This window comes from Schistocerca serialis, chromosome 3 (assembly GCF_023864345.2).
Source record: "Schistocerca serialis cubense isolate TAMUIC-IGC-003099 chromosome 3, iqSchSeri2.2, whole genome shotgun sequence".
Lineage (NCBI taxonomy): Eukaryota > Metazoa > Arthropoda > Insecta > Orthoptera > Acrididae > Schistocerca > Schistocerca serialis.
In genome coordinates, this window is record NC_064640.1 from 795,756,229 (window position 1) to 795,900,407 (window position 144,179).

Consider the following 144,179-nt stretch of genomic DNA (forward strand, 5'->3'; position numbering starts at 1 on the left):
TTTCCGTGCGCATATTTTTTATGGTTTTTATCTCCATTTTACAGTCGCCTTCCCCCTTTTGTCTGTTCTCTTCCATGATGTTCCCCCTTTTTTTCGATGTACGCCATATTCTCTTCTTTATGTTATTTTAAATGTGTTCTGTTGTATGATTAACGTCTTTCGGCTGAAGAGCAGCGCATATGCTGGTGCCAGCCCGCCCCAGATGGGGCATTGAAATACAATCAAGAAAAAAAAAGGTACCTGTAATGCTGCTAACACCTGTTATCCTGTTTTCTGGTTTGTACATGGGTTTTCCTATCTTCCAGTGTTTATCCGTCTATTTATATCGGTGTAGTTTAACACTTTGACATTGCTTCTTGCGTCGGTTGGTAATTCTTATCTTGCTAGGTAGGTTCTCCCGTTTTTCGCCCATGGGGCTTGCTTGTTCTGTCTATGTGACAGTATTGTAGCTGGCCACGACCTGAGGACGTTCCCTGTATGTCCAGTAGGCTTGTTTTGGGTTGGAATTGATTTCAGTTTAGGACGTCCCCTGTATGTCCGGTAGTCTTGTTTTGGGTTGGAATTGATTTCAGTTTAGGACGCCCATTCTTATTCAACTATTCTTGTTTCTGGGGCTACGTCTTTCCCTGGTTATTTTATTCGTGACAGTTGCATACTTTGTGACGCCCGTTTCGTGTTGGAAGGTCGGAGACTTATATTATATACCTTTACGGAGTTTTAAGGACGTTAGGTATTGAAAGGTCCGTATACTTCAAATGTCTGTTATAATGTTATCAGTTCGGTGTTTTAAGACACAGTCAGTTCCACAGGAAGTGTGCGCCATAATTTTAAATGTAACGCTCGCAGCTACATCTCTGGTAATGTTTTCGAATCTGTAATCAATGCGCTTTTGCATAGTGTTCAGATAAACACTGTGAGAGTTGAGTGTCTCGTTTTGTCGTCTGCTGTTTAAAGCATCACGAGGCAGTGTTCCTTGTAAATCATCCAAAGGGACCAAAGCTTTCTTATGGAGCTGCTGCTAAGGTTCTTAGAAAGTCAAAGACATTCGTTTGCAAGGTGGGTCAAACGATATTTAGAAGTTGCAAACGTGGATGATTTATTGGAGAGAAGGCTAATGTGAAATTAGGTTAACTCTTGGGCATTGTATAATTAGTAAAGACATGTATTTTTATGTAAACATTATATTTATAATAGTGTCTTTTATTTCATAACTGGGTACATTTTTTGTGGAACTGACTGTAGGTCTAATTATGATTATTCTATCTTCTTTAGGTCAATGGTTTGTTAGCTGAAAATGTAAGTACAGTGTCACGAAACTAGTCGTGATTAACAAACCATTTCGACATGGATTTTCCCGTTTCTGTCAACTGAAATGTATCGTCACAGCTGTGGTTTCCTCTCATACCAAGTGAAGTCTGGTATTACCTGTGAAGTGTACTGCTAGACATACTGGTAATATAATGTCCTAAATAAATTTAATGGGCATTAAGTGATAAGCTTGGTAGCTGGTATTAATCGATAGAAGCAATGGCAGGAGGGAATACTGGAAATTGGCTTCAAATGTAATTGGTGAAGTAGCGCAAAATAATACACTAGGATGATATGACTATGTGATCCGTATGTTTGCAGGGAAACTACTTAGGATTAAGGAAGCAGGCATGTACCAAGAAGAACAGGAATGGACTCTTTTTTTTCTACCTTGGGGGAAGGGGTACAACTGAAGAAAATGGAAGCAATGCAGGCATTGAATAAGAAGGCATGGAATTATGCAGTGCATTGAAGAACACAGAATAAACATTTAATGACAAAATACGGTGTTAAAAGTGGAATAATAAAAGCGACTCCATTCACATTTCTGTTCTGGTAGTAAATAAATGCATATTTTTGTGTAAAGTCTGCCAAAATTGCTATAGAACGAAGTCTCACATGACATGCTGAAAGCTTTGGATCAAGTCAGTCAGGTAGATGCGGTATTCCTTTGATTTCCAAAAAGCATTTGACTAAGTACCACATCTACATCTATTATCAAAAGTACGATCATATGGGGTATTAAGCGAAATTTGTGACTGGACTAAGGATTTTTTGGTGGGGAGAATGCAGCCCGTTATCTCGGATGGTTGGTCATCGTCAGATATAGAAGTAAGTTCAGGTGTCCCGCAGGGAAGTGTGTTGAAGCCCTTGCTGCTCAAGTTGTATATTAATGACGTTACGAACAATGTTAATAGTAACCTCTAACTCTCTGCAGATGATGCAGTTATCTTTAGTGGATTAATGCCTGAAAGAAGCTGCATAAATATTCAGGTAGATCTTGATAAGATTTCGGAGTGATGCAAAGATCAGTAACTTGCTTTAAATGTTCAGAAATGTGAATTGTGAATCACAAAACGAAAAAATGCAGTATAAAGCAGTATAAAACTAGAAAATAAAAAAATTACACCTAGACCTGGAACTGACCTCTCAACTTCTAACACAAGACTGCAGCTGCACTAACTGTCCAGCCCAGTTACATGGTATTAAATCAAGATATATAACATAAATTTGATTACAGCATCGCCAGGCTGCCTTTCTTTGACATCCATTTTGTACCGAAAATATACAGGAGACAAAATTCTATTACAAACGTTTTTGTTCTGTTAGATTGCAAGGAAACATGTTGCAGCACCCGAGTACATGAATATTGACCCATCCTGTATATTATAGTCTATACATGACATAAAATAATTGTACGAGTCCGCAGTTATTATGACTAGTCAATATAATTGTCCGTCGTGGAAGCTATTTATATCTTTATTCTTTTAAATTACAACTTAACACGTTTCAGCCACAGGCATCATCAGAATCAATCCAGTAAACAAAAGAAATTAGAAGTAATATTCCTATAATAATTACAATAACACGTTGTACAGAAACAAGATGAACATATACAACAATTAAAAGCTCGATACACTGTATCTCATACGTTTATACGTACCCTTGTTCCATGACTAGTACTGGGCGGGGTGGCGCAGTGGTTAGCACATTGTACTCTCATTCGGGAGGATGACAGCTCAATCCCGCGTCCGGCCATCCTGCTTTAAGTTCTCTGTGATTTCCCTAAATCGCTCCAGGCAAATGCTGGGATGGTTCCTTTCAAAGGGCACGGCCGACTTCCCTCCCCGTCCTTCGCTAACCCGATGAGACCGATGACCTCGCTGTTTGGTCTCTTCCCCCAAGCAACCCAACCCATGACTAGTGTTGTTCAGTGGAGCAGTCTGCCTTAAACAACAATATGTGGCCGTTAGACGCCTTAAAAGCAATAGGACTTAACAACTGATAAGTACACTATGTGATCAAAAGTATCTGGAAACCTGGCTGAAAATGATTTCCAAGTGCGTGGCGCCCTCCATCAGTAATGCTGGAGTTCAATATGGTGTTCGCCCACCCTTAGCCTTGATGACAGCTTCCACTCTCGCAGGCGTACGTTCAATCAGGTGTTGGAAGGTTTCTTGGGGAATAGCAGCCCATTCTTCATAGAGTGCTGCACAGAGGAGAGGTACCGATGATGGTTGATAGGGCCTGGCACGAAGTCGGCGTTACAAAACATCGCCGGCCGCGGTGGCCATGAGGTTCTAGGCGCTCTAGTCCGGAACCGCGCGACTGCTGCGGTCACAGGTTCGAATCCTGCCTTGGGCATGGATGTGTGTGATGTCCTTAGGTTAGTTAGGTTTAAGTAGTTCTAAGTTCTAGGGGTCTGATGACCTCAGATGTTAAGTACCATAGTCCTCAGAACCATTTTTTACAAAACATCCCAAAGGTGTTCTGTATGATTCATGTCAGGACTCTATGCAGGCCAGTCTATTACAGGGATGTTATTGTCGTGTAACCACTCCACCACAGGCCGTGCATTATGAACAGGTTCTCAATCTTGTTGAAATATGCAATCGCCATCCCCAAATTGCTCTTCAACAGTGGGAAGCAAGAAGGTGCTCAAAACAGCAATGTAAGCCTGTACTGTGATAGTGCCACGCAAAAAAACAAGGGGTGCAAGCCCCCTCCATGAAAAACACGACCACACCAAAACACCACTACTCCGAATTTTACTGTTGGCACTACACACGCTGGCAGATGAAGTTCACCGGGCATTCGCCACATCTACACCCTGCTATCGGATCGCCACATTGTGTACCGTGATTCGTCACTCAACACAACGTTTTTTCACGGTTCAATCGTCCAATGTTTACGCTCCTTACACCAAGCGAGGCGTCGTTTGGCATTCACTGGCGTGATGTGTGGCTTATGAGCAGCCACTCGACCATGAAATCCAAGTTTTTTCACCTCCCGCCTAACTGTCATAGTACTTGCTGTGGATCCTGATGCAGTCTGGAATTCCTGTGTGATAGATGTCTGCCTATTACACATTACGACCTTCTTCAACTCTCTGTCAGTCAACAGACGAAGTCGGCCTGTACGCTTTTGTGCTGTAGGCGTCCTTTCACATTTCCATTTCACTATCACATCGGAAACAGTGGACCTAGGGATGTTTAGGAGTGTGAAAATCTCGCATATGGGCGTATGACACAAGTGACACCCAATCAACTGACCACGTTCGAAGTCCGTGAGTTCCACGGAGCTCCCCATTCTGCTCTCTCACGATGTCTAAGGACTACTGAGGTAGCTGATATGGAGTACCTGGCAGTAGGTGGCAGCACAATGTACCCATTATGAAAAACGTATGTTTTGGGGGGTGTCCGGATACTTTTGATCATATAGTGTAACTCTCTGTACTGTCACAAATCACCCAGACGAAAAAACAAACGGTTTATAGAGGCATCATTTACTACTGAAATTTCTTATTTATTGCTGTAAGGTTGTTAGTGGCACCAAAGTTAGCGCCCCACCTCGCTAATGAGGCAGGAATTGGAACTGAAGGTAGCAAATCAAAAGCTGAAATGCTTAACTCGGTTTTCAAATGTTCAATTACAAAGCAGAACCCAGGAAAATTGCCCCAATTTAATACTCGTACCACTGAAAACATGAGTGAAGTATTAGTGTCAGTGGTATTGTTGAAAAACAGCTGAAATCGTTAATATTCAACAAAGCTCCAATGGCCAATGGAATTTCTGTCAGATTATATACTGATTTTGCAGCTGAGTTATCCCCTATTCTAACTAAAATCTATAGTGGATCCCTCGAACAAAAGAAAGACAGTGCGCAGTAGTTGGAAGAATTCACAGGTCACACCCGTTTACAAGAAAGGTAGTAGTAATGAGCGAGGTAGCGCAGTGGTTAGCACATTGGACTTGCATTCGGAAGGACGCCAGCTCAAACCTGCTTCCGGCCATCTTGATTTAGGTTTTCTGTGATTTCCCTAAATCACTTCCGGCAAATGCCGAGATGGTTCCTTTGGAAGGGCACAGCCGACTTCCTTCCCCACCCTTCCCTAAACGGAGCTTGCGCACCATCTCTAATGATCTTGCTATCGATGGAACGTTCAACACTAATCTCCTCCTCCAAGTGATCCAAAAATCTACCATCCAGTATTCTTGACATCGATTTGTTGTAGAATCTTGGAACATATTCTGGGCTGAAACACACTGAGGAATCTCTATCAGAATGACTCCTCAGTGCCAGCCTCCGAAAACACTGATCACATGAAACCTAACCTGCACTTTTCTCACATGACATAATGAAAGCTTTGGATCAAGGCAGTCAGGTAGATGCTGTATTTCTTGATTTCGGAAAAACGCTTACTACGCTTATTGTCAAAAGTACGATAATATGGGGTATCAAGCGAAATTTGTGACTGGAGTGAGGATTTTTTGGTAGAGATAATGCAGCATGTTATCTTGGATGGAGAGTAATCGTCTAATGTAGAAGTCATTTCGGGTGTGTCCCAGAGAAGCGTGTTGGTACCGTTGCTGTTCATGTTGTATATCAATGACCTGGCAGACAATGTTAATAGTAGAGGATGCAGTTATCTGTAGTGAAGTTCTCCCTGAAAGAAGTTGCATAAATATTCAATCAGATATTGATAAGATTTCATAGCAGATATTGGCAGCCTGTTTTAAATTTTCAGAAATTGTGCACTTCACAGAACGAAAACATGCTGAATCTTATAATAACTATGAGTCACAGCTGGAATCAGCCGACACCTAAAAATGCCTGGAAGTAATATTTTGTAGTGGTATGAAACGGAATTATCACATAAACTCAGCTGGTCGCTGTGGTCAAGCGGTTCTAGGCGCTTCAGTCCAGAACCACTCAGCTTCTACGGTCGCAGGTTCGAATCCTGCCTCGGGCATGGATGTGTGTGATGTCCTTAGGTTAGTTTGGTTTAAGTAGTTCTAAGTCTAGGGGACTGATGACCTCAGATGTTAAGTCCCATAGTGCTTAGAGCCATTTGAACCATTTGAACATAAACTCAGTCGTGGATAAAGTAGATGACAGGCATCACTTTATTGGTAAATACTGGGAAAATTCAATCAGTCCTTAAAGGAGATTGCTTATAGATCACTTGAGCGACCCATTCTAGAGTATTCCTCAAATTTGTGAGACCCGTACCAAATAGGAGTATAGGGGATACTGAACACATACAGAGAAGGGCAACACATATGGCAACAGGTTTGTTTGACCTGTGGGAGAGTTGAAGAAACTGAACTGGCGGATTCTTGAAGACAGGTGTAAACTATCACAAGAAAGATTACTTACAAGGTTTCAAGAAACAGCTTTAAATGGTGATTCTAGGAATATGCTACAACCCCTTACTTATTGCTTACGTAGGGATCGTGAGAACAATATTAGATTGATTGGAACACACACAGTGGTATTTAAACAATCATTCTTCCCGCGCTCAATATGTGAAGGGAATGAGAAGAAATCAAAATAACTGGTACAATGGGACGTACCCTCTGTCATGCACTTCACAGTGGTTTGCAGAGTGTAGCTGTAGATGTAGATTAATATTTGTATGAGGTTTCTCTCCCTAAAATACATGAAAACCCTGACTGAAAGCTGTATTGTACAACTGTCACTGTCCTTATTGCAGATACCACCGTTTCAGTATTAAACAGTTCGAGGCTGAGAGTCAGCCAGGTTTCCATAGGCTTCAAAATCTTGCACAGACATAGTGCAAAGACCTCTTCTGACTGTCGACTTGCCAGCGGAAGCACTCTATTTGCACAGTGGCATGCCAGCTGGAAGGACAATAAAAAAAACCTGAGTTGTTTTTGCGTGTGAAGTAATAAGCAGGATTGTCAAGTTAACGGAATTTCTACTAAATGTGACGGTGAAATTTTGCATTTAGCGATCAACGGATTTATGGATTGTTGTCTGCAACAGTATTTTACTGTTTAATTCAGTGTTTCCATTATACAATTAGAAACTATATTTAGTGTAAAAAATCCAAAAGTGGCAACGATATGACTCCACCTAACTCTTACGATTAAACTATGGGACTGCAATTTAACCTCCCTTCTTCCCACACATGCATTTCAATGAAACGGGCACATTACACAAGACTTATGAAACGTGACATAATCTATACATACCAACTTGCCCTGCAAGGCGTGTGTTTATATGCATGATTATCGTAATGCGATTCGGCCAAAGTCATAATGGTACTAAAAATAGTATGCTTCTGCTTTCCTCTCGGGTTTGTACTATGAGAACTCATAAGGGCAAAAAATAACAAATGGATCAGAATACTTTTCAATGCTTTGACTTCCTTCTCCTATAAGCTCTTACGACAAAACTGTGAGAATGCAATTCAGCATCCCCTACTTCGTATCATTCATGTGCTTGTTGCCTAAAGTTTAATGATCAGATTTCGATATTTTTACAGAACAATCCTTATCAATCTTCTTTGCTTTTAGCATCGCGTTTACAAGTTAACCTGGACCGAAGTGTGGCCTTCTTGTCAGTACAGTGCATGAAATTAAAATGTTCATCTTCATGGTGCAGTTGATCGCGGTGTACTCAGTGATTTTCTTTACTTACGTATTTTTACGTCATCAAAATGCCGTAGCAAAAGGACAAAAAATACAGTCAAAAGTTAAGAAACAAGTGGCTTAGCAACAAACAATTTAAAGACTGGCAATTTGAGCTCCCCACCGATCTTTCATGCGCACGATGTCGATTTCGCCAGTGGATTTAAATTCGTGTTCGTCGAATTTATTAAATCATTCAAAACAGCAAGTAAAAGCTGAAGCATCCTACCATTCACAGGGGCAGTTGAGACTAGGTTCACCAGCGGTTGGGCATTCCAATGCAATTTCTGTTGCACATGCCGCATTAAGTTCATTTGTTGCTAACCATTGCGCAATAATATCTGTGGATAACACCCACTGCCTTTCAAAGCGGTATTTTAAAGGTGCTGACCATGTCTCTCACATGCGCTTGGAAAAAAGCATGTGTAGTTGTGTTGATTAAAAATATTTTTTGCCAACATTTCGATGCCAGCCCGAAAAAGGGTATAGGTTACCGATATTTCAGTGTACTTCTAAATGAATCTACAGACATTAGTGTCAGTAAACTGTTAGCTACGTGTGTGGTATACTTTTCTGAAGCCCAAGGTCGCATTCTTTCCTCATTCTTGGATATGATAAAGCAAGAAGAAAGCAAGGCAATTGCAATAACTAATGGTCTGAAATCTTTGATTGATGAGTACGCCTACAACATTCATTTAAAGCGCAGTTTGGATACTGACAATGCAACAGTTACGGTAAGCATCAATAATGGTGTGTATCGGCATTTGAAAAGAGAAGTTCTTCATCTTGTCTTAGTTCATTGTGTCTGCCATTCCGAGCAGCTGACGGTATCTTCTGCTGCCCCATAATTTGGAGTTTTTGTTGTCAGAAACGTATTCTTGGTTTCCCATGTCTTTATCTCGTCAAATTGCTTATAGAAAGTTATTCAGTGCAATACATGACAGAGGTAATCTACTGAAAATAGTTCAGAAGTGCAATACACGTTGGATATCCGGTTTTGAAACTGTTTTCCGCGTTTTGTCGTTGGCTCAGGAAATGCGCTTGAACAGTAAACAAAATTGGTTTTCGGTGCTCAAAGCTTGCTATTGTCTAGTGAAAAGAAATAAACAATGCTGTGGTACTCTGGAATGAAGTTAGGTCATACGGAGATGCCAGTGACTCAGATCCTTTCCAAGAACTTACATATCTGGCTATTATGCTTTTAGATTTACCATGATCCAATGAAGAGAAGGGAAGGACATTTAGCCAACTAAATTTGATAAAACTTATCTCCGAAACATTTCATTTCAGTTATTGCATATTTAAAGACATGCTGCCTGATATTTTAAAAAGCAGGTCGTGCAGTATACAATTTCACCTGTAACAGTACTTTGTTCCACATTGCCAGCTTGTTCTACATTGCCAGCAAAATTTGTTTTGAGCAATAAAACAAGGGTAATAACAATGAGTTACAAAGAAAATTAAATTAGTTGTAGGAAATGGAGAGTAAAAATAGTAAATGTTAGTAATTTAGAAGAAAATAATAGAAATATAGAAAGGGACAAGCTGCAAATTTTCTTTTACTGTTAAAACAAAATATAACATATAAGTTATGGTTCGTGTTGTTGCTGTTCTATTTGTGAGGGGCTTGCCAGAAATATTGAGCCTGTCTCAATGGAGGAAGCATACAAAATTATGTCATCTTATACTAATAAATGAAATACAGCATGAGTGACTCTGTATGTATTTGTTTCGACTGTCTAAGAACTAGTACTGTTTGTTATATCTTTTAAGTGCTTATGCGGGGCATACCCACTGCACTATTTGTGCTGTTATACACAGGGTGTGTCAAAAAAATGTATACACACTTTGAACTGTCATAGACAATTTATTTCCCGTTCTACAAGGTTAAATATCTGTGAGAAAGTAATGTTATGTTTCTTCAACAGGTGGCAGCAGTGGCAAGGAAGTAACTGCAACATGGCGGACGTGCGTTTGAGTTTTGAAGCGCCGAAGCGGATAATTAAGTGATACTGGAAGTTTGAGAATGTAGCTGCGGTTCGAAGACTGTGGAGAAGTGAGTATGGTACAAAACCACCTTCAAGGTTAACAATTACACGTCTATGAGACAAATTGGAAATTCATGGAAGACTGTGAGATGTGCGTAAAAGTCGATCAGGGCGACCTCGTACAGCTACAAGTGATGATTCCACAACTGCGCTCTTGGAAGTGTTTTTTAGCGTTCGCCTCAAAAATCCTCAAGGCAAGCGGCATGTGAGAGAAATGTAAGTGCTTGTAGTGTGCTACACATCCTGAAGAAAGGCAAATTTTGTGTGTACATTCCAAGGCTGGTGCGACAGCTAAGTGACGACGATCCAGATCGAAAGTTAGAATTTTGTGAATGGGTTCAGGAGATGGTGAGACGTAAACTGGGATTTATGGGTAGCATAATTTGGTCGGATGAAGCCCAATTCAGACTCAATGGAACTGTCAATAGGCACAATGGTGTGTACTGGGCTGAAGATAATCCTCACATTACAGTTGAAAAGACTGTGAATTTGCCTGGTGTAAATGTGTGGTGTGGTTTGTCTGCGAGGGACTCATTGGGCCTTTCTGCTTTGAAGGTACTGTTTATGGAGAAATGTACCTAACAATGCTTGCTGACTCCATATTCCCTGCCATTCGTGCATTATACGGTAATGATGAGTTTTATTTCCAACACGATGGCACCCTGCCACACTATCATAGGGACGTACGAACATACCTGGATCACAATGTGCCAGGCCAGTGGATAGGACGCAGGGGACCAATCGAGTTTCCTGCACGCTCTCCAGACCTCACGCCGCTGGATTTCTTCTTATGGGGCACAGTAAAAGATGAGGTGTACAAACGTAAACCACGTAACCTGGACACACATTGGAATGAGATTCTGGCAGTGAGCACAGAAATCTCATTGGACACTTTGGTACGATGTACGGAATCTGTGGTGACTTGTACCCAGAAATGTATTGATGCTGAAGGCCACCAGTTTGAACATTAATCACATTTGCAAAGTACATTTATTTTTCCAATTGGACTTTAAGCTTTCCATTTCCAGAAATTTAACATTGTAGAACGGGAAATAAATTTTCTATGACGCTTCAAAGTGTGTATACATTTTTTTGACACACCCTGTATATAGACAGGACCGATGGCCTTTGTAGTCTGGTCCCTTCAACCCCCACAAACCAACCTATATATAGACATAGTTCTACATGTTGTTTGTGTGCTGCTCTGTTGCATGTTTATGTCAATGATACTATTTCCCTTAACCAGTGCCATAGGCAGGATGGAAGCCTTGGAACTTAAAACTTCACACCTCACGTATGGTGTATTGCTTAGATGTAATTATTGTATCGTTGCTTATATTTGTCATTTTCCTTTACCTTATTTAGTTATCATAGTTAAAGAGCACTTTTTGATACATGAATCAATGTCTGCTTTTCTTATAATTATCTGATTTACCTATTCTAGGTGTTATACTCCTTATGTTATGAGTCTTGTGCCCAATGTTGTTGTGTTAGTGTCATTTTATGTGTCTACATCTACATCAGTGTTTTTGCCTGTCTCAGTTTGTGTCCTGCCAAGGATTCTGTTCTCGTGTTTGTTGTGTGTCTGTTCGAGATCTGTCATATGGATTTTCTTGTCTACACATGTTGTGCAGTGTTCTTGAAACTTTATCAGCAATGTTACCTAGAGCACACCGTTTGTCTGGGTCTCATGACATTTCTTTGACATCACTGTACTTTGTTACAGACCTTACACATATGAAGGAGTTGCAATGTAATGCTCCACGTGTGCAAGTAGTACTCTGGCTGAGGCCCATGAGGTTAAAATATGCTGGGTACGGTCTGTGGCCGGTCAAAAACTGAATCATGCCACGAATAGGATCGGCATGCTTTAGTTTTTGTCAAAGAAGGAGAAAATGTGATGGCCTTTTTCAGACATCTCCCGCTCTCGATGCCATGTGTCAAGGCGCCACCTGTTCAATTAATGCATGTCTACAATTTTTTCTCCTGATATTTCACGAACCTTGTCACGTCTTCCATTCTTTACCCAGTATGCCACCGCTCGGTGGTGGACAGTGATGTCAATGGGGCAAGTCTCCAGAATCAGACACAAGGCTTCTACTGATGCAGTGCCGAAAGCACTCAGCATTCTGAGTAGTACGCTCCTCTGTCCTCACTTTACCAGGTTCATATAGGTCACTAGACACGGACATTAGCTCATGCACTTGATGCAAAGCATACACTGTTAGATGAAAGTCATGGGATACTTCTTAATATCGTGTCAGACCTCTTATGCCCAGCATAGTGCAGCAACTCGATGTGGCATGGACTGAACAAGTCTTTGGAAGTTCCCTGCAGTAACACTAAGCCACCCAGCTTCTATAGCCGTTCATTATTGCAAAAGTGTTGCAGGGTAGGGTTTTGTGCACGAACTGACCGCTCGATTATGTCCCACAAATGTTCGATGGGATTCATGTCAAGCAATCTGGGTGGTCAAATCATTTGCTCGAACTGTCCAGAATGTTCTTCAAACCAATTGCAAAGAATCGTGGAACGGTGACATGGCGCATTGTCATCCATAAAAATTCCATCGTTGTTTGGGAACATGAAGTCCATGAATGGCTGCAAACTGTCTCCAAGGAACTGAGAATAATCATTTCCAGTCAATGATCGGTTAAGTTTGACCATAAGACCCTGTCCATTCCATGTAAACACATCTCACTCCATTATGAGGCTCCATGATGCTACTCCAGGTGGGTGTTAAATGAATGTGAGCAACAGAAAAAAATACTAAAACGATGATTTGGCCCTGTCTGACTACTCCCTGAAGCAGATCTTAGGATCTCTTCATTCTCTTTTGACATATAAATTACAATCTAAACATAAATGTGTGATGAAGGCAACTAATACTACTAAATGATAAATGTTGTTGTTCAATATATATTTATTATAGATTAAAATCAGCCCTTTAAGTACAATTGTCTATATTTCCTAACTAAAATTATTAATAAATTGCCCAACTCTGCCCCTTATTATGACTGCGCGATGTAATATCAACAACGTGAAATGACTGACATCATCTACGTACCAAACACTAGAAGACACTACTTTAACCTTTTCGTGGGCACAATTATTGACCAGTTTTTTTTTAATGAATGGAGAGCAGATAGTAGTTAACAGATAGGTATATTTATCATACAGAATATCAAATTTGCTCCAACTGTGAAAGTGAGGTCACACAACAAGGTGGGAACTTTTTCAATATATGTCATATTTATTTGATAAATTTACTTCTCTTGTTACAATGATTGTTCACAATTACTTGGCATGAAATTTTCTGAAACATGGGTCTATGCAAAGGGGTATTTGACAATATGTACAAACACAGTGAGTGCTCTTTTCCTCAGCTTTGGTACTACAATGATGGCACGTCCAGTAGGTTTCTCCTAAAATGGGTTGATGCTCCCCTACAGCCACATGACGAAAATCTTCAGGTACTTTACCCCTTTTTGCCAGAAAGACAGGTTTTTGTCCATGCCTCTTTTGGGATGAGAAGCCAGCGATAAACTGTCTGGCTAAATGGATCCTGTATGTGAGCTGATCATGCTGTCCACTTTCTCTTTTACTTATTTTCTACAGGATAAAACTGTTCACTGCAGCACTGCAACATGGGTCTATGCAAAGGGGTATTTGACAATATGTACAAACACAGTGAGTGCTCTTTTCCTCAGCTTTGGTACTACAATGACGGCACGTCCAGTAGGTTTCTCCTAAAATGGGTTGATGCTCCCCTACAGCCACATGACGAAAATCTTCAGGTACTTTACCCCTTTTTGCCAGAAAGACAGGTTTTTGTCCATGCTTTTTTTGGGATGAGCAGCCAGCGATAAACTGTCTGGCTAAATGGATCCTGTATGTGAGCTGATCATGCTGTCCACTTTCTCTTTTACTTATTTTCTACAGGATAAAACTGTTCACTGCAGCAGCGTCCACCAGGAAATAAAATATTATGTGCCACCATTTTACAGAACGTCTGCCAATAGCACACCTTTCTCGTAATTGATCAAACTTATCGACACCACCCATTATTTTGTTGTATTCTGCCACAACTTCAGGACAAGAAACCTCTGTACTAGTACCATCCTTGTTTTTCCTTTTCACTGTGGCTGTTTCTCATGGGTCATAAATTGAGGACAGGAAAGCGACTGGACGGTTATCCATCCATTTTACTGCAGAAATGGCTCCTTTTGTTTCAAACTGGAATTCTCCTCGTTCCAATTTTACGTTTTCCTTCATAAATTTGGGTAAATCAAAAGTATTTACTTTATACTACAGCTTTGAGGAAAAAATCACAAAATGTCACGCAAACAGCACTGAAAGGCTCCTCTACAGAGCAACACTCACCTATACAATGCCTCTGCGCGAAGGTACAGCAAAAACGGCGGGAACTTCCAATTGGAAGTAGTACCCTATACTGTTCACTAGGTGGTAGCACCGTACAGAGGTGGGAACTGTGAATCCCACAAGACTAGGAGCGAGTTCATTGTAGTGGGAAGCATGTTTCCGACGGCTCACGAAAGGGGTAAAAGATAATCTACGGTGGTGTGGAACCTCAGTGGAAATAAACTAACGTGATCACAGCTGTTTAGCTTTATAGCCCTAATAAGCTGAAGCAATTTGCGATATCACCATATGTACTGTGTCCGCTGTGTCGAAGTGATGGTTCTCGTACTCATCTGCAACGATGGAAGAACTCCAGCCACAAATAAACTCTTTCAAACACTAAGACGGCAGAAGGCGGTCCTCTGACTAATATACTCTAATACTGTCTTCTCCTTTCTCCGTCCTAAAGACGAGAAACGCGAACTCCCAGCCACAAGGACGGAGTTCAGATAACGTTTCAACGTAAGAATAGGCAGAAGAAGTGCTCTCAATTACTGAACGCTGCGTACTCAACGACGACTTCCAGTCTGGAGGTGAAGTCCAGAATCGTATATGTTCGCAACAGTACAGTGCCTAACTGTTCTAACTATTAACTCTCCTGAGAGCAAAGACAGCAAGTCCGTATGAACCAACAAAGCTGATACCGAGCGACCGTCACACACGGGCGGTCAAAAACGGAAGACCTCGTCTCTCCACTACTGGCTTCCCAGCAAGGCTCGACTTCCCATCCTCGTAATTCCGAAAACGAACCATATTCCCGAAACCACGGAATATTCTCCCTCTCTACAGATTCTTCCAAACGCCGACAAACCATATTTTAGTCTTCTGTCGTCCAGCGCGGAAAGTTTGTGAGGAAAAACCTATATTCGTACAATGGTACGCTTCTGAGTAAAAATCCTTAGAAATAACCCAGTCTGCGTGGTTTCCGAGGTGCCGCTTCTTCGTTCCTCTTACCTGCGTCCAAGATTTGCAGAGTTCCCGGTTATCATTTCGGTCCTACTACAATAGCGGCCGGCCGTCACCCTATTATGCTCCAGAGCTCAGGTGCCACGATGTCTGTCTAGCTACTTCCTGTTTTTAAGCAGGACTAACACCTGTGCAGGCCTTCCACACAGAGCTTGAGCTCTGCCTGCCGTTTCATCTCCACTGGCGTTCCAACCTCTACTAGTATAGACAATCATTCATTACGCTGTTCTGTTAATAAAGACACTCCATCACCTTTCATGCAATAAGCGTTCGCAATTGTTTACAAGGTGTAAATGACAATGTCAGTCTCCTTTAAATATTCATATATACGATGTACAAGCTATCAAATGATACCTAATTGTGGTTGTAGTTCACGGCAAAGTATGTGGATGAGTGCTTGTAAGGTGCGAAATTATAGCCACCTTACAAAGCTTGCACGGTACCTTGTCGACAACTTGGGTCCATGGCTTTGGGGCGTTTGCGCCACACGCGAATCCTACCATCAGATCTTACCAACTGAAACCGGAACTCATCTGACCATGCCAAGGTTTTCCAGTCTTGTAAAATCCAACCGATATGGTCACGAGCCCAGGCATGGCGCTGCAAGCAATGTCCTGATATTATCAAAGAAACTCGCATAGGGCCTCTGCTGCCACAGCCCATTATTTTCGCCGCATTGCCCTAACGTTTACATTCATCGTACGTCCCACATTGATTTCTGCAGTTATTTCACTCAGCGTTGCTTGTTTGTTACCACTGACAAAAATGGTTCAAATGGCTCTGAGCACTATGGGACTTAACTTCTGAGGTCATCAGTCCCCTAGAACTTAGAACTACTTAAACCTAACTAACCTAAGGACATCACACACATCCATGCCCGAGGCAGGATTCGAACCTGCGACCGTAGCGGTCGCACGGCTCCACACTGTAGCGTCTAGAACTGCTCGGTCACTTCGGCCGGCTTACCACTGACAACTCTACGCAAACGCACTGCTCTCGGTCAATAAGTGACGGCTCTCGTCCACTGCGTTGTCCGTGGTGAGAGGTAATGCCTGGAATTTGGTACTCTCGGCACCCTCTTGACAGCGTGGATTGCAGAATACTGAATTCCCTAACAGTTTCCGAAATGGAATGTGTCATGCGTCTAGCTCCAGCTACCATTCCGCGTTCAGAGTCTATTAATTCCTGTTGTACTTACACAATCACGTTGGAAACCTATTCACATGAATCACCTGAGTAAAAATGAAAGCTCCACCAGTGTAGTGCCATTTTATATCTTGTTTATGTGATACTACCGCTATCTGTATGTGTGCATATCTCTATCCCATGACGTTTGTCACCTCAGTGCGCTATGGCTTCCAAGAGAACTGTGTGATACGTTTGTAGCGTCCTCAAACATAGCTAGTATTGTATGGTGTTTATCCTTGCAACTTTGTGCATCAGTTTCGTCGCTTTGTCAATTACGAGTCTGATGTGTAGATGGAAAGTAAGTCGTTTGTCAATATATATTCCTAAATATAGAGTTACTTGTTTCCTCTTTATGTTAATGTTATTCAATTTAATAACTGGGTTCCGTTTCAATGCCCCTTTGAGCAATAGATTTACTGTTTTCTTTGCAGCTATTTTGAGTTTGTATTGGCTACACCAATTACTTATACATATGAGAAGTTATGTGGTTTTGTTCTCTGGGTGTACCCGTGAGTTTGCTGATACGACACCTAACAACCCCCTGTCATCTCCACCCACGTTGTTTAAGAGTGGCTCGATAGCAATGTCCCAAAATATTGTTCCACAGATTGAGCCTTGCGTCCATCCTTTCCTTACGTTCATGACTATTTTCTGGTTTCCGGCTTCCCACTCTGCTCTTCCATTTTTGTAGTAATCTATTAAGCTGTTATACAGGGCAGTTCATAGTTGCATCTCACTCAACCTAGCGAACCACACAGGCCACCGACAGATATCAAAAACACCGACGATGTCGATTAAAATTGAAACTTTCTCGTGTGTATTATTAATAATGCGCGGTTGACTGCATCATCTTTTGATCTTAAGCCGGGTTCACACACGCAACAAATGTGTCACCACAGCTGGTAGCATACCGGTACTGCAGTTGCATGTGTGAACTCTCAGTTTTAGGTGGCGCAACTTAGGAGACGCGACTTTTGTAACACCACAGAAAGTTCAACTTGGTTGTACTTTGTTGCACCACTTCCCTACGACTACTGCTCCGTGGCAGCAATATTGCGAAACACGAGCATTCTGTCGCAGTTATCGTACAGTCATTGTTCCAGTACCCCATTCGGTTTCAACGTGTTTTTATTTTATTTATGAAAAAAGTCAAAACCGTGGTCGGCAAGTACACTTTCGCAGCTTCTAGAACTACAAAAACAGCAACCTATTACTGTTTTTATGCAGTCTTGTGTGTGTGTGTGTGTGTGTGTGTGTGTGTGTGTGTGTGTGTGTGTGTGTGCAGACCAGTGACATATCCCTCGAAGGAATGAATAAATAATCTTAATACATGTAACCAAAAATGCGAGTCGTATAAACTTCGTAATTTGTGAGACCAAGAATTGTATGAATTGTGGATTATATGCAGGAAATAGCTCTAGAGTGTGATGTGGCAGCTGTTAGACTAAAAATTAGTTATTCGAAACGCCTATATCAACAATTACAACAAGATTATAAAATCTTGGAAGAGTGCCGTGTATGCAGATGATATTTACATGCCAGGTGTTGGTTAGTTTGCCATTGCAGACAGCATTTTCGTCTCTGAGTGCTATTTCTTTTATATGTGTGTTTGTTAAGAATAAGTTGATTTGTACTTAAAGGTGATTTTCGGTTGATTTCTCGCTTACATCGGGAAATGCCGTCTGCTAGCACATAGTTGTTTTTCTGCGTTAGAAAATGATAATTTTAGTGCATAGTACTGCAGAAAAACTAAAAATTACACGAAAATTATGAGTGTTTAACGCAGAAAACGACGATGTGCTAGCAGACGGCATTTCCCGATGTAAACGAGAAATCAACCAAAAATCACCCTATATACAAATTAACTTATTCTTAACGAAATGATGATGTTTTACCTCAATAAAGCGGAACACGTCTGGCGAAAAAAAAAAAATCACGCATTTTTCTAGTTGCAACGTCAGAACAAAAATACCTTCAAGAATAGTAATAATAATACGAAGAAGAAGAAGAATATGCAATGGAGATGACAGAAAATTTCTTTGTAAGTTATCAGTGCTTCGAAATTTCATTTTTAGGAACTTAAATGACAATAATAAACAATTATTGGAATTTTAACTTCACTTAAAAGGAATACTTTTTGGGTTGGCAACGCTGGCTATTAGTGTGCAATATCTTTGGTAATGAAGCTTGTAATCGATTTTGTTGTACGAGGGATTAGAAGGTGGGAGGTGGAAGGTAGTGACAGTAGTGGTGGATTGAGTTGTCATGAATCTCAATCATTCATTGTTGTTTTTTTTGCGGGAAAACTGAAGTGTTGTGGTCTGGCTAAAGTTCTGTTGTTGGGATTGGAAAAATCTTTTGCCAAATTTATATTTATCGGTGGAACATGTTAAATTATCCAAGAAGATATGAAAAGTCAAATGGTTTTCCCGGCGAAGTTAGATTTCAACTTTAAACGACTCCAAACACTTGCAAACATATTTATATAAACAGTGCTGCGTTGTCTGCAAATGAATCTCTGCATTCGCTGGCTCTCGTAATTTCGAAGTTAAAGACGCAAAATAGACACCACTGGACGAGGTGAAAATGCGTTACGGCTTCCAATAGCAGGAGCATTTGTTACAAGAAACGTGCCCAGTTCGAAATAGAGAACTGGTGACTTTCATCAGGCATGAATCATACAACCTCAGGTATGTTCCACCATAAAAAAGCAACTAAAATATAAAGGCTGGAAAATTATTTGTTTGAATAGAAGTAAGAGGATGGTTCCTTAAGAAGGCTCGTACCAGATTCTCTCTCCTCGTCATTGTCAAATGTAAACTGCCTTCGTTTCTCATTTTTAAAGTGGTGGCGAATAAAATTAAAAATCGACCCAAGATAAATGATGATCATAATGTTGATATTGTTGCTCTTAGCAAGTATGATTGATTGCAACATTTTTATGTGAATGCAATTATCTGTATTGTACTTTCGGATACACGCGTACTTGAAGTACCCATAATTTTAGGTGCAAAGTGTTCGAATAAGCCAGGCCATAATAATTAACTGTTGATATATTCTGGCAATTTCAAAGTACGCAGCACTGTTGGAAAAAATGTCAAGTGATTCTAAAGAAAACCAGCTCCATCTAGGGGAGACGACACAGTGCCATGGTCACCCTGAGGAGATTCCTCGTACAACAAATGGTAGTAGTGAAGATGTCAATGCCATTGCTGCCTCAGAAGAGCCAGACAAGTTTGCACATATTGAACCCAGCCCAGATGATAAAAAGCAGAGTAATTTAGCACCAGATTTTGAACAAAATGCCCCATTAAATGTCTCCTGTAATAAATTTTCACCCCCAGTGGAAAATTCAAATGTCTCTAAAATCACAGAAACTAGTCTTCCACATGACTGGGATGAAACTGCAACAGAACAGTTGGTTGACAGCATATTATTGGAAGCAGTGGGTGTGCCATCTCCCGTGTCACCGCTGTCAAGCAATGACAATGACGACGGCCTTTGAACATTCGGTTATGGAATTTGAATCATACGGGTGAGTCACAACATTGTGGCATGTTTTAAGTTTTGATTCTTTGTAGTGTGTGCTTGAATTAAAAGTAGATCAGAGACACACAGAAGTTTCATTGTTGAATTTATCATCTCATACATAGTAGTTTTTGTTTATTTTCATTTAGGCCTAATTGGGGTGGGGTTAAAATGTATAAACGAGTAAAAAAATAGAGGATGTTTATGAATAAGTTATGCAAGAGTATTGTGAAAAGGCTAAATAACTTACAGAAGTGTTCGAAACAGCACTAAACGCACTGTATCGTAAACTTTTATTTCTGCCTTCCTGATGTTGCCACTAGGTTACATGTGTAATTGAGTTACTGCAACAGTCATCATGGAGTCATATAAGGCTGTGGAGCATGTGCTGTGTTTATGGTTTCATCAATCTAAATCCACTAGGCCTACTAGATTTCAGAGATATTTCAGGACTAAACACCGCAAGCCACCATCTCAAAGACAAACTGTTATTAATGGGTACAATAATTTCACCAAAACTGGCCATGTATCGCACAGGAAGCCGCTCAGTCAGTCAGCAGTATCTGATGCAGCAATTGAACAAGGTTGGCAGTCTTAAATTTGTAGTCCAGGTAAACGGAGACATACCAGCTTAGAATAGAATATGCCTAGAGTTACAGTGTGGAAGGTATTCAAATACTACAAATTGGAACTGTTACTTATCTCTGTAGGAATGTCCTGACTTAGACTGGACAGTGCAGAACAATGTTAATACGATCACCTGATTTAACCTCAATAGACTGCTGTGTGTGGGGTTTCGTTAAGGGCAGTGTTTGTTCCTCTACTTCTGGGAAATGTTAGTGAGGTGTGACAACAAATAACACACAGTTGTCACCATACATAGAGATTTGCTTGATAGGATTTGGCATGAAACTAATTACAAATAGGACATTAGTGTCACTACAAAAGGTAGTAACACTGAAATTTGTAAATAAAACTGCAATATGTTTTGCATTCGGTGCTGTATTGAACATTTCTGTAAATTATTTACCTTTTTCATAGATAAATGTTACTGTAGTACAACTAATTTGTAAACACCCTGTATCAAACGTACCATACTAGAAATGTTATGTGGTGTGAGGATACAGACACAAGGTATCAGAATGTTGGTACATGTGCATTTAATGTGTGGTAGTGTCTTGTCTTGAAATCTTAGTAGTGGTGACATATAGCTGTAGTGTAGCTCAGGATCTTATTTAGTTGGAGGATGAAAATTTGATTGATAGTTGGTGAAACCAATGAATGTGAATACAACATAAAGGTTGTCATCAGAAATTGATTTGTGTCATTGCCTAAAGTTTACATTTGTCACATATTTAACATATTTTTTGTTATAAATAAATAAAACTGCAAAATAGAAAAAGTGGATTAACTGAAAGGTTAGATGCTGCTTAGACAACGTGCATATGTACTATCAACTTTCAAGCTAGCTTAGACCTTTGCCTTAGCTACAGATCAATATGCCATGACATCAAAGATTCTGTATTAACATTTGTTGGCTTTGCCAACCCACAAATTGTCGCTTTCCAACCTGACCTGGGTCTCAGGCTATCAACAGATCAGTTTGTTGCCACAGCCTACATTCCAAACCTAATATAAATGCAGATGACATATTGTCAGTGTTCTGTTCTTTTTTGCACACACATACCTTTGTGCACTGCATCATTATGTTACTGAATGGAGCGAACCTTTTTGATATCAGTAGATTCAGTTGAGCTGAAAAAGCCATATTACATAATAGACAAATTACCAAAATGTATTTTGTTGTGCTTTAGGTATGTAAACTATGAAAAATAGCAAGGGGGTGGGTGAGAGACTACATAACTGTTAGTTCTGCAGAAATTTTTCATCTGTTAAAATTTAAATATGTCACAATGAAAGAAAGACGTGTTGGGCAGTTCTGCATAATTGAGTGCTGTTGGGGGGAAATTGCTACCAGAACAGTATGCTGGGCTCTTATGAGGCTGTACACATAGCATCACCATATCCACATGGTTAAGTAGGCACAAGTTAATGAAAGTGGGTAAATGAAGTGCTGTAAATATTCTTCTCAGGTCAGTGATTATGAAGAGAATCTTGCTGCAGTCAGAAACTATTTGAAGAAAACCAGTATATCATACCACCAGTGAGAAAAGTCCATAAGCTGATCTGAATTTGTGGTTAACACAAGCCTGCAGGATCTTAATCTTGTTAGAAAAATCAGTTATTTGTGGGTATCACACTTAAAGATATTTGCACAACCTTATGTACATCATCAAATGAATTCTCCAAGACAGTTTTACTGAATGCCAGGGAATAATTTTAAAAGGCTGTTCTGATGCAATAGGCTTGAAAGTTCTTGACTGTATTCCTTTTAACCCTGATTTTGTCCTGTGGGACATTATTTTTTCTCAGGATATTGTGCCCTAATCTCCCTTCTGCAGCAACCAAAGACTGTACTTTAAAAAGGCACATTTTTAAGCATGAAGATGTGTTGTCCTGGCTGAATAAATGTTCTCAACTGCCAGTGGTTTTGAATGCTGAAGAGAAGCATTGAATGAAGTGAATATGATTTTGACAAAGAGAAATAAATGTGACATTATTGTGGAACTGTACTAGCACCCTTTAAAGAGCAGAGGGGAAGCACTGTGAATGCTTGTGAATAATAATGTGTACTGTGGCTGCAACTATTAAATCAGTCTAGTTTAGAGTTTATGCACACAAAAATGTTCAAATGTGTGTGAAATCTTATGGGACTTACCTGCTAAGGTCATCAGTCCCTAAGCTTACACACTACTTAACCTAAATTATCCTAAGTACAAACCCACACACCCATGCCTGAGGGAGGACTCGAACATCTGCCGGGACCAGTCGCACAGTCCATGACTGCAGCACCTTAGACCGCTCGGCTAATCCTGTGCGGCTATGCACACAAATAAAACATTTTGCAATCAGTACAGTTTTGGTATTACTACATTTTATATAAGAAGAGACTAACAAGCATTCAGTCCTCTTATGATTTTAGTTTTTGATCAATACTAAAATCATAGTGGGCGTGAGTGCTTGGACTTCACATAAGTTTGAAAGTAATATGGTCCAAATTCTCATAAAAATAACTGGGTTTGGATTACATATTGGGTCGACAGAAGCGTCCGATCCAACGCGTCGGCTTTGACCCGTGACGTAAGGGTGTTGTCGTGTGTGACGTCATGACGGCATGGAGTTTAGTTTGAGTGTGGCTGTCTCCAGTTCTGTTTTATCTTATTTTATTTACTTTTCTGATCTGTTCGTTCTATCTCGTGAGATTTTTTTTTTAATTTAAAAACACTTATTACTTATTTTAATTATCTGTTTCCTCGAATTTCTGTTTTAGTTTATTATATTTATCTTTCTGATCTGTTCGTTCTATCCCGTGAGATTTTTTTTTTGTTTTAAAGACAAAAAACACTAATCAGCTACTGAAGCATCTTTATCTTCTATGGGTTGCAGGGGTTACGACCCCTGGGGAGGTGGGTCGGTATTCATGCATGGCTGTCTTCACTTACACGTTGTAGCTATGCAAAGCGTCTAAATTTGTTTATATTTAGTTTGCCCCCCACCCAAAACACCCCATTTCCCGCGCTTGTCCCGTTAGTGTCATTAGGCTTCTTGTGGAAAGTGTGTGTGTTTGTTTTTGTTTCCGCCATATTTGTGACGTCATGGGTCAAAGCAGACGGGTGGGATCGGACGCTTCCCTAAATCAACTTTAAGCAAATGCTAGATTGGTGTGTTTGAAAAGCTGATGCCTTGTTGTTGTTGTTTCCAAACATGTGCTCCATCTCTGAGTATCTTATTGCTGATGGGACACACAGATCCAAATTGTCTGTCTCCTACAGTTCTTCAAACACAAAATAAGAACACAAATGCTGTAGGCACACAGTTGTAGTAACAGTAATTTTACTCATCTGTGGACCGCTTGTACAAGAATGTTTGACACGAGCTTGTTGAAATTGTATGGACCCATTGCAATTGTCGGTTTGGCCTACTGGCAAAGCTGTATCACATGTATTGATGGAGTACAGCAGGATAAACCAGGGTGTACAATATCATTGGTCAGCTTTGACTAATAATGCCGTACCAAGGTGCAACACGAAAGATATCAAGGTAGCAACCACTACTCGCAAACATTTCCATGGCACCCAACTATAAACATGAAGTATAAAAATCATGCAAATACTTAATAATAAACAAACTAATGTGACAGCTGTAAGAAATGGAATTTGTGTTGGGGGAGATACTATTGTGGAATGTAACTGCAAAATCACATTAGTACTGAAATATATAAATGCAGCAACAAAACGAGTTACAGGGACAATGTCAAAAGATAATAAAACACGATATTGACAACCTGAGTTGACCATTATAGCTCAGCTGGAAAGGCCAATATCAATACAAAAAAATGTTAAAAAAAAGTTGTGCTGCACAACTGTTGAAAATTGCAAAATCTAACAAAACTCTGTATTGACAACCTGTGATGACCCACGTAGCTCAGTTTTAAAGAGCGATATGTACACAAAAATCAAAAGCAACATCTCACTAAAAAAAAAAGCCAAAGACATGACAGATACACAAAGTGGAAAATCATGAAAACTAATGTAAGACAGTATGGACGACATCAGTCAATCTGTCCATGGTACCACAAAATCAAAACTTCTTCATATAACTAACACTTTAAAACCCGACTCCACCCCGTGCAGGTGAAATACACTAAATGATACCTTTACCGATCTCAATCCAAAGTAATCGCCAACTGTTAATAACACAACCAAAAAGTTCATAGAAAATTATGCTAAAACTAATTTGTATATACATGAAACAGTTAATGTAGATACCATACATACTAAATAGAAAAAAAAAACCATACAAAATACCTACCAACTCAGATGATGCACCAAACTAGCTGTCTTGTGATAGCAAAAACAATATTTCATCAACACAATCTCATAACCAGGAAGCGTAGAATTCTCAGACCAGGAACTCTTTCATACAGAACACCATCACCACCACCACATATACTGGTTCCTGGTCCAAAATGCAACAACTTTGGTCATTCTCATACCTTCTCCACAAACTTAATACTTTGTGTGCTTGGTAATTCATACAAATAAGTCTAGGAATTTAGTCATGCTCAACATGCTGTCCCCCATTGTGACATACAGGGACCGACTTATCAACTTTGTTATCCCAACTATAATTAACACAACACAACACAAAATTTAATTTCCAAAAATGAAACTACTTGCCATAACTGCCGCAGACTCTCCCATTATCACTATCATCACAAACAGAACTCAATGAGCCTAATATCTGTAAAAAAACAATTTAGAAACATAAATGTCCCACACTAGAGCCCACCACCACATATTCCAACACACACTCTGCAAACATGCTATACCACCATGACACACGATATAGCACAGATCAAAGCAGACAAGTGGTATTGTATGCTCAATTTGACCCTATCCTACCAATATAGACCTGACTACTCATAGATAAGCTCATATACTGCAGACAGCCTGCCTACAAGACATACCAGGTGTTAGTGATGGGATGGCAAGATTCTACACCATGGGGACTCAAACCCAGCTATTACAACAGTAATGAAATGAGACTTCATTGGTTTCACTAATATAATTTAACTGTTAGTGTTGGAACCACTGCAGGAATTTGGGGTAGAGATGATCCTGTTACCAGTGTCTTGAGAAAAAAAATAAAATATATGTGTGTGTGTGTGTGTGTGTGTGTGTGTGTGTCTGACAGCTTCATTAGCTTAAAAAAATTACACGTTTATTGGCTATGTGAAGTGACAACCTTCTTATCACTTTTCAGCCAACAGAGACCACAAGTTACACTACAGATTAGTCTCGTGCCATGACATGTTGACATCACTAGTCAATGCACCCTTATACATTGTATTGTATTCAATGTGTTTAATAGAACACTTCAGTGATGTATTTGCATTCACCCCTGCCATTATATTAGATAGTATTGTATAGTGATAATGGTTGTAGATTCACTAGTATAATGCTTAATGTATTTTTTTTTCTCTTGTCCAGGGCATGCTGTTTCAGAAAAGTTCACAAATTGTTCTCTAATGATAGATGGTGCACTGAACTTGTTTTCAGGAGGAGCACCATCGTGATTTATATTTTCTTTAGCTGCTGCTTATCACTAAAGACAAATTTTGTGGTGATGCAGTTAAAATAGACTGTGCACTGTTTTGTCCCCAGCCTTGTTCAGTCTGAATCTGTTTCATCAGTGATTGTCATCGTTGACTAGCTATGGAATGCTAAACTTACTTCCTTCATTCCTGTACAAACCTTTTCAGAGGGCCACATGAAACACACTGGATGTGACATAACCACATTTTGTTTTTGATATTTTTATACATAAAGAAATTGCACATACTAATACCAAAAATACAAAAAAAAAGAGGATAATGGATGTAGTCGAATTAAGTCGGGTGATGCTGAGGGAATTAGATTAGGAAATGAGACACTTAAAGTAGTAAAGGAGTTTTGCTATTTGGGGAGCAAAATAACTGATGATGGTTGAAGTAGAGAGGATATAATATGTTGACTGGCAATGGCAAGGAAAGTATTTCTGAAGAAGAGAAATTTGTTAATGTCGAGTATAGATTTAAGTGCCAAGAAGTCGTTTATGAAAGTATTTGTATGGAGTGTAGCCATGTATGGAAGTGAAGCATGGACGATAAATAGTTTGGACAAGAAGAGAATAGAAACTTTCAAAATGTGGTGCTACAGAAGAATGCTGAAGCTTAGATGGATAGATCACATAACTAATGAGGAGGTATTGAATAGAATTGGGGAGAAGAGGAGTTTGTGGCACAACTTGACTAGAAGAAGGGACCGGTTGGTAGGACATGTTCTGAGGCATCAAGGGATCACAAATTTAGCATTGGAGGGCAGCGTGGAGGGTAAAAATCGTAGAGGGAGACTAAGAGATGAATACATTAAGCAGATTCAGAAGGATGTAGGTTGCAGTAAGTACTGGGAGATGATGAAGCTTGCACAGGATAGAGTAGCATGGAGAGCTGCATCAAACCAGTCTCAGGACTGAAGACCACAACAACAACAACAATACCAAAATGGCTATTATACAGCCTGTCACTGAAATGTGCATTCTTAAAGGGACACTGCCTCCTCATCTGAGCAATTGATTCAGTGTAGTATGAATTAAATATACATGATATTTCTTTTAATTTGGAAAATCGGTGAAAATATAGACAAGGACAGAATTTGATGCCTCTTACAATTTTTAAAGTTTTTTGTAGTTACAGTGATTTTTGATTACGTTGTATGGCTCCCTTGGGTCAAATACTATAATTTTATTAACTATGAATATTAAACATTACAGTACAGATTCATCTATCACAATATCCTCTTTGATATTACATAGCAAAACAGGTATTGAGGAGAGAAATACATGTAACATTTGTAGGGAACTATGCACCACAATTTTTTGTAATATAATGTGATGGATCAGTTCTATGTTGATAATGCATTTGTTGTATTGACACCTACATGTACTAGTGCTGTGAATTCGTAAGGATATGTTAGCTGATTACAATGCATATTTTGTTACTATTTATCCTCTCGTAACTGATGAAAGGGCTCAACTTAGGATATTAAAGATGGTGATAGATGTACATAGACATCTGAAGGATGTCTTATTGCCATTGTTTCTTTATCAGCTCCAAGCAGTTCGTAAGAAAAGGTACACAAGCTGCAGAGATTCATGTGTCAACAAGGAAAACAGAATCTGAGTGCCAGCTCTCCAGTTCTTTCTGATTTGGTGTAAATAATGAAATCTTGCAGCAGTATGTAAATGTTACAATCAAAAAGTCACAGCAGTAAGTGAAGCATGGAAAAAATTCTTCTATCATAGCATAATATGGTTAAAACTTGTTTGGAATAGAATAATTCAAGCTTATCGTATGTCCCCATGCTGCTACAGGAATATTGTAAAAGGGAAAGCAAAAAATCTTTTGAAAAATTAACCTCATTTGTTTCTTTCAAATCGTCTATAAAATTTTGGAATTGGTTGTCATGTAATTGTTCATATGACACCATCTTCATACACCTGTGGCTGCACTATAAACTTTCATTATTCACACTAATCTTATTTTGGATCAAACTAAATTTTCAACAGTTGTAATCATAAAATCTACATACATACATTATCTTTATGATCTCATGTTGCGAATTCATGCATTTAATAGCTTCATAAAAAAAGAGGCCCACTGTTTATGAATATTCTATCCTGTGGAAAAAGGGGAAGCAATCAAGATAGTTTTGAAACAAAATATGAAAGAATTAAAAAAATAAGTCAACCGAAGTGTTTATTACTGGGTGATTTGAATGGACTAGTTTCCATTCTTCCACTTTGGATTAAAGAAAAACCACAATGTCAAGGCTCTTTCTTAAAGTGATTTATACTGTTTTGGCATAGGTCACACTCAAATAATTTTGAAAGCTTCCATTTTTTGGTTGTCATTTTCTGTTGTGGGGAGTTACCTCTGTGTTTGTACTACAAGATAAACAAGGGTACTAAAACAATTTGACATTAATTTTGTTTAGGTAACATTTTGTAACTTTGTGTCTGGACAGAATGTGACTTAGTGAATCCAAAATGGAGATTACAGCGATCTTACATGAATGGATGTGGTGATGGAGTTTTGAGTTGTATGCACTTGAAGATGTCACATATTTTGGAGTTAAAATAAATTGAAATTGGTTATTATGTAGTTTAGTTTCTACTAATTTCAGATATATTACAGAAACAACTAACTTAGTAACCCAGATATTGGCATCTACGAAGATTTATTAATTTCTACAAAGTTACTAGAGAGGGTGATACCGAGTGTAAGATGTCATAAAAGAAGATTTCATCCAGCTTTTTTGTTAGTTTGCTTCAGGTGTATTGTCAGAAAATAAGAAATTATTTCACCAATGTGCCAGTTAAAATGCCATGATATGCACTTTCAAACTAAAAGTTACCAGATAAATGGAAAAAATAATTCAGCTGGCAATTATAAAAGATATAATGCCTCATGTTATAATTTAATCTGTGTTTCATCAAATAGAAAGGGGAAAAAAAAGGTTTGCAAATACGTGGGATGCCAGTGAATTTCATTTGCTGTGCATTCCATTTACCTATTCACAGTGTGAGCTTTGATGTCAACATCAAACTATAGGTCCACTTAAAACTGACTGGATAAGCCAGTGCAAAGATTGGACACAGACAAGGCTTATTGTTTCTGGTATTGCCATGTCTAGTAAAGCATACAGTGTTGAAACTGACGTTTGGGTAGAAAACTGCTTAACTATTCAAGAAACCTTTAAACCAGGTGCCCCCATGCTACTAAAGTGATGCCACAGCAGGTGGTGTGATAGCTGATACAGCAATGGCACTGTGTGCTGCTGTTTCCACATTCAACTGTCAAAATTTTAGTTGCACCATTTTTAATGTGCTGTCAGGTCAGGTTATTTGGACAGACAATGTTGTCATTCAGGTTATGGCATTAAAATTGAGCTGGAAATCCAGTGAAGAAGAAGAAGCTAGATTTTGAAGTAGGTGTTGTGTAGTAATGTCAGAGGCATCAAACACACTTATGATTGAAGTAACACTCGTAAACAAAAATCCATTCGCAGACTGCTTTTGGATAACAAAAGTAAATTTTAGAATACTTGTTGAGGGGTGTATCAACCCCTATTAAGAAATGTGATACATTAGATATATCATACTAGTTTTGAGTGAAACTACTGGTGATTACCAGTCTCCAGTATGTATACCACATTCCCAAAAGTACAGTTTTAATGTTCTTGTGATGTGTTGGATGCTCATTTGAAAGCTCATATTTTCACTCATGGATCCCACATTAGTTAAATAAGACAAATATTGAAGCAGATTTAATTCTGAAGTTTGGAGCTATGCTTTGTGCAAATGTACTAAGACACTAATATATTTTATGAATGGCTACTCATGTTCCTTTATTGAAAGCTGCAGTCAAGCTGAAATTATACTATCACCAGAAAACTTATTAATCTCTGTCTAAAATTCACTTGACAGATGTTAAGGTGCATTTTTATGTTGCCTGTCCTAGAATGTAAATTACTGCGATTAATATTCACCATTTGTAGAGTTAAGTAAGCTGCTGCGAAACTACAACTCACATGTAACTAATTGCTCAGTAACACTTGCTTACTCCACACATCTTATTCATGCATGGAATTGTAGAAATATCATATACCTTCATGATATAACCATTTTGTTCATGTAACTGCCATGGTAAAACCTCTGTCAGTAAACTTGAACAGAGAAAGGTAATATCATGTTCCTGTTAAAATACACACAATCTTGTCATGGAAATAGGTACATACTATCTAACGTAAAAACACACACGTCAGAGTTTCTTGGCACTCACCGTAAAGAACAAAATCATACTGCATATCATTTTGTTGTTATGGCAGTGCACTTACTATACAGCATAAAATGATCAATTCTTTGTGTTGACAAAGTACAGCAAGAGGCATGCTGCTAGCTTTGTTACCAGTAGGTTTGACCAGCACAGTATTCTGCAGATACTTTGTGAACTCAAATGGGATTTCCTTCATGAGGTCCTGCAGTGGAAATTTAGAGAACCGGCGTTTGAGGCAGACATAAGAATGTTTCTACTGGTGATAATATACATTTTGTGTAAGGAACACAAAGATAAGATACGAGAAGTTAGGGCTCATATGGAGGGTTTTAAGACAGTTATTTTACCCCTTGCTCTATTTGAGAGTGGAACTACAAAGGAAATGACTAAGTAGTGGTATGTGGCACTGTACAATGGCTTGCAGAGTATGTATGTAGATGTAGTGACATTATTTCCACCCAGCTGTCGCAAACTCACACTTGTATTTTAAAGAGAATGGAGATAACTTGTTTCTAAATACGCACAAAGTGACAAGTTCTTTTAGTACCATTTATTTTGTTTACCATTCTACATTTGCTACATGATTTTTCAGAAATCAATCCTTCTGGGTGCCACATGGACCTGCAGACCCATCACACCTATAAAATTTTAAAACTTTACCACATTTATTAATTTAGGCATTGTGAATATACTGTATGATTGTTGCTAACGATTATCTTTTAGACATTTTTGGGTACTGTGAAACACAGAAACTGAAAAATTTCTAATATGAAAACCAGAATACAGGAATGTGCTTCAAAATTTAGGCACGAGGTGGCAGTGAAATGAGGTTAATCAGTGGTGGAGAAACATAAGTGGATATCAAAGTGACTTCAACTTTAGTGGCATGGCTAAAAGAGGCATCATATGAATGATGCCACAGGAATCTGAGTGTTTTCACATGCAACTGCTATTATACCACTAAAGTGGCAGCAATTTTCTTGCATGTGGAAACTCAGGCTAAAGTAAGAAATTGTTTACCAGTGCTTCTGTTTATAAGGTTATTGATTGGTTTCATGATTGATGTTACATAAATAAAAAATATAAATGCAGATGATGTGTGAAGTTTGCATTTTTATTCATTTGTCTGTCTGTGTACAGTAGGGTAATACTCACTGATTACCTATTAACTTGTAGGACAATGTTAATAGTGTAATTGCCTCCTCAAACCTCCCAAGGATTGTTTTTATTTTTTGTTTCAATATTTGGTAGTTCATAATTTTGGTACTACATGTTTCTGAATCAGTCATTTAATTTAATCTCTTATTACAGGAGTTTCACTGTACTCTTAATTTAGTCTAGAATTATTTGAGTTAGTATCCTCTTATTTGCTACTCAATATTTGTATGTGGTGGAGGATAAAAGGGAATTGATTGCTGTTCAGAAAAAAAACAAGATGATGGGCTGACTGGTAGACAGATATTAGGCTGCTGTGGTGTTGAGGCACCCGAGGCTAAGACTGTGGCACCTCTGGTGTGATCTGTGATGTATATTGTCAATGCACATTCTGACATTTATGATGTGTGCAGTTTGTCCTTGTGGATGAATGACAAACATTCGCAAGATTCACAAATCTTGGTGCAGAAGACAAATGACCGTACTGGATGCATGGCTGTCCCCTTAAACCTTAGCAACAGATATGAGGTACTCCCCATTGCTGAAAGAATATCTGAGCCAGCATGGGGTGCCTCACTTTTTGGGACTGGAAGGTCCAGACAGTCAGAGATTGTCAGTATGCTGGTCATTTCAAGCTTCATTGTGATGTGGCTAATGGAGTCCTGTAGGAAAATAACTGCCTGGTCCAGAAGGAAAGCCAGTGTGCCCTATGTGTAGTTTTGTCAGAGATGCAAAGGAAGCTTTGCTAGCAACTACTGAATGCTCTAGGTACAGGCAGCTGTCAGTTGTGACTTAAGTTTACAAATAATGCAGGTCCCTAAGTTATGAATCTATCCTTGATTTCATTAACTGGTTGGCTGAATTAATAGAAAAAAATGTTAATAAGATACTAGCTGACTGCCATAGTTTCCATGGTAAATGAGCAGAATTAGTCTCATTTGTTAATAATAAAAATACCTACATAGCACTATGAGTAGAAAACTGCCTAAAATCTGAAGTGAGAATCAGGGCAATCTTAAATTCAGATTGGAATATATATCGCAAGGATGGGCTGGACATTAATGGTGGGAACATCCTTATTGTCATACTAGCTGAGTATCTGATGTTGCCCAGGTATGTATTTATTCCAATTTTTTATTAGCCCATCCCCTCCCACCTCTGTCCATCCCCTCCTCCCCCATGCCTCTGTCCGTCCCCCTGGCCTCCTCCAACCCCCTCTGTCCAACCCTTCCTCCTCCTCCCCCTCCCCCCTCCCCCCTCCTCATCCCTTCCTCCTGCAACTAGCCTGTCCATGCCTTGCTTCCCCCCCCCTCCCCCCCCCCCTCTCTCTCTACCAATCCAATCCTTTTCAATGATATAATTTTGCAAGTGCATCCAATTGCATATATGGCTGTTATCTGTGAAATGTGTTATGAATTTAGTCAATTAGTAAGAAGTTAATAAATTAAAACATAATGTGAAAGTTTTAGTGCATGAACAGCGAAAATGTAGTAAGCGATGAACTTTTTTTCTTTCATAATTTTGTGGGGGTTGTAATGAGAAAAAGTTTTGTAAAGGTTTGCAATAATGTGTAAATTTTTTTGCAAGTAAATGGTTTCATTCTCTGATAATGAATGAATGAAGTATGGATATTCATGCATCGTGGGCTGCACTGATTTTTCGCCCCCCAACTCTTTGATAGGAGGGAGGTTCTTACCTCACAGCAATTCTTTCCAAACAGTTAGCGATATGTATGTAAGTTTGATCGAAATTGGTAGAGTGGCTTAGGAAATGTGAAAGATGCATATGTCCATCTGTCCTTATAATATGTATGTATACAGTGAGATAATTAATCAATTGCAAATGCATGTAATCTGAGTGAAGGTAAATGTGAAATTTGGCTCAAATATGGTAATCAAATGATGCTGTAGACAACCTGCCTCAGGAACTGTAGTGACAGCACTTAGAGGAGGGAACTGAGAACCATAAAGCTGTTATAGCACCAGTAATTACAGATATACAGTAATTTTAACAGTGGCTGGAAAATATTTTAACTTAGCAAGTTCCACAAGAAAAAAAGTTACCTGAACAGTCAACATGAAACAGTGATATTTGAGGTGGAGTATCTGTGGATAAAATTAGATTTATGCAAGATTGTTTAGGCACTTACATGTCAGGCAGGGTTCTACAGCATGCGAAAGACTCGTGATACAGTAGCCATGTTAGGAAGTTGCTCCAAAGCAATGAAAGCTTCAGTGTAGAACTAAACAAATCCAAAGACCTGCTGACAGACATATAAGTGGAACCCAGTCAAAATACCCAAAAGAGAACAATTGAGAAGGGTTAAATGTAACCAAATTAAAATTCTGTCTGCCTTGCTGAATTAGAAATTGAAAGACTTTTGGATTTATGTGAAGTCTGTGAATGTGTCAGTGACATTTACATTTGCTCAGTTGTTATACTGATATTATAATGTGGGATTGAACAAAAGTCTCAAAGACTGAATTATATTTGATCAATATTTCAGTGATTAAGTTCACACTATAATTTTTTTCTTTATCCAACAATGGAAACTCCTGGTTGGAATATCAACAACGTAGGAAAATATAGATTGCTACTTAACTTCAAGATGACATACTAAATTGCAGACAATCACAATTAAGACACACATAAGCTTTCAGCCACAGCCTTCATCACACACACTAATGAAAACTTTATTTTTTAGTCCTACTCATGCAACTACGCTTAAAAGCAAGGTTTTTTTTTCCCCACGGTAAGAGTTTTTAAGTGGAAATTTGATTTGTCCATGGAATAAGTTGTCCAAGAGAAGTGATTTTAGGTTAGATTTAAAACTTGGCTTGCTACCTGTGAGATGTTTTATGTTATTGGACAAATGATCAGACAGTTTTGTTACTTCTTTTTTCCCTTTAACAACTGACGGCATTAATGATGAATAAAAAAAGTTCATTATTTCCTCTAGCGTTATAGGTATGAAAGTCGCTGTTCTTCTCAAATTGAGGTATTATTTATCAGAAATTTCAGTAGCAAATATATTCATATGTAAAAAATAAATCCACAAGTATTGTGAAGATTGGAGACAATTACTTATGAGAATAGCAAGTGAGAGAATTCCCCAAACAATCCAGAACTACAAGCCAAAAGGATTTTGGTGAATTCATAACAAGCAATAGTCTAATCCTTGAGGAGGAGGAGGAGGAGGAGGAGGAGGTCATGTATTGTGACGGTGCAGTAAAAGTGCCTAGCTTCTTGAAGAGGCAACTACATGGAGAGCATGGGTGAACACCACATGTGATTCTTACTGCTCACCTTTTTGTAATCAATGTTTTCTTTGTAAGTGGGGAGTTACCACATAACACTGTTCCATAAGATGTCACTGAGTGGAAATATGCAAAATATGTCAAGTGATTGATACGTTTGTTTTCGAGATGGGCAATTGTACAAAGATCAAAAGTAGCTGAACTTAATTGTTTGAGAAGTGCAGTGATATGCTTCTTTCAGTTTTCATCAGCGTGTACACCCGAAAATTTGGAGCATTCTACACTATTTACTGACTCCTCTTTATCTGCTACATCAGTTGCTGGTATGACTATTTTTTGTACATAATTGAATATAGTGTGTGTTCTGAAAATTTAGGGTGAGACCATTTTCAGAGAACTACTTAATAATTCTTTGAAAAAATCATTACATGCTCTTCTGTTGCTTTCCCTCTAGTGGAATTTATGATAATATCTGCAAAAAGCACCAAGTCTGGTTGTTGTATGTTAAATGGAAGGTCACACACACATGAAGAATAGGAGGGGACCCCACAATTGAACCCTGTGGATTTCCCATTGTGATTTCTCCCCTCTCATTAGAATCTTCTACCCTTCCAACTTAGTCTGAACCATTTAGCACATTTTGCAGTATAAGTATGATTCAGACTAGTTTTTCCAAGAGTATAACATGATCTACACAAGCAAATGCCATGGAAAGATCAAAAAATAAACCAGATGACTATATTTAAGGCTTGTATTATTTGGTGAGTAAATGTATAATAGCATTCTCAGTTGAACAACTCTTCTGAAATCCAGATTGTGATATGCTAAGTAAACTGTTTCTACATAAATGTGAGACTACTCATGAGTACATTGCTTTTTCAAATATTTTGGGGAAAAGTATCAATAAGGAAACTGGCTGACAATAATTTTTGTCACATTTCTTATAAAATGGTTTAACAACTGGATGCTTTAATCTGTCTGGAAAAATTTCCTGCACCAGTGATGCATTACATATATCATGAAGGACATTACTTATTAACTTGGAACAATTTTTCAGAATTCCTTTTGTAATCCCATCAACACCAGACTAGCATTTATTTTCTGAGAATTTTCACAATTCTGTTACTTATTTGAAGGATGATAGTGCTACTTCTATTTGCTTAAAGTTCTGTGGAATGACAGTTTCAAGGTACCCCTCTTGCTTGTTTGAGTGAACCATTTAATCCTATTTTTGTTTCTGCATTGAGAAAGTAATAAGTACTCACAACTTATCAATTAAATCACGATATTGTCATTTAATTGTTATGGTATCTTGTACACTGATTTGTTGTACTGTCTCCCATTTGACAATATCCTTTGGAGTTTTAATCTATTTATCTACATTATTAATTTGTCAGGATGTACATACTACTTGACAATTTACTTACTACACACAAGTTGGAAAATTGACTACTGAAATTAGATTCAAACGCCCAAATAATGATTTTAGTTCATTTTTCCAGTCCGTATCTTTTAAGAAACCTGTGTTTTTATATTCCTGTGAACTGATGACTGTTTTTCTTGTCTGACCAGGAGCTCCATATTGCATCTAAATTTCTCGTAGTTAAAATTTTCTTAAAGGGGATCTTAAGGCTGTTAAAATCACCAGAGAAGTATTCTGCAGGTACCTCTCACATGCACAGGCTTCTACATTCTGATCTACATGAAAATATTTGTTTCAACATTAATTTCAACTTTTACATACACTCCTGGAAATTGAAATAAGAACACCGTGAATTCATTGTCCCAGGAAGGGGAAACTTTATTGACACATTCCTGGGGTCAGATACATCACATGATCACACTGACAGAACCACAGGCACATAGACACAGGCAACAGAGCATGCACAATGTCGGCACTAGTACAGTGTATATCCACCTTTCGCAGCAATGCAGGCTGCTATTCTCCCATGGAGACGATTGTAGAGATGCTGGATGTAGTCCTGTGGAATGGCTTGCCATGCCATTTCCACCTGGCGCCTCAGTTGGACCAGCGTTCGTGCTGGACGTGCAGACCGCGTGAGACGACGCTTCATCCAGTCCCAAACATGCTCAATGGGGGACAGATCCGGAGATCTTGCTGGCCAGGGTAGTTGACTTACACCTTCTAGAGCACGTTGGGTGGCACGGGATACATGCGGACGTGCATTGTCCTGTTGGAACAGCAAGTTCCCTTGCCGGTCTAGGAATGGTAGAACGATGGGTTCGATGACGGTTTGGATGTACCGTGCACTATTCAGTGTCCCCTCGACGATCACCAGTGGTGTACGGCCAGTGTAGGAGATCGCTCCCCACACCATGATGCCGGGTGTTGGCCCTGTGTGCCTCGGTCGTATGCAGTCCTGATTGTGGCGCTCACCTGCACGGCGCCAAACACGCATACGACCATCATTGGCACCAAGGCAGAAGCGACTCTCATCGCTGAAGACGACACGTCTCCATTCGTCCCTCCATTCACGCCTGTCGCGACACCACTGGAGGCGGGCTGCACGATGTTGGGGCGTGAGCGGAAGACAGCCTAACGGTGTGCGGGACCGGAGCCCAGCTTCATGGAGACGGTTGCGAATGGTCCTCGCCGATACCCCAGGAGCAACAGTGTCCCTAATTTGCTGGGAAGTGGCGGTGCGGTCCCCTACGGCACTGCGTAGGATCCTACGGTCTTGGTGTGCATTCGTGCGTCGCTGCGGTCCGGTCCCAGGTCGACGGGCACGTGCACCTGTCCCAGGTCGACGGGCACGTGCACCTTCCGCCGACCACTGGCGACAACATCGATGTACTGTGGAGACCTCACGCCCCACGTGTCGAGCAATTCGGCGGTACGTCCACCCGGCCTCCCGCATGCCCACTATACGCCCTCGCTCAAAGTCAGTCAACTGCACATACGGTTCACGTCCACGCTGTCGCGGCATGCTACCAGTGTTAAAGACTGCGATGGAGCTCCGTATGCCACGGCAAACTGGCTGACACTGACGGCGGCGGTGCACGAATGCTGCGCAGCTAGCGCCATTCGACGGCCAACACCGCGGTTTCTGGTGTGTCCGCTGTGCCGTGCGTGTGATCATTGCTTGTACAGCCCTCTCGCAGTGTCCGGAGCAAGTATGGTGGGTCTGACACACCGGTGTCAATGTGTTCTTTTTTCCATTTCCAGGAGTGTATGTTGCAACTCCTACTTTTTCTGTTAGCTTTACATGAAAATGATACTAGTCTATAATTCTTGGTATTCAACTTCACCATCCCTTTGGCTACAGCGGTGTTCAGAGGCACAGAATACACACTTTAGAATTTCCCACATCTTCTAGGCCTACAAGAAGCCCATCTATCTTGTTTTTAAAGTCCCTAATGTTTCGATAAAAGAAATTACTTTTATGGTAACTATTACATATCTTACAGTCCTGTTCTAATTTATTTCAAGTGTGTTTTTCTATAACATGCTTTAACCCAAAAAATATGCCCCACTGACTACGGTAATTGCAGGGATTTTGACTTTAGTGCTTATGCTGCCCCCTTACACTTCCTGCAAGATGCTCAGCTAGTGTGTCCTTCCCCTCCAATTCAAGTGCAGGCCATGATTAGTATATCCCAGTTTCCCAATTGCAGCAACAGGCATGACAGAAATGATATTTGAGTCAAAAGAAATCCACTCAGCTCTTTGTTTACACAGCTAACAGCCATGTTAATCCAGAGCTGGTCATGGCACTGAGAAACACCCATAAACCCCACACAATTGTGCTATTTCTACTCCTCTTTCCTCCAGGTCACCTTTTTACTAGACTCTTTATTAAGTTGCTACCCATGCCGTTTTCTGCTCCCCATACTTTAAGTGCATGATCCTCTTCATCAAAATTTCTGCAGAAGGCCCCTATGTTCTGTCACCTGGCGAAGCTTGACACAGGGTTTCATGATGCTTGTGCCCTGGTATTCTGCAGGTAGCTTTTCCAGTTGAATTTGGCCCACACCACTCCTGTGACTGCTGCCTAGCAGCAGGATTCTTTTCTTTTTACCTGGCTTTTCTATGGGCTTGGTTTTAAAGTCGTTGCTCTCTGCTTTGTTCAAAAACTGGTTGAGGCTCTACTTGTATTCTAGGTAACACATCATTTTTATTGCTAACTTGAATTTTTAATGTGATTTCTCAGGTTTCCTCCTTTTGCTTATTACTTGCTACCATTTCCCATCTACCATTGTATTTCTCTTTTCAACATATCAAATTCAAAGCACATCATTTCTAATGTACATGAAGGGCACAAATCTTTCTTCCCCATTCAGGATCGTCTTGTCTTGACTACATAATCCATGCGAGAGCCTCATCTGATACTTTACTGGCTTCCCCACTACAATCGCCCCAGTGAAACATGAACCTACAACCCTGACTTGTTTCTTCTATACTAACCAACCTCTGCAAACATCTACATTTGTTGCACATGATCTACTTTTCAGAAAACTAAAGAATATTAACACACACTTAAACTGTAATAAAGTAAAATTTTTATTGGCGACTCCGTAGTGTACTGTGTGTACAACAACCATATGATAAATAAAATTAGAAGGAAGGTCAGCATTGGCCGTAATTTTGATGATTTATTAACAGCAAAATTTATATTCGATCACATAATGATCTTCAGTGCTGGAAGTTAAACATTTCACATAGCGATCAGTGAATAAGAAACAAAAGACAACAAATACATCTGAGTATAAACCAACTGTTGGTAAGAACATACGTTTAGCGTACAAATTAAAGCTCGTAGGCACTGGTGTCTTAGTTATTAGCAGTAACACAAGCAATGAAATGATCACAATAACTGAGGCTGCTGTTTACATTCACCTATACAACAGACCTCAGTGTGACAGGGGCTTGGAACGCCCTCTATGTGACACGTCACGTAGTCTTGACATTACTTTATTTGCCAAGAGATTACCACAAAATACCAAATGTGCACTTGCAAATCATTAATTGAATGTTTCAAATTTAAAATTGTACATTAAAAATACATACCAAAAAGGAACGGGGAATGCACATCTTGCCAACATACACTGGCGTGTTGTTTTCAAAACAACTTAAAGAAACATGCAAGAATAAAAATCAACAGGTAAATTATAAGGTGTTGGATAACAGGACTAGTAAAAAAGAAAAATATACAAATAGCATGACATCAAATGTAACAGAATTTGTTATAACACAGTAACCACTATCTGGTGTGGGAAGTCAGAGGTGCAAAGTTCTTAATTTATGTAAAATATTACATTGAAACCACGAAGTCAAATACATAAATGGTGGTGATTGTACAGAATATGCCACAATTGAACAGGTCAAAATGTCATGAAACACAATATTCTTTAAAAAAAAAAAAAATTTTTTTTTTTAGTGTGCAGACTAACAGTTTTTTATCATATTTAACGACATGATGATACATCTCATTCATCCTGTTTGGACATGTTAACACATTATAACCTGTTTCTGAGGCTTAATTAAAAAAAATCATAATTATGAAAAGCAGAATGATATAAAAGCACATTGTGGATGCAGAGATCGTTTAGTGCAATCATCAGTAAGAACTACTGTTACAAATTGCAAAGAATTAGTGATATGTTGGCTACAGACACAAGTGCATGAAATACGCTAGTGTAGTAGAAACTTCCACTCCCACACCTATTGTTTATAGAACAAATTTTCTCATATGATACAAACAAAACTTGGGTATAAGGAAACAGTGTTCTCTTTAAACAATAAAAGATTTGTCCCAAAAAATACATCGCACTCTGTTTATACACTTTTGCACAAGAACTGGGTCAGAATCCATCTTACATACATTTACAGTTGATACAACAGAAATGAAACTGTAAAGCAAACGGTTATGAATACTCATATGAAGGAGATAATTTTATTACATGTCTTATAACAGCAGTGGGACCCATTATAACATAAAAACTGATTTCGAAAATAACCATATATCCAAAATAGGCCATAAAAATTACTCTAAAATGCAATGTGTGGGTAAGTAGTAATATACATAGTACATCCAGAAAAAAATCATAACTTAGGAAAGGTAACAGTAAAAATTATTCCAAAAATATACATGTCCTGTTGACAAATTAGAACCAGATTATACACATTTTTTCCGCAATTACTTACTAAAGCAATTAAAATGTAGTGACAAACCAGCAACATTAAATAATCACATGAAATTGATGAGGATATAAATTTCTTGTCTGTTGGGAAAACATGTAAATTTTCATAACCAAACACTTAATGTGTAGTGTGCATGGATTTTGTTAAAGGCCTATTATGACTATGTAACCTGACCACCAGTTGACAGATATTATTACAAAACTGGTGCTAAAAGTAGACTCCAATTACCAATCTCAAAAAAAAAAAAAATATGGCTGTACATTAAAATATGTTGGCTAGTGAAAAGTGTGGGTAATGAGATTCAGCCATCTGATTAATTAGTTAGAACTTATCTATTGGTGAGTTGTTTAGCTAACTTTTAGGTGGCAGGTGGATGTAAAAGCATGAGAATGTAAACACGACACAGATATTTGCTGAACCTAAGTTTTAGTAGCAGATGACAGAAAATGAATGAAAATTATATAATAGAGGGAAACATTCCACGTGGGGGCAAAAAAAAACCCACCCCTTGGTGATTTGCTGGCAGTTGACAGTTTAAACAAATGTAGTACATTTAGAAAATTCCGGTAGTTGTGCGTGTTAGAGCTGTACCTTTTTTAGATTGAAGTCAGTTGATAGGTATTCCTGCTTAAGGGAAGTCTCTCTAACAAAGAAACCACTTTCGACAAAGCTTAGGTATCCGATTAATGAGGGAATTAGTATATTTCATCAAAATATACAAGGTATTAGAGATAAAGTTAGTGAACTGTTCATAGATGTTGACTCTGAAATTATTGGTATATCTGAACACTTCTTAAATAAGGAGATAGTTCAGAGGCTTCATTTACCAGGATACAGGTTGGCTGGCAGCTTTTCTAGGAGCTCTTTGCGGTGTGGGGGAGTAGCCATGTATGTGAAAAACAGTATCTCATTTGAGTCAATTGATGTTTCAAAGTACTGCACTGAAAAGGTGTTTGAATGTTGTGCAGGCGTGGTTAAATTTAGTGGAGCTAAACTTCTTACTGTTGTTATTTATAGATCCCCAGACTCCAATATCACAACATTTTTGCTAAAGCTAGAGGAAGTTCTTGGTTCACTTTATAGGAAATACAAAAAGTTAGTTATACGTGGTGACTTCAATATCAATTGTGTAAGTGATTGTGCAAGGAAAAGGATGCTGGTAGACCTCCTTAATTCATATAATCTTATGCAAACCATATGCTTTCCAACGAGAGTGCAAGGGAACAGTAGAACAACCATATACAATATTTTTGTTCATTCCTCATTACTAGAAGGGCATTCTGTTGGCAAAAAGGTGAATGGCCTTTCAGATCATGATGCACAAATTTTAACTCTAAAAGATTTTTGTGCTGCAACACATGTTAAACATAGTTATCAACTTTTTAGGGAAGCTGATCCAGTTGCTGTAGAGACCTTCGCAAACCTTATCAAGGAACAAGAGTGGCAAGATGTTTATAGTGCTGATACAGTAGACGATAAATATAATGCTTTCCTCAAGACTTTTCTCGTGCTCTTTGAAAGTTGCTTTCTGTTGGAACGTTCAAAACAGGGTACTAGCACAAACAGGCAGCCTGGGTGGCTGACTAAAGGGATAAGAATATCTTTTAGAACAAAGTGGCAATTATATCAAAACGTTAGAAACAGTCACAATCTAAATGTAGCAGCCCATTACAAACAGTATTGTAAGGTGCTTAAAAAAGTTATTAGGAAGGCAAAAAGTATGTGGTATACAGATAGAATAACTAAGTCTCAGGATAAAATTAAAACCATATGGTCAGTCGTAAAGGAAGTGGCGGGTCTGCAGAGACAGGTCGAGGATATAGAATCAGTGCGTAGTGGGAATGTCCGTGTTACTGATAATTCACATATATGTACAGTATTTAATACTCACTTTCTTAATATACCAGGTGAACTAAATAGAAACCTAGTCCCAACAGGGAATCATATAGCGCTCGTAGAAAAAAGTGTTCAGAGACTGTTACCTGAAATGCTCCTCCATGATACTAACAAGAGGGAGATTGAGTTAATAATTAAATCACTGAAGACCGAGAACTCTCATGGATATGACGGGGTATGTAGCAGAATACTGACGTATTGTTCTATGTATATTAGCCCAGTACTTTGCCGTATCTGTAACTTTTCCTTTAGGAGTGGTCGATTTCCTGACCGATTAAAGTACTCGGTAGTGAAGCCACTTTATGAAAAGGGAGACAGGGATAATGTTGACAATTATAGACCTATTTCTATGTCATCGGTGTTTGCTAAAGTTATCGAGAGGGTTGTATATACAAGGTTACTGGAGCATTTAAATTCACATAATTTGCTGTCAAATGTACAGTTTGGTTTTAGAAATGGCTTAACAACTGAAAATGCTATATTCTCTTTTCTCTGTGAGGTTTTGGATGGATTAAATAATAGGTTGCGAACATTAGGTGTTTTCTTTGATTTAACGAAGGCTTTTGACTGTGTTGACCACAAAATATTACTGCAGGAGTTGGACCATTATGGAGTAAGGGGAGTAGCTTACAATTGGTTCGCCTCTTACTTTAAGAACAGAAAGCAGAAGGTAATTCTCCGCAATATTGAGAGTGGTAGTGATGTTCAGTCCCAATGGGCACTGTTAAGTGGGGCGTTCCCCAAGGGTCGGTGCTGGGGCCACTGCTGTTTCTTATTTATATAAATGATATGCCTTCTAGTATTACAGGTGATTCAAAAATATTTCTGTTTGCTGATGACACCAGCTTGGTAGTGAAGGATCTTGTGTGTAATATTGAAACAGTATCAAATAATGTAGTTCATGAAATAAGTTCATGGCTTGTGGAAAATAATTTGATGCTAAATCACAGTAAGACTCAGTTTTTACAGTTTCTAACTCGCAATTCAACAAGAACCGATATTTTAATCAGACAGAATGGGCATATCATAAGCGAAATGGATCATTTCAAGTTCCTAGGCGTTCGGATAGATAGTAAGCTGTTGTGGAAAGCCCGTGTTAAGGATCTTGTTCAGAAACTAAACGCTGCTTTATTTACCATTAGAACAGTATCTGAAATAAGTGACAGTTCAACACGAAAAGTAATCTACTTTGCATATTTTCATACGCTTATGTCATATGGTATTATTTTTTGGGGTAATTCTTCTGATTCAAAAAGGGTATTTTTGGCTCAAAAATGGGCTGTTTGAGCTACGTGTGGTGTAAGTTCGAGAACCTCTTGTCGACCCCTATTCAATAGTCTGGGAATTCTAACGTTGCCCTCACAGTATATATTTTCTTTAATGTCGTTTGTTGTTAGCAATATTAGCTTATTCCCAAGAGTTAGTAGCTTTCACTCAGTTAATACTAGGCAGAAATCAAATCTGCATGTGGAACGCACTTCCTTGACTCTTGTGCAGAAAGGAGTGCAGTATTCTGCTGCACACATTTTCAATAAGCTACCACAAGAACTCAAAAATTTTAGCAGTATCGCATTCGGGAGGACGATGGTTCAATCCCGTCTCCGGCCATCCTGATTTAGGTTTTCCGTGATTTCCCTAAATCGCTTCAGGCAAATGCCGGGATGGTTCCTTTGAAAGGGCACGGCCGATTTCCTTCCCCATCCTTCCCTCACCCGAGCTTGCGCTCCGTCTCTAATGCCCTCGTTGTCGACAGGACGTTAAACACTAATCTCCTCCTCCTCCTCCTCCTCCTCCTCCTCCTCCTTAGCAGTAGCCCAAACACTTTTAAGTCTAGACTGAAGAGTTTCCTCATGGCTCACTCCTTCTATTCTGTCGAGGATTTCCTGGAAGAGCTGAAAAATTAAGCAAATTCCAGTGTTACATTATTGATTTTCTTTGATTTTCTTTATTTAATCTTACAAATTGTCGTCTGAATGTGTTTCTTATATTTCATTTTATCTGTTTCCACTATTGTGTTATAATTTCATGTATTGACTCATTCCATGGCCATGGAGACTTCTCCTTAATGTGGTCCCATGGAACAATAAATAAATAAATAGAAACAAGTCGTGTGCATTTTCTTCATGCACACTCAACACTCTTCATAAGCATTTACCACACGCAAATGAACAATCCCTTTACCGGTCAGTACAACTTAGAACTTGAACACACACACATTACAATTTTCGTCAGTGCTTTTAGGCTTTTACTGTCTGTTCCCATGCCCTAAAATGAAGAACCACACTCCCTGTTATCATTTTCACCCATCCAGATTGATATTTATCTGCACGTGTGCCAATGAAGGCCTAGTTTACTGGGTAGAGTCAGCAACATGATCAGCTTGCTGACAATACAATACTGTTATCTGCAAGGAACTATCATTGTTTGATTATAGAGAAAAGTAAAATATTTTGAACAGTATTTCGGTAGCCGTTCTGAACTGCAAATGTGGGTCTGTGCAAGATGATGTCTAAAAGAAAGGGAAAGAAGGAACCCAGTAGCATCTGATTACAAGATTGATTTAAAATGTCCGGAGCGGGTCACATTGTATGAAATATTGAGGGGTATACAGAATGTGACAAAATATGTGAAATCAGTAGTAGGGAATACAAATGCAAGACATACATTTGTTTGAAAGCTTCTGGGAAAGAGCAGTGCATCTGTAAAGGGAAACCACAGCCACAACCCTAGTGTGATGATTTCTAGAGTACTGCTCCAGTGTTTATGTAGTCCTTATTGAGTAAGCTTGACAACAGATATCAAATGAATTCAGGAAATGTTGACTAGGTTCATAACAGGTTAGTACAACTGATACAGAAGTCTAATGGAGGTGCTTAGTGAACTTAAATGGAAACTTCTGAAGAAAGGTGTCATTGTTCTCAAGAAGCTCTTTTGGATAAATTTAGGGAATGAGTACTCAACAGTTCTGCTGCTGTCACTATGTATCACATTTGAGACAAAGTGAATAACGTGAGAGAGATTATGGTATGTACCAAGCTGTATAGGCAGTGGTTTTCATAACTCCATACGCAGGTGAAATAGGACAAGAAGTACCTAATATTGCATAATGGACCCTCAGAAATGCACTGTATTGTGGCTTGCGTCATATATATTGAGACATAAACTAGTGATCTATTCTCACATAGATAATGCCGCAAAGTAGTAGTGATTTTGAATGTGGTCGTCAGTTTCAACACAGAACTGCTTTGAAGATTTCAAGAAGCACAAGTGATCAAGGATATAGTTTTGGAATCCTGAAATTAGTGAATGGGAAGACCTGATACATTGTCTTACCACTCTTCATAACTCTGTTTTCCTTTCTTTTTTTTAGCTCAAGGAATATAATTTCCATCTTTGTCTTTTAGTGCTACTGTATCTTGTTGTTGTTGTTGTTGTGGTGGTGGTGGTGGTGGTGGTGGTGGTGGTGGTGGTCTTCAGTCCTGAGACTGGTTTGATGCAGCTCTTCATGCTACCCTGCCCTGTGCAAGCTTCATCATCTCCCAGTACTTACTGCAACCTACCTCCTTCTGAATCTGCTTAGTGTATTCATCTCTTGGTCTCCCTCTACGATTTTTACCCTCCACGCTGCCCTCCAATGCTAAATTTGTGATCCCTTGATGCCTCAGAACATGTCCTACCAACCGGTCCCTTCTTCTTGTCAAGTTGTGCCACAAACTCCTCTTCTCCCCAATTCTATTCAATACTTCATCATTAGTTATGTGATCTACCCATCCAATCTTGAGCATTCTTCTGTAGCACCACATTTTGAAAGTTTCTGTTCTCTTCTTGTCCAAACTATTTATCGTCCATGCTTCACTTTCATACATGGCTACACTCCATACAAATACTTTCAGAAACGACTTCTTGGCACTTAAATCTATACTCAACATTAACAAATTTCTCTTCTTTAGAAACGCTTTCCTTGCCATTGCCAGTCGACATTTTATATCCTCTCTACTTCAACCATCATCAGTTATTTTGCTCCCCAAATAGCAAAACTCCTTTACTACTTTAAGTGTCTCATTTCCTAATCTAATTCCCTCAGCATCACCCAACTTAATTCGACTACATTCCATTATCCTCATTTTGCTTTTGTTGATGTTCATCTTATATCCTCCTTTCAAGACACTGTCCATTCCGTTCAACTGCTCTTCCAAGTCCTTTGCTGTCTCTGACAGAATTACAATGTCATCAGTGAACCTCAAAGTTTTTATTTCTTCTCCATGGATTTTAATACCTACTCCGAATTTTTCTTTTGTTTCCTTTACTGCTTGCTCAATATACAGATTGAATAACATCGGAGAGAGGCTACAACCCTGTCTCACTCCCTTCCCATCCACTGCTTCCCTTTCATGTCCCTCGACTCATATAACTGCCATCTGGTTTCTGTACAAATTGTAAATAGCCTTTCGCTCCCTGTATTTTACCCCTGCCACCTTTAGAATTTGAAAGAGAGTATTCCAGTCAACATTGTCAAAAGCTTTCTCTAAGTCTACAAATGCTAGAAATGTGTGTTTGCCTTTCCTTAATCTTTCTTCTAAGATAAGTCGTAAGGTCAGTATTGCCTCACGTGTTCCAGTGTTTCTACGGAATCCAAACTGATCTTCCCCGAGGTCGGCTTCTACCAGTTTTTCCATTTGTCTGTAAAGAATTTGTGTTAGTATTTTGCAACTGTGACTTATTAAACTTATAGTTCAGTAATTATCACATGTGTCAGCTCATGCTTTATTTGGGATTGGAGTTATTATATTCTACTATTCTTTCACCTGTCTCATACATCTTGCTCACCAGATGGAAGAGTTTTGTTGTGGCTGGCTCTCCCAAGGCTGTCAGTAGCTCTAAGGGAATGTTGTCTACTCCTGGGGCCTTGTTTCGACTTGGCTCTGTGCTCTGTCAAATTCTTCACACGATATCATATCTCCCATTTCATCTTCATTTACATTCTCTTCCATTTCCATAATATTCCCTCAAGTTCATCACACTTGTATACACCCTCTATATACTCCTTCCACCATTCTGCTGTCCCTTCTTTGCTTAGGACTGATTTTCCATCTGAGCTCTAGATATCCACACAGGTGGTTCTCTTTTCCCCAAAGGTCTCTTTAATTTTCCTGAAGGCAGTATATATTTTACCCCTAGTGATACACACTACTACATCCTTACATTTGTCCTCTAGCCATCCCTGCTTCGCCATTTTGCACTTCCTGTTGATCTCATGTTTGAGATGTTTGTATTCTTTTTGGCCTGCTTCATTTACTGCATTTTTATATTTTCTCCTTTCATCAATTAAATTCAATATTTCTTCTGTTACCCAAGGATTTCTACTAGCCCTCCGCTTTTTACCTAGTTGACCCTCTGCTGCCTTCACTACTTCATCCCTCAGAGCTACCCATTCTTCTTCTACTGTACTTCTTTCCCCTATTCCTGTCAATTGTTCCCTTATGCTCTCCCTGAAACTCTGAACAACCTCTGGTTTAGGCAGTCCTGTGTCATAGGCACTTTCATTGTTGGTCAGGAGAGTTTTGGCATATCATTAGAGCTTCATTCTTGCTGGAAAGGCCTCATTAAAGAAGCTAATGTGTGTTGCATGCAGATAAGGGAGAATTCAAGTTTTTTCAATCCCTAGAGGTCTCAGGCAGCAGAAGCTACCAATAGGCATAACAAATCCATTAGACTCTGGACATGTAGTAGCTGCCATTGTGCAGCGTTTTGATCAAATGTCTCTCGAACAGGAGTCTCAGTTTAACCACCCGGCTTGTGAGGGTGGTGCAAATCCCTCTAAAAGAATCTTTAACTTAAAAATAGACTGGACAAGGTTATAATTTCTGTTGAGGCAAAACTCACACTTCTGGGCTAATTCTGGAGCACTGATGCATCCCACTCATAATAGGCATGCTCAGATATTTGTGAATCTGTCTGGCTATTATATGCTCTACCTTTGTGAGCATTGGTTTATGCTTATCAAACTCTATAAAATCCCAGTGAGATTTGGGCAATTGAGACTACTAATAATCAACAATGAGATGTCAGGTGGGCAGATCTTGTGAGAAAATAAATCATTTACAATGAAATGAACACCCCTAGCTGTATACAGGCGTTGATATAAGTCAATGGGGACAGTTGAAAATGTGTGCCCCGACTGGAACTCGAATCCAGCATCTCCTGCTTACATGGCAGACGCTCTATCCATCTGAGCCATTGAGGACACAGAGGATAGAGCAACTCCAGGGACTTATCTCTGGCATGCCTCCTGTGAGACCCACATTCGCAACATATTGTCCCGCACTATATTCATAGTGCCCCTGCCTATTACAGTCATTACCCGCAGCAGATTCGGGCACTGCTTGTGCATCTGCACAGAAGATGATGGTCAAATGGCCAGTGAGCCTTATATATAATTTATGTTAAATAAACAAACAGGGCAAAAGTTTGCCATAATTAATGTATTTTAGTGAAGATTGAGGAAAGATCCTTCAAAAAAGCATCACTTTTCTATATTTATAAAGATCTGGATGTAGTTGTTGGGTTTTAGAAACAAGTCAAATAATTTTGAGACATTAGAGAAAAAGTGTGTTAGCTTTCAGCATTCATAAAATTAGACAACACTGTATTGTGACTTAAATTAATTTGTAACAACCATAGTTTTGGCTAGTGAGTAGTTTCTGTCATTTTATGGGTATTAACCCCTAAGAACAGCAGGTATAATAGTCATATGTACTCATCACAGGAACGTCATTATAAGAAAAGTAGATTGTCACTATAAAATACTGCATAGCATTTTTTTTAACTTAAAATTTTATTTGGGTTGAAATTAGACTCTGTATACAAATCCCTATGAGGTACTGTAAATATTAAGTGTGGTCGTACAAACTTTGCTTGTAACAATCAAGCTGTGTGTGGCAGATATGGAACAGAACATAAAACAGAAGAATCATGAAATATTTCCCTCAACCTGTAAATAACTCAGGTTATTGAGTGTGGAACATTTACGAGACAAACATTGAGGACCTCTCATGGAGCTCACCTCTCTTTGGTGAGAACGTGATTCGCTACCACGGGCCCAGTCTTTGCAACACTACTCCCTCTTTCTGTGCTCTAAACATACACATACTCTCTCTTACCTCTTCTGACTTTGTCGGATTGTACTTTTGGTGCGGAACCTGCCTGGACTTAATTCACGATTTTGGTCTTGATTTATAATTTCAGGCCTGATGCTATCTCCACCTTTCATTAACAATTATATGGCACCCTTTATTGGGTTTGACCTACCCTCTTTCCCAAGTTATTCAGGAGTGTGTGTCATCAATACACTGTGGTGCATGCTCTGCCTCTGTGCCCTTCCGTCCTGACACCCTTTCCTTCCTGATGTCGTAGTATGCCCAAAATCCAGCACAGTATCCATTCTGTAGTGGGGAAGGGGGTCATCAAATACCTGCACAATGGTAGCCCCTTGACAACGCAGGGATCACACTGTTGGCACTTGGCTACACTTTCCCCATGTAGGCCATGGAGTACGCGCCCATCATGACTGGGGCATGGGGACTCCTGGAAATGGATTACTGGCCGGATAGACATTGCTGTGACTGGGTGGCACCCATGGGGAGTGCCCCCCTTCAGATTGGGTGGCACCATGGTGGATAGTTTGCATGTAAATTGACTTAAACTTTCTCAAACAGGTGGTCGCACGGCCACAGTAGTCTCTTCAAATGGAAAGGCCTTTGTGTGATGCAACAAATTATGATCCCAATGTGTTCCCTTCCCTGGCCATGCTGTGAGAGGAACACAGGACTAAACAACAAGGAGCAAAATCCAGCTCCCAATACCTGGTCTGTACCAGGACCAACATACATTTTTGGCCACAAAGTCTTTATTTTTATTTATTTTTGGAACACATTGAAGATAAAAGTGGGGAAGTTTCAGCCGTCTCTAAGATGAAGAGCAGTTCCCTCCTCATTAACACGTCATCTCCTGCCCATTCATAGGAGCTACACTCTTGTGAAAAGCTGGGTGACGTTCCTGTTACTTCCCACAAGTGTCTTGATATGGTCCAGGGCATCAGCTTTCACCATGATCTTTTTCAATGTGATGATGAGCCTGCGGACAAACTTAGAGCGACAGGGTATGCACTTCATCTGTCATGTCAATAGGGGACCAAGGAAAAATGTAGTTGCTATTGGGGCTTTCAGCTTGGCTTTCGAGGATGATACATTGCCTGAGGAGGTCAAGGTGATGTTCTACAGTGAGACATGAAATCTTGTGTTCCTCCACCTATGAAATGCTTCGCGTGTATAAAGTTCGGACATATACCTTCCCATTGCACCGTTACCCTTGTTTGCTGGTATTGTGGAAGTGCGTTCCATGTGAACGTTACTTGTGCCTCTCCCCCATCTGCGTATCCTGTCTCATCCTCCTCTTTCTTCTCTAGCTAGGAAGGGGTCCCTCAGGACTCTTCCTTAGACGGTTCCTGCTGGTCCACAGCCAGACACCAGCTGGTGGCTGAAGGAACCACAGGTTGCTGGCTGTCAGACTTCTTGTTCTTTCTGTGTTCCTGAAACCAATTCAGGGACACCTTCACAGTCCTTGCCTTCTGAGGAGTAGCAGGACAAGGACAAACAGAATTCCTCTAAGACGAAGGAAACTCTGGTGGATGCGATGCCACCAGACTCTGCATGGCCTCCTGTGCCCAACATGGAGATCCCAGTGGCACCTGAGACACCAGATCTCCCCAGGCAATGTGCCACAGAACCTATCAGTGGATCCCCTGATGCCTCAACCGGTGGTAGCACATGGCCTTGGGTCATAGCCTAACGCCCTCCCCCCTCCCTTGCCCTCTTTAATCGGATCTGGAACGAGGGCGAGTTTCCATTCCAGTGGCGAGAAAGTGTGATACTTCAGATACTGAAACCTGTTAAGAAGCCCTAGACATGGACAGTTATCACCCGAGCAGCATTACGGACATTCTCTGTAAGTTGCTCGAATGTTTTCACAAAGGCTGCTCCCCTGCTGATAGTTTGGTTCACCTGGAGTCCGCTATCCGGAAAACCTCTGCACCTCATCGCTGTATTTTTTCAGAAGCTTTATGACACGATGTGGCATCACCATCCAGGGTCCACTCCCAATTTTTGTCAAGAAATTCCTGTTGAATCGTACATTCCAGATCCAAGTGGGTGCTTCACTCAGTACTCCCCATAACCAAGAGAACGGGTTCCCAAAGGGCCCTGTACTGAGCACCCCCCCCCCCCCCCCCCCCTTTTTAATAATAAGTTTATTGCAGCCAAATAGCAATACAAATTCAATGTACAGTGATAATAATAAGACAAATTAGAAATTTCACATATTGTGATTTGCATAGTCACTTATTGTTCGTGTCCTTTTGGTACAGAGCTCTATATGGTAACGTTTGCAAATTTGGTGACACAGTTTACACTCACACATTTTGTTTGGTTCATGATATGATTTGTTGCAAATAAGGTGGTGGAAGCCATGGACTGCCAATCTGGTGATCATGTGTCTCATTTCGAAGTTTTCCTTTGTCCATATTCGGTCAATCATGGCACCTGTGCTGTGAAATTCTGGAGTCATGTCTTCTCTTTTTTCCTCCAATGTTTTAAGTAGACTTTCCATGGCGCTGCTATTGGGTAGCATCAGGATTGTACGAAGGTCTTCAATAAGGAGGGGTTCCCTCGCCAGCAAGTATACAAGTCTCGATCGTGTTGTTTTGGACACTCCTATTGCTTTCTTTATCTAGGTTGCCTTCACTCTTTGTAGTGTTGTTAGGTTGTTCACTGTAAGATGTGGTCCAATAATTTTTATGCCATGTCAGTATTGGGAAGATTTTGGCTCTGAATAGTGCCATTGCTGTCTCTAGGCTAAGGGATCTGATGTATTGTTTGTCATGTATTGCCATTATTTCTTGCATTGCTCCCTCTCTTTGACCATTAAACTAGCCCTTAGCCATGTTCGTTCTTGCACTGCAAGAGAATCCTAATATATAGTGACTCCCTTAGCAGCATTCAGGCTATAGACGAGTGCTTCTCTTCTCACTCACTGGTTACTGCTATCCAGGATCTTGTCTCTGACCTCCATCAAACTGGACAACCAGTCATTTTCGTTTGGACCCATAGTCATGTTGGCATTTCAGTAAATGAATGAGCTGATTAGTTGGCCAAGCTGGTCGTCAGGAAGCAGATTCTGGAAATGGGGGTCCTAGAACCAGACATTCGGTCATTTGTACACCATCGATTGCAGATGTCTGAAACTCAAAATGTTCTGCCCTGATCTCCCCAAACAAACTGAGGACAATGAGACCACGACCTCGTAGCAGCCTTCCCTGCATGTTTCTCACAGGGAATCCACTGTCTGCTGTCAACTCTGTATTGGCCACACGTGGCTGACCCATGACCACATTCTACCATATGAGGAATCCCCCACTGCCGATGGAGGGCATGCCTGACATTGGCCCACATACTCACAGACTGACCGAATTCAGATGCTTTGAAGTGCCATCTTAATGTTCCTGACATGATACCTCTGGTGCTAGCAGATGATGCCAAAGAGGCTGATCTGGTGTTACATTTTGCCTGTGAAGGTGGTTTATATTGTACCTTGTAAGGTAGGGCTTTTTGGCTGCATTGACTGCCTGAAGGGTTGCTGGATCACCCTTCCCCCCCCCCCCCCCCCCCCTCCCCCTGACTGCCCCCTCACCCCTGGATGTCCCTTGCTCGTTGGCCCAGCCTGGTCTCTGCCCTTTTCACCTCTTTATTCCTCTTTATTCTTTCTCGTTTCTTGGTTTTAATGCCTTGTCTTGACTGAACTTTTAAAGACAACTCCTGGTTTGCTGTTTAATGGACCGATAACCTTGCAGTTTAGTTCCTTTCACTCTAAATCAATGAACCAACAAACACTGAGGAACTGAAGGTGAGAAGAAACCCCTATGATGAGCGACAGAAACCAAGTAGTGCAGCCTCCAAAATTTTCCACCCCCTTATGCAACAGTTCTTTAATTATCTATCACCAAAAGCAACAAATGTCCCAGATGACAAAAATGTAAATGGAAAATTGCCTCTGAGCCCCTCAGCTTCTCCAGAGCCAACTGTTATATCCACAGATTAACACACATTTGCGAACAAAAAATTTTTATTGGATGGAGCAAGGCCACGGCTTAATTTTACAAAAAGATAACATCCTTCAAAAACAAAAAGCTTCTTCTCCTACCAAAATTTTATAACAAGCCAAAGAATTATGCCACCTTATTGAATTCAAATATTAGCAACTGAACTGAATTTACGTTCCTTTGTTGGGTTTTCTCTCGATGTTTTCCGGCGGATGCAGAGTCCAGGGTCGTTGGCTGGTGTAGCGAAGACGTGGCACCTGGACGATCTGGCTGTGTCGAAGTCTCTTCTGGGTGGCAGTCCGTGGCGGGTCGAAAGACATCTGCTTTCCTATCCTCCGGCTATTTAACACGGCGGCTCTAGTCTTCCTCCACTGATTCCGGAGTGATGATTGGCGGCCGTTGGTGATCCCTGATTGGCTGATGGTGATATCATAGTGTGACCATCGATGCTGGAAAAAGGCTCGTGCGCATGTGTAGTTTGCGGCTGATTGAATGTTTGGCGGGAACGCCTCTAGCACTGGCTGGTGGAACGCACCGGTGCTAAGTTGCAGGCGCCGCTGAACTCTGCCACAGTAGCCGACCATTGCGTTTGTGTGGCTGTGCTCGCCACGGCACCAACAGTATGTGCAACAATGACACTGACCGTGGCAGAGACAAAAGAGGAGGTAAACCGTCACTGATCAGTGGCTCTTGCAATTCAGTGAAACATGATTTGATTCAGAACATGTATGGAAGAGCTCTACCTCCTAGCACAGAAAAAACTTTGTGTATGGAGAAGACAAACAAAAAAATTACTGTCATTCTAAGAGCCTGCAACTTCCACAATACAGACGATGATAATGGTTACAAGCTTAACGGTGTTAGTGTTATTCATTAATAGCAGATATCATCCCCTGACGATGATAATGGTTACAAGCTTAACGGTGTTAGTGTTATTCATTAATAGCACATATCACCCCCTCCCCTCCCCACCCACACCCCACCATGGTGGGGTAGCTTGCATGTTTTAACAACACATATAGCTGTACTGTAGGTGCAACCACAGTGGAGGTGTATCTGTTGAGAGGCCAGACAAATGTGTGATTCTTGAAGAGGGGTAGTAGTCTGAATGATAGACTGGTCTGGCCTTGTAATGTCAACCAAGATGGCCTTATAATGCTGGTAATGCAAACAGCAGAAAGCAATAAGAAACTACAACCATTATTTTTCTCAAGGGCATGCAGCTCTACTGTGTGGTTAAATAATGGTATCCTCTCGGATAAAGTATTTCAGAGGTGAAGTAGTCCCCCTTCGGATCTCCAGGTGGGAACTAGTCAGGAGGTTGTTGTCAGGGAAACAAAACTGGCAATCTATATGTTAGAGTGTGAAATGGTAGATCCCTTAATCATACTGGCAGGTTAGAAAATCTAAATAGGGAAATGTTAGCTCGGGATGGACAGTACTTCTGGTCAGGTGAGTACAAGGTTATCAGTATGAAATCAGACAGAGGTAATGCAAGAGTAGGTCTAATAATGATTAAGAAAGTCAGAATGCAGGTAAGCGACTATGGACAGCATTGTGTATGCAGTATTGTAGCCAGGATAGACATTAAGCAAATAGCCACCACAGTAGTAAAAGTTTATATTACAACTAGCTCTGCAGATATGAAGAGACTGAAGAAATCAAGCAATGGAAAATCCAGGATGGAATGTAACAATATTATGAGAAGGAAAGTTGCTGCTCACCATATAGTGGAAATGCTGAGTCGCCGATAGGCACAACAAAAAGACTCTCACAGTGAAAGCTTTCAGCTTAGACGGAGGGCTGGGAGAGGTGGGGAAGGGGGTGGAGGCGAAGTATTGGAAAAAGAGAGAAGTAAAAAGGCTGACTGAGATGAGATGGTGGAATGACAGCTGTATAGTGCTGGAATGGGAACAGGGAAGGGGCTGGATGGGTGAGGACAGTGACTAATGAAGGTTGCGGCCAGGAGGGTTACGGGAATGTAGGATATATTGCAGGGAAAGTTCCCACCTGTGCAATTCAGAAAAGCTGGTGTTGGTGGAAAGAATTCATTTGGCACAGGCCGTCGAGCAGTCGTTGAAATGAAGGAGGTCATGTTTGGCAGCTTGTTCAGCAACAGGGTGATCCTCTTGTTTCTTGGCCACAGTTTGTTAGTGGCCATTCATGTGGACAGACAGCTTGTTGGTTGTCATGCCTACACAGAATGGAGCACAGTGCTTGCAGCTTAGCTTGTATATCACATGACTGATTTCACAGGTAGCACTGCCTTTGATGGGATAGGTGATGTTAGTGACCGGACTGGAGTAGGTGGAAGTGTTGGTGGGAGGATGTATGGGACCTTCTTGCATGTAGGTCTATTACAGGGGTATGAGCTGTGAGGTGAAGGATTGGGAGCAGGGATTGTGTAAAGATGGAGTGAGTATATTGTGTAGGTTCGTGGACGGAAGAATAACACTGTGAGAGGGATAGTTGGCAGGACATTTCTCTTTTCATGGCACGACAAGAGGTAATCGAAACCCTGGCGGAGAGTGTTGTTCAGTTGCTCCAGTCCTGGGTGGTCCTGAGTTACGAGGAACGCTCCTCTGTGGCTGACGGTGGGACTTTGGAAGGTTTTGGGAGACTGGAAAGATAAGGCACAGGAGATTTGTATTTGTAAATGGTTGGGAGGATAATTACAATCCATGAAGGCTTCAGTGAGACCTTTGGTATATTTCGAGAGAGACTGCTCATCACTTCAGATGCAATGACCACAAGTGGCTAAGTTGTACGGTAGGGACTTCTTGGTATGGAATGGGTGGCAGCTGTCAAAGTGGAGGTATCGCTGGTGGTTAGTAAGTTTGATATGGATAGATGTACTGATGTAGTCATCTTTGAGTTGGAGGTCAACATCTAGGAAAGTGGCTTGTTGGGTTGAGTAGGACCAGGTGAAGCAAATGGGAGAGAAGTTGTTGAGGTTATGGAGGAATGTGGATAGGGTGTCCTCACCTTCGATTAGTCTGAACAAGGTGAGGGATTTAGGATTCTGGGTGTTTAGGAAGGATTCCTCTAGATGGCCCATGAATAGGTTGGCATAGGATGGTGCCGATAGTGGTACCCAGATTTGTTTGTAGGTAATGCCTTCAAAGGAGAAGTAATTGTGGGTGAGGATATAGTTGGTCATGGTGATTAGGAAGGAGGTTGTGGGTTTGGAATCCGTCGGGTGTTGGGAAAGGTAGTGTTCAATAGCGGTAAGGCCGTGGACATTTTGAATGTTAGTGTACAATGAGGTGGCATGAATAGTGACGAGCAGGACACCATGTGGTGAAGGGACAGGAACTGTGGAGAGTCGGTGGAGGAAATGGTTGGTATCTTTTATATAGGAGGGTAGGTTTCGGGTAATAGGTTGAAGGTGTTGGTCTGAGAGAGCAGAGATTCTCTCAGTGGGGGCACAGTAACCTTCCACAATGGGGCGTCCTGTGTGGTTAGTTTTATAGACTTTAGGAATCATATACACTCATGCTCATAAATTAAGGATAATTGCAGAATGTGGTGCCACACAACGTGGCACTACACTAAACTGGCGCTAATAGCATAGGCACGTAGGGAACACACACGACACAGATCTGTAAGTCCACGGTATTGGTGATAAGTTGAGAAAACCATCCTGAAACACATGTGCTACAAAATGCCACTGTTTCCTGCACATGTACCCCCAACATCAGTATGGGATATGATCACCATGCACACGTACACAGGCCGCACAACAGGTTGGCATACTCTTGATCAGGTGGTCGAGCAGCTGCTGGGATATAGCCTCCCATTCTTGCACCAGTGTTGTCTGAGCTCCTGAAGTTTCGTAGTGGTTTGGAGACGTGCAGTGATACGTCGGCCGAGTGCATCCTAGATGTGCTTGATGGGGTTTAGGTCTGGAGAACAGGCAGGCCACTCTATTTGCCTGATATCTTCTGTTTCAAGGTACTCCTCCACGATAGCAGCTCGGTGAGGCCGTGCATTATCGTCCATCAGGAGGAAGGTGGGACCCACTGCACCCCAGAAAAGGCGGACATACGGGTGCAAAATGACGTCCCGATACACCTGACCTGTTACAGTTCCTCTGTCAAAGCACATGCAGGGGTGTATGTGCACCAATCATAATCCCACCCCACACCATCAAACCATGACCTCCATACAGGCCCCTTTCAAGGACCTTAAAGGGTTGGTATCTGGAACCTGGTTCACGCCAGATGAAAACCCTGTGAGAATCACTGTTCAGACTATACCTGGACTCATCTGTGAACATAACCTGGACCACTGTTCCAATGACCATGTACTGTGTTTTTGACACCAGGCTTTATGGGCTCTCCTGTGAACAGGAGTCAGTGGAATGCATCTTGTAGGTCTTCAGGTGAATAAACCATGTCTGTTTCGTTGTCTGGAGACAACTGTTCCAGTGTCTGTGGTAAGGTCCCGAGCAAGGCTACCTGCAGTACTCCATGGCCATCTACAGGAACTGATGGTGAAATATCGGTCTTCTTGTGGTGGTGTACACTGTGGACATCCCGTACTGTAGTGCCTGGACATTTTTCCTGTCTGCTGGAATCGTTGTCATAATCTTGAGATCATATTTTGTGGCACACGGAGGGCCTGTGCTACGACCTGCTGTGTTTGAGCGGCCTCCGGTCGCCCTCTCATACCGTCGTCAATATGTGTTCTTTGAGCCATTTTCAGCACACAGTGATCATTAGCACGTCTGTAAATGTCTGCACAATTACTCGCTGCACCATACTCTGACATGCACCAACACATCTCTGGGTATGTGGACTACTGCCAGCGCCACTGGGCGATGACCGCAGGTCAAATGCGCTGCATGATCATACCTTGAGGTGATTTAAACCCGCAATCCACCCATCAGAGTGTTGTTTCACCACGTATCAGTATTATCCTTAATTTATGAGCATGAGTGTAGAAGGGAGGAGTGTGGGGAGTGGTAGGAGTGAGTAGAGAGATGGACTCTGGGGAGAGGTTCTGGGATAGACCTAGGGATTTGAGTAGTGAGTGGAGATCTTGTTGGATTACTGGAATGGGGTAACTGTGGCAAGGTTTGTAGGTGGATGTATCTTGACAGCTGGTGGAGTCCTTCTGTCAGGTAATCCTTGTGGTTCAAAACAACAGTGGTGGAGCCTTTGTCTGCAGGTAGGATTACAAGGTCAGGATCAGCTTTTAGATTGTGGACTGTGGTTCTTTCTGTGGGTTCAAGGCTCTACATCTACATGTATACTCCGCAAGCCACCCAACGGTGTGTGGCAGAGGGCACTTTATGTGCCACTGTCATTACCTCCCTTTCCTCTTCCAATCGTGTATGGTTCGCGGGAAGAACGACTGCTGGAAAGCCTCTGTGCGCACTCTAATCTCTCTAATTTTACATTCGTGATATCCTCGGGAGGTATAAATAGAAACGCACCCTCTCGAAACCTGGACAGCAAGCTACAACGCGATGCAGAGCACCTCTCTTGCAGAGTCTGCCACTTGAGTTTGCTAAACATCTCCATAACGCTATCACGTTTACCAAATAACCCTGTGACAAAATGCGCCGCTCTTCTTTGGATCTTCTCAATCTCCTCTGTCAACCCAACCTGGTACAGATCCCACACTGATGAGCAATACTCAAGTATAGGTCGAATGAGTGTTTTGTAAGCCACCTCCTTTGTTGATGGACTACATTTTCTAAGGACTCTCCCAATGAATCTCAACCTGCCACCCGTCTTACCAGCAATTAATTTTATATGATCATTCCACTTCAATTCGTTCTGTACACATACTCCCAGATATTTTACAGAAGTAACTGCTACCAGTCTTTGTTCTGCTATCATATAATCATACAATAAAGGATCCTTCTTTCTATGTATTCGAAATACATTACATTTGCCTATGTTAAAGGTCAGTTGCCACTCCCTGCACCAAGTGCCAATCAGCTGCAGATCTTCCTGCATTTCGCTGCAGTTTTCTAATGCTGCAACTTCTCTATACAGGGTGTTACAAAAAGGTACGGCCAAACTTTCAGGAAACATTCCTCACACACAAAGAAAGAAAATATGTTATGTGGACATGTGTCTGGAAATGCTTACTTTCCATGTTAGAGCTCATTTTATTACTTCTCTTCAAACAACAGTAATCATGGAATGGAAACACACAGCAACAGAACGTACCAGCGTGACTTCAAACACTTTGTTACAGGAAATGTTCAAAATGTCCTCCGTTAGCGAGGATACATGCATCCACCCTCCATCGCATGGAATCCCTGATGCGCTGATGCAGCCTGGAGAATGGCGTATTGTATCACAGCCGTCCACAATATGAGCACGAAGAGTCTACATTTGGTACCGGGGTTGTGTAGACAAGAGCTTTCAAATGCCCCCATAAATGAAAGTCAAGAGGGTTGAGGTCAAGAGAGCGTGGAGGCCATGGAATTGGTCCGCCTCTACCAATCCATCGGTCACCGAATCTGTTGTTGAGAAGCATACGACCACTTCGACTGAAATGTGCAGGAGCTCCATCGTGCATGAACCACATGTTGTTTCGTACTTGTAAAGGCACATGTTCTAGCAGCACAGGTAGAGTATCCCGTATGAAATCATAATAACGTGCTCCATTGAGCGTAGGTGGACGAAACTTAAATGAGCTCTAACATGGAAATTAAGCGTTTCTGGACACATGTACACATAACATCTTTTCTTTATTTGTGTGTGAGAAATGTTTCCTGAAAGTTTGGCTGTACCTTTTTGTAACACCCTGTATACTACAACATCATCCGCAAAAAGCCGCATGGAACTTCCGACGCTATCTACTAGGTCATTTATATATATTGTGAAAAGCAATGGTCCCATAACACTCCCCTGTGGCATGTCAGAGGTTACTTTAACGTCTGTAGACATCTCTCCATTGAGAACAACATGCTGTGTTCTGTTTGCTAAAAACTCTTCAATCAAGCCACACAGCTGGTCTGATATTCCGTAGGCTCTTACTTTGTTTATCAGGCGACAGTACGGAACTGTATCGAACGCCTTCCAGAAGTCAAGGAAAATGGCATCTATGTGGGAGCCTGTATCTAATATTTTCTGGGTCTCATGAACAAATAAAGCGAGTTGGGTCTCTCACAATCGCTGTTTCCAGAATCCATGTTGATTCCTACAGAGTAGATTCTGGGTTTCCAGAAATGACATGATACACGAGCAAAAAACATGTTCTAAAATTCTACAACAGATCGATGTTGGAGATATAGGCCTATAGTTTTGCGCATCTGCTGTTTGCATGTTGAGGAATTTGGGGAATGAATCGAGGTTTGAGGTTAAGAAATTCTGTGAAGTTGACAGGGATTGGGTTGGGGGCAGTGGGGGTGAATCACAGTTGGATGGAGAAGTGAACTGAGTTAGGGAAGGTTCACTGTTGGTCTTTGGTTGAGTTTGATTGGTAGGGCTGTGGTGAAAAAGTGTTCCCACTGCAGGGACTTGGAGAAGGGGAGAAGGTCTTTAACAAGCCCTGCATGATTGAATTGGGGAGTATGGCAAAAGGTGAGGCCTTTGCAAAGGACTGATATTTCTGTGGGGTTGAAGCTTCTGGAGGAAAGGTTCATGACTGTGTTGCAAGTCTTTTTACATTCTGGATACATTGTGGTGGTGGGAGGGAGTTTTGGATCGTTGGGTAAGTGTAGTAGTTCTATGAGACATGCTCAAACAACATGCACAATGCCACCTCAAAAAGCTCTCCATCCTGCTCACTTCCTACTCTCACCTTGTAGTACAACCTCTACAGCAACCTCCAAACCTCCTCCACAACCCCTCCTAGCTGACAAACCCTGTCTCACAGACTTACTAGACTTACCTCACCCTCCAAAACTCCCTCCCACCACCACACAGAATCCAGAACATAAACAAACCTGCAACACAGTCATGAACCTTTCCTCCAGAAGTCTTAGCCCCACAGAAATATCAGTCCCTTCCAAAGGCCTCACCTTTTGCCCCACTCCCAAATTCAATCATGCAGGGCTTGTTAAAGACCTTCTCCTGGTGCCCACAGTGGACATACTTTTTTGCCACCAACCCTACCAATCAGACTCAACCAAAGACCAATATTGGACTTTCCCTAATTCAGTTCACTCCTCCATCCAACCGTGATCCACCCCAATTGCCTCCAAACCATCCCCTGTCGACTTCGCAGAATTTCTTAACCTCGAACCTTGCTTCACCATCATTCCCCAAATTCCTCAACATGCAAACTAACCTTACACTATACTCGCTGTGCCGGCCAGGGTGGCCGAGCGGTTATAGGCGCTTCAGTCTAGAACCGCGCGACTGCTACGGTCGCAGGTTCAAATCCTGCCTCGGGCATGGATGTGTCTGATGTCCTTAGGTTAGTTAGGTTTAAGTAGTTCTAAGTTCTAGGGGACTGATGACCTCAGATGTTAAGTCCCATAGTGCTCAGAGCCATATGCTCGCTGTAGTGGGCTGACTCGTGTCCATGGTAGGCATAGTAACCAGTGGGTTACTACACTACCTCCTTTCAGTGGGAAGGGCCAGGTCTCGCTGTCCACGGTGCTGTCACTGCAGACACATCCATGGTGTTGGTGGCAGCATCGGCAGTGGCAGCCAAAGACATAAGTTCCCGATCCATCCCGACTGACGCATATGGATGAAAGTGATTTGGACGAGGCCACCCATGGCAGCTGGTGGACAGGACGCGACCAGGAGGGGGCAGGGGCAGGAGCCATCTGGACATCAGAGTCTGTGATGAGGTGGTGTTGGACCATGTAGTGATGATAGTGGACTGGAGAGGAGGCTCTGGTGATGTAGAACTGGCTTCTGTCCCTGCTGATGGTGGCAGCTGCTCAGTGCAATGGGAGGAGACAGCACTGGTTGCAGGAAGCAAACACACCATGGGTGCTGACAGAGCATTGAGTGCCTTAGAGGTGAGGTCTGCCTGACCCCCAGAGTGGCCAGGGCCAATGAGGAACAGGGCACCAGGCCCACAGCTTGAGGAAGGGCCTTCACCCATCCTTGGACACAACTGGTTCCGATGGTGTGCCACGAGTTGATCTTTGGTGCGAACCATGAAGATGCTGTGACAATGCTGGCTGTGGATGGTGACCAGAATCCAGTGAGAGTGCCATCTGAAATCCATGGTCCAGACTGGCATGCCACGCACAAATGTTGATGAAACTGGCACTGCTGGGGGATGCATGCTCAACTGCAAGAGTTTGAGCAGGGTTGGCAGCTGACAGCTGTGCAGGAGCTCAGCAGAACTTTTAGCCACGATGAGTGTCATTCTGTAAGAACTTAAAAAAAAATGAGATCTTCCTTAGCCATAAATCTTCCACGCACTTGGGCACGAGTGTCTTAAATGTTCAGACAAGGTGTTGTGCCTCACTGTTTGACTGCAGATGGAAGGTAGGTGCTGTGACATGGTGACCGCCATTGTGTGTACGAAAGTCCTTGTAAGATTGTGCCATCGACATACCATGGCTATGGGACCTTTTTTCCCCCCTTACATTTACACAGCAAGAAATCAAGCGCTTGGGGCAGGCTGTTCGCTCATGCTGTACGAAACAAGGGAGCACAAAGGAAGTGGCATTTGCTGTGCTTGCTGCTGACGACGTGTTTGTCCACATTACCCTGGTTGGACTTTTTGTACTGTGGCTACTTCTTCTTCCCCCAGTGTCCTGTGCTCAACACTCTGGGGCTGCACACTGTAAACAATGGTAACATCACTCCAAGCCTCTTATTAGTGGTCTGCAATGTGGAGACCTTGAATGACTGTGCAATATTGAAATCCACCTTCAGTGTAGGTTCCTAGAGCTGAAGGGCATGTTTATGCACCTTCGTATCTGGGTATGAACAAATGATTGTGTCTCTGACCATGGTGTCTGCATACAACTCCTGATACTTAGCCGTGATGAACCGACACTTATGACTGCGCCCATGAATCTCAGCTGCCCAAGCATAATGAAGATTGCTCTGGCTGTATGCAACATTGGTATAATTCAACACATACAGTGACCTCATGTGTACACTTGTGGCAGTACGTAAATAGCAAATGGCACATATTATCAAAAGCAAATGATGCCGGTTCTTGCAGAAGAGGTAACTGGCAAAGTGATACATATGGGAGGGGTTATCCATGATAAGAAAAGAAAAAGTTTATTTGTGTGCCCATCCTGCACTTCAAGCACAGAAATATTTGTTTGGTAAATAAAAAACAGCTTCTTTTGCTGTGCTGTATTTCATTTGCCCCAGACGTGTTTTGCCTTTGTTTCTACTTTATGGCAGCATTAGTGGGATTTAGAATGATACAGTTTTGTTTTGATTTGTAATACTTGTAGATTATAAAACAGTTCGCACTTTTAGTTCAGGCATCTGCATTTCCTGTCATTTGGTCACATGCTGGATGTTGTAGTACTCCTCTATTTACGAAACATAAGCATTTTCTTATGCTCTGAACATTTTTCTTCCCACTTTTCATCTTGTTTGCCCTTATTGCTGTGATGAACTATCAGTCATAGTGCATCATGACAATAAGGGCAAACAAGATGAGACATTTTTCTGTCCACTTTTGATCTTGTTTGCCCTTACTGTCATGATGCACTATCAGTCATAGTAACATCTCTAGCATGTGACCAGATGGCAGAAATACAGATGCCAACCAGAAACATGAAGAACTGTGAGTAATTGCTTATTTACATAAAAAAAGAAACATGAACTGTTTTAGAATGTACAAGTAACACACATAAAAACAAAACTATATCATTCCAGGTTCCACTGATGATGCCTTAAAAGTGATAAAAGGCAAAATTGGTCTGGGAGAAAAGTGCAGCAAGAGAAGGTGTTTTTTATTTACCAAACAAATATAAGAAAAGAACTTTACAGACAACCTTGTCGACCACTCAGAAAGCCTTCAAATGTTGGCGAAGCAGTTTCTTGTAAACAGTGACTGTGGTTGATGAGGGTGCCGCCCCTGGCAGCCACCAAGGGTGTCTGTGGGTATTCTATTTGAATGTCAGTGCACACTATGCTTGCCATAGTGGCCCAACTTGCATCCGCAGTAGGTGTAGCAACTGGTGGGCTACTACATTTTTCTTCTTTAAGAATCTTTATATCGTGTGCTGTTACAGCAAGTTTGTGTGCTATGACTGGTGAACATTTTTTTAAAATTTATGATGGAGTAATTTGCATAGACAATCCACAGCAGACAAAATAAAATCAGTTTCAGCACTATGATTGTTATACTGTAGTATGTGATGCAACAGTGCACTCTCTGTCCTGGAGGGGGCAACCCACATTAATTTCATGGTGAATGCTAAAATAGTTTTGAGATTTCATGACACGTGACATGGTTTTGAGTAAACTTGCTTTGCATGTTCTGCCTTTCTTCAAACTTAATCTTAGTTGATATGTCCATCTGTATGGTGGGTCAGGATTTGAGCTCAGTTTGTGAAGATCACATCCTTGTAAAAAGGGAAGGTGGAGGCGCAATTGCTTCCCCTCTTTCAAGTTACACCCGTACCTGTGTCTATTAGAAACTACCATGTCATTCATTATGATTCTGCTGAAATCAGGCAGCTCATTATGATTTACTTATTTGTGTATGGTAATGCCACTTTATACGTGCTAAATGCATTTTTCATGATTGTGGCTCCAGTTATTTCAGAGCAGTCTCACGTGACTGATTACAAACAACTCACAATTATGTTGAGACCTTGTCCATTACGATGCTAGGTACTTTGTAGGGGTACTGAATTACATTTACATAATTTAATAGTGGTGGTTCAATCAAAATAAAGCGAACAATTCAGGCATCTGTAGGGTGCTGCCGGCCTCTGTAAATCCTCTCATTCCAAGACCTCCATCTCCTCTTCCTCCGGTGTTTGATACAGTCACGCATTGTCATCCAAAAAAATGAAGTCGGGGTCGAATGCCCGCCTGAAAAGATGCACTTGGGGAAGGAGTATAATGTAACAATAACACTTACCAATGAGTGTACTTTGGATATCAGTGCACCCATACAACATTATGCCTCCCCACACCATAACACCTAGACCGGAAGACAATCATGTTTAGCAGTGCTGAACATACCCTCATATGACGAGAGGTGGGGACATGTAATCCATGCACATGTATTATAATTATAAACTAACTGGAACCTTCCACATCATAGTGAGAAGTCACAGGTCCACGGAAAATGCATCTATCTGCTGTCGTGAAGAGAAAATGTTATAATGTAATATCAGAATGAATGGGCTACTGATTGAAGAAAACATAGCAATCAGAATATGGTGTCCAGTGTACATGTAGGAAGTGATACATATGTAAATGACTTGCAGGTAACCATTTGTAGTTCTCTTTTGTTGTTCACATGTGACACAGTTATGTACATAGGAGTAATGTCATTAAAATTTGTTCTGAAATGCAGGAAGACTTGTTGATGATAAGCACTTGATGTAAAGAATGGCAGCCAATAATCAACATAAATTAATATATTATAATGTAAGATTCGTGAGGGACAAAAGACCTAAAGCCATTTGATGACACAATTTGTGAGCAGTCAAATATGTGTGGTATGTGCCCTGAGCAATTAAATCACAACATAAATCAACATGTGAGGAAGGCAGAGGCCAGTCTTGAAATTTATTGGTAGAACTCAAGGAAATGTAATTCACTTAGAAAATCCTCATTGAAACTGTTCATGGGTGATGTTCATCAGTGAACAGGTCTTACAAAGTTGGGTTTGTGGAAGGGATTGGGGAAGATTCAGAGTAGAGGTACATAATGTGTCACTGAAGCACAAGAATGTGACTGAAATGCTCAACAAACTGCAGTGCGACACAAGAAAGGTATTATGACTCATGAATGGTCTAACTTTCAGAATCCCTAGGTACTTGTACCCTACTCCAGTAAGAGTTGAGAAATGTGTTACTTCCTCCAAGATACATAACTGAGCAAAGTGGCACAGTGGTTTAGACACTGCACTCTCATTCGGGAGAACGGCTGTTTAAATCCACATTCGACCATCCAGATTTTGGTGTTTTGTGGTTTCCATAGATCACTTCAGGCAAATACTGGGCTGATACCTTTGAAAGTCACATAGCTGATTTCGTTTCTCATCCTCTCTCAATCTGAACTTGGGCTGTGGGGACCTACCTCCTCTGCTCATTCATGTATATTATGAAAATTCACTGTGCCATTCCTTGTGAATCAGGCTCTAGCTGTGAAGAGTATCATTCTTGAGAAATAGTAGTCTTGCAGCTGCTGATTTATAATCAACAGAGTCTGTTGGTTGTCTCCCAGCAGCATTGCTTGCACCTTGTGTATTCAAAAGGGGTGAAGTGGTTTGTATGCAGTACTCTCACAAAGATACTTGTGACATTGCTATGGAGTGTTGAGAGACCTAGTACTTATTCCCTGACTGTTTGCAACAGTTTTCAACAAATTTCCCAGTGTCCTGTTTTGGTGAATTATTTTTATGAGCTCCAAATAGGAGCAACTTTTTTCAGTTACCTGTGTGATTACTAGTTTAATTCTTAAATCTGTTCTGTGTTTGTGTGCTTGCTATGCGCAGTTTAGCATTTTAATAATTGTGCAGTGTAGAGGTCCGCCAACATTAGTAAGGGTAGTGGCTGTGATTGCCGTGTTCAGATGCAAGTTGAGATAGTGACTCTTCTCTCACAGCTTTAGGCAGTGCTGGCATTAATCTCGCAGCTTGAGGCTGTTGCCAATGGGCATTGCTGTGGGGGACCAGATGTGGGGATCTGGGGTAGCTCCAATATGTCCCGTATGTAGCCCAACTGGTCCACTACTGTTGATGCCCCAGTTACTGCCCACACACTGAGGTTGAACACTCACCAGTTTTTGAGTGGCAGGTTGTCCCAAGGCAGGCAGTGAAAGACTTTCTGGGGGGAGGATCAAGAGGCTTCCCTGGTTTATCTGACAAATGGGTTTAAGGTGCTATCTGTGGCTGAGCCAGATGCAGTTGCTTGTCCTGTTATAGAGGAAGCCACTCAACCTGCAAGATCTGGGCAGTCACTGAATGTGGGGTTATTTAAAGTTGGGAGCTCTAATTTTAGGCATGTAATGGTGTCCCTTAGGGACATGGCTACCAAGGAGGGGAAGAAATATTGTGTGCATACTGGGGAAGTCATCCAAATGTGGAACGAGTCCTTCTGGGTGCCATGAACAGCAGAAGGGGCAGGTGATAGCTCACGTCAGTACTAATGATGTGTGCAGCTTTGGATTGGAACAGATTCTGACTAGTTGAATTGATGAACACTGCCAGTCTTGCTTCTAAAATGAAGGCAGAGCTCAACATCTGTAGCATCATCGGCAGGACCAATTGTGGACCTTTGGTACAGGGCTGATAAGGAGGTCAGAATCAGAGGCTCTGACAGTTTTGTGACCAAGTGAGCTGCAGATCCCTTGACTTGCACCATAGGGTGGTGTGGTATTGGGTCCAGTTTAATAGACCAGAGGTTCACTACACACAGGAGATGACTGCACGGATAATGGGGGCTGTGCGGAGTGGAGTGGATGGTATTTTAGGGTAGAGTGTCTCAACAAAGAACAAAAAGGGTTTCAGTCTTAGAGGGTGCAGGTCAAACACAGGACAAAGGTTGACCTAGGAACCATAGGTATTATAGTAGTATATTGTCGTAGCTGTATTTGGGAAAGAACCAGAGTTCCAGACACAAGCACAAATCATTATAGATACTGAAAGCTAGCTAAAGCTGGAGATGAGCCCAGCCAAAGTTTTTACAAAGAACTTGACATTGTTGAGAAAGGATCGTTTAAATGCAGTTGGTGGTGCAATGTTTTTTGCAGTTAGAAGTAGTCTGTCTTGTAGTGAAGTTGAAGTAGGTAGTTCCTATGAATTACTCTGGGTAGAGGTTATACTTGAAAACTGGAATAAATTAATTATTGGATTGGTTCCTTTTACCAACCTCCCAACTTGGATGATGCAGTTGCTGAACAGTTCAAAGAAGAATTGAGTTTCAATTCAGATGGGTACCCCATTTGTACAATTATACATGGTGATTACTTCAACCTACCCTTGATATGTTAGCAAAAATACGTGTTTAAAGTCAGTGGTAGGTGTAAAGCATCATCCAGATTCTTAATAAGTGGTTTCTCCGAAAATTGTGTTGAATCATTACTTCAGGAGCCTACTCGAAGTGTAAATGGTCACAAAAACATACTCGACCTCTTAGCAACAAATAATCCCACACAAATAAGGAGCATCATGACAGATACAGGGATTAGTGAGCACAAGGCTGTTGTAGTGAGACTGAATATTGTAACATCCAAACCTACCAAAAATAAATGCAAAATATATCTGTTTAAAAAAGCAGACAAAAAATTTGCTTGATGCCTTCCTAAGATACATCCTCCATTCCGTCTGAACCAACTACGAAAGTGTAGACCAGATATGGCTTAAATCCAAAGAAATATTATAAACAGCAATTAAAAGGTTTATAGCAAATAAATTATTAAGAGATGGAACTGATGCCTCCCCCTCATGGTACACAAAACAGGTCAGACTACTGTTGCAGAAGCAATGGAAAAAGCATGTTAAATTTAAAAGAATGAAAAATTCCCAACGATTCCCAGAGTTTTACAGGAGATCAAAACTTAGTGTGAACTTTCTTTGCGAGATGCTTTTAACAGGCTCCACAATGAAACTTTGTCTTGAAATCTGGCATAAATCCAAAGAGATTGGGTCATATGGAAAATACACCAGCAGCAAGACAATCAATACCTTCACTGTGCAATAGCGATGGTAATGTTACTGATGACAGTGCCACTAAAACTGAGTCACTAAGTACTGTTTTCAGAAATTCCTTGACCAAATAGAGACAGTATATTTTCCAGAATTTAGATCAAGAACTGCTGCCAACATGAGTAACTTAAAAACAGATATCATTGATGTAGCAAAGCAACTGAAACCACTTAATAAAAGCAAGTCCTCTGGTCCAGATTGTATATACCAGTTAGATTCCTTTCAGAGTATGCTGATGTAATGACTCTGTACTTAACAGTCATATACAACCACTTGCTTGTCAAAAGATGTGTACCTAAAGACTGGAAAGTTGCACTGGTCACACCAATACTCAAAAAAGGCAGTAGGAGTAATCAAATGAATTATAGACCCATATCAGTGATGTCAATTTGCAAAGGGAGTTTGGAACATATACTACATTCTAATATTATGAATTAACTCAAGGAAAACAATCTGTTGACACAGTCAGCACATATTCAGAAAGTATTGTTCTTGTGAAACACAACTAGCTCTTTATTCTCACAAAGTAATAAATGCTACTGACATGGGCTCTTTAATTGATTCCCTCGTTCTAAATTTCCAAAAGGCTTTTGATACTGTTCATTGCAAGTGGTTTCTAATAAAATTATGTGCCTATCGAGTACTGTCTCAGTTGTGTGACTGGATTTGTGAGTTCCTGTCAGAAGGGTCTATTGTACAATCCAATATTTGAAAACAGGATACAAAAATGTGGTAAGCTGTATCTCCAGGAGGTGACCTTTCAATTATTCTTCCATTTTTGTATTCATTACTTGTATGACAAATGTAAAGCATTTATATTTATGCTAACATTTAAAAAATCAGTAGAAATTTAAAACATTTCACTGCCACCGTACTTTCACTTCTGATAAAACAAAATTATCAGTAGATTCATTTCACACATCATTGGCTACTGTTACTTCTTATGTATTGCGGCATTCTCGTTTTCAACACTGACATTTTCATACCCATATCAAAGGTACAATAGTTCTGTAAGTGTGAGAAAAAAATTCCAGCAACTGGAAAGTTAGGCAACGAATTGCAGTGAGATGCAAGATACTGTTCCAGAAGCGACCTCTCAAATATCATGGTACTTCTGAACTTCTATTTAAACAGTTTGTGCATACCACATTCTTTCCTGGTCCATCAACAGATCATCCTATTTACAGATCAAAATTTGTGTGATATGAGGTTGTATACTCTTGTCACTATCAGCAGTGTGTGATGTAGTAGTTCCTTTATAATCAAAAGTACAGATTCTGAAATATGTGTGGATCAGAAGTTGCCATGAAAGTTGTAGCTAGAGTAATTGTTCTGCTGATTGGATGCCTTTGATTACTTAATGGCAAAATAACAGTTTTGAGACGAGAGTGCTTTGCAGTTATAAAAGACACTCCAAATGACATTAAAGTTCTGTCCCACTTTGTGCTGATTGCGGTTTTCCTCTAATCTGCCAATGGTCTGGACATACATTTGCCCTTCCCAATGCTGTTGCTGTGCCAACTAGCTTCCCTGTGACTCAGTCACTGTGTTCCAAATGCTCACAACTCACCATCAGGACCACTGTGCTTAAGAGTCAGGCCGACATGGACTGTTGCAGGCTGGTGTGGAGTGTAATTTATTTGTTTCACTGTTTTATTAACTAACTGGCATAAGTCTTTTTATAAATAAGTTTATATTGCACTTAACATAAATGGTGTTGCTTGCCAATAACTTTTATTTCAATATAAAAGTTATTGGCAATCAATCTGTGACACGACAGATGAACTCCAGTTGTACTAGGCTTACCCAGGCATATTGCACTCTGCAGGGACAGACTGCATAGTTCTGTAGCTTTTTGTAAGACCCAAATTGGTGAAACATCTTACAAAAATGAACTTAAAGTACTTCAGATGTGTTAGTGTGTAGTACCAAAACTCCACCCTTAGACAGAGCTCAGCAATACTGGCAGACCTTTGCAATATATGATCCTGCAATCCAGTGGAACAATAATGAGTTCAGGAATACACACAGAAAAACTGAAGTGTTTAGCACAGACTTGTGTTTGTGCCTACATAGAAGCCATTTTCAAAATACTAATGATCTTGTACTAAGAAGGTACAGTTTCCACTGAAAGGTGACCACATTTGGAACACAGCTAGAGAGGAGGAGACATGTACTCTCTCCCCTCATCCATCACAGATGAACAAGTACTTGTTGCAGCAATGCACATTCCATCAAAATGTTCAGTCACTCCCAAATAAACTAAATGAAATAGAAATAATATTAAATGATCTAAATGATGTTTCTGTACTATGCTTTACAGAACACTGGCTCAAACAAGATATGTTAGAGCAAACATACCTTCCTCCGTTCAAACTTGCAAGCATGTTTTGTAGGAAAATATAGAGTCATGGGGGTACTTGTATATATGTTGAAGAAAATATTGAATTCAATAGTGTAGGCTAACTAAATACCATAAACTGTCCTGTGAAAAAGATAGAGAACTCCCTATTGCTGAACTACCAAGGCAAAATACAGTTATTATTTGTGTATACAGGTCACCAGATGGAGACAAAAAAGTGTTTTACAATCACATGGAGGAACTCTTGGAAGAAATTCACTCCCCCAAGAAAAATGTAATTATATGTGGTGACTTTAATATTGATTTCTCAAAATCCAATAAATTCAGAGATGACATTATAAATTTACTATAGTCGTTCAACATCAGTCCAACAGTAACTGAACCAACTCGAGAAACACCTAACTCTGCATCTATTATTGATCAGATCTTGATAAATACGTGCAAATATGCCTGTAACACAAAAGTTTTAAACATGGGTTTTAGCGATCACTATGCTCAAATTCTTGCAATAAATGTTTCAGGACATCAAATTCCCAGTCAAATACAACACACTGTAAGGAATTTCAGTATAAAAAATGTGGCATATTTTTGTTCTCTCCTAGAGGGTGAAAGTTGGAAATATGTATATGACTGTAAAGAGACCAATGAGAAATATGATAAGTTTATGGCTACATTCAAACATTTTTTTGAAATGGCTTTTCCCAAGAAAACAACTATGTGGAACTCTATTCAAAAAACAAACAAGTGGATTACAAAAGGGATAAGGATATCATGTCAAAACAAAAGGAGATTGTATGAGTACTCCAATCATAATACCAGTCCTGACTTTATTGCATATTTTAAAAGATACAAAAGAATACTAACACTAGTTAGTATTACTAGGAAATGACAAAATATTGTGTGGTTCCAAGAATAAAACTAAAGTAACCTGACAAATTATAAGGAAAGAAATGGGTACCAGGCCAGTTAATCACAGTAATATAGAGCTGATTATGAATAAAAATAAACTAACTGACCCCAAACATGTTGCTAGTGCTTTCAACAATTATTTCTCAAATATAGCACAGCAATTAATAAATACACACCATGACTAACAGCCAACCAGTCACTCAAATCAAAAAATTCATTCAAACACGTTATTCCTGTATCCAGCAACACCCGAGGAACTGTCAAGACTCCTAAAAGAATTACCTAATAAATATTCAGTGGGTGTTGATGAGATACCAGGTGCTATTATCAAAGTTAGTGCAACATTTATTGTGGAACCACTAACAGACGTAGTAAATTCATCTTTTGAAAGTGGTGTATTTCCAAATAATCTAAAAACTGCAAAAGTAACACCTCTGCATAAGAAGGGTGCAAAAAGTGATCTTGCTAATTATAGACCAGTTTCAGTTTTTTCAGGCTTCAGCAAAATTATGGAAAAAATGTTCCTTAGAAGATTAACAGTTTTCCAAAGTTAAAGAGAGGCTGATAAGTGACTCCCAACGTGTGTTCAGAACTGGAAAGTCAACTCAGTCAGCAATTTTTGCCTTCTTAAATGAAGTATTAAAATCAGTGGATGATAAACAACATGTATCTGGCATATTTCTGGATCTAAGTAAATCCTTTGATGTGATTGATCATGGCATTCTCTTGTGTTAATTAAGTAATTATGGAATTTGAGGTCAGTCTGAAAAGTGGAGCCAGTCATACCTCAGTAATAGTCAGCAGATTACAGAAATAAAACACAAAGATAGTGAAACACAAATTTCTAATTTTTACAATGATGAGCAAAAAATCAAGTATGGAGTCCCACAAGGGTCAGCTCTAAGACCTGTTCTATTTCTGCTGTATGTAAATGACTTGGCTAGTAAAATACATGATGGAACCACTGTACTGTTTGCAGATGACACTAATATTCTAATTAAATCACAGAATGAGGAAACTCTGCACGAGGCTGCAGTATCAGTTATGCGTACCTTAACACACTGGTTCAAGACCAATAGGCTCATCATAAATTCTGAAAAAAACTGTGCCAGTTAACTTCCATACCACACAAAACCTCCATCCTGCAAACCCTGTTTTCACAATCGAAGGAAAAAATGTGTTGAAGGTCAGTCATACAAAATTTCTAGGTGTACACGTTCAGGCATATCTGAAGTGGGAGGCACACCTAAACAATTTAAATAAGAGACTGAATTCACTAGCATATGCTGTTAGGATCCTCACTCAAAATACAAGCTGCTCATCAGTGCTGACAATTTATCACTGCAGTATACAGTCACTACTTATGTATGGAATAATTTTTTGGGGAAATTCCACAAATACTACAAGAACATTTAAAATACAGAAAAAGATTATAAGGGTGATGAAAAAAAAGCTAACTGTAAGGATTCCTGTAGACCCCTTTTTAAAACTCTGAAAATATTGCCACTGCCTTGCTTGTATATATACGAAATACTAATTTTCACAAAAGACAGCATCTTAAAAAAGGAAAATCTTATCAAACACAACTATGAGATACAGGCACATGAAACTAGACAGAAGGTGAACTTACACAGGAACACAGTAAATACAAATGTATGCAAAAGAGGAATGTATCATTCTGGAGCTATGGTATACAGGGTGTTACAAAAAGGTACGGCCAAACTTTCAGGAAACATTCCTCACACACAAATAAAGAAAAGATGTTATGTGGACATGTGTCCGGAAACGCTTAATTTCCATGTTAGAGCTCATTTTAGTTTCGTCAGTATGTACTGTACTTCCTCGATTCACCACCAGTTGGCCCAATTGAAGGAAGGTAATGTTGACTTCGGTGCTTGTGTTGACATGCGACTCATTGCTCTACAGTACTAGCATCAAGCACATCAGTACGTAGCATCAACAGGTTAGTGTTCATCACGAACGTGGTTTTGCAGTCAGTGCAATGTTTACATATGTGGAGTTGGCAGATGCCCATTTGATGTATGGATTAGCATGGGGCAATAGCCGTGGCGCAGTACGTTTGTATCGAGACAGATTTCCAGAATGAAGGTGTCCCGACAGGAAGACGTTCGAAGCAATTGATCGGCGTCTTAGGGTGCACGGAACATTCCAGCCTATGACTCGCGACTGGGGAAGACCTAGAACGATGAGGACACCTGCAATGGACGAGGCAATTCTTTGTGCAGTTGACGATAACCCTAATGTCAGCATCAGAGAAGTTGCTGCTGTACAAGGTAACGTTGACCACATCACTGTATGGAGAATGCTACGGGAGAATCAGTTGTTTCCGTACCATGTACAGCGTGTGCAGGCACTATCAGTAAGTCATTGGCATCCACGGGTACACTTCTGCGAATGGTTCATCCAACAATATGTCAATCCTCATTTCAGTGCAAATGTTCTCTTTACGGATGAGGCTTCATTCCAACATGATCAAATTGTAAATTTTCACAATCAACATGTGTGGGCTGACGAGAATCCGCACGCAATTGTGCAATCACGTCATCAACATAGATTTTCTGTGAACGTTGAGGCAGGCGTTGTTGGTGATGTCTTGATTGGGCCCCATGTTCTTCCACCTACGCTCAATGGAGCACGTTATCATGATTTCATACGGGATACTCTACCTGTGCTGCTAGAACATATACCTTTACAAGTACGACACAACATGTGGTTCATGCACGATGGCTCTCCTGCACATTTCAGTTGAAGTGTTTGTACGCTTCTCAACAACAGATTCGATGACCGATGGATTGGTAGAGGTGGACCAATTCCATGGCCTCCACGCTCTCCTGACCTCAACCCTCTTGACTTTCATTTATGGGGGCATTTGAAAGCTTTTGTCTACGCAACCCCGGTACCAAATGTAGAGACTCTTCGTGCTCGTATTGTGGATGGCTATGATACAATACGCCATCTCCAGGGCTGCATCAGCGCATCAGGGATTCCATGTGACGGAGGGTGGATGCATGTGTCCTCGCTAACGGAGGACATTTTGAACATTTCCTGTAACAAAGTGTTTGAAGTCATGCTGGTACATTCTGTTGCTGTGTGTTTCCATTCCATGATTAATGTGATTTGAAGAGAAGTAATAAAATGAGCTCTAACATGGAAAGTAAGTGTTTCCGGACACTTGTCCACATAACATATTTTCTTTCTTTGTGTGTGAGGAATGTTTCCTGAAAGTTTGGCGTACCTTTTTGTAACACCCTGTATAACCATATGCCTTCTTACCTAAAATGCATACCAACATTAAATGCATTTAAAATAAAGATAAAACAGTTCTTGCTTGACCACTGCTTCTAGTCTGTGTCTGAGCTTATGGAACTTCATAATAAGTAAACCTCATTTACCAAATTTCACTAATTGTCAATACATAATATAGTTCACATTGTGCTTATAATGTCATCTCACTTAATAACTGCTATTGTCACACGTAGAAGCAATGTAGTACACCAACCTACATTGTTATGCATTTTTATTATGTCAACAATGTAGTCAAAATGACTACTGTATTGTAAACTAACTAAGTTTACCACTGTCCTATATCACATGTACAAACAATGTATGAAACTGATTCTTGGACCAATAAATAAATAAATAAATAAATGACATTTAATGCCGCATTGGTTAATATTTATTCGCCACCTCAGGAAGCTCTTGACAGAGATCCTTTCAAAGATCATACATCATAACTCCCCATACTGTTACTACTTCTAAGGGATTTTAATGCATATACTAGCCACAGGGACTGAGTTGTTATAAAGAGCTTCATGTTGTAAGAACTACACCTTCTTATTACAAATGGTAACATACCATCAACACTGTGATGGATCATTCTGTGCCCTTAAAACCCCACTCTATTGTACTCCCCTCATTCACTTCTCAGTGTAAAAGAATTGGTGACTTTTAAATGATTACTTTCCAATTTAAAGTCACACACTAGCTAAAGCAGTTCATGAAACCAGGCAGTGACTACTTCCCATTTGGACCCACCCAAGAGAATATGCAGGTCTCAATAGGAAACTGTTGACTTCATCACAGCAGATTTGACAATCATGATGCACCCATCCCATCCAAAAGTCCTGAAGTCACCATGACAGCTGTACTATGTCTGATGTTGCTCTGCAATTTGGGTGAAGAATACAGCACTTTAATGGTTCAGATGCCTATCAAGTGCAGAAAACCACCGTGCTTCCAAGTAATAATGTTTAAGGCATAAAGAACATTTGGAGAGAGCAAGAATAATTCATTGCACGGTTTTTTGTACTCAATAAATCATTCCAGTGCCACCTCAGACATATGAGAAACCATAAGGAGAATTTCTGGCAAGAATGACAAGTGATCAGTAAGTTCTGTTTTGAAGTGGGGGTGTCTACAAACAGTGTGTGGTAACTATGGCAAACTATATCCATTTAGTCCTTGCCACTGCAAACAACAGTCTGATCTGTCTAGCGCCACTGCACACCAGTGCAGAGGGTTAGTTGGGACTTCACATCCAACAGTATCAAACAGTACGACTACATTTTCTCCATGTGACAACTAAGTGGGCAAGTTTGTGTAGAAAATGGTATCATCTATTATAGCATGATAAAATACCTAACATAGAGCTGGAAGGTAGCCTATTTAAGGCTTCCCAGACTTCTGGGTGATGGAAGTTGTGGTACTCCTCCTGAAGCAAGTGAGTACCAGTGTATTATCTAATAACTGTTGTAGTACTGCGTTCACTAACGTGTAAGAATGACTGTAGAACACATAGTCAGTTGGAATATAGGAAACTGGCTACTTCAAATTTGGGCTCAGGACATAAATTTCAACCCTTGAAAACCTTACACATGTAGAGATGACAATGCAACATGCTCGTTTTGAAGACAAAACCTTGTAGGTGTCTGTGCAAGATGATTTTTGTGTATCAGGTTGGAAACATTCAATATAAAATATTCAAACAAGCAAATGGTGCTTCTCAAAGGTCTGTTTTAAGTGTTGATGTCTGTGATTTTCGTTAATGTTTGGCTGTCAATGATAGGATGCCTCTACAGTGTTCATTTTTTGTTGACAGAATTGCTCAATTCTATACCACCTCCAATTTGCCAACCAATGGTGATGGTTGCTTCTCAAGATTCGTTGAATGGAAAACTGGATAGCTAACACATTCTAGAAATTATCTTTAGGTATAATTGCAAATGATAAATTTTAACCATTGTTATTAAATTCATAATGTAACTGTTCTCTAAATGAGCTATGCTTCTATGTGTGTCTTAGGTGACTGTTTTATGCAGCTTTGGTGGGTGTGTAATTGCACAATAGGCTCTGATATCAGTGTACAAACATGTATTAGACCCCTGTTGTCATATTTCTGCAACTATAAAGAAAATCTGTAACTTCAACTAATTTCAATGATCTTCCTGGAACCTTAGATAAGACTTCTGAAACAAACTGAGAGAATTATGATTAACCCTACATCACAAAGCCTATTCCAATAACACCTAACACAAATCCTCATAAATTTTACTTCTTTTTATGATGTTCATAGAAACACACTACAGGAAATTGAAAATGCAATACAATGCTATAACTCAAAACAAAATCGCATCTTTAAGTAATTTCTTGTTCTTTTACAGTTCACATTTCTTCATTTACACCAGTTTGTGCACAGATCTGTTCAGTGTTCTTTGCAGTAAGTGTCAAGACATTCTCTGCAATGTATGAGTCTCATTCTTTTTTAGAAGGGCAGATGTGACAAAGAGTTCTCTTGCCAGTGGTAGGTTGTTCTCGCCTTTGTGATGGTGACACTTTAGTTTAGGACATATTGTATGGCTACTCAAAAGTGTGTTTGTAGGCTGGGATTTTCTAGCCTCTTCATCATCCAGAATTTAGCGAATTCTTCACCCAAGTGTATAAAAAGTCTTTTCTTGGCAATCTGTTGGTTCTCTGCTGCTGGTTATTGTAGGTATCGATACCCCAAGCATCACACATCACACACCCAATATTTATCATGCCATAAAATACACTTAGTGGCTGTCTTCTGGTTTTCCAGCTACATGAATAGGTGCTGCACATCTGGTCCAGCATGTTACTCCAAATTTGGTAGCATTGTAATCCTCTATTATGTGTTGTTTCTTACTGATGCCATTGACAGTGGGCTGGTCATAAGCAGTTTACAGCGGAACAACCATTTTATTTGATTGTGCTGTATATGAAATCGGAGGTTTTTTTTTTTGTCAAAGCGAAACATAGATGTACCTATGTTTCTGTTTTTCATGGACATAGCTCAGGGTATTTCAGGTTTGTTGGAGTGAATAGTGCCCACCAGTGTGAGTTTATCTTTTGAAAGATCACCTGCCAGTTTCAGTGAGGTAAACCAATTGTCTACCATAATGTTTCTGTTTGACACTCGAAGAGTCTTGGTCATTTACTTTACATAAAATTCCCCAAGAGGCATTCCAATTGTCTCTCTGCATTTTCCTAGGTAAGGAGATGTGTCGACCATGTACTTTGTTTTTGTGTCACAGGTCATTACTATTTTCATCCCATATCTATTTTGTTTGTTTAGGATGTAAAAGTGGAAAGGACATTTTGCATGAAAACACAACAGTTGCTCGTCTACAGTAACAATTGGCTCCGGTTTATAACAGGTATTTCTGTTTTGAGTAAACTGTTCTCAAATTTATTAGTGTGAAATAATAGTTTTCTCTTGTAGCTTGACAAATTTGTTCTCAAATTTCAGACATGAGACTAAGAATTCAAACCTTTCAGAACTCATTGTGGCTTTGTATAGAGAACCAACTTAATCTGTATTGAACATTTCTCTTACAGACAGATTACTGTTTTTTTAAGCTGCTGCTATTACAAAGATTCTAAGAAGGGCCTTTATCTCTGCTAGGCAGGTTTGGTTTTGTGTGTGTCAATGTTTTATTTCTTGATTTCCTCCTATCGGTTTCTTTTCATTAGTACGTGCCACTATAGTGTTTATCATCTGATACATGAAAAAGAAAGAAAATGTCTCCAGAGGTGTCTTCACTGCCTTAGCCCGTTGAATGGGCGCCTGAATGAGGAGGATAACATTTCTGTTTGGTGTGTGACAACTTGAACAACTGGCAGAAATTTCGGACCAGCAGTAATTGTTATTACCCCTCCTCCTCCCCCCCCCCCCCCACCCAACACGGTATTTGTGTTCCTTGATGGTGAGGAAATTGTATGAGCTTCTTTACTTTCAGATGTGGATTCATTAGAATTTTCAGATTCAAGCCATTTTCATTTCTGTCCACATTGACCAAGCACAAGACTGTCTTCAGGACTGCTTCGACTCATGTCAGTATTTGGCCCTGGAATATCTTCACGATCTGAATGGGGCATTACCATTTCATCAGACTCTAATTTCTTTGTTCAAACTAGAATCACTGTCAAATCCACTTTCATCTATTTTTTTCCAAGAATTTTCATGATTTTCTGTGAAATTTTGGTCATCTCCATGCAGAATACTCATCCAAAATAAAATAAAAATTCAAATGCTTGACAGCACACATTATGCTCATTATACTGTTTTATATATGTACTGAACCAATGTTATTGCTAGAAATAGTTCTGGTTCTTGAAGTTACCGCATGTAATTCTGGATATGTAGATACAAATTCTCATAAAATTTATGACATAGCACTTAGTACTGTGGAATCAAACCAGTGAGTTTCAACAGTGAATACTCGATAATCAACCATTTCAAAAGCTAGGAAGCTACAATGAAGTATAGCAGTGTGATGTGAAAAACATAACTGATTAAGCAATCGTGCATCATCAAAATGATAAGCTGGTGATCTAGGGTTAAAGGATATTGGTTAATCACAAACTAATCTTTATAGATTTAACTATCTACAAATTAATAATGTCAACATATCAGGTTCCTGCCCAGATATCTGTGCAAGTTAAAGCACCCCTGCCAATACACAGGAACACACGCTGCCTCGCAATACCCTGCCGGCCACACTGGTTGTGGTTTTTATGCAGATTCCCACATCCAAATTGGTGAATATTGGCCTGGTACACATGTTTAGCATCAGATACATCCTACACAAACATTTAGAAAACTTTCTCACACTTGGACATAGAATTTACTCAAGACGCCAACAGGTGGGGTACACTGATTCTATCCTGTGGGATGGGTAAGAGATTGATGACCTTAGATGTTTAGTCTCTGTAAACCCATAATCACCAGCACCAGATAAACCTTTTGAATGGAAATTCTGCTGTGTTAGAAAATACCAGATTTTGAAACTGCAGAGTGAAAATTTCATTCTGGAAACATCCCCCAGGCTGTGGCTAAGCCATGTCTCCGCAGTATCCTTTCTTTCAGGAGTGCTAGTTCTCCAAGGTTTGCAGGAGAGCTTCTGTAAAGTTTGGAAGGTAGGAGACGAGGTACTGGCAGAAGTAGAGTTGTGAGTACCAGGCGTGAGTCGTGCTTCGGTAGCTCAGATGGTAGAGCACTTGCCCGCCAAAGGCAAAGGTCCCGAGTTCGAGTCTCGGTCAGGCACACAGTTTTAATTTGTCATTGAAATTGTGACTTTGTATACTCTTAGTGCAATGCTCAGGTGTGACTGGTTTTAATTACTATTTTGGCAGCCTCTTTTTTTTTTTTTTTTTTTAAATTGTGAAGTAAGAAAGGAAATTCCAAAATGTAACAGCAGTTAAATAAAAGTAAAAGAATTTATCAGTCGATGGATGACAAACACACATAAAAAAAACTAACTTCAGTACTAACTAGTTGAATTGAGGTTCCTTCATACAGCAAAGAGAGAGGAAATTATTGGAGGATTATATTTGAAGTCATACACAGTCTCTGAATAATGAAGACACAGTAGGGTAACTTTACTGGGATCTCAGCTTAAAGGTTTTGATCCCAAAAAAGTGTGTCCATACAGTATGTAAGGCTAGTCCTGTAGATCCCTGTTGTTCTCTTTTTACTACAATTGTGACACTGTATATTTGTGTTTCTGTTCTCAATGTCAGGAACAACATTACACAAGTCATTGCCAGAAAAGAAATTCACCAACATGGTGCCAGAACCAAGGAAAAGTATCAGCAAATACAAACTGGAATTCAGATGAATTGAGTGTCCTCAGAACAATTAAATGCATGCTATGCCAGGCTGTACGTACACCATAGAAGTTAAAAAACATCTTTAACAGAAAAGGAGGACTGAAATTAGGCAAGTTGAGGGCCAAAGTGCTAAATAAAATGAACAGCACCAACTCTTCAGCAGTACGAGCTCCATAACACATGCTGGCATGACTCTGCATGCTTAGGTAGTGATCAAATAATGTCATGACCTGACCATTGCGTTGTTACATATAAACATTTTGCCTCACTGAGCTTGTTTGAGTTTACAAATCAACCAACAAAGACTTTATAACCTCTGAAGATGTGTCTAGCATTAGGAGATGAAATGTTACAGAAACATGGCTTAGACTATAGCTAATGTCCGTATAACTAAAATCACCAATTACATCCTTGGAATGTCTAATGTGTTACCTCTCTGTGACTGATCAATGCTATTGAAAAATACAAAAATAAAACGATGAAACTATCTGCCAGACAACTGATTTTACTGTAGAAAAGATTTCTATGACATGCACAGTATTGACTTTAGTTTTAAGTTTTCTGATATGCTCATTGAAATGCTTGTACTGTACCATTGACAAAGCCTGTTTAATGTGAATGGTCACTAGTGCATTAAAGTTATTGATTCTTACACCTCTAAATGTATGCGAACTGTCATCTTTTCTACATGTTACAACACTAGTGTCACAAACCTGATTTGTAGTTTATTGAGTCCATCTGTCTACTTGTTTCTGTCTAATCAAAGCATCACTAGGCTATGCCTGTCTGACTTCCATCTGTGAAATAATTATTTGAAACTCTCTGAATATTGATTGCGTCACTGTGAGAATTGATCTTAACTAATCAAATTGACCCACTCAGTGAAAATGCCCTACCTAGAAGATTCAGGAACTTACACATTCAGAATTTTAGGGATGATCCAACATATGAACCAAGTAATTACATATTTGGGCTAAACAGACATGGAGTCAATATGATGTTGGAAATTCTGTACTGGAATACAAACAGTGGAATGAATATAGAGAACTCCAGTGCAAATGTCTCATCCAGCAGGGGAGTGAGTGCTGTTTTGAAATTTTGAGAGAGATTAAAATTGTGTGCTGGACCGCTACTTGAATCTGGAACCTCCCCTCTGTAGATAATGCTCTTACTGACTCAGCTGTCCAGGTCTGGATATCCAGGCAAAGTTCTGGGCTCAAATCTTGATCTGGCACACAGTTTCAATCTGTTAGAAAGTTTCATATTCTCCATATAGCAGAGCACCTTCTCTAGTGTGTGCTCTGTTTTTGTTGCTGTTTCTTAGCACATTATTACTTATTTCTTTTCTTGCCGTTGCTTCAAATATTTGTCTTGGTTCTACTTCTAGTTTGCTTGTGTTTCTTGTATTTCTGACATGTCGACTGCGTACATGAATACACGCAACCAGTCACTTCTCCCATATGCTTTTTGTAAATGAAACAGGAAATGGATAAATGAATCAGGTAAATTGCATGCTCTTCTAAACACTCCATGTTGTGTTTTATTGGAGTGAGGGAGAGGCTTTCTAACTTGTGATGTTTCACTGTGTAGCTTTCTATTTCATACATTTCACTGTCTCTCCCATGACCCATGGCCCCAGATTATTTCCTCCATAATACTCGACTGTCTTGTATCCTGCCGTCCATTTCTTTCCTTTGGTGTATGAAGAATCCTCGAGTTATGAAATCTAGTATTTTTATCCTTTGGTCGGGTCTGAATCTGCTGGAGCCTGCTATATGTCAGTTTATGTTTTGATTGGAGTAGGTATTGTGAAGATTAAAATTAAGCTTAAAATTTTGATTTTATGTTAATTTACATTTATTGGTTTTCTAAAATTATACAATCATATTGGTATTTCTGAATGAACTATTACTACAACTGCTGCTGCTGCTGCTACTACTACTACTACTACTACTACTACTACTACTAAGTCCTATAGTGCTCAGAGCCAACTACTACTACAACTACATAAAGATAATTTAATTTACTGACATCATAAAAATATTTCAATTAAATGAATACATAAAAATAATTGAATTTATTAAAGACAGAAATTGTCATACACATTGTTCATTTATTGTGTAAGGTCTATCTTTGACACACAAAATCTTTATTACATTGTTTTCATTTGTCTCTTTTTATTATCTTAAAGTATTTCTTGTTTCAGGTTTCTCACTGCTGGCACAACAAGAATCTTTGTTTCATTTTCTATCAAATTAATGCACCCGAAAATAGTATTGGAAATTCTGCATTACTATTGAGTGGCCTATCATCAATGTGTTTCTAATAAAGAAAGAAAGAGAGAGAGAGAGAACTTTGGAGATACAGAGATATTTCACCCCGTTAAGTACCTAACAGGAGGCTGCATTATATCACCATGTGTTTGAATCAACAATGTGTCTGATGAAAAAGAAGAACAGATGTTGAAAGGGTACTCAAAGTTTCACAGTCTTCTAGATTTACTTCTGCATGAATAAATATAAGATACAGAAACAAGTATACATTGTCAGTCCTCTGCTTAGCTCACAGTGACAGTATGAAAGTATTTTTTTTTTCCCACTGAATATTTGTAAAACAAACTTTTCTCCATTAGTTAATGCTTGTATCTAAAAAGAAAAAATCAAAACAATATTGGTTTTCATGTTCCTTATGCACTTTCCCACATCTTCTACTCATGTTTGAGCAGCTTAAGAACTTATTGTCCTCCCATTCCCAGTTCATATTTTTGTTGCTAATTTTAAAGATCAAAAAAATTCCATCCCATATGTAGTGTTGACTTCCGAATCTAGACTGAAATATGTCAACTTGTAGGAAACATTTGCTTTATTGTTCAGCTTTTTAAATATGTATTTTTGACAAAAATGTGGTACTGTTTGAGTGTTTACCTCAACCAAAGAATTGCACAAATGTGCTGCTCAGATTGATGGTGTGATTACCAGATCAGTTTACTAATTTCCCTAACATTCATAGGTAGAAAAAATATTCCGTGATTTCAATAAACAAGACCCCTGCAACTGTTAGAATTCTTTGTTGGAGAACATAATCAGTTTTGCAAATTAAATTTGTATCTTCAGGTGCTTCAAGTCAAGAGATTAAAGTTTCTATTTAAACCAGATAGAGCCATCCCCGACATTTATGTCCAAGTATTTAAAACTTCTGACTCACAAATACGTGTGCATTTATGAAAAAATGTATTGGGAACTAAGGCCATCCCCAACCTCCACTGTAGACAGCCTGGGGAGGAAGCGTTGCTGTTGGCAGTGCCAAATAACTGCTATCTGTCTGTCTTCCAATAAAGAATTCTAACAATTGCAGTGGTCTTATTTATCCAAATCATGGAATATTTTGGCTGTGGTTGCCCTATGTATAAAATAGTGTATTAGAAACAATTGTATAGTACAGTATCAGTAAACTTGAATACACTTTGAAAGATTAAGTGTAATAGGGACCACAGTGATCTTTTCTGTGTGATTTTACTTATACAAGTTTGTGAACTTTATGAATTTTGTTAAGATAAAATATATCTGTTAAGTAACAGTGGTACTAAATATTTTGCACAAGATGTAAAATGAGTTATGGAATATTATTTCAAAGCATTAATTTTCTATTGGAGAATATACTGACTACAAGGCATAATTTTTTAAGTTAATATGGAAAAACTCCAAAGATTATTGCAATGTTGACATAATTCAGAATTGACTATTCAGAGAACTGAAGATAGTATTAATTTTCGCTGTAAAAGGTGACAATATAGCATCAAACCCAGGAAACAAAGCAAGCAGAAATTTACTGGCACCAGAATATAATCTAGACATGTTGTACTAATTCTGAATGTAATTATAACAATTTGATGAACACAACAATATAATATACATCGGCGTCCATGAATGCCACTTCAGTTGCTTAATGTTATGGAATTTAAACAGCCACGAAGCTGAAGACTAGAAAAATTTTCTTGTGTCAGACTGAGTGGATGACAGAATTTATGGTAAATGATAATGATTTACATTAAAAAGCTATCACTATACAATATTAATCAGAATAATATTTTCCCAATTTAGATCTATGCTGTGCCATATATTGATAATTTGTTGTAACTCCAATGGTATCCTAAAAACTAATGTGTTCTACCTCTGGCGGTAAGTACTGCAATGATTAGACATTTTGAATCAACTACAGGGGATTTCGCATAGTGCTGACACTGTGTTTCTATTTTGCAGCTAACTTCCCAAAAGCAAATAAGTACAGTTTCAGTTAATAATTTCTTAAAGCAAATATTCTCAAAAGCTATTAATCTGATTATTATTGTTCTTTTTTTCCTTTTGATATGGTGTTATAATGAGTGTTACATCTGTTTGTGCATATCAGTGAGCATACTGATTATGGAGTCACTTGCCACACCCTCCCCTCCCCCCTCCCCCCTCCCCCCCTCTCTCCCCCCCCCTTCCCTCTCTCCCTCTCCTCTCCCCCCCCCCCCTCACCCCTCATGTTATGATTGCATTCCTCCTCATTCATATCAGCCACTTCTTTTCTTTCTCATTTTCCATCTGCTGCTTGGAACAGTTGTAACTCCTCCACACTTTTTCACTAATCAGATATATCATCTTGATTTTGAGCACTGTTGAGAGAAACAAGCTCTTTTATTAAATTGAATGACTTTCTTTGTGATTCATCACAAAGAACTGTTCCTGTCATTCTACTACTGGCACACGGATGCTTGCTTCTGAATGTTGCTTGCTCAGTTTCTGTACATAAACTGATGTCTACTACATCTGTTTTTTTCTTAAAAACTCAAGACAAGAAACATATACTGATATTCATGTTTCTTCTCATTTCAAGCATTTTTAGCAGGATTTATTAACTGTTGAAATGACTGAAATTATTTATCCTTAAGTATTCTGTTGTATCGTTACTTGAACTTACTGACAAAACATAATTATTTAGGTTTTGTTAATTTGTTTTCATTATGAAATAGGATGTTTTCTTTGTCTGTTAGTCTGCCTAAAAATTTTTCAAAGATTTATGTGTAAAGAATGATTACTACTTTGTAGTTTATTAGTGCTTGTTCTTTTTTAATTTGTGAAAAATAATTTAAAAGGCTGTAATTGTTACAATTGTTACTGTTGTCCTTTGTGTGTGTAATTGAAAAGGTACTCATGTTGTGTCAAATGAAAAGTATACTAGCATTGTGACAAACCAATGGCTGTGATTGCTCTGCTAGTGGGCAGTAGTGTAATTATTTCCTATTGATATTGTAGTACAAAATGTGTTTCTGGATACTGTGTGGCTGTGGAGTAAGATTCCCAGGATTTTCACTTCGTTATTTTTGTAAAATATAAATAAAAAAGATACTGTTACAGGTCAGTTGAGGACTAGACATTTAGCTGTAAATGTTTATCCATCGGATGCACTATGCACTAGAATTTTGCACTGTTCTCTCATGTGAACACATCTTCAGAAAATCTGATTTAAAATATTGTATTACATAATCATCATAGTTCTTAGAAGCTATACATGCATGTAGTTGTGGTTTGTGGTTACCATACTTGATATCAGTATGATTAAAAACTGAATTATGTTTGATATATGGGATTTCCAGAATTTTGAATATTATGTTTGAAAAAGAGGTCTCTAGTTGCTCTTAAAATGTTGCATATGAAATAAGTTTTTACTTTATTTAATTATTCTGAAGAGCCGTGTATTGTGTTGAGTAGTTGTATCATACACAGATTACATCTTGTCTTGTAGAAGAGGTCATTAGTTATGATCAGACTGTAATTTATTTTTATTTTTAATTTAAATTTTTTTTTTTTTTTTTTTTGTGCACAATTAAAAAAATCATTTGACATTTTACTGGCAGTGGTCTTCCATTCTTGAGCCAGGTTGAACCATGGGGAGACTCAGTTCGTATGATGTCTCTTTTGTACTTCGTAACTTCTGAAGTCTTTTTGACTTGTTTCCTCTTAGTCCATTGTGTCTTTAGACCCTCCAAATATCTGTGTCTTATTATTTTGTTGTTGACAGTATGCTAAACACTGATCTTCCTTTCTTATTACCTCCCATCCTTCTTGTTCTTCAGATCTCACCTGCATTTCAAGATAATTTTATTTCCCCTCATTATTCCTTGCCATCCTGCAAAAATTTGCTGAGCTTCTGCTGTTTCTTCTCTTTTTCACATACAAACTTTTCCTCTCATTTTCCCTCTTAAAAAACTGGTCTTTCTTGAGTTTGCCTTCAGCTTTTAAAATAAATTGTATACTTTCAACCTCTCCTTTTCTAGGTTTCCCTGTGCTGCTTATTGGCTTTGTGTGAGTAATTTAATGAACTACTTCTGTGCTTTCTTTCAATCAGGTTTTCATCCTTTTGTTCGTATAGCCTGTTGTGTCTTTTCTTCTATATTTCTCAAAAACTCTAGAATCAAATTTTGCACATGTCTGTGCTTTTGCTCCCTGAGCTTAGGTTTAACATTTTGTTTTCCTTTTTGCTCTGCTGCTCATACCTTTGATTCACTCAACATGCACAAAACACTAGAAAACTGCACAAGACACCAGTGCAGCTTTGATGAGCACTCTTCGTTTACTTTACTTTAACTTTTTGTAATTGTGTTTGTATATACCATTCAACTCTATTCTTTGGCTGTCCATTAAAAGAAAGGCTGTTGATCATTGCTGTACATCCCCCCCCCCCCCCCAAATTATGACCCAGTATTATGAGATAATGCCTAGAATATCTGTTCGTATATATCTGTGAGGTTTGCCACTGGATTACAGTCAACTGCTGCTTCATAAGATATTTGGTTAAGGGAAGAGCATGTAAACATTATCACAATAGGCAGTGATTAAAAGCTGCAAAGCTGAAAGTTCTCGTGTATCAACTGAAACTTTCTGTGAACAACAGCCAGTTATAAGTATCATTTGGGGCATTGTTCCTGGGAAACAGTGATCATTAAATTAAAAGTTTTTAAATAAAAACAGTCTAGGATTGCCTGTAAATTGTTAAAATTTTAATATTTGTTGATCAGGTGACCGGTTTCAATTGTGGGGTACGATCATCAGACTATTAAAGCTCCATGGTGACAGCTGGAGAGAGCGGCGAGGAACAGCCCTCTATGCAGTGACAATAAACACTGCAGTGTTTTTAAATAAAAACTTTTATTCTCTGTTTCTGTTTTATGCTGCTTCAGATTCACACTCTTCACACGATGGAAAACTGAAAAACAGCAAAATGAGCTTTCCGTTTAGAGCACTGAAGTATTTATATTTCCACAGCAATAGCTTCTGTTTCAAAATGCATGTAATCAGTTCTGTGTAAAATGATGGATAAATGTCAGACTACAAAAGTAAAAGTTCAAAGTTATTTTCAGTCTCTTACTGAGACTGACCACTGGCCCTTCAGTGCCACTATCCTCACAATTTGATATCCTTTCCTATCTGATTCCTCCTGTTTTTCCCATGTCCTGAGGTGGTGTGTGGGGTTGAGGTGGGGGAGGGGGGGGGGATAGGAGCTCTGATCTCTGTTGATGCTTGATGACATAATGTTAATACCTCCTGCTTTCATTGGCCCCAGGTGATAATGTAGAGATTGCTTTCTGGTCTCTCATTCCTTCTTTCTCTCACCTGGTGCTCTCTGTCACACTTATTATTATGGCTCCTACATCCATATGTGTATTTCCATGTATCATGCTCTGTTAGCCTTTTAATAAGATACCTGGGCAGTATTAACAGCAACTGTCAAAACACATCACATCTGGTGTATCTGACAGTACCCTCTCAAACAAACATATGGGTAAATTGTTTCTCATGTCAACTACTGAATGAGGTGGTGCAGTGGTTAGCACACTGGACTCGCATTCAGAGGGATGACATTTCAAATCCCCCTCTGGCCGTCCTGATTTAAGTCTTCCGAGATTTCCCTAAATTGCTTAAGGCAAATGCCTGGATTGCTCCTTTGCAAGGGCATGACCAATTTTCTTCATTATCCTTCCTTAATCCACACTTGTGCTCCATCTCTAATGACCTCGATGTCAGTGGTATGTTAAAAACTAACCTTCCCTTTCAAGTTGGCTGACCATGAACCATACATATTAACCAACACCCTGGTATAACAAAACAGCAATATGCCTGCTTCTCCATCCAAGCCCCGATTCAATCTTTCTATTATCATTGTGATTAACAATATTGGGACTTGACTTCTCATGCATGGGTATAACAGGTATCTTGTCTATCATTGAGGCAGCTCCAGAAAAAACTGGAAATTGCAAGGTCTGGAGCAACTATTGATTTGGTGTGATACTAATTCAACTTCGAAGTTTTTTGTGTCAATGATTAGCAAAGAAACAGCATTGTGTGATTCATTTGTACTAACTGTACTTTTAAAACTTGTCTTGGCAATTATACTCTTCTTCAATATTGACACTTTATTCTTCACTATAGATCAGACATTTGACCACTAAAATCAGTGGTATCCTTATGGCAACGGTCTTCATCGTGGCAATTTTTATCACTATCTTCCTCATTCAGCTATTGCCACAATTTCATGAAAAAGCATGTGGAATAGAAATATTTCCACCTTTTATACAAACCTCTTCATTTTTGAAATTGTCTGGCTGTAAATCACTGGATTGTAACAAGATGGTAGATGTCAATTTGAAGCATTATGGTTGTGAGTGGGAAAGTGTTCCTAGTCTATGCTGGGTACCTCCTTCATCAATTTTTCATGAAAGGCAGTCAAATGAAAAGCAAACACCCACCACAAAAAAACCATGGAATGGTTCCATTCAGAAGCAGTCACCACACATGTTAAGACATTTATCCCACTGGGAGATGAGACCATCAACTCCTGTTTTGTAAAATGGCGGATCCACAACTGCACCCATTCTTGCTCTTTCTCATTCAGCTGAAACTGACATGCAAGCATGTCTTTCTTGAGCCCCCATTGATGTGAAAACAATACGATGAAAGACTCAGGCTGTACGGAGGATGTTGCAGGGTTTCCCAATCAATCTGCTCAGGTGTAGCCTTTAACCGATTGGCAGTGTGTGGTTATCGCGCACCAGGATGATTTAGTCTAACAGCATTCCTGGGCATTTTGTCTATGGCACATCACATTTTCTGCAAAGTTTCCTCATAATGCTGCACATCGATTGTGGTTTCCTGCTAGAGGAACTCGATCGGCAGAGGGGATTTCTTTGGCAGGGGAGATATGGGATGTTTCCATTGTTAGCTTTGCCATTGGCCCTCAGGCTTTCAGAATGCACTCAGATGGAATCATGCTGTTGCATGATAACTCCCTCCCCCGCACTGCCCACAGGATGAGGTTACAGTTCAGCAGCTTGGATGTGAAACACTGCAATGTCCTCCATACAGCCAAGGCATTTCACCAAGTGATTTTCACATTTTTGAAATCTGCACTCATGATATTTTCAGCAAATACTTTACACTAATGTATAATGCGCACTCTGCAGGCAGATCATATGGGTCCAGTACACAGGTCATCACGTTGTCTGGCTGTAAATTATTGGGTTGTAACAAGATGGTAGATGTCAATCTGGAGCATTATGATTGCGAGTGGGAAAGTGTTCATGGTCTATTCTGCGTATGTCCTTCATCATTAATTCTTTTATGAGGGGCAGTCAAATGTAAAGCAACACCCACCACAACAAAACCATAGAATGGTTCCATTCAAAAGTAGTCACCACACATGTTAAGACATTTATCCCACTGGGAGATGAGACAGTCAATTCCTGTTTCATAGAATGTGGTTGACCACTGACAGATCCACAACTGCACCCATTCTTGCATTTTCTCGTTCAGCTGAAACCGACATGCATGTCTTTCATCAACCACCATTGATGTGAAGACAACATGATGAAAGATTCAGTCTGTACAGAGAATGTTGCAGTGTTTCGCAATCAAACTGCTGAGGCGCAGCCTTTAACCGATTGGCAATGTGGGGTTATCATGCACCAGGATGATTTAGTCTAACAACATTCCTTGGCATTTTGACTATGGCACATCACATTTTCTGCAAAGTTTCGTCATAGTGCTGCGCATTGATTGTGGTTCCAAGCTAGAGGAGCTTGATTGGCAGAGGAGATTTCTTTGGCAGGGGAAATATGGGATGTTTCCATTGTTGGCTTTGCCATTGGGCCTTGGGCCGTCGGAATGCACTCAGATGGAATCACCCTGTTGCACGATAACTCCCGCCCCCCACACTGCCAATAGGAAGAGGTTCAGCAATTTAGTTGGGAAACTCTGTTACGTCCTCCGTACAGCCGTGGTCTTTCACTGTGTGATTTTCACATCTTTGGTGACCTGAAAAAGTATGTGTGGATGCTAGTTTCAGTTGGATGAGGAAGTGTAAGCGTGAGTGTGATTGTGGTTCTGTCAGCGAATGAAACAGGTGTTGATAATTTTGTCTCCCAGTGGGATAAATGTCTTAAAGTGTGTTGTGATTACTTTTGAATGCAGCAATTTCATGGTCCCATTGTTGTGGGTGTTCAGTTTTCTTTTGACTGACCCTTATATAATCATCAGTATAGCTGCTTGTTGTATTTTTAACTGGAAGAAATTTTTTCCATTTGACTGAAAAATTCATCATCAGTTTAGGTACATGACCATTCAACCTTCACTTGTAATAAATTCTGAGAGCTGTCTTGGTCGCATATGGATTTATTTATTGTGACGCTTTTTGATACATCATCTTCAGGAAACAGTGGCAATAAAAGGCAATGCATAATTCATAAGTAAGATACATGACAAAGAAAAATCAAGTAGCAACAAGAATGAAACTCGTACCGAAAAGTAAGTGCTTGCAAATTGGTCAAAAATGCACACACTAGCAAGCAGTACAAGCAAAGTATAGACCATCATGTGAGGTGTACATATTAAGTACAATTTCTGAAGCTGTTAACCATGAGAAGTCGCATGCCTTTGCTGCTCTCTTGGACATATGGCACAACTTATCACAGTGTTAACTGAAACAATAACAAAGGAATATATACAGACTAGCAATTGAACAGTAAAGGACAATGTTATTTATGGCTGGCGTACTTTATACACAGGCTCGCCCACTTGAGGGTTAACTGCATCATAAAGTATGCATAATAAAAGCCTCGAATTCTGAGAGATGGATGGAAGAGGGAGATAGTGATGTGGGGGAGGGGTGAGTAGGAAGGAGGCAGGGCAGGTTAGGTAGGAGGGTCTGTAGGAGTGGGGGACTAGAGGGTTGGTGGGAAAGGGGGGGGGGGGTTGGAAGGAAGGAAGTAGGTGGTGAGGAGGGAGGGAGGTGGAATCTTTTTATTAGGAAACGTAACAGCTATATAGCACCTCCTCTCTCCCCTTACTACTGCTCCCCATTTCTGCTGCATCCCACCCCACCCCCCTTTTTCTTCCACACCTCCCTTCCCTTTGGTGCCCCCTTCCTTATTCTCCTCCCTCTTCCTTTTACTCCCCATTATTTCTCCCCCCCCCCCCCTCCTTCTTATTCCTCCCCTTCCTTCTGCCCCTGCCCCCCCCCCCTTACTTGTGCCCCCTCACTTCCTTCTGCTCCCCTTCCCTACAGTCCCCCATTCCTCCACCCCCATCACCCCACCATGCCCTTCCTTCCCTCCTACTCACCTCCCTATCCACCCGTCCTGCCCCCTGCCCTCCCTCCCTCTTCCATCCATCTGTATGAATTCTGGACATTAGTATGTATTCTTTATGATGCAATTTTAAAATAAACTAAATCATAAATTGGTTCTCTCTGATTCTCTCTAGGAGAATACTGTGATTCACACAGTCAAATTCCATAGATAGGTTGCAGAAAGTAGCAGCCACCACTGTTTTACTGTTTAATGTTTGTAAAATTTGATGAATGAACATTTAAATGGAGTTCTTGGTAGAGCAACTCTTCTGATAGCCAAATGGTGATTTGTTGAGGATATTATTGCTGCTCAGGTGAGATACTATTCTAGAATACATGAATTCAAAAATTTTGGAAAAATTATGTGGGCAATGAAACAGGTCAGTAGTTATTGACATCTCTCATATTGCCTTTCTTAAAGTGGGGTTTGACTATGGCACATTTCAGCCTCTCTGGAAAAATTCCTGGAGTTAGTGATGCAGTACATATTTCAGATAAGACCAGCTTTATTGTATGGGAACAAATCTTTAGTATTCTATTGCAAACACCATCAAAACCAGAGGAGCTTATATTCTTGAGAGCATATAAAATTTTCTTAATTTCAGTAGGAGAAGTTGGTAATACATTCATACGACTGAACTGTTTGTCTCTATATTTTCTGCTATATTTAAGAAATGATTATTAAATATATTTTCTAGCTGTGACTCATCATTTATAGCCATTCCATTCAGTTCAGTAGTGATGTTATCGTGTTCTGTGGCTTGGTGTCGTGTCTCTTGTTTCACTACATTCCATATAGAAGTAAGTCGTCATCGAAATGACTGATTTCTGACATTATGTGCATGTTCCGTGATTTCTTAGTAAAATTTCTTATTAATTTTGAGTAGTATTTGTATTGTACAGCTACTGCAGGGTCTCTACTTATTCTTGCCAGCAGATACATTTCCCTTTTCCTTTCCAAAATACTCAATCCCTGTAGTGATCCATGGCTTTTGAATGTCCTTTCTGATTAGCGTATGTTTGAAAACTATTTTCAAATAATGATATGAATTTATGTTGGTATAGATTAAACTTCATCCCATGTTATATCTTGTAAACTTTACTTAAAAAAAAAAATTGCCCTGGAGTCCTTAATTATTCTAACTGATTTCCACTGAGCAATATCCATACTGTGAGGCACAATGTTATTTATCCTCAATAACTGTGCATCATGATCAGAGAGAGCATTTGTTACTGGTTAAACAGTTATTTTTTGCTTTGAGCTTCACTGAGAAAGCATTATCAATTAGGGTCCTACTGCCTTTATCTACCCATGTTGGAAATGTAATAACAGAGATCAAATTGTAAATCCACACGAGGTTTCAGATCACTTTTTCTATCAGAATCCTTTAGAAAATCTACATTGATGTCACAACAAGCTGTTAACAGCTTACTGCTATCTGACCGGTAGCATTGTAAAGAATCGTGATTTATCTTAAACATTTCAAAATTTTCCAGTGAGGATCTATATGCAGTTAGAATTAAAATTGAACTATTTTTCAGTATTAATTCACAAACACAAACTTGTGTGTGTTGATCTCTTCAAAATATACTTGTCTCAATGTGTTTGAATATGTGTTCTGTCTTAATATATGTAACAACTCCTGCTTTTCCCGTATTAGTTCTGCTTGAATAAATTGCTACAGTGTAATCTTTTGTATGTAACTTACCTAACCCTGTGCGTATTTCATGCTCAGATAGATGCAAGGATGTCTATCTTTTCAGAGCTCTGTAAATTTTCCACCCAAGAAGCTCTTTTACTTTATTTCTCAATTCTCTAATATGTTGAGGAAATAAGCTAACTTTACTTCTCTGTGCATTCTTCAACATTTTGTGCTCGTCTGTTATTTTGACTTCTTTCAAAACAGGGTGCCTGACTCCTGATCCTAATCTAAAAAAGATAAGTCCGTGACACCAGTAACCACAGGGATGTTGCTTTTTGTGGTGGTGGCTCCAGTATATTATCTGCAAGAAGCTCAGCCAACCTCTTTTTCCCTCTCCTATTCAGTTGTAGCCCGTGTCTAGTATATCTCCAGCTCCCAATTGTAGCAACAGGTGCTGCACTCAGATGGGATTTCATTTCAGTCTTAATTTTATTGCCCTAAAAAGAGAAGAAAACAAAAAAAAAGACATTCTAAATTATCAGCATGTAGCCTTACTTAAAAATAATTTGTGAGTATAAAGTAGCTCATTCCACATTGTTATGATTTATCATGCAAATGATACATGGGATATGAAACAAACAGACTGACTGCGTGACTGAAGACCTGTGTCCATTTTGTGTTCTAATTGTTTTTTTGGACACCAGATATACCGAGTCAAACATTTGAAGCACAAGCAATAGCACTGAAATGCGGTAGCATTTATGCTGTATTTTATTGAATCTAAAGGGCAACATAGGACAATAGTCTGCCTTTCAGCACTTAGAAAAGTCATAAATTGCATAACTGCAGAGTCAATACTGCATAAAGTGTCTTCTATTTACATAAATGACAGTAGTAGATGTTTTATTTCAGAGCTATTCTGGAACAAAACATAATTTACATTTTAGGGAACTTTTGGACTTTGGTTGTTGGAAAACTCAATATTAAGAGCTAGAGAAAAGAGATGCAGGGCGGTATCTGCATACCAAAATTTATACTCTGTGATGACCAACTGATTGTTGTTACTGGAAAATGTGAGAGAATATGCAGTCATAGGTTATAATAGACCTCAGATTTGTGGTCAGAAATATTTCATAGCTTTAACTGGAGACTGTAATTGTGTAATTCTGACAGGTATCGTATTACATTTAACAGGAACCATTGTGGAAGCCTTAGGGCAGTGATGATGATAAAATAATAGGTCATTTTTCTCTAACTAGAGTTTATAGCATTTTTATAACTGGAAAATTGCAAGTGCCCATCTATCTCTGTTATTGTTCATATTTAAATATTGTTATTTTGATAGAGCCTTATTGGAACTGAAAATAATTTAGACACACTGTTGTCTTGTTTCTCACCCTCTGTACTCAGAGGGTGGAGACTGTTTGAAGATAAATCAAAGAGATGGACATTGGTGTGCAGTTTGTGGCTGTGTTTCCTATAATACTCACCCACTGAAAAAATTCTACTATGTGAGTACTATTTTGTCTCTAGTCTTTCAGACATTTCACATAGAGAAGAGTCTTTACCGTGTTGTGCATACTTGGAATGCATAAACGCTTTCATTGCTCTTTCTCTCATTCCTGAGAGCAAAAGGAGAAGTAGAACATTAGTTTTGTGTAATAAGCCAAAGCTTGTTATACCAAATAAAAAAAATAAAGTGTGATATCCATGAAAACATTAGAAAGAGAGATGTATATAATGAAAACAGCACATTTGTGGTCATTATGCTCAATTCTTTTGAACTCTAAATTATTTTTGAAGATGTATATCATGTAAGGACTGCAGTGTATTTTAATGTGTACTTTCAAATTAGGTATCTTAACTATTGTAATGTGTTCTAGATTATCACACATTTAATCATCTGCATTTTATACAGACTAATGGAAGTGAAATATTCAAGAGAAAAGTATATGTATATATATTTATGTTATCACTATATATTTTAATACTGATAAGTAAGGATGATAGATTAAGAGGATTTTACCCAGTAATGGGTTTATCAGTATTTATACATAAAAGAATCTCTGTGGTTAAAATGTATGTGGCTGTTGCCACTGGAACTAAAATCTTCTGGGTGGTTAGACCACATCATATTTTCTTCTAAATGATAGTAGTTTTGACCCCTCTGCTGCAGGATGTTGTGGTGTCCACTGTTGATCGAACATTGTTGTAGACCAGTGCCATGTCCTCTTATAAAAAGGAGACGTGGGATTATTGGGTAAAATTCTTGTGGCTACCATTGGTGGGCCATCATCATTAGTTAGTAAGTGAAGTATTCCCGCCCTTGCCCTTTCTAACCAATGATAGTGGCCCACCATGTGTTACACGTTTGGCCAAAGATTTCACTATTGCTCTCTTCTGTTTTAGGTGTCTATGCCAACCACATTTTGAATTACATCTAATAATTGTTCTGTTGTTTCTGTCATTTTGCAGCCACTCTGCAGTACAATTGCTGAGGAGTGATTAATGAATTTATATTCACTTTTGTTCTTGTTTTTTTCTGTTAAATCATTCAAACTGTAAGTTTTGTTCTTGCCTCTAGTTGTTCAGTTGGTTCATTTAATGAAGATCATTGTTAAGCTGCACTTGTGCTGCAATAACAGTCTTTCAAAGTAAAAATTAGTATTTTATTTGCAGATGCAAACATTTTTCTAGACTCCTGATGACAGAAACATATCTGTGTCATTCTTGGTGTGTTTTAATACAAAGTTGTTTATAAATGGTATGTGCAAGCAAAGCATACAACATATTTCATGTGAACTTTCAAAGTGTGTGTTTTACTTGTACATTACATGTAATTTATGGCAGCTTTACTTGCATGTAATTTATACAGAATCTCTTAAATAAATCCCAGAAATTGGCAAAATATGTTTAAGTATTTCAGAGTTAAATGTGTGTCATGTATCAATCATTGTACTCTTTACATGCTGATGACCAAAGAAATTGTGAAGAAATGAATGGAATAATTATATAAAATATTTGTCACAATACCATAACAGGAATATGATCTGCATTGTACCATTAAAATGTTGATGCAGATGTCTCAGCTCAATTTGTTATGTGTAGCTCTTCCTCTGACACAGTTTTTATATGACCTCTTTTGGTGGTGTTCGTAGCAATAACATGGCTTACGAGAAGGGTGTGTGTGTGTGTGTTCAGGTCTTGGCTGTGCCTCTGTTAACACTGTAATACTGATACACTTCAAAGTTTCCCCACTTTTCCATCTCTAGTCTTTCAATATTTTATGGTATTCAAAGAAATAATTTTTTTAATTTTTAAATATTTACATTATTAGTATTTCATAAAAGAAAATGCTAGTAAAGCAAGGTGTATACTAATTTTTTGAAGTACAACAAAAATGTTTCTTTTACTTTTGTTAAAATATAATGTGTTATCTTCTTCAGCAAGTATTTTTGTAACTTTGAAGTTTGATGATACTGTACAGAAATGTGTATCTGTGTTCATAGTGCTCAATATATGTATTGATGTTGTAAATTTGTTGTTTCATAAGATATAAATGTGGCTTTCATTGTATTTTGTGTATGTTGTGATTAAATGTATTATTTATATGTTTTTGTTGTGTTGTTACTGATGTTCATTACCCAGAATTTTGCCCATGCAGGTAGAGGTTGTGAAATGCACAAGGACATCACAGTGAGGTACAGGAAGTAAAAATTTAATATTTCAATTGTTAAGAAGGGGAAGACAAACACTATTTTCTGTATTGGACTGGTGTAAATAATTGTTAAAGTTAGAATGTGTGTGGGACGGGGAGTGGGTAGGTGGGTGGAAAATAGAAAAAACTGGATAATATACCATCAGCTGGCAAGATCAGTATTATCTTTGTGCCAGGCGTTGGGAGGAACTAAATACATAGTCGAGTGTGAGTTACCACTGCCAGAGTTGAAGCATTTGTGTTAATGTTTTGGCAGGAAGAGCACAGAAAGTCCAGTTGAAGTAATGAATTGCAGCTTATGAATAAAATCCTGTAGGAAGCACTAATAGTGATACCTTATGGGGAAGGTTTGGCACTAAGACAGATATGAAAGTTAACAGTAAGGGGTGCAGAGTAGTGAAAGAGTTGCAGAAGTTTGACATAATGAAAAGTAAAGAAAGATTAGAAAATTGGCCTAGTGGTGGAAGGGTGTTATAGTGTTAAGTTGGGAATATCTTTTGTAAGAAGGCATCATCTTCATACATTTTATAATGAAATACTAACACCATTAAAGAAGTTAGTTGATGATGTAAGGAATCATAAGCAGTGGGGAAACTGGCACTGAAGAGAATTTAAGCATTTGAGATGTGGTGCTACAGAAGAACGTTGACAGAGTGATAGGACATGCATTAAGACATCAGGGAATAATCTCCATGGTACTAGAGGGAGCTGTATAGGGTAAAAACTGTAGGGGAAGACAGAGATTTGAATACATCCAACAAATAATTGAGGTCGTCAGGTGCAAGTGCTACTTTGAGACGAAGAGATTAGCGCAAGAGGGGAATTTGTGGTGGACAGCATCAAACCCGTCAGAAGACTGATGAGGAAAAAAAAAAAAAAACAAAAAAAAAAAAAAAAAAAAAAAAAGAGGGTGCATGATGGGAAACAATCTTATCTTGTACTTAAATTTTAGCATTGCCATTAAAGTATCTTCCCACCTCAGTCAGCAAGAGGAAATTTTCATGCAGGTGGCATCTCTATCAGACCTTTAGCGTAGTCTTTATCGCATACCATAATCATCATCAGTACAACAAAATAATAAATATAGGAGTGAGCAAGTCACACTGCTATAAGACAACACCTATGGTGCCACACGCAGTGCATGGAAGCATTACATGAGCCATTGTTTACAAACAGGCATAGGCTAGAACAAACAAACAGTCTAACACAAAACCTTATACTAAAACCAACTTTATCTTTTTGTAATGAAAATATGTCAAAGTAAAAACAAAACTTTATAATAAAACCAAATTTTATCTTTTCTTAATGAAGATGATGTCATATTTTAAAATGAAAATCACAGTAACAACCACTAATAAAAGTCTTTTCTCCTTTTTAAGGAACCAAAAACTATTCTGTAGCTAAAGTGTTAAATTGACAAGTTTCAAATTTTTAAATCTATTTATATGATAAACTGTGAAAATTACATGGAAAATTTGTGATAACAATAAACAAGAATCAGAATGTAATTACAAGAATGATCTATTCTCATTAGAGTTTTGTTTCTTTAAGAATGTGTGCTTACACTAACTGCAGGCAGTATAAAGGTACAACAGAATCACATTCTTGTAAATGGGATCCTTAAACAAAAAGAGTTGTCCAGTTAAATTTTTCACCGTAAAAGAGTTGTACTTCATCTAGTTATATGTATGTCAACAGTTTCTAAATATCATCAGTTTTATGTTGAATGGTGTTAACTAATCCCATTTCATATACCCTTTAAAGCCAGGTTCATCAGATGGGAGGAATCAGTTATTAGAAATCATGATTCAGTTATTTATAAAAGGATAAACTTCAGTGTTCTATAGTTGGATGGATTATATCTAAATATTAATTTTGAAATGGTACAACTTTGATCTTTGTTATGAAGTACTCACCTTTTCTAGAGGCCACCATGAAATGAAATCCATTCCATCTTCACCCTGAGTCAAAATCACTGTAACATATTATTTGTGATTCTTCAGCTTCTCCTGGTGCACTTCATGTTGAAATAGTTAACCCATGAACTATTTTGACAAACATGTTATTTGCTATAATTTGACACTTTCCTTAGGAGTGTTTTTCTTGGTCAATTTCTGTATTCTTCCTTTAAAAGTATAAAATATGCAATTCCACATTAGGAATTGATGGCCTTTGCAATTTTCAGGAATTTTTAGTAGGGCAAGGTTTTCGTTCTGCACATGTTTGCATGTTTTGCCTTAGACTAATACTTTCCTATGTGGAGGATCCGTTTTTGTGAAACACTGTGGAAACATAAGAAGGGACTTTTACAAATATGTATATCATTTGAAATCATAAAATATTAAAGAAATGTTCTTTCTTAAATTTCAAAGTTCAAAGCCTGTTCTTCTCGGCCATCTTTGTTTGCCATGTGGCAAAAAAGTTGCTCTTTATATATGTATATGATGATTTCTTTCTTTCATAGTTTTTAAAGACTGTGGAAGAATTTCAATACATTTTGACCCTTGAATGTGATTATAAAATTTCTGTTGGCATAGTAATAATAATAGTAACAATTATTATTATTATTTTACTGTCACTAAAACATTATGGCAGTAGACAACAAGGTACACATGGTACGGTACAACTGATAATTAAAAAAAAAAAAAAAAATACAGGCTAGTTATTAACATTACAGTACCACATTAAAATTGATAAATTCCTTTGTATCATAAAATGGGTGGGTAGCTAACCAGTCACACAGTGTGTGTTTGAACTGCATCTATTGTTTCTTTTATTGGAACACTACATTTTCTCTGCATTTTGCATCTGAACTCAAACCCATCAAAAACATTTTGCTGAATTTTTTAACTTATAAAATTTCATTTTAAATGTAGTAAAACCTGGGCCATTATAGGGTTGAGACTAATGTGCCAGTACTATGGGACCCCCAAGAGCAGGAATCACCTGTGGCAACTTCAAGTAGTTGTGCAGGGAATGTTATTATGCCACTGTCTGTGCTTTTCTTGGAACATCATTTCATCTAAAGCTACTGTAGATAAAACTGAGTCATTGCTTCCTTAATCCTCTTCATTTGGCATTCAAATTGATCTATCTTTCTTTTGCCCCACTTTCATTCTGATTTCTCTTGGATGGCTGCACAAACCACAGATAAAATTGAAAAAATAATTGGGTTGCAGTATTTTCTGACAGATGAAATGTTCCTACAGCTGTTGCACCAACTGTACGAAATGGTCAGTGCAACGTGAAGAAAACGACTATGTTGCTGACATAATTCATGTCACCTCATAATGTTGAAAGGCAAAATATGATTGTTGCCTGTATTGCATATCGTTCTAGAATGTATCTAGTTAGGTCTAACAAATGCAGATTCTTCAAAACCCTAAAAAATAAATAATCTGACATAACTTGTTTCCCTACTTATTGATTTAATTATTTATAAGTGGTTCATGTGAAAGTTATTATCTTATTTTCCATGACCATACCTCTGCTCTGTTTGTATTTACTATTTTGATAGATGGAATAATTGTTGGTTAGAAAGAAATTAGTAAAATGATATCCACAAAAGCATTTTGGCTGTTAAGTGACATGCCTGCTTTTACTAATGGCACTTCATTTGACAAAGATATGCAGAAGAGTCTAGTATGAAGCTGTGTGTGGGACATATTAGAAACAGTCAAATGAAAACTGAACACCTGCCACAATGGGATCATGGAATGGTTCCATCCAAAAATAATCATGACACACATTAAGAAGTATGTATCCCATTGGGAGACAAGACGATCAATTCCTATTTCACATAATGTGGCTAGCCACTGACTGACCCACAACCACACCCACTCTTGCACTTCCTCATCTGACTGAAACTGACGTCCATGTATGTCTTTCTTCAGTTCTCCGAAGGTGTGAAAATCACATGGTGAAAGATCTGGATTATATGGAGGATGTTGCAGTGTTTGCAAACTAAATCACTGTGATGTAGTCATCATTCGATTGGCAGTGTGGAGACGGACATTATCATACAACAGGACGATTCCATCCATCAGCATTCCTGGATATTTTGACTTTATGGCACATTGCAGTTTCTGTAAAGTGTCTTCATAGCACTGTGCAATGATTGTGGTCCACATCCAAGGAACTCAATGAGCAGATTGCCCCTGCAGTTAGAGAAGGAGGTCATCATGACTTGTGTGAACAGCTGGATTTCTTTGGCTGGTGGGTGGGGGGGAGATGTGGGATGTTTCCACTGTTGGCTTTGCCATTTATCCTCGTGATGTCAAAATACTGTTGGACAGAATCATTCTGTTGCACAATAATGCTAGCCCCTGCACTGCCATTTGGATCAAGGCTGCGCTACAGGACTTTGCTAGGGAAACACTGCAACATCCTCTGTACAGTCTGGGTTGTCATTGTGTGATTTTACATCTTTGGTGACTTGAAGAAAGACATGTGGACATCAATTTCAGTTGGATGAGGAAATGAGAGAGTTGGTTTGGTTGTGGAGCCATCAGCAGCCAACTGTGTTCTACGAAACAAGAATTGATCTCATCCCCCAGTGGGATGAGTGTCTTAATGCATGGGGTGATTACTTTTGAATGTCCGCCCCCGGTAGCTGAGTGGTCAGTGTGACGGACTGTCAATCCTAAGGGCCCAGGTTCGATTCCCGGCTGGGTCGGAGATTTTCTCCGCTCAGGGACTGGGTGTTGTGTTGTCCTAATCATCATCATTTCATCCCCATCAATGCGCAAGTCGCCGAAGTGTCGTCAAATCGAAAGACTTGCACCAGGCGAGCAGTTTACCCGACGGGAGGCCCTCGTCACTTGACATTATTATTATTACTTTTGAATAGAGCCATTCCATGGTCACATTGTTGCAGGTATTCGGTTTTCATTTGAATGCCACTCATGTGTTGCAATTTCTGTGCTAAGCATGTCAGTTCTAACTCATAGTATGTTAGCACTTAATTCTTTGTGTTTCCTCAGCTGCCCGTGGTAAGTGACATTAATGAATGTTGTCTGATGCAACAGCTGTTTGATTTCTTCTTCTGCTACCTATTCATTAATGGATGTTGGCAACCCCACGATGCATCATTATTCCATGAACTGCTAACAGCTGAGTTGCACTCACTGTTTTATATTATCTAACCAAAACATTCTTCTTCTTTACGCTTTTCTTCTTTTAACCTCAATTTTCCCTTCTGTTATCAATTTTAGAAGTATATATTTTATCTTCAGTAAGTTATGTCCTAGGTATTTAGTTTTTTCTTTTAAACATTGTTAACATTTCTGCTTAGTCAGCAAGTAAATCACTACAGTGCTAGTGGTGTGTTGATACAAAGCAGAGCAATGGAATGATAAACAAAGAAAACATAGCATTGTACCTACAACAACAGTTGCTGAAGTTGACATTTTGTCAGAAAGGAACCCAAGGAATTTTGCAGGGTGAAAAAGAAGTGGCAGATGAAATATTAGTGTTTCTGCAAGATGAGTCAGTGGAAGGTGTGGTGTCGTACCCACTCGACTCTGTGGACTATGTACATGAGGAATACAGTGATGACAATGTGTGCTTAAAAATAGAAAATGATATTAAAACAGGTGATGAGCCATGTAGTTCATCATCCTTGGCAGACAGGGAGCCACAAATTCCCTCTCCACTGAAACGTAGTAAAGGACAACCATTGAAGGAGCAGGTTCTAAACAGAATTACATATGTGGAAGACCATTCACAGCACAGTAAAAAAACTGTTGCGTACAGATTTTGAATAAGTCTGCAGCAATATGACAATGTCATGCATAAGAAAAACTACTGATATTCAAGGGAGGACAAGGCACACTTATTACAAAAACTGGTGTTTGCACATTTCAAGGATGCTTGATACAATTTACGGGGTGTGCATGGCAGTGACCTAATATGCTATGCACATCAAATTGTGAGTGACTTAGATTACAGTGATTTCAAGGTAAGCAGTGGATGGTTGCATAAATTCAACATTGCTACAGAACTGGAAGATGAAAGATAACGAAATTTCAAGCAAAGTGTCAACTTGACGATGCACAGCAACCTGTAGAATTGGCCCAAAAATTTGTAGATGAGATAAACAAACTTATTCCATTGTTCACAAAGGAATCAGTTTTCAACTCTGATCGATTGGGATTTGAAGAGGAAATGCATATGAGAGGAACCTCGGAAATTAGATACCCAGGTACTTGTATCAAGATCAACTAACATTAGTGCTTTAATGCATTCATTTACAAATATGCCAACTGTTAGTCTGGATGGTAGATTGGCTAGAAAGTTATTTTTGTGCTGTGAGAAGTTGGAGGTGCTCTACCCCCTATAATTCTTTCTCGTGTGTGATCTAACAAGGGCAGTAGGGGATATTTACGTCATAGCAAGCAAGAGTGGGAAATGGGGATAAGAGAACTACAGCTATGGTATGAGCACTGCTTTTGGCCAATAGCTGGCCAAAATAGATTGTAATTGCAGTGAAATGAATATCCCCAGCTGCATACTGGCGTTGATATAAGTCAATGGGGATACTAATCATAGCATTTTTTTGAACTAAAATTGTAGTGCAACTATTGCTTCTCTTGTATCTAAAGTTTTTATAGTTTCACCAATGGATTTCTAAAATATTTCCTATAACCTTTGATGCATGACTTCTAGAAATATTTTCAGGGAATGGCTCATAAGACTTTGGTCAGACACTGATGTGTGCCTGTTGGTCCATGGGAGGTATTTGATTTCCCCCTACCACCCATATGTGGGGGACATTCCCCTCTCTGCTACCTGCTGATGTGCCCTCTAGAGGTTACATGCCTCCTCAAGGGCTGTTTGATTTACATATCAGTAATTATGACCACACTCCCAAATTCCTAATACAACTGTGTGGTGTTTCTAGGGCCTCATCATAAACCCTGTAAAATGTATCAAATTGATCAGTTAGTAATTCGGAATAGGACCTGGAGGGCTGTTTTGTAGTGACTCCTCATCTCTAACATTTGCCCTTATGAGCTATTTGTGAGCTGCTACAGTAAAATTTATTGCACTTGGTGTGGCTAACGGGCAAAATTGTGGAGTCAAGTCAAGGTCAGTGTTATATGTGGTGACTACTGTTTGTCTGTAGATAAAGTTCATTGGACCAACTGGCCACCCAAGAAAACCTTGGTTAATCTACAACGTATAACTATTGACTGTCCACTACCAAATCACATTTATGGGCTATGACATCAATATATCCTCTGTATCACACACATCTCACATATGTGGATGAGTGAAAATGACTCGCTGAAAGTGACAATAATTTCAGTTGGTCTGAAAAAACTGTGAAATTAACAAGCCATGTATTATACTCATGTCTGTAAGTTGATATGAGAGTATCATGATGAACAGTCTGTGTTAGATACCTGGTACTGCTGGTTCTTTGTACATGCCAAAAATAACTACAGCAGTAACATCATTGTTCAGCTTCTATGTTACTCTCTAGGCTATTCTATAATTTAACTGTATGTGAATTGGCTTTACCCCAGAAGAAGGGAATGGCATGCCCCATATAACACTGTGTGTGCCACATTGTGCTTCAGGCTGACAAATGATTTGATAATGAAATGTCAAAATTTGGGATTATGCAGCTGGATACTAATGGAAATAAAGTATGTAATTAGGAACATGGGTAAACAACAAAGGTCCCTACAAAGACAGGACTTTGTGAGCTATAGAAGACTTACAATACTGGGAGAGACAATATCTATGGAAAGCTACTCATGGAGGGCTTTTGACAAAGTCTTGCCATTTTAAATATGGTAACGGTAGCTGTGGCAAAATGTGAATAATTTAGGAGTAATAAAAATGAAAACTAACCGAATGGCAAAAATATTGAGCCATAGCAGGAGGAGTGGTGATAATCCTATGTTGTTGTTGTTGTTGTTGTGGTCTTCAGTCCAGAGACTGATTTGATGCAGCTCTCCATGTTACTCTACTCTGTGCAAGCCTATTCATCTATGAATAACTACTGCGACCTACAGCCTTCTGAGTCTGCTTAGTGTATTCATCTCTTGGTGTCCCCCTACGATTTTTACCTTCCATGCTTCCCCCCAGTACTAAATTGGTGATCCCTTGATGCCTCAGAATGTGTCCTACCAACCGATCCCTGCTTCTAGTCAAGTTGTGCCACAAATTTCTCTTCTCCCCAATTCTATTCAATACCTCCTCATTAGTAATGTGATCTACCCATCTAATCTTCAGCATTCTTCTGTAGCACCACATTTCGAAAGCTATTCTCTTCTTGTCTACACTGTTTTTTGTCCATGTTTCACTTCTATTCATGGCTACACTCCATGCAAATACTTTCAGAAAAGACTTCCTGACACTTAAATATATACTTAATATTAAATAATTTCTCTTCTTCAGAAACGTTTTACTTGCCATTGCCAGTCTACATTTTGTATCCCCCCTACTGTGATCATAGTCAGTTGTTTTGCTCCACAAATAGCAAAACTCATCTACTACTTTAAATGTCTCATTTCCTAATCTAATTCCCTCAGCATCACCTCATTTAATTTGACTACATTCCATTATCCTCATTTTGCTTTTGTTGATGTTTATCTTATATCCTCCTTTCAAGACACTGTCCATTCTGTTCAGCTGCTCTTCCAGGTCCTTTGCTGTCTCTTACAGAATTATAGTGTCATCGGCAAAGCTCATAATTTTTATTTATCCTCCTTGGACTTTAACTCCTACTCCAAATTTTTCTTTTGTTTCCTTTGCTGCTTGCTCAATATACAGATTGAATAACATCGGAGATAGGCTACAACCCTGTCTTACTCCCTTCTCAACCACTGCTTCCTTTTCATTGACCTCCACTCTTATAACTGCCATCTGGTTTCTGTACAAATTGTAAATAGCCTTTGGTTCCCTGTATTTTACCACTGCCACCTTTAGAATTTGAAAGACAGTACTCCAGTCAACATTGTCAAAAGCTTTTTCTGAGTCTACAAATGATAGAAATGTATGTTTGCCTTTCCTTAACCTATCTTCTAAGATAAGTGTGTGTCTGTGTGTGTGAAATCTTATGGGACTTAACTGCTAAGGTCATCAGTCCCCTAAGCTTACACACTACTTAACTTAAATTATCCTAAGGACAAACACACACACACCCATGCCCGAGGGAGGACTCGAACCTCTGCCAGGACCAGCCCCACAGTCCATGACTGCAGCACCTTGGACCGCTCGGCTAATCCCGCACGGCTCTAAGGTAAGTCATAGGGTCAATATTGCCTTGCATGTTTCAACATTTGTACAGAATCCAAACTGATCTTCCCTGAGGTCAGCTTCTACCAGTTTTTCCATTTGTCTGTAAAGAATTCATGTTAGTATTTTGCAACTGTGACTTATTAAACTTATAGTTCAGTAATTATCACATGTGTCAGCTCATGCTTTATTTGGGATTGGAGTTATTATATTCTACTATTCTTTCACCTGTCTCATACATCTTGCTCACCAGATGGAAGAGTTTTGTTGTGGCTGGCTCTCCCAAGGCTGTCAGTAGCTCTAAGGGAATGTTGTCTACTCCTGGGGCCTTGTTTCGACTTGGGTCTTTCAGTGCTCTGTCAAATTCTTCACACGATATCATATCTCCCATTTCATCTTCATTTACATTCTCTTCCATTTCCATAATATTCCCTCAAGTTCATCACACTTGTATACACCCTCTATATACTCCTTCCACCATTCTGCTGTCCCTTCTTTGCTTAGGACTGATTTTCCATCTGAGCTCTAGATATCCACACAGGTGGTTCTCTTTTCCCCAAAGGTCTCTTTAATTTTCCTAAAGGCAGTATATATTTTACCCCTAGTGATACACACTACTACATCCTTACATTTGTCCTCTAGCCATCCCTGCTTCGCCATTTTGCACTTCCTGTTGATCTCATGTTTGAGATGTTTGTATTCTTTTTGGCCTGCTTCATTTACTGCATTTTTATATTTTCTCCTTTCATCAATTGAATTGAATATCTCTTCTGTTACCTGTGGATTTCTACCTAGCCCTTGTCTTTTTACCTACTTGACCATATGCTGCCTTCACTAATTCATCTTTCAAAGCTACCCATTCTCCTTCTACTGTATCTCTTTCCCCTGTTCTTGTCAGTCATTCCCTAATGCTTTCTCTGAGACTGTTTACAGCCTTTGGTACTTTCAGTTTATTCAGGTTCCACCTCTTGAAATTCGTTCCTTTTTGCAGTTTCTTCAGTTTTAATATTTTCTTTTATTGCATCATATATTTCTTCAATCTCATTATCATCTGCGGAGCTAGTTGGCATATAAACTTATACTACTGTGGTAGGCATGGGCTCGGTGTCTATCTTGGCTACAATAATGTACATTGTAGCTTATCCATATAACTATTTTTTTATTCATTACTAAACCTACTCCTGCATAACCCTTATTTGATTTTGTATTTATAACCCTGTATTCACCTGACCAGAAGTCTTGTTCCTCCTGCCACTGAACTTCACAAATTCCCACTATATCTAACTTTAACCTATCCATTTCCCTTTTTAAATTTTGTAACCTAACTGCCCAATGAAGGGACTTGACATTCCACGCTTCAATTCATAGAATTCCAGTTTTGTTTCTGCTGATAATGACACCCTCCTGAGTAGTTCCTGCCTGGAGATCTGAATGGGGGACTATTTTGCCTCCAGAATATTTTATCCAAGAGGACGGCATCATCATTTAACTATACAGTAAAGCTACATGTTCTCGGGAAAAACTGTGGTTGAAGTTTCCCCTTGCTTTCAGCCATTCGCAGTACCAGCACAGAAAGGCTTTTTTGGTTGAGTTTACAAGGCCAAATCAGTCAATCATCCAGACTGTTGGTCCTGAAACTACTGAAAAGGCTGCTGCCCCTCCTCCACAGATACCCCTCCATTGTGGCTCCACCAATGGCAAGGTCCATGGTTCATGGAGAGCAGTGAGGGGGGGAGGGAATCCTATGTATTATTTAATGAAATAACAACTCTGTGGTTAACAACCATAATTGTAAATTATTGGAGTTAACTCAGTTTAATAACTTTTGTAAGTCAAATACTGAAAGGTCTTTATTAAAAAAAGACACTAAAAAGGCAGATAAAGACTATAATGATTCAGGTTTAGTCAACTTGAGGACAACAATGGATCAGAGCATTTTTGGTCACCCAAATGCCATTTAACACACAAAAAGAAGGTTCAGTATAAACAAAAAAACTATATAACAACAAACAACATAATAAGCTCATTACTTAAACTGGAAAACTTAAAAAATTCACAGATAAATTAGATAAACACAAAATTTTAACAGTGAGACCTAAAGACATGATAGAATACCTATTGAAATTACAAGGATATAGAATTTTTTATAGGAGACCAAGACAGAGGGTCATGTCCCCAATTTGTAACAAAAATACAAAAATAATAGATACAGTAATTAAACAATGGAAAATCCAGTAAGGAATGTAACAATAGCATGAAAAGGAAAGTTGCTACTCACCATATAGTGGAGGTGCTGAGCTGCAGGCAAGCGCAACAAAGTGACTGTCGTAAATGAATAAAGTTTTTGTCCATTAAGGCCTTCGTCTCACACACACACACACACACACACAAAAACACCCAGCAGAGGTGGGGAGGGGGAGGGATAGTATGGTGGGGGATGGCAGACAGTGAAGTGCTGCAGGTTAGATGGTGGGCAGCGAAGGGTGGAGGGGGGGGGGGGGAGGGGGGAAGCAGTGGAATAGGAGAGAAGTAAAAAGACTGAGTGTGATGGTGGAATGACGTCTGCGTAGTGCTGGAATGAGAGCAGGGGAGAGGCTGGATGGATGAGGACAGTGACTAACGAAGGTTGAGGCCAGGAGTGTTACGGAAACATAGGATGTATTGCAGGGAGAGTTCCCAACTGTGCAGTTCAGAAAATCTGGTGTTGGTGGGAAGGAACCATGTGGCACAGGCTGTGAAGCAGTCATTGAAATAAAGGATGTCATGCTTGGCAGCATGTTCAGCAACAGGGTGGACCACTTGTTTCTTGGCCATTCATGCGGACAGAGAGCTTCTTGGTTGTCACACCCACATAGAATGCTGCAGCACAGTGGGTGCAGCTTAGCTTGTAGATCACATGACTGGTTTCACAGGTAGCCCTGCCTTTGTTAGGATAGGTGATGTTCCTAACTGAACTGGAGTAGGTGGTGGTAGGAGGATGCATGACCTGCCCCATGACAGTGCTGCCATCTCATGTGTTGCTGAGGAAGTATCTTAAAAGAAGGACAATTCAAGAAATAAAAGAGCTCAAAAATAAAAAAGAATGATTACAGAAATGGCAAAAGAAGAAGTTGAAGTTTTAGATGTTGCAATTTCAAATTTAGCTATGAAACTTAAACATTGATTCTTTTACTGTGAAGTTTAACATTTGATGTACATTTTGTACGTCAAAATTGTTTGTTGTCTTAAGGAAAATTGTAAGTTTTCAACATTACTACTTTAAAACAATTTGTATTTTAATTGATGTGATGATAAATATGTCTGAAAATAGTCATACGCCATCCTATGTAAGAGTTTAATATTTTTATAGCATTTGATGATTGAAATATTACAAAGTCATATGCAGTTACATTATTCATGCTGATATACAGTTGAGTAATATAAGAATTATTACATTCATCTTTTATTTCAACCAGCTTTCAGGTTCATATAAAAGTGTTTTTGTCATCATACCACACACAGTTTCATGAAGTCGTGAATATAATAATGGAGGTAATGAAAAAGTCATGAAAAGGTCATGAATTTGATCCTCTAAAAATCTGTGGACACCTTATCACAGAGCAATCATGTGCACCTGTCAAACATCATGTGCACTCATTCATGTTGAAAATAGTGAAATGGAAGCTTCAAAAGAACATCAAAGGGCTGTAGTGTGTTTTGTGACACCAGATGGAGAGGGGGGAATAGAAATTCATCAAATAATGGCACAAGTGTAAGGAGAGCACTGCATGTTCATTGCAATTCTAATGCTCAATTTGACCTCTGGCACAGTGGCTGCTGCTGGTCTTCAATAATGATGGCATTCACCAGCTGGACAGTGGTGCCCCTAATACGGAGTGTCGTTCCAGATTGTGCATCATTGGTACATGACATTTGTCCATCCTGGAATCTTTTATGCTGTGCCATGACCCTTGCAGTGGACATGAAATTCTTTTGAAGTCTCCATGTCTAAGTACAGTGTATAGTCAATGTGTGCACATGATTGCTCTGTCGCCATGTGGGTGTGAGCCTGTGTCCTTCTAGTGCATAGTTTAGAGGATCAGCACTCTTATAGAGACCATACCCTCTTCTGTAGGCAATGGCATTATGATCCCTTCAGTAGTTTTCATTCTACAGCCTCTAGCACATTCCTTTTTGAATGTACCTTTTACTACAAAACCTTTTTCAAAACAGCTACAACAATATGAACACCCTACACTAATAATGAAAGATGGAGATTGGAAGAAAGATACACAGTAAAAAAGAAAATGCTAAAATCATGGCAAAAGCATTTAATAAGCTTTTGAACTGTGAAGAATACCAATAACTCTCACAAATCAATGTAAATGCCCTGATAAGAACCAAACCGAATAAATTAGACTTCCAAACAATGGGCAGAAAAAGCACTCAAATAAAACATGGTAATTGGGTGTCTCTATAGGCCCTGTCTCTGCAGCTGTTAAGGCAGAGCACCTGCAGGAAAATTTGGAAGATATTTCGAGTAGATTTCCCGACCATGTTATAGTTCTGGGTGGAGATTTTAATTTACCAGATGTAGACTGGGAGACTCAAACGTTTATAATGGGTGGCAGGGACAAATAATCCAGTGAATTTTTTTTAAGGTGCATTATCTGAAAACTACCTTGAGCAGTTAAACAGAGAACTGACTCGTGGCAATAACATATTAGACCTTCTGGTAACAAACAGACCTGAACTATTTGAAACAGTCAACGCAGAACAGGTAATCAGTGATCATAAAGTTGTTACTGCATCGATGATTTCAGCCATAAATAGAAATATTAAAAAAGGTAGGAAGATTTTTCTGTTTGGCAAAAGTGACAAAAAGCAGACTTCAGAATACTTGATGGCTCAACACAAAAGTTTTATATCAAGTACAGATAGTGTTGAGGATCAGTGGACAAAGTTCAAAACCATCGTACAATATGCATTAGATGAGTATGTGCCATGCAAGATCATAAGAGATGGAAAAGAGCCACTGTGGTACAACAATCGAGTTAGAAAACTGCTATGGAAGCAAAGGGAACTTCACAGCAAACATAAACATAGCCAAAGCCTAGCAGACAAACAAAAATTACATGAAGCAAAATTTAGTGTGAGGAGGGCTATGCGAGAGGCGTTCAATGAATTTGAAACTAAAGTTCTATGTACTGACTTGGCAGAAAATCCTAAGAAATTTTGGTCTTATGTCAAAGTGGTAGGTGGATCAAAACAAAATGTCCAGACACTCTGTGACCAAAATGATACTGAAACAGAGGATGACAGACTAGAGGCCAAAATACTAAATGTCTTTTTCCAAAGCTGTTTCACAGAAGACTGCACTGTAGTTCCTTCTCTATTGTCGCACAGATGACAAAATGGTAGATATCGAAATAGATGACAGAGGGATAGAAAAACAATTAAAATCACTCAAAAGAGGAAAGGCCGCTGGACCTGATGGGATACCAGTTCGATTTTACACAGAGTATGTGAAGAAACTTGCCCCCCTTCTTGCAGCAGTGTACTGTAGGTCTCTAGAAGAGCGTAGCGTTTGAAAAGATTGGAAAAGGGCACAGGTCATCCCCGTTTTCAAGAAGGGACATTGAACAGATGTGCAAAGCTATAGACCTATATCTCTAATGTCGATCAGTTGTAGAATTTTGGAACACGTATTATGTTTGAGTATAATGACTTTTCTGGAGACTAGAAATCTACTCTGTAGGAATCAGCACAGGTTTAAAAAAGACAATCGTGTGAAACCCAGCTCGCGCTATTCGTCCACGAGACTCAGAGGGCAATAGACACAGCTTCCCAGGTAGATGCCGTGTTTCTTGACTTCCGCAAGGCATTTGATACAGTTCCCCACAGTTGTTTAATGAACAAAGTAAGAGCATATGAACTATCAGACCAATTGTGTGATTGGATTGAAGAGTTCCTAGATAACAGAATGCAGCATGTCATTCTCAATGGAGAGAAGTCTTCCGAAGTAAGAGTGATTTCAGGTGTGCCACAGGGGAGTGTCGTAGGACCGTTGCTATTCACAATATATAAAAATGGTCTTATGGATAACATTAGAAATTCACTGAGGCTTTTTGCGGATGATGCTGTAGTATATTGAGAGGTTGTAACAGTGGAAAAATGTACTGAAATGCAGAGGATCTGCAACGAATTGACGCATGGTGCAGGGAATGGCAATTGAATCTCATTGTAGACAAGTGTAATGTGCTGTGAATACATAGAAAGAAAGATCCTTTATCATTTAGCTACAATATAGCAGGTCAGCAACTGGAAGCAGTTAATTCCATAAATTATCTGGGAGTAGGCATTAGGAGTGGTTTAAAATGGAATGACCATATAAAATTAATCATCGATAAAGCTGTTGCCAGACTGAGATTCATTAGAAGAATCCTAAGGAAATGCAGTCCGAAAACAAAGGAAGTAGGTTACAGTACACTTGTTCACCCACTGCTTGAATACTGCTCACCGGTGTGGGATCTGTTCCAGATAGGGTTGATAGAAGAGATAGAGAAGATCCAATGGAGAGCAGCGCACTTCGTTACAGGATCATTTAGTAATTGTGAAAGCGTTACGGAGATGATAGATAATCTTCAGGGAAGACTCTGCAAGAGAGAAGCTCAGTAGCTCCGTACGGGTTTTTTTGAAGTTTTGACAACATACCTTCACCGAGGAGTCAAGCAGTATATTGCTCCCTCCTACGTATATCTCACGAAGAGACCATGAGGATAAAATGAGAGAGATTAGAGCCCACACAGAGGTATACTGTCAACCATCCTTTCCACGAACAATACGAGTCTGGAATAGAAGGTAGAACCGATAGAGGTACTCAAGGTACCCTCCACCACACACCGTCAGGTGGCTTACGGAGTATGGATGTAGATGTATATGTAGAAAAAGGCATATGGAGAAGATTAAGTTTTATTGAAATGTGAAAATATTCAAGTGACACAATCAAACCCTCATCACACATGGCTCTAGCAAAAATTTGGATAACTGAACAATTCTCCAAGCACTGGGCTATGGCCATCATCCATCAGCTATACAAGAAGGGGGCTAAGAGTAATCTGGACAACTACAGAGGAATCTCTCTCCTAGGCTTTCATACAAGATTTTATCCAAGATCCTGTGTGGAAGCATCAAGGAACAACTGGAGCAGGAGTTAGGGAATACCAAGGAGGTTATAGACAATGAAGAAGACGTGCAGAGCAGATCACTAGTTTAAAATTAATTAAGGTATAGTACAAGAAACAGAGCAAAACTCTGGCAATAACATTTGTAGACTTTAATTAGACATCTGATTGTCTCCTTAGATCTTCAGTATCAAAAATTTTAAGGAATCTAGGACTTCATTCAAAACTAATGAAAGTGATAATACTTACTCTAACCAACACAAAAGTAAAGTTTAGAGGAGGAATTTATGAACTATTCCTCATAAAAATACAGGTTGATTGCCTGCCAATATTACTATTCAACTGTTCCCTGGAATCTGTAATAAGAGAATGTTACAAACATAAACCAAAGGATATAAAAATTAGAAACTGTAAAGATGATATAAGTTTAAACTGCTTGGGATTTGCTGATGGTCTTGCTTTCCTAGCTAACAATGGTCAAGAAACCCAACAAGAAGTTAAGTTGCTACAAGAAACAGCACAGAAAAATCAGCCTTAGGACGTTATTTGAAGAAACAGAGATTATGCTAACTCATCCACCAGTTGCAAATGAAAGTACAATAGAAAAACCGGAAATCAAAATTATTGATAAATATAAATATTTAAGTGAAATCCTAAACTACAACCTAAATGAGAATCTGATACGGCAATATATAATAAAAACACTGAGCAAATCAAACTACATTACTAGAAAAACACATACAAAAAACTATCAATAGCTGCAAAATTAAAACATTATAAGACAGATACACAACTAGGAATAACATATGCAGCTGAAACAATATTCAAAACAACTAACAGGGCAGAAATTAACAGAAACTTAAGACAGAATGAAGAATAATTATGATATGCATAAATAAAAAATATAAAGTTAATGGGCATTGGAGAATAGCTTCAAACAAAAGATTATACAGGAAAATAGAACAGGTAATGAGCATGATCAGGAAGAAACACATTGATGTGACTTCTGAAATTTTCCCGGCGTATTTCTTCTTCCAGTAATTTTCAGGTTTGCAGCCAGATTCCATCAACATTCTGCCATGATATTTCGGCCCAGAGATGTCCGGCCATCTTCAGGTGAGTAGACAAAGTACTGAAGTGACCTGATGCAGTCATGGTATTTATAGTGAATTCCACGCATGTGAATGGTACTGGTGGGTTATGGCACATGAATTAGGAAGTGACATGTGCGAGGCAGCCAATTAGTGTGTGCTGCCCTCAGTGGTGAAGTAATAACAGTCTAATCGCTGAGTATTGACTGAGCATGTTGATTCCGTTGTGACCACATAACTTTCATAACTGGATTCCAATTTTTATCCAGCTGAAAGCCGTTATCACAATTTATTAAATTGTCAGCAAGACATATTTCCACAGATTCTTTAATTACAGAGTCCCAGAAGGTGGAAACTGTGCTAAAAATACCTCTGTGGGGAGGAGATGGTTCAGGATATCCACAGACTGGATAAATTACATGAGAAAAGAGCCAGGTTACTGTGCTCATTAAATTTCTTATTGAAATGTAGAGAAAATAATTTGATTCCAATGTTTGATAGAATTGTTCATTTTATTAATAGCATTGCTGCAAATAAGATTAAGCGCAGGGCAAGTATGGCCTTGGTTAGAGAACGAATCTGTTTTACATGTTGAGAGTTAGAGGTGATTTCCAAAGATTTATTTTATTTACATCTGAAGATTGTGGCAAGATGCTCCTCCCTTAGATGCAATTGGATTGATGGTGTAACTTCAGCCAAAGTGGACTGGGCCCACAGGGATAGTACAGACAGACAAAGTACTAAGTTTAATCATCTCGCAACACGTAAACCACAAGAAGTCCCTTCTGGACAATCCATTGTGAATCTCACAGAGAAATCGTTTGACAATGCAACAATGTCAGTGCTTGTGAAAGGTTTAAACTTTGCTCCTACACCTTCTTCACCTCCTTTAATGGCTTTCATTAGTTCTATTGAGGAGGCTATTAGACCTCTTTCCACAGATTCTGCAGTTGAAATTCGATGGGAATCATGTCATATCTTGCTGAAATGTGTGCCGCAACAGAGCAACAACTCTCCAGCAGAAAGAGCTGTTCTTCGCAATCTCCGTGAAGATATTGGTACAGTCACAATCCCTGCTGATAAGGGTAATGCTACAGTCCTTTCAACAAGGGAATCCTGCAACTTGAAGATATATAGTCAACTAAGTGATTCTGTCTTTGTTGTTGTGGTCTTCAGTCCAGAGAATGAAATGCAGACTGGCAATGGCAAGGAAACTGTTCCTGAAGAAGAGAAATTTGTTAACATTGAGTATAGATTTAAGTGTCAGGAGGACGCTTCTGAAAGTATTTGTATGGAATGTAGCCATGTATGGAAGTGAAACGTGGATGATAAATAGTTTAGACAAGAAAAGAATATAAGCTTTCGAAATGGGGTGCTACGGAAGAATGCTGAAGGTTAGATGGGCAGATCACATAACTAATGAGGAGGTATTGAATAGGATTGGGGAGAAGAGAAGTTTGTGGCACAACTTGACTAGAAGAAGGGATCGGTTGGTAGGACATGTTCTGAGGCATCAAGGGATCACCAATTTAGTATTGGAGGGCAGCATGGAGGGTAAAAATCGTAGAGGGAGACCAAGAGATGAATACATTAAGCAAATTCAGAAGGATGTAGGTTGCAGTAGGTACTGGTAGGTGAAGATGCTTGCACAGGATAGAGTAGCATGGAGAGCTGCATCAAACCACTCTCTGGACTGAAGACCAAACCAGTCTCTGGACTGAAGACCACAACAACAGCTTAAGTGATTCTGTGTACCGCAAAATTGATAAGGACCCAATGAGCCATATATCCAGAAAGACTGCTACTCTTTTGAACGATATTTCTTTACCTAAACAAGTTATCAAAAGACCACACAATGATGTTCCACCAAGACTGTATGGGCTGCCCAAGATTCACATGGATGGTGTTCCACTACAATTGATAGTGAGTAATATTGGTGCTCCTACTTATTCAACTGCAAAACATCTTGCTTCCTTACTCAAGCTGTATGTGGGTAAGTGCTGCCACCACATGTATAATTCCAAGGATTTTATCAATCATTTGAAGACTGTTAAGCTGAGCAGGTTGGATTTACTAGTTAGATTGGATGTGGTCTCACTTTTTACCAAAGTGCCCTTATTTGACTGGCTACATCTTATTGGTAACTTGTTCAGTGATGATTTGATGGCTTTGTTTGAACATACTCTCTCCTCAACGTATTTTTTATTTAATAACAATTTTTTTCAACAAACTGACGGAGTCGCCAGGGGGGTCCCATGTCCCCTGTGGCGGCCAATCTTTTTATGGAAGACTTTGAGGAGAAAGCTCGTGAGTTTGCCGTCTTAAAGCCTACAATTTTTTGGTGTTATATAGATGATACTTTCATTGTTTGGCCTCATGGCAGTCAAGAACTGGAAAAATTCCTTTGTCATTTAAACTCTTTATATGAGAACATCAAGTTTACTATGGAGATTGAGAAAGATGGGACTTTACCCTTTTTAGAATGACGGGTCTTTGGGACATTCGGTGTTCAGAAAAGCCAGACATACTTATCTATATCTTCAGGCATCCAGCTGCCATCACTCCGCACAAACTGCCGGTGTTCTCAGTACTTTAATTCATCAGGCGAATGTAATATTGTATGCTGATAGCCTCCACGAAGAACTAGTGCATCTGGAGAAGATTTTTAAATAGAATGGCTATACTTTGCATCAAATACAGAAGGCCATGCACAATTATAATAACAAGAAGCAATGCTCTGAGGTGACGTGACTATAAATCAACTGTGTTCCTTCCATATGCCGGGAACGTATCTTCTAATATAGGCAGATTCCTTAGGAAAAATAACATCAATATCATCTTCCATCCACCAGCAAAGAGCAGGGCCTTAGTCAGATCCATTAAAGATGATTTACAATTGAGAAAGGCGGGTGTTTATATAATTCTCTGTTAGTGTGGTGCGGCATTTATAGGTCAGATGACATGAACGGTCCAGGAACGCTGTGTAGAACATGAAAGACACACCCATCTGTGGCAACCCTTAAAATCAGCAGTAGCAGAACATTGCATTTCCATGGGACATTCAATGGAATACAATAACACCAAAATTTTAGCACCGGTTTCCAGCTTCTGGGACTCTGTAATTAAAGAATCCATGATAATACATCTTGCTGGCTATTTAATAAATCACAATAACAGCTTTCAGCTGGATACAAATAGGAATCCAATTATTAAAATTATGCGGTCACAGCAGAATTGACATGCTCAGTCGATACTCAGTGATTAGACTGTTCATTCTTCACCACTGAAGGCATCACACACTACTTGGCTGCCTCATGCGTGTCACCCCCTAACACCTGTGCCGTAACCTGCCAGTACAATTCGCTTGTGCGGAATTTGCTATAAATACCATAACTGCATCAGGTCTCTTCGTTACTTCATCTACTCACCTGAGGATGGCCGGATGTCTCTTGGCCAAAATATGGTGGTAGAATGTTGATGGGATCCAGCTGCAAACCTGAAAGTTACTGGAAGAAGAAACACATTCTTTGGAAATCTGATCATAAAACCAGAAAATAAAATTAATGAGAGAATAATAGAAGAACTGTGGACTAGAAAGAGCAACATCACAGAATTACAGACCTTAAGAAAGACATAAGAGAACTCAAAATTACAGTAGATGACCTAAAAGAATACAGACAAAACCAAAATACTGCAAGATACACAAATCCAATTACAAATGAAGATCAACAAAAGGACTGGAGGAATAGTGATTTCAAATGAAGAAAAAAAAGCATATCTGAAAGAAAGAAGAAATATTGGGCATACAGAATACAGAAAAATCCTTTATACAACAATAAATTAAAATAATCCTTTGTATAGCCATTGCATTATTCAACTGTGTTATTGAATTGTTAAAGAATTGAATTTTATTACTGAATATTAACAAACCTTTGTTTAATTGACTAGAGTGGTCCAATGAAGACCATAAAGTATAGATACAAAATAAAAGTTGCTGAATAGTCTTGCTGTTTACTTCCTCCTCTAAGGTAGTGAAAAGATGACCTACACAAGAAAAATAATATGCCTTATCCAAAATAAGATAATTAGTCCATCCTAATTTGTACTGCAGAAGGATTCATAGGGCATGCTAGTTTTCAATTCACAAATCAGATCATATGAAATTTAAGTGACAAAATATTGCGAACTGATATTTGCTGCAACTCTTCAAAAACATTTGTCCACCTGCTGTGTGGAGATCATGGGCTCAATTCCTGGTACTGCTAGGGATTTTTTTCTTGGTGGGACATCTGGAACAGGGTGCACTGATACTCATGAAGCCAACTGAGGAGCTACTTGAATAAGAAGTAATGGTTCCAAGGTCTGGAAAACTGATAACTGGTGGGAGAACAGTATGCTGAGTCCATACACCCCATACCACATCAAAATGCCACCATTGGCACAGGATGACATGGCAGCTTGTTAGCATCATTTGGTCCTCTGGGGCTGATCATAGAGCTGCTTTTTTCAAATGCATTTGATTGTGCAGTCCACAGTATTCTCCTAGGGAAGCAGAGACATTGTGGCAACTGGTTTTCACACTATCTAAATAGAGAATGCAGAGTGTCACATTAAGAAACCCAGAGAGTGTACACAACAAAACTGTAGTGCCTCAAGAATTTTGATGCAAATTCTAAAGACCTGCGGCTTTCCACCATCTCGAACACCCAATATTTTACGTATGAGCATGAGAAACAGGAGAGTGTCAACCTCACACCAGTTTTCTGTGTGCGTAGGGTGAACTTGTATCAAGAGGATACAACAGTAGTGATGGTCTATTGGCATGGGCAAGTGGTTGCTGCACTCATCACAGGAGTTACATGACCAGCACTAAGAGCAAGTACACCTTACTCCAAGACGGTGCTACATCAGTCATTATTGTAAACAGTTGAATTGTGTAAAAGAAAAGAAAAGACTCTTACTTTTACTTACACTTCCTTACTGACTCACTAGAATTGCAGATGGTGGACTTGAGAGAACTTTGAGAAATTTTTGGAACAGTATTTATTGTAAAAGTAATCAATAGTTTCTGATGGACTGGAAGTCATTGGATTTATGAAATATCATTCATTGATGTGAAACTGTTATGTGGTGTTCTGTCTGTGGAAGTGAAATATAGTAGGGTTGATTTAAAAGTATCCTGTGTGTATGCAATCTTTTTAAGAGTAGAAAAAATTCCTCCAAACATCATCATATCTTCGGAGAAGAAGTTGGGCAGATTGTCGCAGCACGCTATCCTGAGAAATAGATCGGCAAAGCACCTCCAAATAAGTCCAGTGATGAAAGGGACATGTGAGTCTCGCACACCAGCACCTCATTACTTCCTCTAGTTGCAGGAAACTGCCAGAACATGGTGACCATCACATGACTCAAAAAGGAGGAATTTTACAACAGAAATTGAGATAAGAAGATACTGAGTTGTCATAGCAACTGAGAGTAACAAGACAAAGAAACCGTTACACAGAATTGGATTCTACCTAAAAGAAAAAAAAGGGCAAAAAAGTTAATAAGCTCAGAACAAAGGAAGACGCAGAGAATAGTTCAATTAAGAAGATTTGGTGTGAGGAAGTAAACAGTCCTCACACATACGTCGACCCAGCCGACACTGATGCAGTAACCAGCCGATGTTGATGCAGTAACCAGCCCTGATGTCGATGCAGTATCCTGCCAATGACACCAACATGGTAACCAGCCACCGTCTCTGTCTGCAACTGCCATTCACCATTGCTGACTTCGTGTCCTCTCGCCGACACTGCAACAACCGTTCGAAGCTGCCGGAGCCTGTGCTATTCACCATTGCTGATACTGCACCTGCTCATAGACACAGCATAAAATTCTATGCCAGGTGAGTCTGAAATAAAAACTTTATTATTCTAGTAAGAGGTGTTACAAAATACTATGATGCAAACTTTTACTGTGTAATTGGTATAATTGAAATTACAGCATAGCGCACGAAATGTGTTACCAATTGTTTCTTTCACAATTTATGACGCACATTAGATATCCCTCTGGGATCTCTACAGCAGTACCAGCAGAGCTTGGAAAAACAAATGAGTTACGAAATGACATGTAATTCACGATACTGCCGCTAGAAGACTAGTAAGCAGCAATGGCTGACAATGGAAGACTGACAACACAGCAACGATCGGCAATGGTGTTACTTTTTCATGAAACAAAAGGCCTTATTGTGACTCAGAGGCATTTTCGACAACAGTTTAACACACGATGGGTCCCTTGCAATAAGACCATTCACAGGTTGTACGATAAATTTGTATAGGAAGGAACAGTATTGGAAGTGAAGCAACCTTGGCCTAAGCTTCAATAATGGACAAAATTGGCCCCCCAATAGTCCAGACCTTAATCCATGTGACTTTTTTCTTTGGGGGTACCTAAAGGAAAAAATTTTCCCAAAACTTCCAAGTGATTTAATGGACATCAGAAGACTTATTCTTCAAGCTTGCAGTGAAATTACGGAAGACATGTGCTGTAGGGTAATCACTAACTTCAGTGTTCATTTGAAGGAAGTCAGGAAATGAAATGGTGGACATATTGAGCATGTGCTGAGTTAGAAAAAATCTCTATGGACGGCTCTTCATTGTAGTATATGTTCCTTTCAAATTGTATTGACAATAAAGTTTATATTCAAAAACAAAATGGTGACACATTTTGTGCGCCACCCTGTAGTACTGTATTAGATGCTCACAAGAGCAAAAATCTATAGAAGCATGGACAGTATACAACCAGTTGGGGAGAAGTCAGAACCAGCCATGGCTATGAAAATTGCTAAAGAATGGCATGACTTGTCTGAATTAGTAAATTTAATTAAAGCCCAGAGTGAAGCTCTAACTAGATTAGACGCTAAGTTAGATGATCATTTCAAAGCCCAGGATGAATTTTTAAATGCTTTTAGAAAAGATTTAGATGATCATTTCAAGAAAACCCTAGACTTGATACACTCAATCGGTACTAAAATAGATACCCAGACTGCAACTATAAAAGACCAGACTAAAGCTTTAAGCGCAACTCTAAGTAAAGAGGTAGAATCTGTAAGTTCTCAGTTACAGGCTCCAAATAAAATTTGGAAAAGCCAAGCAACAAACATCACTTTGTTGTATGTCAAAGTAGACACTCAGAATAAAGAATTGAGTAATCTGTGTGAAGGCACGATTGCTTTGGAAACTAAATTTGACGCTAAATGTAATAATAAAGACCCCAATCTTATCAAAAAATTAGAATCTTGTGAAACTTTATGTAATGTTAAATGTAATTCTGTAAACCAGAAAATGACTATCTTAAAAGAGAGAACAGAGTGGTCTAAGGAATTAATATCGATTATTCAATCGAGTATTCCAGGTGTTAGTATATGAACTGTCAGTTTGTGAATAAACAATGTAGAACAAAATTTTAAAGAAAAATTAGCCAACTTTGACATTATAAATGTAAGTATTCTGGTGGAACCATTTGAGATAATTATAGATCAAGAAATTACTGAGAGTAAAATCTCCGGAAACATTTCGACTGTTGCTTTTTCGAATCCTAATGATCCTAGCAAGGTTATGGATGAATAATTCAAACTTGTCCATGACAGAGTAGAAAATAGAATAACTTTACTTAGTTTTGTGTTTCCTAATAAAATGGTAATTGTTTCATTGTGCGGAAACTTTCACATGAAATTTAATGAGAAATATTGGTCTGTGAATAATCAAGTGAGGTTAATGTCAGATCCATGGGATCCAGGAGGAGTCACATCTGTACTCCAGGGATGTTAACATTCTGTGTTAATGGGTGGAGTGACGACTGTTGGTCCCTGAGTTGTTTTCGGTGTTACTTCCACATTAGTTTCCCACACTAAATTCCCTTCAAATCTTCAACTATTCTGTAATCTATTCATAGCCTCTTACACTATCCTATCATATTAGTATTTAAGTGACCAAATATGACTACAAGATAGTGACTAATTGAAGAGATTCACGAATGAGCAGTGATATCTAAACATGGAATGAAACAAATAGGAAATAGTACTAGCATAAAGGTAATATCATCGTACTATTCAAGCAAAGTAATATCTAGATATCATAAACTGAGCAAAGTACTTTATGTATGTAAGAAAAATAGTGTAAACTGAATGAATAAACAATTGTGCTATCGTAGTGTATAATTTTCTATTTTTATAGAGTAATTTTATACCTTTTGTGAGATGCAAAGTAAAAGGGAGGGTTTGTATCACTTTTGGAAAGGTGGGTAGTATAGGTACAAACATGACTAAAACTACACACACACACACACACACACACACACACACACACACACACACACACCATAACTTTTAAATGACCCTCGCCGACAAGTGTAACTGATTCTTCATCATTTTCCATTCCATAGGAGTTGCTAAGATCTTTCTTCGAGGACTTCAAAGGTGAAGGTGAGAATGTCCGTTCTGTAGGAGATGTTTAACATCATACCTCCTCTGGCTTCTCACTCAAGTACCGGTGGGGAACGGGAGTTGGAAAGGTTTTCCTCTCTTTGGGGTTTCTTATTTCACTTCTTTGATCTTAGCAACCGTTTCTACTTTTCCTTTCTTACTTCTCTATTGAGTACCGGTCTATCTTTCCCTCTTTCCATATGCATACACTTCTATTGCTGAAGTCCTTCTTACTTTCCATGGTTTCCTATAACCTCCAACTTATTTTACATAAGTAGGCCAAAGAATCAGGCTCCTCAAACACACATCAACATACGCACAAAATTGCACTTAGACACAAACATGAAAATTATGAGCTAGAAACATAAAGCGATGTCAGAACTGCCAAGGGATGTAGGGGAATATAGATATATATACATCTGAATCGATGCACATATTACATTCTGGATATGTGATGGTTCTGCATTGTTATTTTTGTTTGCTCTTGATACATGTACATCTGAATCGATTCACATATTACATTTTGGATATGTGACGGTTCTGCATCGTTATGTTTTTTTTTTTTTTTTTTCACTCTAAAATATATATTTACTTATGCCATGATGGTCCTTGGCGAAAAGGCATTGTATCTTATGAAATTGCAGGATATCTATTTATACAGTAAAAGTGAGGATTGAAAGAGGACTCTAGGGCATAAGATGATGTATTATAAAGTGGAATATGAGGGTAAAGTAGAGTGTAATTTTACCAGAGATTATTTAAGAATTGTATTCATAAAGATGTATGCTCAGGCAATGAACCAGGAGGCCTACTCAGGAAGGAGAAGGAGGGTGCACCCACCATTTATTGAATGGAAAAAAGGGCACATAGGCAGACCAAAGAGAGGCTGACCTATACTGTGCAGGCAGGGTCACCAAGAAGGGGATCGACCTGTACCATAGCTTAGGAAATTAAAAGGGACGTACCTACCAAAACAGAAGGAGAAAGGGTACTCCTAGGATCAACCCATATAAGCTATAGGTACTGTTCCTAAAGGGAAGGACAGCATCATGACAGAAGTCACACAATTTTATAGAGATTATTCTGGTAAGTTTGAATTCTCTATTCCACTAGCCTTGTCAAGTTTACAAATGTCCAAGAAGGGGACACTTTTATTCTACCCAGAGTTCCTCCAGATTATAACAAGTAATGATTTAGTACATACTTAGAAAAAGTGGTACATGAAGTAAGAGCAAAGCAGCAGAATATTCATAAGTTATGTGCACCTGGAATTTACGAATGGAAGAGGAACAGAAAACAAAGATAACTCCAACATGGATTGAAAGGTTCACAGTTTGTAATTGTGGTCAAATATGCACGGCACTGTTAGAAGGTAACGAATTATTATCTTGTGTCAATGTACATACTGAATATGCATTAAATATCGAGTGTTCGAGCTAAGGGGAGGGATATGTAGTGCCTCGAGAATTTCGACGCAAATTCTAGAGACCCTCGGCTTTCCACCATCTCGAACACCCAATATTTTATGTACGAGTGTGAGACACGGGAGAGTGTCTACCTCGCAGCAGTTTTCTGTGTGTGCAGGGTGGACATGTGTCAAGAGGATACGACAACAGTGATGGTCGATCAGTGCAGGCAAGTGGTTGCCGTGCTTGTCACAGAAGTTACATGACAAGCACTAAGAGCAAGCACACCTTACTCCGTGACGGTGCTACATCAGTCATTATTGTAAACAGCTGAATTGTATGAAAGAAAAGAAAAGACTCTTACTTTTACTTACACTTACTTTCTGACTCGCTAGAATTGTGGCTGGTGGACTTGAGAGAACTTTGAGAGATTTTTGGAACTGTATTTATTGTAAAAGTAATCAATAGTTTCTGACGGACTGGAAGTCATTGGATTTACCAAATATGTGGTGTTCTGTTTGTGAGAGTGAAATGTAGTAGGGTTGATTTAAAAGTATACTGATTGCACGCAATCATTTTAAGAGTAGAGAAAATTCCTCCAAACAGCATCATATCTTCGGAGAAGAAGTTGGGCAGATCGTCACAGCATGCTATCCTGAGAAGAAGATTGGCAAAGCACCTCCAAGTAAGTCCAATGATGAAGTGGATGTGTGAGTCTTGCACTCCAGCACCTCATTGCTTCCTCTAGCCGCCGGAATCCACCAGAAAACAGTAACTTCAGAATGAGGAATAACCATAATTATATAAGTAATGCACCACATTTTTTTCTTAGCCAATGTCAGCTGAAAAATGCAGAATTTGTATGGGACATCATAGAATATTCCTGCTTCAGTCCTGTACTTTCAAGAAGCTCTGATAGGTGGCAGCACTATGCATAACCTTCAAAATGTCATCTGTAACAGAGATGCATTCCAAGAAGAGAACTGCCATTGAGGTTCTTTTTGCAGAAAACCAGCACATCACAGATATTCATAGGCACTTGCAGAATGTATACGGAGGCCTGGCAATGAATAAAAGCACTGTAATCATTGGGCAAGGCATCTGTCATCATTACAACAAGGTTGCACAAACCTGACCAATATCCTACATTCCAGCCAGCTTCACACAGCTATTAGAATGTGCGGACACACTGATTTGAGGCGATAGGTGGATCACAATCAAACACCTTGCTGCTCAACTGGACATCTCTGTTAGTATTGCTGACACTCTCCAGTTGGGGTAACAAACGTGTGTGCACGCTGGGTTCCTCACCACCTAACAAAAGACCATAAAGAGTAACTAATGGCCATCTATGCAGGGCGTTTTGCACCTTACAAGGCTGATCATAACAATTTCTTGTCAAACATTGTCACCAGCAATGAAACATGTGTTCAACACTTTGAAACAGAAGCAAAACGGCAGTGTACGGATTCACGCCATGCCACCTCTCCTTGTAAGAAAAAATTCAAGGTTGCACCCTCAGCCAGTAAAGTCATGGTGATAGTCTTCTGAAATGGTTATTCTGTTTGATGTCCTCCCTCATGGTGAAATGATAAACTCTGAAGGGTATTGTGCTACCCTCAGGAAATTTGAGAAACAACTTCAGTATGTTTGTTACCAAAAAAATGCAAATGAACTTCTCCTTCTCCATAATGACTCAAGGCCTCACACAACTCTGTGCACACAAGAAAAGCTCACAAAACTTCATTCTATTATTCTTTCTCATCCACCCTACAGCAGGGATCTTGTACGTTATGACTTCCAGCTGTTCGGCTCAATGAAAGATGCACTCTACAGGAAGTAGTATGTGGATGGTGAGAAAGTTATTGATGTAGCAAGATGTTGGCTCTGATGTTGACCAATAGCGTTGTTGTGACTCCTCGATCTTTCAAAGTGCCGCCGCGCAGTTACGCGCATCCTCTACATGCGGCGCTGTCTGCCAGCCATGCAGCAGCAGCGCCACCTAAGCGGCCAGCCAGCCAGCGGCCGCTAGACTCAGACTCAGTTATGATTTGACTGTTAAAGTGACACACATGCCTTACTCTGTTTACTTGATCTGTGACTTTCATGTATTGTATCGTCCTTGAAATGTATTTGTTCAACTTGAAGTTATAGCAATTGGTGACGAGGATGGGATTTTTTCTTTTTCACCGTTGACCCACGTGTTTCCATGGCTACTTTAGAGCAACTATTGCAAGGTCTCGTAGAACAGCAAACGCTTCTCACAAATGTGATTCGTGATTTTGTTGCGGCATCAAATGTGGGGCGTCTCTCGTCGTTGTCTCTACCTCCTTTTCCTCATTACCACGAGACGGCAGAAGACTGGTCTGATTATAAAAAATGTCTTCGACAGCACCTTCTTGGCATTTCATGTCACGGATGACCAAACATGTAAGTCTCTGTTCCTTTCATGGATTTCACCTCAAATGTATCGGTTGTTGTCACAATTGGCTCCTTTGAAAGATCCTGCATCTTTGTCCTTTGCTGAAATGTGCTCACTTCTGTCCATTTATTTTCAAAAGCATATGCATGTGGTAGCCTCTCGTGTTGCCTTTTATCATTGTCAAAAACAACCAAATCAATCCTATCGCTCTTGGGCTGCTGAATTTCGTGACCTCAGTAGAAAGTATCAATTTGTTACTGAAATTCACAAAGAATCCTACGCCGATTCCATGGTATGGGATGCTATTATCCGGTCGGTGCCCGACAAAGAAGTTAGCCAACATGCCCTTCAGTTGGCAAATCTGACTCTAGGTGAAGTCCTATCCATCGCTCAGTCTTTTGAAATTTCTCACGCCGCTGGAGTGTGAATAGAGGCATGGGGTGACGTCGGGGAAATACAAGCTCTGTGTGCTGTTGACAAAGCATGTGGCGTGTCCCTGCCAGCTGACATGGCCGCAGTACATTCCCAAGCGCAGCCTCAGCCTAACTGCAAACAAACCTCTAAGAAACTGCAGCAAAATCCACGGCAACTTCCTTCATGTCTGCGGTGGTTTACAAAACATTCACGAGAGGATTGTCCACAACATTGGGCCATGTGTCACAAATGCAAAAAAAAGGGTCATGTGTCATCCGTTTGCAAATCCAACCGCATACATGATGTTCATGAACATGGCGCTGATTCTGATTCTGTGTTCTCTGTCAATTGTACTTCTTCCCTTTCAGGGAAATTATTCCTCACTGTCCAAATATTTGGTCGAGATGTTCGCATGCAGGTGGATACTGGTTCTGCTGCCACTATCATCAATTCTCAGACCTATCTTCAGTTGGGTTCTCCAATCCTGTCACCTGTCACTAGGCAATTACGAACTTACAATAAACAGAAGATTTCTCTCTTAGGACAATTTGATGCTGAGGTATCTTACAAATCTGTCATTTGCACTGTTCCCATATTTGTGGTAGACCATAGTAATGCGGAGAATCTTTTTGGTTTCGATGCCTTTCACGTTTTTGGGTTCTCCATAGATGACTCTGTCTATATCGTCTCTGATGCTATTCCTTATGCTCAATTGGATTCCTTGTCGACGACATTTTCGTAGCTTTTTTCTCCTGGGTTAGGCCATGCAAATGACTTTGAAGCTCATATCACCCTCAAACCCACTGCTCGGCCTAAGTTTTTTCGGGCTCGGCCCATTCCTGTGGCCCTTCATGATCAGGTCAAACGGGAGCTGGATTGTGTCACTGCTTCAGGGGTCTTGCTTCCTGTCACTTCCAGTGAGTGGTCCTCTCCTGTCGTTGTCATTGCTAAGCCAAATGGTGCTATTCGTCTCTGTGGTGATTTCAAGGCCACTGTAAATGCTCAATGCCTTATTGACACTTACCCTATGCCTTGACCTCAAGAATTGTTCACTAAACTTGCTGGAGGTCAGTATTTTTCTAAACTTGACCTGTCAGAAGCTTATCATCAACTTCCTCTCGACACTGCTTCCTGGCAGTTTCTGGTCCTTAACACGGCTTTCGGCCTCTATTAATACCAATGATTGCCATTCGGGGTTGCCAGCACCCCTGCTCTCTTTCAGCGATTCTTGGAACAATTATTGCTCACTGTCCCCGGTTGTATAAATTACATGGACAACATTGTTGTCACTGGCTCCACCACTAAAGAACATCTTCAGAATCTCCACACACTTTTTCATGTCTTACAGACTACCGGTCTTAAGTGTAATCTTCAGAAATCAAAATTTTTTCAGGCATCTATCACATACTTGGGGTTTCAACTCTCTCAGGATAGTATTCGTCTGCTTCAGCAAACTGTCGCTGCAATCGATGCCCTTCCTCACCCTACATCTGTTAAGGAACTGCTGGCCTTCTTGGGAAAATAGCATACATCACAGGTTTTTACTGTCTGCTGCTTTGGTGGCTCAGCCGTTGCATCGCCTGTTGCATAAAAACGTGCCTTTTCACTGGTCCGCATCATGCGATGCAGCTTTCCAGAAATTGAAGACTATGCTGAAACAGGCCGAGTGCCTGGCTGCTTATCAACCTGGCCAACATCTTGTTCTTGCCATGGACGCCTCTCAATATGGGGTCGGTGCAGTCCTTGCGCACTGTTTTTCTGACGGTTCTGAACAACCCATTGCTTATGCCTCCAAAACGCTCACGGATGCCCAACAAAAGTATTCTCAAATTGAAAAAGAAGCTTTGGCCATTATTTATTCTCTTCATAAGTTTGGTGTTTTTCTCTATGAATCCAAATTTAATCTTGTTACAGATCACAAACCACTTGTTTCCTTCATCAACGTCACTTCCTGACAAGGCTGCACACCGCCTCCAGTGTTGGGCTCTTTACTTGTCTCGCTTCAATTATGAGATTCATTTCTGGCCAATGGCTCAACATGCGAATGCTGATGCACTGTCTCGCCTTCCCATGGGTCCTGATCTGACATTCGAAAGGGACGAACTCTTGTGTTTCCACCTGGATGTTGCCGAGCAGCGGGTTGTGGATGGGTTCCCCATCACCGGGGACCAGCTGGCGGCTGCTACATGTTTTGACCCTACCCTCTCCTGGGTTTTACACTGTATTCAGAAGGGTTGGCCACATTGTCCATTTGCTAAGACTTCTGATCCGTTGCAGAACTACTATCCTTTGCGTTACTGCCTCACGGCTAGGGGTGGTGTTATCCTCCTTTCCACTGAAAATGCTTCGCCACGTGCTGTGGTAACTGTGTCTTTGCATGCTTTGGTCTTGCGCCTACTTCACCAAGGGCACTGGGGTGTCTCTCGCACAAAATCTCTGCCACACTGTCATTTGTACTGGCCCGGCATTGACTCTGAAATTGCACACATGGTCACTACCTGCAGCCCTTGTGCATCACAGGCCACCGCCCCAAAGTCATCTTTGTCAACGTGGCCTTCGCCTGAGAAGCCCTGGGAGTGTATTCATGCTGACTTCACAGGACCTTTTTTAGGTACTTATTGGCTTCTCGTTATTGACGCCTACTCTAACTTTCCTTTCTTTGTCCGTTGCACGTCGCCTACCACCGCGGCAACCACCAATGCTCTAGCTCGCATTTTCTCTTTGGAAGGCCTTCCCTCTTCTCTTGTTACTGATAATGGTCTGCAATTTGCCTCTTCCAGTTTTGTAGATTTTTATGCCCGTCACAGCATCATGCATGTCACGGCCCCTCCGTTCCATCCACAGTCAAACAGTGAGGCTGAACGACTGGTCCGCACATTTAAGGCTCAGATGAGGAAACGCCTGACTTCTTCTGCTGCTGATGATGCGCTTCTCCAATTTCTGGCTTCTTACCGTTTCACCCCCATGGGCGACCACAGCCCGGCTGACCTCTCACATGGCTGACAACCCCGCACGCTACTTCATCTTCTGCGACCTTCCACCTCACGGCCGCGGGTGCCTTCACTTGGCCGGTTCACCGCCGGCGACCTTGTATGGGTACGAGGATATGGCAGGCAGCCAAAATGGAGCCCTGGACGCATCTTACAACACCGTGGCCAATGCCTGTATGAAATCCAGACAGACACAGGCGTTGCAGTGCGTCATTCAGACCAGCTTCGGCCTCGTGTGCCGGCAACGCCTGTTCTGAATGCCACTACACCACCTTCGGCTCTACCTGACGCTCGGGATCCTGGAATCTCTCATTACTCACAACACAGTCCTCTCACCATCATATCGGTGCCAGCACAAGAACTGCCGCCAAAAGGAGACGTGCCCATACAGGAACCAGATGACCACCATCTGTCGGAGCAACTCTACTCGCCTCCTTCTCCTACGGATGTGGACACATTGCCCATGTCTCCTTTTATAACAACTGGACTTGCCACAATGGGCAGATTGGTGCATGGGGCCCCAGCAGATTTGACCCCCACGTCTCCTGTCATCTCAACCCGCTATCATCGGGGACACTTCCGTCTGTACGGGAAGCCTCCTCCTCGAGGCTTTATGGCCAGTCAAACAATACCTATGGACGTTAGCAATCTACAGGCCATCTCCATCAAGACCTGTGCAAAAACTTAAAAGGGGGGAAAAGTGTTGTAACTCGCCGATCTTTCAAAGTGGCGCCGCGCAGTTACGCGCGTCCTCTACATGTGGTGCTGTCTGCCAGCCATGCAGCAGCAGCGCCACCTGAACGGCCAGCCAGCCAGCGGCCGCTAGACCTGGACTCAGTTATGATTTGACTGTTAAAGTGACACACACACCTTACTCTGTTTACTTGATCTGTGACTTTCATGTATTGCGTCATCCTTGAAATATATTTGTTCAACTTGAAGTTATAACAAGAGTGGTAGCATATAGGCTCTTCCCATAAGGTTGTGTGAGGCCATCACATGGAATGGAGATTATGTTGAAAAGAAGGGTTTTGTAGCCAAAAGAGTAAGGAATAATATGGTGTATAGGAATTCTGAATAAAACCAACCTGCTTCAGAAAAAAATGTCTTGCATTACTTATTGAACTCCCCTCCTACCACAAGGGCGCAAGTATTATAATCAAGCCTAATGGAGAAACTTCAACACTTAAAAATTAAAATGAAATTTTCTTGAAAGTGAAACATCCTGTCTTCCTCTTTGCAACCAAGATACGTATATAAATCCCAGATGAGCAAATCAATGAAATACTTGAGCTTTCCCAATAAGTGGTACTTTAAAAATATTTCATACACACAAAAGATTTCACAGTAATGCTTATATGTTGCATAGATTTTATTTTGTAACAGTGCCCTTCTAGCTAAGTGCAACACTAATGTGGCATGTGATATTTTCAGTAGGTGAGGAAAGTATTCAAAATAAATAAACTAATTATTACTCACCTTTACTTGAAAGCAGCTACAGATTGATATTGTCTTTTAGTAGGTCTTGGGTCATTGCCTAGCGTGAATGGAACAGTAGTTGTTAGAGTCTTGTAATTTATCATTCTCCATAGCTTTCTCATAATACCAGATGATTATAATTAAAGTGCAGCTACTCACCAAGATTGATTGTGGACTGTAATAATCACATGGGAGCAAAAGTTGCAAGATACACTAATACATTAACCCTTTCCACTCCAATGTCGAGTGCCACTCGACATCGCGAAATTTGTTTTCCACTCCAATGTTGAGCCTCATTCGACACGACTTTTCGAAGCTCTCAGATGTATTTTGAGTCTACTAGGCATTATTGCTGCAGTGTGCTGCCATCTAGGAGAACTAGCATTAACTCGGTGTCGAATAGTAGCAGCTGTGTTAACTCAAAGATTGTAATTATTACGTCTGAGTCCACGCGCTCGAAATGGCTAGTTCTTCACGTACAGTCCTTTCTGAGGAAGAGATTTTTAGATCTTTTAGAGCAATCTCTAAGTGAAAACGAGAGTGAAAATTATTTTGATTATGATAGTGATTCGTTTCAAAACAATTCAAGTGACAATGACGAAGAAAACAGTGACAATGTGCATGTTTCTAGTGATTCAGCAGAGGATTCATGGCGAATGTGGAGCAACACTGACACTGACTTCACAGATTTTCCTTTTGACGAATGTCAAATTGAGTTTCATTTGTTAATGAAATTATTCCTGAGAAAGTGTCTTTGATCACATCTCAGTAAGAGGAAAAGGGTTTTCTCAGTGTTGTTCTAGTGTATCCACCATTCTTCATTGGCAAGGCACCTGTCTCTCCCATGAGGGATATGTGGATTTGACATTACTTTCTCTATTCTCATCTGCCATATGTCAGTTATGATGAATCTGTGTCCACGTGTGTTAAAGTATGTTGTTGTTGTTGTCTTCTCTCCTCTCATATGCCATGCTTCAATGGTGACATGATAAAAGTGTGTTTTGACATCATCTCTCACTATTTTTGTATTTCAGTGTTCTTTTGGTCTGGTTTTAGAGTTTTTCTGTGTATTGGTTTGTTTGCTGGAGCAGGTTTTGTTTGTTCATAGTGTGCTAGTTAGTTTTTCTGGGGTAGTGTTTTCCCACATGTTCTGTTTCCCCAGTCAAAAGGCAGTGTTCTTTGCATTCACAAATCTTACTCTTGGATATGATTTTCAGTCTATGCTGCAAGTTTCTTAGTATTTATTGTCTTTTCTGGTAGTCTCATGCGGTTCATTAAAGTGTGTACCAGTGTGAATTCTCATGCGCACTGCTAATCTAAGCTGTTTTCAGTGTTGCAAGATTTGAGTTTGCAATTTGATGACAGTGTTTGCTCACTCAGTTTGCATGTTCACATGTATCATAATGTCTGTCGCATCATCAGAGCTGCTATTGTCTCAAGCTCTTCACTTGCAGTAGCAGCAAATTCAGAAGTTGTTAGACAGTGTAACTCAGTTCAGGGTTTGGCTACTACCACTGCATCTCAATATGCCACTCCCCTATTGCACCACTTTTTCATGTGTTTTATGGTCAGAAAGATGTCTGGGACCCATACTGTCAACAGTTGGAGTTGCGTTTTATTGCCTATGGCATCAAAGATATGGATGCTCATTTTCTTGCCAGTTTCAGGTGCAGAAATTTCTTGTTTGTGTTGTCAGTTTCTCTCTGATTCACACCTAAAGAACTTAGGCTTTGATTTGTTGGTGGAACAGTTAAATGTACATTCTTGTTATGTCAGTTGCCTCCAGCTGCACAATACATGTGCCACATCTTAAGTTAATGTCAGACTATCTTTTTTCACAATATTCAAATGAGCTTGTACCTGTACAGGGCATCCAAGTTTTATGTGTGTGGAAAACTGAGTCCACTTCAGTCCGGTTGTTTACAAGGTTGTTGTAGTGCCATTTGGCACTCTGTGTATTGTTCTCAGTGTTCTCCAATGGCAGTAACACCATTCTTGGCCCAGCCCATGCCAGTGACACCATCAGATGCTGACGCTCTTGTTGTCAGCATGAGTCCCGTTTTTACCGACCTTGTCATGGTCAGCCCTCCTGTGAGCACTGACCCTGTCAGCCCTAGTGTTGTCACTGAGCCTGTCTGTGATTACATGAGTCCTGTAATCAGTCTGCACATTGCTGGCCCTGTCACGGATGGCCCTAGTGTCATTGTTTGCCTGTGTGTGATAATGTTGACCCTATTGTCAGCCCAGATGTTGGCAACCCTGTCCTGGCAGGCTCTTGACTCATTGACCATCCTGTCAGTGCCACTTCCAGCCTTCTCATTCATCATGCCATTACCAACTCTGTGCTGATTGGGCCCACCATTGTCTCCAAGTGTGTCTGTGATGACTTTGGGCCTGTTGTTCATTTGTCCATCACTGGCCATGTCCCGACCAATGCTTGTGCAATTGTGGACCTATTCTGACCAGCCCTCCTGAATTGCCAGCCTTGTTGATTCTGATGCCAACTGTCTTGTCAGTGTGTTCAATGCCAGCCCTGCCACTGCTGGTCCTCTCACCACCCATGTGGCCAGCCTAGTCATTCCCGCTGGCATCACTGCAGCCGCCCACATGGTTACTCCAATTGTTGATGCTGACCCAGCCATCTGTCTCACCATTTGTACTGATGATGCTGACCCAACTGTGGGTTCTTCTTGGTCCTGGGTTGCACCTTCTTGGATGTCTTGCCACAAGCTCCTCTGATACCCAGCCCACCTCCATTACTGCTTGTGGTGGACGACATTTACCATTACCCTTCATAGAAATGGCATGCTTGTTTTATTGGAATCATTTTCTTGTGTTAATTAGTGTTTCATTTCTGTATTTTCATGTTCCTGGTGCTGAGCTTTTGCAGAGTTTCTGTACTACTCTTATGTAGCAAAAGTCACAGGTCCTACACCCATGCTCAGCAGTCTTGTTAGTTGTCTCTTGCGTTCTTATTCATAGGTTATGTGCTTTCCAATGCTCTTATATATGCAGTGTGGTATCTTTTCCTTTTGATTTTTCCCCACAATTTCAGTGCGTGTGGAATGCAAGGTTCTGCAACTGTATTTTTCTGGTCAATTCCCGGGCACATGTTTTCTTTTTGCTGACTGTATTGTTGACCATTCCAGTTCCCTGGACAGTCAGTGCTGGTGGTGAGCTGCCTCCCCCCAGGAGTGTGGCTCATCTTCAAGATGGCAGCACCACCTCTTTTTAAGGAGAGAGGGATGTGTCTGGTTGGTAGCCAATTCCTTCAAACACCAGGCAGGTCATGCAGGCAGACTCCCTGCCAGGAGGACGTGTAAATTGCTCTCATAAACATTGAGATATTTTCCTTGTATGGCCTGGTCTATTTACCACAGAGTTACATGCTGTCTCCACAGTGTCTAGGGCACCAACCTTGCTGAGATGCGGTGTGCCTTTCACAGCAGAGAGCCCTGTCGACAGTGTACATTTTCCCTATGCCAGGTCACATGCCCTCACAGCACCACACAGATACCCATCTGCTCACAACTCTTTAGGCCACCACCAGATCATGCAAAGTCAGTTATGCCCTATGCTTCAAGTCGGCAGTACCAGCAGTTCTGTCTGACCGCATTAACTGTTCAGTTCCAGTGCCACCAGTTGACAGTAACAGCAGTTTCATGTCAGCACTACATGCTGGCAGACCTGGGCCAGTTAATGCTGGTCTGCACCAGCAGCATGTCAGCCATCGCATGCCAGCAGTACTGTCCCAGTAATGTCCAAGGTCTTCACACCACCATCTGCCATGACCCTAGTGTTCATCATGTAGACATGTCACAGGCAATGTCTCAGGAGAAATATTTCTGTTGTATGTAGTTGTGTGGATATTAGGGCATTAAAATTGAGTTTCATTTGTTAATGAAGTTATCCTTTTAAAAGTGTCTTCAATCACTCTTCAGTATGAAGATAGTTCAAAGATGATGTGACTTACCAAAAGAAAGCACTGGCAGGTTGATAGACACACGAACAAACACAAACATACACACAAAGTTCAAGCTTTCGCAACCAACGGTTGCTTCAAGAAAGAGGGAAGGAGAGGGAAAGACGAAAGGATGCGGGTTTTAAGGGAGAGGGTAAGGAGTCATTCCAATCCCGGGAGCGGAAAGACTTACCTTAGGGGGGAAAAAGGACAGGTATACACTCGCACACACACACATATCCATCCGCACACACACACACACACACACACACACACACACACACTTGTATGTTTGTGTTTGTTTGTGTGTCTATCAACCTGCCAGCGCTTTCGTTTGGTAAGTCACATCATCTTTGTTTTTAGATATATTTTTCCCACGTGGAATGTTTCCCTCCATTATATATATATATATATATATATAATGGAGGGAAACAAACTATATATATATATATATATATATATATATATATATATATATATATATATATATATATATATATATATATATAAGCCGGTCCCAAGCCCGGTTGTAAAAGGAGGAGGGGGAGGAGTAACACCTCGTAAAAAAACCTTGGTTCACCTGGCCCGGGTGATAGTACCTTGTGAGGGTCCCTTGCCAGGGATACGGCGAAGACCTCAACGGTAGTGAAGACGGAGATGAAGATCATCGGTACGGCGGAACTGGCGGAAGAGGCAAGCATTATCAACAAGATAAAGCATATTGAAAAGCCCAGACACGTCTGTGTGGCAACCACCGGTACTCTGGCCAGCGTCTGTTCACCATGTGAGGTGCGGCTGAACACCAAGCTCCAGGAACTAACAATCCCTGGTTCTAACTACCCAGCATTAGCTGGAACTTAATTACAAGCAGTATGATTCGTACAAGTAAAATTAATATTACCCCAGGTGGCCAATCCACTCACCCTGTGGCGACAACCAAGCTATCGGATTCTGGGGAGCTTGGGCTCGTACGACAGAGAAAGTCGGAGTTCTCTAGTAAACGTCCACGAAAGTCCCATACATTTATTGGCACTTTTAACATTCAGACACTAATTCAGACAGGCAAACTTCATAATCTTACAACAGAACTCAACAAACAGAAAATTCAAATCCTTGCTCTCCAAGAGACCAGATTCACTGATTCAGAAACAATAGACTACAACAATTACCGTATCTTTAAAAGTAAAACAGACAAGAAAATTGGCAAAGGAGCTGCAATATTTGGCATGGCTTTTATTGTAAATAAGGACACCCTTGACTCTGTTATAGACATGAATCAAATCAGTAACAGACTAATGACCATGCGAATCAAGCACACCAACAAAATATATACATTTATTAATGTTCATGCACCTACCAACATTGCCAACAAAAAAGAACCAGAGAAGACAGAAAAATTTTGGGAAAAACTCGAAACTGAAATGTCCAAAATTCCAAAGGAGGATGTAAAAATTCTTCTAGGGGATTTCAACGCGCAAATTGGCAAAGAGAGGAAATATAAAAAAACAGTCGGTAATTACCCTGCACACAAATTCACAAACAAGAACGGCATGAGACTCATCGAGTTATGTCAGCAAAACAACCTAAAAATCGTGACAACATCACTTCGAAAAGACCCCAAGAAACAAAAAACATGGAGATCACCAAACCTTCAGCTTGGTGAATTTCAAATAGACCATGTTGCGATCTCCTATGACTTCCAGAAAGAAATACACGACGTTCAAGTCCGCAGAGGGGCAAATATAGATTCTGACCACTACCTTACCAGAGTTAAAATTAAATTCACTCCAAAAAGGAAACGCCAAAGGAAATCACCACTAATTCCCAAATTTGACTTGAAAAATATCAAGGAATCAGAAATTACAGAAGCATGGGATAAACAACCAACAAACAACTGGAAAGATTTCCGAACGAAAATTATACAGAAAGCAAGAGATTTGATTCCGTTAAAGAAAATATCCAAGCATCCATGGTGGAATTCGAATTGTGATAACGCATTAGAAGAGAGACAACAAGCCTTTTTAAATTACAATTGTGACAAATCAGAAACCACACAACAAACATTTTTCAAAGTGAGAAAACAAACAGCTAAAATACTTAGACAAACTAAAAGAAAATACCTTAATGAACAGCTAAACACAATTGAAGAAAACTTTAAGAACCACAACACTCAAGATTTTTATAAAATATTCGCAAATCAAATCAAAGGATACACTCCACAAAATCTCTGCTTCCGGAAACAGAATGGAAAATTGGCACTAACTAACAAAGAAAATTGCCAAGAACTAGCTAAATATTTCTCACAACTCCTAAATTGCCCACAACCAAGTACAAGATTCCCCAGATTACAACCAGAACACACGAATGAGACTTCACTACCACCATCTCAAGAAGAAATTTATAGTCACATTAGAAAACTCAAAAATAATAAATCATCGGGAGAAGATGGAATTGTAGCTGAACTACTGAAAAACCTTGGTCCAAATTCGTTAAAAGAGATCACTAGCATCATCCAAGAAATTTGGCAGACAGAAAATATCCCAGAGGAGTGGAAGTGTGCACTAATTCACCCATTGCACAAAAAGGGAGAGAGATCAGACGTAAACAACTACAGAGGCATTTCACTTTTACCAGTTACCTACAAAATTCTATCTGCATGTCTCCTAAAGAGGGCACAAGAACAACTAGAACATACAATTTCAGACTACCAAGCAGGCTTTCGTCCTAATAGATCATGCCCGGAACAGATATTCAACCTTAAAACTATTTTAAAGATTAAAGCAATCAGGTCAAAACCAATAATCTGCACATTCGTTGATTTCAAAAAGGCATACGATTCCATAGACAGACAGTCTCTATGTCACATTCTCGAAGAACGAGGCCTAGACACTAAAACCCGAAAACTAATTGAACAAACACTAACAGAAACCAAATCAAAAATTAAATTCAGAGGGGAAATTTCGGAACCATTCTCAATTAAAACAGGAGTAAGACAAGGAGATGGGATCTCACCACTATTATTCAATATAGTTTTGGACAAAGTTATGAAAGAGTGGGAAGTAACACTAAGGAAACAAAGCTTTTGGAAGCCAATTGAACTAGGAAGAGGTAAAGGAAAATTGAACATCCCTTATTTAGCGTTTGCAGATGACTTGGCAATTATAACTGACAGTGAAGAAACAGCAGTAAAACAAATTGAGACACTTAAAGAATGTGCTGAGAAGGTTGGCCTGCAAATCTCCTTTGAGAAGACAGAATTCATCTGCTCAAAATTAGATATTTCGAAACTAAAAACAAAGTATGGTGAAATAACTAGAGTCAAGCACTTTAAGTATCTCGGTGAAGTTATTGAACCAACAGGACTTGAGAAAATAGCACAAAAAAACCGATTACAGAAAATCAAGAAAGTATTCGGACTTATTCAAAATATATATAACAAGAAATGTCTATCAAAAGGCACTAAAATCAGACACTACAACACAGTCATCAAACCAACAGTCACATATGCAAGTGAAACACTCTCCCTGAATAGAAAATTAGATTTACACGAAATTAAGAAAGTAGAGAGAAAAATTATTAGAAAAATCCTAGGACCACGATACACACAAGATGGATACAGGCTGCAGACTACCGAGACAACCGAAAAAATATCAAACATCGAGGCAGATATCAGGAAGAGGCGGATGAAGTTTTATGGACATATAGACAGATTACCTGGAAACAGGTTAACTAAACGTCTATTGGACTATATGACATCACTTAAGGCAACAATACCCTGGGTAACTGAAGTTAAGAAGGATTTGAAAAAGGCAAAAATTGACATAACAAACACATCAGACCGGGATACATTCAGAAGAAAAATCGACAAGTGGAAGTTTACTCCAGAGACGGAATCTAAACCTTTCCGACCAAAGTGGACCGAAGAAAGGAAGAAGGCCTTTGGGGAGGCAATGAAGAAATACTGGGGAAATAAGAAGAACATTAAGAAATGTTAATCACCTGCTTATCGTTCTCCCATGGGGACATTCGCTAATAATAATAATATATATATATATATATATATATATATATATATATATATATTTGTGTGAGTGTGTGTGTGTGTGTGTGTGTGAGAGAGAGAGAGAGAGAGAGAGCGAGCGGGGGTGGGGGGGGGGGGGGGAGTGAGTGAATGTAGCTAAGTACAGGGTGATTATTTCACACTTTTGCTACTTGAGAGGGTCCTTATGAAAAGCAAGTGATTGTAGGACACTGCAACTTTGTGGAAATATTTGTAAGGTCCTGCAGAGGAGAATTAACAGATAAACCATTGAAAGAATCACATTTTAATTTCTACATTAGAGGGTAACACTTGTTAATTGCATACTATGTTTACCTTCCAGGCTATAAATATTTCCCAATGTGATGACCATCTGTATGCACGACAGCCTGGAAGCACATTAGAGATTGTTCGCAGGAATTTTTCAAATAGTGGACCATGGAATGTTCAGTTGTCGTGACACAGCTTGCACAGTGCTTGGAGATCACACATTATGTCCACCATTCTCAGCCATGGTGACAGTAACCACTTCAACAATTTGTGGAACAATTGGCAACCATCCTCTCCCAGCAGCAATTTCCAAACTGCCAGTTAAGTTCAACTTCTGAATCATGTTCTTCAACCCCAATGTGAAAAGAGGGCCTCTCTGTATTCTTTTAATGGGTCAAGACTCAGGAAGGGCAGCAGCACTATTGCTGTATTTCAGCAAAACAGCTTTATGAATAAAGTCCTGCTTACCTTGTTCAGACCCATGCTGACTGTCTGAAACTGTAATGCACACTGATGTTTGTGTTTCAATCCTATATGACTGTACCAGCACCAGAAATTAACACTACTAACAACACAAATCCTGCAGTGCACAGTCAGAACATAATTCCTGTAAAGTTGGACACCGATATGGTAAATTGATTTTGGTCTGCATTAGCTCAAGCAGTAAAAGTTTAATTGCAAACACCATGTATGAATTGTTGTATGTAAAAAAAAAAAAAAAAAAAAAAAAAAAGATACCTTAATATTAATATAAGTGGTCAGCATGTTACCACCTTTTCACTGAGAAAGTGTTGTATAATTGTAAACTGCCTCACTCCACATCATAATTAGAGATCACAGTTATGATGCATGGAATCTGCAGATAACAAACTAGGCCTATACTGGTGACACTATTTTGCTAAATCATAAATGGTTATGGACCACAGTGAAGACAACTATTAAGTACTCCCTAATTGTGAATATTTTATTCTCTAACTTTTTCTTCTCCATCAGTACATGAATCACTACCTGACAGTTGTAATTGGCATTTATGCATCCAGAACAGTGGGTAATTCTTCATGAGAGAAAAAGTATATATTCAAATTTTAACAATTCCCCTCATCTTTTTAATTTATCCAAAATCTGCATGAATGACAATTATGAGCTGTAGAAATTTAATAACATTTCTGGGACTCACTTTCAGTGATAAAAGTGATGTAACTGCTGCTGTAAACAGGTATGGGAAAGGGGGTGGGGTCCAATGTTTAAGTGTAGTCAGCAACCTGAAGTGCCTTAGTCATAATCCATGGGAAGCATACAAAACATGACTACTATAGTTCTAGACAGATTTTGTGTGATCTCAGCTCAAATACGGACCACAAAACAATTTGTGTAGCCATCATTTTTCAGTATTATACAGTTTTCACTGTGGGTAGATTAGACTGACAACAATGACATTTAAAATCATTTCAATACCCATCTGCTGTCACTAAGTGACACTTGTCATTCATGAGTAACACCTCATAGTGCATCATGGGTACAATATATTGTTTGACCCACAATCACCTGATTTCTAGTTCTTGTTGATCCACAAATTGAGCAAATTTCTGTTAATTGATCATGTATGATGAAGTCATGTGGTATCCATACAGATGAAGATGCAATGGCACTAGGTGATGATCAAGTGCAGTCCATAAGAATTGCTGTGGCTTTTGATGAGGCATTTGAGTGCAGAAAGTTCTATTGTCCAGAAGTTTTTAAGTCTATATTTTATCAT

At 39.7% G+C, this 144,179-nt stretch overlaps 1 protein-coding gene across 2 annotated transcripts; it reads left to right on the forward strand.

Moving 5' to 3' along the window:
- Window positions 1-18,815: 18,815 nt before the first annotated feature.
- LOC126469586 (uncharacterized) lies at window positions 18,816-85,015 on the forward strand. Of its 2 annotated transcripts, none has more exons than XM_050096703.1 (2): window positions 18,816-20,123; window positions 84,660-85,015. In XM_050096703.1, exon 1 carries the CDS (start codon window positions 19,683-19,685, stop codon window positions 20,091-20,093), a length of 411 nt encoding a protein of 136 aa, XP_049952660.1. In that variant the 5' UTR covers window positions 18,816-19,682; the 3' UTR covers window positions 20,094-20,123; window positions 84,660-85,015. The 2 variants fall into 2 exon arrangements, with proteins under 2 accessions (XP_049952660.1, XP_049952661.1); XM_050096704.1 differs by lacking the exon at window positions 84,660-85,015 and adding an exon at window positions 31,207-31,626.
- Window positions 85,016-144,179: the final 59,164 nt, after the last annotated feature.

Coding starts and splice junctions, on each gene's coding strand:
- LOC126469586 (XM_050096703.1), top strand. CDS start 19,683: ATGTCAAGTGATTCTAAAGAAAACCAGCTCCATCTAGGGGAGACGACA.